Raw genomic sequence first — 143395 nt, 5'->3', positions numbered from 1 at the left:
ACCAACCAGAACCCAAACCAACAGAACCACAACCCAGAACGTCTGATCACTCTGCTCCCAGAGCATCAGCACGTCCTGCTGTCAGAACCACGGATACAGACTCTTCATCAGCCTTCACACCTGTATCCTTCCCCATCAATGTCTTTGACTCTCCTCCCTCCAATACCTCTGAATCACTTAGAAAATTCATGGAGGTTAGGAAAGAGAAGGTATCTGCCTTGGAAGAATATTACCTTACCTGTCCAAGCCCTAGGCAATATCCTGGCCCTAGACCTGAACGTCTAGTTGACCCAGATGAACCTATCTTGGCCAATCCTATCCAAGAGGCAGACCCCTTAGTCCAACAGGCTCACCCTGTCCCTGACCAACAAGAGCCAATTCAACCAGACCCTGAACCTGAACAATCAGTATCTAACCAATCCTCGGTTAGATCACCTCACCCTCTGGTTGAAACTTCAGACCCTCACCGTGGAACCTCTGAACCCAATGCTCCCATAATTAACATTGGTTCTCCACAAGGTGCCTCTGAAGCTCATAGCAGCAATCACCCAGCCTCTCCTGCACCCAACCTCTCCATCATTCCCTATACTCACCTTCAACCCACATCTCTCTCTGAGTGCATCAATATTTTCAATCATGAAGCCTCCTTGAGGCTCCGCAATGTGCACGGTCAGACTGACCTCAGTGAGAATGCTGAAAATGTGGCTGATGAGTGGAACGATTTGAGCACTTGGCTGGTGGCTCAGTTTCCCGTTATGCTGCAGCTCCTGCATGCAGAGGGAAGTCAGAGCATTGAGGCTGCAAAGCAAAGGTTTGCTAGGAGGGTGGCTCTTCATGAACTCGAACAGAGAACCAAGCTTCTTGAAGCCATTGAAGAAGCCAAGAGACAGAAAGAACAAGAAGAAGAAGCTGCCCGTCAAGCAGCAGCTCAGGCTGAACAAGCCAGACTTGAGGCAGAACGTCTTGAAGCTGAGGCTGAGGCAGAGCGACTTGCACCAGTTCTGTTTACTCCTGCTGCTTCTGCTTCCATTCCAGAACCTCAAGCTGCTCAGAACGTTCCTTCCAGCTCTACTCCGACAAGCTCATCCAGACTCGACATCATGGAACAACGTCTTGACACTCATGAATCCATGCTGATTGAGATGAAGCACATGATGATGGAACTTCTGCGCCGTACTGACAAATCTTAGTGTTTTTTAGGATCTCTTCTTTTTCTTCCTTTTCCTTTTTATTTAACGTTGTTTTATTTCAACTCTGCGTATTTACTTACTTTAATTTGTTCATTTGTGATTCTATATGCATATATCTATAAATATTTGTGGCACATATGTTTGCAAAACCTGTTTTATTCATAAGTGTTCTATGTTTACATCATAATTCTTTCCATCATACATTATTCCCTATATCTAGAATGGAGGATCCTTCCTCATTCTTCTGCATTCTTGGCGCTGCTCCACTCTTTCCTTCTCCAGACGATCCAATGCATACTCTATGTTGCCAAGTTTGATGCTTAGATCATCTTTTTCTAGACTATCTTCTGTCGTCTTAAGTCTCTTTTCCACAGTCTCCTTCTCTTCCAGCAGATTCAGCTCCCGCTGGCAAAGCTCCTGAATCTCTTCCACGAAGCAGAGGAACTCCTTCAGATCTTTCTCCATCTCTGGACCAAGATCTTCTTCAAGCAGTGTCTTCGTCAGCTCTTGTATGGTCTTTGTACCATCGGGATGCCTAATATTGAGGAACATATCTTCCTCAAACGCCTTCCTTCTGAGCTCTTCTAATGCCATTCTGTATGATGCCATTTTTTTCTGAATATTATTCGAGGTGTGAAGCTTACCTTTCTCTCCAACGCTTTTATAGGCTTCACTTTCTCTCTGAAAGTTAATGCTCTTACAGTTTCTCGAGGTTAAGTACTTGGTAACTGACCCTTCTATTTCCTCACTTGACCGGTGGTAAACGTTCATCCCTTGCATTAACTCTTCTATTTATTATCGCCTCACTCTGATTCTTACATCGTCTTCATTTTCTTTCAACTTAGACCTTCTCTACGGGGGAAGTACCTTGTACTTCAAGCTAAGTTTTTCACACCCCAAGCTTTTTGCTTATGACAAAAAGGGGGAGTAAACCCACAGTTTTTGATGTAAGATGTGTTAGTGTGACTTATTTTTCTTTTGGAGATTTTAAGAGTTCCACCTTCATGACCATAGATGTGTCACTGGGCAAATACAAGGAATACATTTCACTTCTTCTGAAGTGATTCTAAGTTGACTCTGATACCCAAGACTCTGATACCTTGTCCATGACTCTGATCACTTATGCGCTCTGATTATTCGTTTTTCATCTATGTCATAAGCTTTTCACTCTGAACTCTTATATGATTTAGCTCAGAATCTAGACTTTACTAACGTTTTCATCAAGTATTAGATTCAGGGGGAGCTAAGCTCAGAATCAAGCAGTGACTTGAATTCAGAATGAGCAACATAAACTATTCACATCAGGATAAGTCTTATTCTATATCTCTAAACTCTGAGTGAATTCAGTTTAATGTTTAAGAATTGTTCATCAAAAATCTTAGTTTTGTCATCATCAAAAAGGGGGAGATTGTAAGATCAAGTTTTGATCTAGTAGTACAACTCTATGTTTTGATGATTACAAGTTAACCTTTTGATATGAACAATTGTGGTACTCTAACGTGTTTTTCTGAGTGTGCTATTTACAGGCTCTGACCCTGACTCAATTTCACACAAATCAGAAGCACTGTGTATAAAGGGTAACCCAAGCAACGCTTTCGCATTCACCATGTTCAGTATGAACAGTGGAAAAGCTTCAGAAGATCTGAAGCTATACAAACTCTGATGAGGACTCAGTCGCTAGAAGCTCTGATGATCCAGAAGTTCTGACAACCAAGAAACACTGAAGGTTCAGATGTTCCGATGGTGTAGAAGACTCTGAAGATCCAGAAGCTGGATAGTGGAAACTCTGAAGTCCAGAAGCAAGAAACTCTGAAGGCCATGTTCTTCCCTCTGAGTTCAGAATCAGAAGATACAATGGTCAGAGGATCTGTGCTATCCCTCTGACTCTGATCAACCGGCTTCACAAGTTCCAATACGAAGCATTCCTCTGATCAGAAGTCTCCTAGGTTAAAAGGTCAAGTCGCTATCCAAGTACAAAAGCAAGTGTACCTTCCTGACGACCTACCTAACGTTCTCAGCCACAGCAGAAGCTGGATTTTCCAGAACTGCCCTCCAACGGTAGCATTTCCCATGCAACGCTCAACCCTAATCCTTGGAGTATATATAGAGGCTGAAGATTGAAAGAAGCGGCTAGAAGAAAAAATATACAAGAAGCAATACACACGCGCAAGATATATTCTAAGCTTTCTTTCATCTTGTAATTTATTTTAGTTTACACTCAGCTTATTCAGAAGCAAACCCTTGTAAACACCAACCTCAAACAGTTGTTTGATTTTCCTTTAGGAGATCAAGGTTGATCGGATCCTAGAGAAGACTAAGAGAGTGAATCTTAGTGTGAGCTAAGTCAGTGTAATTGTTAGTCACTTGTAGGTTTCAAGTGCAGTTGTAACTCTTACCTGATTAGTGGATTGCCTTCATTCTAAGAAGGAAGAAATCACCTTAACGGGTGGACTGGAGTAGCTTGAGTGATTTATCAAGTGAACCAGGATAAAATCCTTGTGTGCTTTTCTATCTCTATCTTTTGCACTTAGTTCTCGAAAAGATTTGTTAAAATCTTTAAGGTGGTAGTTTTGTACTGAAAACGTTATTCAAACCCCCCCTTTCTACCGTTTTTCATACCTTCAACCCTCACGAGACAAGACGTTGGATAACAAGGGCTGTTACGTGGCGTCACGAGATGCGAGGGCACATGGTAGGTTCATGGACCCGCGGCGCACTGAATAACAGCTCCATTCAAGCTACGAATTTTCTTTTTCTTTTTCCTTTTTATTTCTGATTTTCTCTCTCTTCTCATATCTTCTCCTAAAATAACAAGAAAATAATATAAATAGAAGATAAAAATAAGATAACAACTTAAAATAAACTTATCCAAGCATAAATTAAAGTAAATAAATCCTAATAATATCTAGAAAATAATATAAAATATAGAAAAATACTAAAACTTAATAAAAATATTAAAATGCATGAAATAAGTCTTAAGTGTCCTAAAATTACTAAAATATCTTAAATAATATATTAAAATGCATGAAATAAACTAGAAAAATAGCCTTAAATCCCAGGTCATCAATGCTTGCCGCCAGAGAAATATGAAGATGTGATGTCAGAAGTTCATGAAGGGGTCGGTGCTAGCCATATAGGAGGGAGGTCCCTGGCGTGAAAGGTTCTAAGGGTTGGGTTCTACTGGCCGACGTTGAGGAAGGACTGCATGGAATTCGTAAGGAAATGCGAGAAATGTCAGGTGTTTGCAGATTTCCCAAAAGCGCCGCCAGAACAGTTGGCGACCATGAGTACCCCATGGTCGTACGCCATGTGGGGGCGGACTTGGTTGGACCTTTCCCAGTAGCCAAGTCCCATATGAAGTTCATCCTGGTAGCTGTAGACTATTTTACAAAGTGGATTGAGGTGGAGCCGCTCGCCAAGATCACTTCCGCGAAAATTGTTAATTTTTACTAGCGACGGATCGTTTGCAGGTTTGGGGTACCCCAGGCGATATTGTCCGACAATGGGACCCAGTTAATGAGTAAGCAGACACGGGAATTCTGCAAAGAGATGGGAATCCATATGAGGTTTACTTCGGTTGAACATCCGCAAACAAATGGGCAGGTAGAATCAGCGAACAAGGTGGTTCTACGAGGATTAAAGCGGCGACTGAACGAGGCTGGTGGCGCATGGTTGGACGAACTCCGAGTGGTTTTGTTGTCCTACAATACAACTGAGCAATCAAGCACAAGAGAAACGTCGTTTAGAATGACTTATGGGACGGACGCCATGCTCCCTGTTGAAATTGATAACTTTTCTTGGCGAACTTAACCACGCTTGGAAGGTGAGAACCAGGCAAACATGGCGATGGAGCTGGATTTGTTGTCTAAAACTCAAGAGGAAGCTCATGCGCGTGAAGCGGCGATGAAGCAACGAGCGGCGGCGAAGTACGAGTCAAACTTTCGCCCAAGGACGATGCAAGTAGGAGATTTGGTTCTCAAATGGAGAACAGGTGTTGTAGGAAATAAACTAAGTCCAAACTGGGAAGGACCTTACAGGATTGTGAAAGTTCTGGGCAAGGGAGCTTATCATCATGAGGAACTAGATGGAAGACAAGTGCCGCGATCGTGGAACGCCACAAGTCTTCGGTATTATTACAGCTAGGCTGGAAGGGGGAAGGAATACGAAGTTTTCTCCAAAGAAAGTTAAATAAAGACGCACTCTTTTTCTCCCAGAGTGGAGTTTTTTAATGAGGTTTCAAGGAAATGTAATAACATGTTGACTAAAGCTTGATGAATATAAATGAAAAGAGGTATTTTTAGAAATTCCTATGATTGAAATTACCAATCGAAAATTAATGCTGAATTACGGCGGTTGCTAGGTGGGACAATATTGATCCCCAAAGGGGCTGGGTGGAACCCTGAAGGCGGCGATTCCACCATGACCTTTGACGTATGGGAATCGCCCCGGAAAGTCCAAAGTAACCGCCAGATCCGTTGAGGATGTGTAGGGTAAGTCTCCCTAGAATAAGGGCGAGCGCCTCTGACTAGGCAAAAGCCGTGGGCCACCGAAATGGTCATTAGGACCTGAGCACTGTAAGCCCCGGGCAAAGTCCTCAAGAATAGAGGCCGCTTTCCCTCTTTAGGGAAGGTGTTTAAAAGCCTTGGCAGGGATAAACCAAGCATGAAGTCCTAGTCAAATTTTACACGCTAAAATCGTTAAACGTAATTCAAGTAAAAAATGATGTGTGAAATAATAGTGCAAGTAATAAGGTCGGCGAATGAATAAGGTGGTAGGCGAGTACGATGTTACTTACGAGGAACGGAAAATGTGCTAAAGTGAAAGGCGAAAGCGCGGTAACTTAAGAAAAACAAAATGCATTAAGGCCCAGAGGGCGAGTCAATTACAGAAAGCCCCGAGGGGCGAGCGAATTTAAAAAAAAAACACAAAACAAAGAGCGCAACATGATCAAGGTAAAATATTAAAAAACTTAATTTTTTTGATTGTTCACATTCTGTTCTTCATCATTTCCTGCAGCCCAAAGATTTGGCCCCAGCCTTGGCGGATCATCCAGCCTAACCAGCCCAGCGTCCGTTATCTCCTTAAGCATTCCCATTGGACTCAAATCAACGTTAGGGAAAAGCCATTGAGCCTGATCTTTCGCAAGGTAGAAACCTTCCTCGCGCTGCTCATAGGCGTCATCCACAGCCGCTTCCCTCGCCTTGGGGGCCTTCTCTTTCTCTTCAGCCAACTCCTTCTTTTTCGCCTCAAGCTCCGCTCTCATCGAGCTAAGTTCCTGGTCCTTGACAGCGAGGGCGTCGTCCTTGGCCGCCAAAGCCTGCTACGCCTGTTGATCCTTCTCCTATAGCCCCGCATCAAACTCGGCGATCCGCATGTCACAATAACCGAGGTCAACCCTTACTTGGGCCAACTCGGTGGCAACAGAGTTCAGCTTCTTCTCAACAGCGATCTTCTCTCTCGCCGCCCCAATCACTATCTTGTCCAAGTGATCACCACACATGGAGTGGTCGGCTTGGAGCGCAGCATAATCAGCTCGAAGCTTCTCTACTTCAGCAGCAGAGGCCCCGAATTTCCTGAAGGCATGAGCAAAGATGCACCCGGCGTGCAAGATTGACGCCACACAGTCCTATCCCGCCTCTTCAACCCCTTTGCTGAAGACTTCCCCTTCTAGTTATTCATGGTTAATTCTGGAAAGTATGAAATCTATAGGGTCTGCGGCGTTGCGCAGCATGACAGGCGGTCAGAGTGACCTTCTTTTTCGCCAGAGTCAGCGTGGCCTTCTTTTTCACCAGTCCCTTAGTGAACAGGGCTGGGATTCCCGGTATCTTGGTGGGTCGGCGAGATCGTCGATGCTTGATGGGTTGGCGGCGGAGATGGCTGGCGAGGAGGAGGCTTCAGGGTAGAGTTTTCTTCCTCTTGGCGAGTGGAGGCGTCGGGGCAAGGCTGGGAGGACTCAGTCGCCTTTTTCTTGGCCAGCCTCCTCACGGCGGCGAGCTGGAGCTCTTCATTGGTAAACTTCATTTCAGCTGCAAGAAGAAGGGAGAACAAGTTAAACTCGGTTCAAACGTAATTTTTAACCGGATAAGAAGCAACAAGAAATAAAAATAATCAAGGAAAAAGGGAAGAAAAGCGAGGCAAATGGCAATATTTTAGGATAAGGCGACCTAAGTATTTTGGGGTTTGGAATGACGGGCGCCCTCGATAACCTTGGAGCAGTCAAGGATAGGAAGTTGGGCAAAGAAGCCGATGATGGTTTTGTCCTCGGCGGTCAGGGAATCTTCTTGAGGACCGACGATGCCGTTTGGAATCTTCTTGCGGGCGGTTCTGTAAGACCCTAGTTTTCAAGATAGGTTAAATAATAACCCGATTATTGAAATTGCTCAGAATACCCTTTTTAGGTTTTAGAATCTATTTCTTAGTTCAACTCTTATTGGACCGGTCTCGCCTCATAAGGGAGACTCGACCTCTATTCAGAGGCCTATCGACCTTGACACTCGACTCTTGAAGACTAGTTAATTGGGCTTGTAGTGAATAAAGGCCTATGGTGCCTAGACGAGGCCCAAATGTAATAGGTTTAGGTTTAGGGTTCAGCCCCACTATAAAAGGTGATCCCTCATTCATAATAAAAGATGTTTTCTCTTTGACATAACAATGGCTACCAATTCTACCCTAACCCTAGAGAAAGGTCATCATTGTTCATGTAAGAACATTTGGCGCCCACCGTGGGGCCGGTAAAACGTTCCCCACCTCTTGGAGTTGATCGGATGATGAGACTCTGGCGGCGATATTTCCGGCGAAGGAGAGGCACAGCCAATCGGAGCACAAAGCACCATCCCTTACCATTGCCTTCCCTAATTTCGGTGGATCAGAAGCATCTCCTGATTCTGTCGTCTGAGACCTCGCAGTCTCTGTTTTATTTCTTCCTTTCTAACATTGAAGATCTATTCGTGCTTCCGGATCTAATTCGGTGACCTCTTCTTCCTCACCACCGGCGGATCCTCTAAAGCTCACGCCGGCGCGTCCCGGAGCAAACGTCAAGAGTCAAGCGCGGGATCGAGATAAAGGAAAGCAGGGGAAGGGGGAGCGTGGGTGGTAGAAACGGCGGGAGGAGCTTGCAAAGCCCTGGTTTCGTCAATCACCACTCTCGCCTCCATCTCATTGTCGTCCGATCTGTTTCTTTCTAGCGAGATCTTTCCAGGAAGCTACCGAGCAAAGACAATAGAGACACGCCCAGGTCGAGAAGATCATCCATGTGGAAGCCTCTCTCTCCGAGCAAAGTGATGGTTTGTAGTGCCGCCCGCCGTGGCGTGCCGTCATTTTTTTATTCATCCATCCACGGTTCCTGTGATCTTTTTATCTCAATTATGCATAATACTTGTCTGATGAAGCTTAGCTATTGATGTTTTGCTGCCTACAAACTGCTCGATAAAATACTTGACTGGATTTCTCTCTGTTTTCATGGTGTTTGCTGTCAAATTCATCATGAATATTGGAAAGCTGGTCATATACAAGACCCCTGAGGATCTGGAACTGTGATATCACGCCAGCACGGGTTTGCATATTATCTTGGTTAATTTCCTTTCTGTCATCATTATGTGATTGTTGAGTGATTGAAATCAAGGACTGTTGTCTGATGTTAATTTCTCCTGTTTCAACTTAAGCTTGATAACAAGATCACTATCTTTTCTGGCTGGTTACGATGTGCATTCGTTGAACATGTAAAAGAGATTCTTGAGACATTTACTTCTCCAATATGTGATTTGTTAGTTAGTCCTTTCAAGTATTATGCCAGATTCTTTTCCAATTGATTTTGATTTACTATTTGGTTCCTCTGGTCAAGAGATTCTAGTGTGCATGCATGCTACATTGAGTTTACAACTGGGACCCAAAAGTTATTTCAGGAGTTCTGCTTTTATTACAAACATTGCCACCAGAGCCTGCTTTTGATTATGTTTTCTGGATTATACGTGTGTAATTTCTTGGTGTTAAATCTTGAAAGGTTCGATTTCATTAGTCTCAGTTGTCTAATATATGAATTTTTTTAGTGAAGAATAACAATCCAACTCTAGTCAACCATCAGATGGCTTTACCACTCTAAACAGTTGGCCTCTGGCGAGTTTTGAGTTTAAGTATTATATATTAAGGTGAACAAAAGCACAGTAAATAACTTAATCTGTTTAGAACTCAAAACCTTGTGCTGCGTGAATCAAAGTAAGTTTATCATGTTTTAACGGAGAACCTATGATATAGAAAATTCACATTTCAAGTTACTTGAAATTTACTTTATTGTGACTCCTATGCACATAGCTATTCCCCCCATGATTGAAGAGATAATGAGTAATTCCTTGTTCACAGGTTTCATTGTAGCTTCCAAGCATATCCCATGTTTGCTGAAATGCTTAGTCACAGTCATTTGAATGTACTTAATAATTGTTGCTCACTTGACTATGTTACTCTTATGTGCTGATGTATGAATCTGTTACTTCTAACACTGCTAGTTTTTTCTTCTGAAATTAATGTTATTGTTCTCTTCAATGTGACCATGTGAGTCAAAGAAGGTACATGACAGATCAAGAGGAAGAGGTGGATAATTTGGCATAATAATTGCCAGATGAAGTGCAGTGAGACATTACTTATTGGCAAGTCATAATTTCAGAGCTAGCCTGTATTCAATGTGTAAATGAAGAGGAGAAGAAAAAATAAAAAGGTTGTACAAAGTGGTTTGATGATGCTTTCACTCGAATGGAAAGGGCAGTAAACAATTATGAAGATAAAAAGTCAAGAGAATACAAAATGGCGCATCTGGAACTGAGACATTCTGTTTGGTTTGCATCATTTGCTCTTACAGTTTGCTGCTATTTACTCTTATAATTTGCTGATATGCCTGGAATGGTTTATTTTATGGTAAAGTGATATGCCAAACATGCTATAAGTATTAGGAACATACATTCAGGCATCTTATAATATATCAAGTTTCATTTGAATAGGTTATCTGGAATGAAAAGTTGTTGAAATTTAATTTGGAGTAGTACCCAGGTTTGAGTTCTATGTGTAATGCATTCTAAAGCTTACGGTAGTCATGTTACACTTGGACGCAAAATTGAAACCTTACTAGCTTTTTGCTCTCGTGGCCAAATTATCTCTTGCATATTAATTGGTGAAAAACTTTGCAATAGCCAAAAGTTATGTTACTGAATCACTGAGCATGTAGCGAGTTGATGTTCATGATTGTCCTTCTTCCACTTGCAATTGCATATGTATGTGATGAGCAAGAGCTTGCCATTCTATCTACTCGCTATTTCACAATTTTTAACTACCTGTCATGCAATAAGTATATATGCGACTACCTGCAATTATGTGTCATATGCACTGGTGGGAGGTTGATTAGCTATTTAATTGATTGCATGTTTAAAGCCTTGCTCACATGAATTTCTGGACTCACGCAATTTGAAACTAATATGTTTTCAAGTATGATAGATGTTTTTTAGTCACCTGGGGACACCCGGGGGTATTGGTTGTGACCGCCAGTCGAAGGGTTATCCCCATAATGAGTCGTCTAAGGGCAGCACGTGTTCATTGAGACTTGAGACAATTAGGACACGCTCATGCTTAAGACTTGACGTCTTGCGGGCATTTGGACCGGTCCCGCCTCATATGGGCGACTCGACTTCTATGGAAGGGACCTAGTGATCTTGGAGGGTCGGGACCAGATACTAAAGACGCACTTCATCCTTATGCACAAGGACTTGACGTCTTGCGGGCATGTGTACCAGTCTCGCCTCATAAGGGAGACTCGACCTCTATTCAGGGGCCTATCGACCTTGACACTCGACTCCTGAAGACTAGTTAATTGGGCTTGTAGTGAATAAAGGCCCATGGTGCCTAGATGAGGCCCAAATGTAATAGGTTTAGGTTTAGGGTTAAGCCCCACTATTCATTCATAATAAAAACCGGGCCGGGCCTCGCCCATTACATGTGGGATAGAGGCCGCACGGTTCAGCGAATTAATGACCAGTTCAAAAATATGATTTCACAAGTCAATATCTCCAACCCTTGCATGATTCTCCATGGCTATATGTTAGGCTGAGAAAATGTGATCGCCATCTCCAAAAACTGGGCCGGTCTCGCCCATTACATGTGGATAGAGGCCGCACGGTTCAGCGAATTAATGACAAGTTCAAAAGAATGATTTCACAAGTCAATATCTCCAACTCTTGCTTGATTCTCCATGCTATATGTTAGACTAGGGGTGCACATGGGTTGGGTTGGATGGATTTTGGTCAAAATAAAATCCGAACCGATCAAAATTGTCTGGGTTGGGTTGGGTTGGATTTCACGAATTTCTTCTTTGGACCCGATCCGAACCAACCCGACGAAGTTTGGATTGGGTTGGATGGATTTATTGGGTCACTATATTAAAATAATAATATATCTGAAATATTAAAAAATCTTGCAAAATTTATTATAAATTCAAAAAAAGTTATAAAAAATACTAAATATGTTATAATACTAAATAGCATGAAAAAGACACAAAATGTTATAGAAATAATACCACATAAATGACATATAGCCAAATATCATGAAAATATAAAACTTCATTACCAAATGACATGAAACAATCTAATATAAATAATATTTAAAAAGTGAAAAACAACACTAAATGTCATGCCATGACACTTAGAACTTAGATGTCTCCAACATGCCAAATAACTATATATAAACATGTAACAAATAACTACGAACAAATACTTTAAGTTCAAATATGACAAATAACTACAAATACTTAAGTCTCAAAGTTTTAAAAAGTCATTACTCCGACACTAGCACTCCAAGTATGAGTAAAATTATAAAAATTATTATTATATGTTTGGATTTTGGGTTGGGTTGGATGGATTTGAACTGAATCCGAAATCCGATCCGAACTTGGTTGGGTTGTAGTAAAATCCATCCGACTAACCCGATTGCCCGATCCAACCCGCATTTTTTCTATTGGATCGGATTGGGTTGGGCGGGTTCATTGGATTTACCCGGCCCATGTTCACCCCTATGTTAGACTGAGAACATGTGATCGCCATCTCCAAAAACTGGGCCGGTCTCGCCCATTACATGTGGGATAGAGGCCGCACGGTTCAACGAATTAATGATAAGTTCAAAAGTATGATTTTACAAGTCAATATCTTCAATACTCGCATGATTCTCCATGGCTATATGTTGGGCTGAGAACATGTGACTGCGTCGTTAGGAACGACACTGTGCAACAGATTTTGGCGGCTTGATCTCGTTATCTTATCATTGTCATCTTGGAGTAAAGACGCGCTTCGTCTTCGTGCTTCAGACTCGGCGTCTTGTGGGCATGTGGAGTGGTCAAATACTTCCCACATATGATGACCTTTTTAGGCATGGATGGTAACAAATGTATTTATTAATCGCTTGTGGCGGGTTGTACGTTCATTACGTCATTGTTGACACTTGTATTTATTAGTCACTTTTATGGCGAGTTGTATGTCTATTACGCCATGTTGGCGAGTTATATGCTTTATAGAGGGCGCACTCCACTGTCAAAGTCGAGATTAGAACGGTGTAGCCTGGAAGCCCAGTTGTAGGGGGACACCCGGGGGTATTGATTGTGACCGCCAGTCGAAGGGTTATCCCCATAATGAGTCGTCTAAGGGCAGCACGTGTTCATTGAGACTTGAGACAATTATGACACACTCATGCTTAAGACTTGACGTCTTGCGGGCATTTGGACCGGTCCCGCCTCATAGGGGCGACTCGACTTCTATGGAAGGGACCTAGTGATCTTGGAGGGTCGGGACCAGATACTAAAGACGCACTTCATCCTTATGCACAAGGACTCGACGTCTTGCGGGCATGTGGACCGGTCTCGCCTCATAAGGGAGACTCGACCTCTATTCAAGGGCCTATCGACCTTGACACTCGACTCCTGAAGACTAGTTAATTGGGCTTGTAGTGAATAAAGGCCCATGGTGCCTAGATGAGGCCCAAATGCAATAGGTTTAGGTTTAGGGTTCAGCCCCACTATAAAAGGTGATCCCTCATTCATAATAAAAGATGTTCTCTCTTTGACATAACAATGGTTACCAATCCTACCCTAACCCTAGAGAAAGGTCATCATTGTTCATGTAAGAACATTTATCTTACTAACTGGAATCAAAGAATTATTAGGCGTTAACGTTAAATTTAATGTAATTTTAGTAATAGTAATTAAAAACTTACTTAACTCAACAATAATTTCATTATTTTTAAATGAATAAAATTTTAACTAAAAAAAATAAAAAAATTTGATTCATTTCTTTTTTTCGTTAAAATACAACCCTGCCCCGAAACTGACCCACAACACTGCGCCCATTCGCTTCGCGCACGGGAAGGCAACGAAGTTTAGACTTCGAAGCAGTCCTGAGCGTCAAGATGGGCCAAGTTAATGTCCTCGGCAGATGGTTGGGGTAACAGTCTCTTATTTTCGCTTAGGTTTCCAATGTAACGTGTATGGAACTTAGACAAGTGTTTACTGAATTGGACGACTTTATGAAGAATAAAGTTCAAGAATTGACTAAGGATGGTACCATAGACAGTTTAAGTTATAGTTCAAGCATTTTCAACACCCGGCTTATGTTGAGAGTGTCCGAAAAAGGCTATTCCGCTTCTAGAGCACTGTTTACGCGAAATTCAAAATTGTTAGAAGAATAAGAACCTCCGAGTATTTTTCCCATGACCACTGTTTTCCTACGGAACCTTGGACTGTTCACATGATAGGTTTGGCTTCCCGGAAGACTGTCGAAGCTAGGCATTAATCTCTCGGGGACTTTAATTAAGACCCTTAATGAAACGTTTTTCTATTCGAAGCTTTTAACTAAGTTTCCATCCGCGGTGTCACAATTCTTTCAGCAATTGCAACATTTCTTCAGAAGGAAGTTTCTTCATCCGACGTCAACTGCAAAAAGTAGTTTTCCGGCGTATTTTGGCCAATACTGCGTTTATATCGTTTTCTTCAATTCGGAGAACTTCATTTTGAGTTCTGGCATTCTGTCGCCAGATATTCACTTCTTATCGTTATACGGAAGTATCAGAACGACCGGTTTTGAAAAACCTCAAAGTTTGCTTTTTCAGCTTCCGCTATAAAAGGCGGGAAATAAGAAAATATCTCATTTCCCACCATTAGAGAGAGAGCCGCGAGTTGTAGAGAGAGAGAGGGGGAGAGGATTTCTTCGCGAGTTCTTGTCAGATCGACCCGATTTTAGTTTCTCTTGAACGACAACGAGGTATTCTTGATATTTCATGCTTTTGTTTCTACTTCCTGTTGCTTTAAACCATGTCTTTTTGTGCTCAAAGTTTTGAGCATTTTCCAAAACTATCTTTTTAATTCGATTTTTCTTTATATCTACCTTCTACTACACAACAAGCTATATTCATCGTCGATGCGCGCTGATTTCGATCGAGTCGTCGTAGATCTGATAAACTGTGAAAATACTCATATTCACCTAAGTTCCTCTTTTTGAACCAAAAATTCACAACTGAACCTAGTGCCTTTAGAATTAGTTGTTATAAACGCTACGATCTAAGACCCTATTAAATTTCTTTTCAAAAATTTTTACTTTGAGTTTTGAGCATAAAGTTTGGACCCAAAAGCACCTAGTAGCATTGCAATTTCTAAAAAATTTATGAGCATTGATTTACCCTAGTTATACCCCTAGATTACCAGGAATTAAGTTAGATAGAAGAAAAAGCGTCGAAACGCAGTTTCAAGGGGGAGTGGCCGAGAGCTCTATGTGGGTTTGGGGGAGTTTTAATTTTTTTGTAAAAACTTGTCTTTTGTCCTAGATTCTCATACTATGAAACTTCTAAAGTTTTGTCGGGCGTTAGTTAAAATTGTTTAATTTTTTTTTATTGGTGTCGACTGAGTAATGTTGTTTTTACTCAAGGTTTGAGCTTGCGAACTTCTGGAGCTGCTGAGGGGTCGCTTGAGGAGCTTGAGGATCGTGAAGTTGGAAGAGATAGAGGTGAGGGCAACTTACACTCCTAGATAATGATTTAGGCGTCGATAACTTCGACTTGTTTATGTGACTGTTCGATATTGGTTGATCTGAATTGGAAAATGTTTTCTGAAGCTTATGTCGTTGATAAAACTTGAGACTTGTGTCTCCAAATTCTGGGGCTTCAGCCGACATATGTTTATAAGCTTTAATTGTTCTATGATTGATGTTGACTGAATCACATGCTTTATGTGCTAAGCGGCTAATTGTAGACTATGATAATATGTTTGAATATGCGTTATTGGATTGTACTAACTGCTTGTACAATTATTTATTCGTATATTGCGATACTTTCGGAGTGTGGGTAACGAGAGCTTATGCCATGCTAGTGACAGAAACCATTAAGAGAATGATCATTAGGTCGGACCAAGGTTTGAACCTTTGCTATTTTAGGAGATCGATATTGTTCTGTACTAGAGAAGCTTACGTAAGATAAGGAAAGAAAGCAAACCCTAGCAGAGCACTTAAAATAGCAAAGAAGTCAGAAAAGGTAAATTCTCATTAATGCTGAAAAAGGTGGTTCGTACAAGTTGATGACCTCCCCTTTTATAGAGGGTGTGGTCATGGTATGGACTTTTCCTATATTTGGGCCTGACAATCAGGGCCCAAATCCCTATGCATATAAGACAAATCCAACAGAACCTTTCAGCTGGCTCGCGGGTCCACCTAAGGAAGAGCAAAGATATTCGTTGTGTCGTTGATTCCCGCCATGGCTGTCTTCGTTCGGGTGATTACTTATTTTGGGCGAGCATTAGTATCCTTTATGTCCCGCCAAGTCCACATGCCCCCAAGACATGAGGCTCGGGTAACTTGAGTCGAAATGTCTTTAATATGCTGCTTCGCCGCCCAATTTTATTGTTCGCCTTGTGATGTGTCATGATATCACGTGGTCGCGGGAATGTCGCCACATTCTTGTTCATTCATTCACCGCCATTTCGTTGTTCGTTGATATGGCTACCTTCATGTTCCTTAATACATCGTCATTGTCATAACCGTCAGTCACGTCTTTTCAACTGACGCACGTAATCCTTGTTTTCCGGGATTTCGTCATCATTTGCCATGAATGCAGTTTCCGATTGTGCGTCTCGAGGAGTTACATCTTTTCACTCACACCTTTTCAAATTTCAAATCCCACGACTCTTCACGATCTTCTCCACTCATTCTCTCTCATCCTTTTTCTTCTATAAAAACCCCCTTTTTACTTTTCACTTTTCACTTATCTGAAACTCTTTCTCTGCGATTCTTACTTTCTCCTCTTTGAACTCCGGCGAACCTCCGTCACTCTAGCCTTCGTCATTGCGCGGTGTTCCCCCATAGCCGACGTCCTCCTTACCCAATCCTCCACTTCCTCCTCCGGTGAGTTCTTTCTCTTTCTTGAAACTGTTCATCTTTCTCTTTTTTCTTCTTGAACCTGTTCATCTTCTTCTTTTTTCCTTTTGAACCTGTTCATCTTCTTCTTTTTTCTTTTTATGAAATTACCCATTATGTCGTTGCAAAATATTAGTATTTCTTCCTTAGAACTTTCTTCACCCTCTACGGAGGGGGAAGTTTCTGCCCCCACTGTTATTGAAATTCATTCCTCGCCTTCTACTCATGAGGATTCCGGTCCCGCCGGCTCTGTAGATTCTATTCTTTCTTCTAATGGAGATTTGTCTTCACCCGAATGGCGCTCAAACGCGCATTTGGTTGAAGATAAATGTCTTTGGCGTTCCATCTGGGGCAGCATTGGGAGCATCAACTCGCTTCGAATATCTGCCCAAGGGTTTACAAAGATAAATCCCGCCACCTCTAATAACGAAGATCATCTGTTGAATGTTCTTCCATGTGGCGAGGGTGATTGTGTTCTTTTACGCAAAGAGTCATCCGATGAATCGCCCGATTTCTTTTTTGTTTATGGTTATTTTTTCTTGGACTTGAATATCAAACTTCCATTCTCGCCTTTTATATGTCACGTTCTTTCCTTTCTGAACGTGGCGCCTTGTCAACTCCAACACAACGCCTGGGGTTTTATCCGCTGCTTTGAAATTCTTTGCGAACACTTGAGTTTCACTCCCACCTACCCCTTGTTTTTCCTTTTCTATAAGTCAGTCACCACAAAACCTACATCTTTTAAGTGGGTTCCCCTTTTAGCCCGCAAGAACATGAGCCGATTCACCGCCCTTAAAAGCCATTACAAAGTGTGGCAGAAAAAATACTTCAAAGTTATGCAGTCGCCGGAAATAAATAACTTGTTTCGAGATTCCGATAGTAATCCTCTCTTCCCCTTTTATTGGACAAAGAATCCTCGCCGAAAAATCTCCGTTTCATATGACGCCTTGGATGATTCTGAGCGAGGGATCGTCGATTATCTTCGCACACTGCCAGTAATCTCTGGTCATGACTTGATTGAGGCGTCGAAATCCGGCACTTTAAATCAATTTTTTAGTAAGTTTATAATCTTTGCACATAACTTGCTTTTCTTTTTATTCATGTGTTCTGTCTAATTGATATTTTCCGTGTAGCTACGATGGGAAAAGGCAAGGTCGATGCTAACCCGCTTAAGATGAAGGAATACCTCGCCCAATCTGCTGCGGCGGCGAGGAAAAGGGCCGAGGCTGATCAGAAGAAAAAGAATGAAGGTGCTTCGGACTCTGATAACACCAGGGACCCTAAGCGCCAAAGAACTTCAGGCGCTGCTGAAAAAACTGCTTGTGGTAAACCTCTTCACCAGTCAACTCTCAATCCAACAGGCTTGGCCTCCAAAAGTCAGCCCGCGGAGAAAAAGAAGGGACATGACAATGTCCCGCCACCCCACCAGGATCCAAGTGTGTTGACCAACCGCCCGTTAACTCCATTTAGCCATGCTGGCACTAGCTCAGCCATTGGCGGCGAGGCTCCTCCCCCTTTGCTGAGCTTATCTGATCCTCACTTCAACGGGTTGGATTTCATGGCTCGAACTTTTGACAACCGCATTCACAAAGATGTCTCCGGTCAAGGCCCCCCCAACATTGCTTCTTTGGCCATTTACCATGCGCTTTCTGCCGCTAGCACCGTGGCGGGCATAGCGCAGTGCGTGAAAGAACTGCAGTCAGCCAAGAATCGTTTTGAGAAGAAGGCGACTGATTATAAGGCTGCATATGAGTGAGCAAAAGTCGATGCTGAGACAGCCAACAAACATTTGAAGTCTGCTGAGGAGAAATGTGCTAAGTTAACTGATGACTTGGCTGCTTCTAACCTACTCCTTCAGAAGACCAAGTCCTTGAAAGAAGCCATTAATGACAAACACACTGCTGCGCAGGCTAAGTGCCAAAGGCTGGAGAAGAAGTATGAACGCCTGAATGCCTCCATTTTAGGGCGCGCCTCCCTCCAATTTGCTCAAGGCTTTCTGGCGGCCAAAGAGCAAATAAGTGTTGTTGAACCAGGCTTTGATCTTTCCCGCATTGGGTATCTGAAGGAGATCAAGGATGGTCAAGTGGTTGGCGATGATGACATTGGCCTCGACCTTCTTCCTCAATTTGATTCTGAAAGTGAGCCTGAGGAAGGAAATGGCGAAGATGGGAATGACCAGAACAAGAATGAGGATCAAGGGAAGGAAGACCCTCAAGCTGTCACAAGCCAGGACAACAACGCCAACAATGAGAGCCTGGCTTGAATTTATTCTGTTTTTATTTTGTTAAGTCAAAATTTTGCTTTGGGCTTTGCCCTTTTGTTTGTTGTCGTTTTTAAGTCATGTATGGGCTTCGCCCCTTTCTTACCCTTAATGAAGTTCGTTTGAGTTCTTTTGTTGTTTCCTTGAAGTTGTTACCTTACCTTGATGTTGTTTACCAGATTTTGTTGTTATTTAGGTTTATATACCTTAGTCGATTTTTCGACGAGGCTTGGTTTCTAGTGGCCACTAGAATTGCCAAGGCTTTTAACATTTGATGGCGATACTTTCTTATTCCGAAAGATTTATTCGCGGTATTGTATACCTTGATACGATTTGCACTGCATAAACTCGTAATATAAATCAAAAATTAAGCAAGTCTTTTGAAATGATTTTTTCATTGCTTTCCATATATGGGAACAATTGTCCCTTCATTCTTTACATATGCCGCCTCATTAAAAACCTTTCCAAAGAAAGGGAAAAAGAGTGCGGCTTCATTCGCCTTTGTTGTTCCCTTTTAACTAAAATACTGCTTCAGATGTGAGGCGTTCCATGTTCGTGGAACCCTTTGACCGTTCAGTTGTTTCAATTTATAAGCTCCTCTTCCAACATCGCCTATAATCCTGTAAGGCCCGCCCCAATTGGGCGAAAGTTTGTTGTGTTTGTCAGGTATATTATTTTTTCGGAGCACTAAGTCTCCTACTCTCATCGTTCATGGCACCACTTTCGTTGAGAATTTTCTTGCGACCTTCACTTTCCCCGCCTCATTCCTTATGTGCGCCTCTCATTGTTCCTCAGGAAACATGATTAGATTTGCTATCAAATTTTCCCCGTTGTCATTCTCAATAAACCGAGCTACTCGCCAACTTTGGTTTTCTATTTTCACAGGTAGCGTGGCGTCAGTTCCATAAGTTAAACGATATGGGGTTTCCCTTGTGCTTGACTGTTCAGTGGTGTTATATGCCCATAGGACGCCCGGTAATTCTTCCGCCCAAAGTCCTTTCGCTTCATCCAGCTTCTTTTTTAAGCCTTTCAAGATAACCTTGTTAGCTGACTCGGCCTGTCCATTGGTTTGTGGATGTTCTACCGAGGCAAATCGCATTTCAATTCCCATTTCCGCGCAAAATTCCCGGGTGACATTACTTGTAAATTGGGTCCCATTGTCCATTACCAATGCCATGGGAACCCCAAATCTGCACACAATTCTTCGCCACAGAAAATTCCTGACCTTGGCGGCTGTGATAGTCGCCACTGCTTCAGCCTCTATCCATTTGGTGAAGTAATCAACCGCCACGATGATATACTTCATTTGTGCCTTTGCTACTGGGAATGGTCCTAGAATGTCCGTCCCCCACATAGCGAATGGCCAAGGTGCCAACATGGTTGTTAATTCTTCCGGTGGTGCCTTATGCAAGTCAGAAAAGACTTAACACTTTTAACATTTCTTGACGTATTCCAGACAGTCCTTCTTCATTGTTGGCCAATAAAATCCTGCCCTCAGTACCTTTACTGCTAATGATCTTCCACCGATATGACTGGAGCACACTCCTTCATGGACTTCCGCCATTATCCCAGGGGCATCCTTAGTGTCAACACACTTGAGCATAGGAGACATAATTCCCCGCCGATATAATTCGCCATCTATCAGTGTGTAAAAACTGGCCTCCCTACGTTTTGCCCTTGAGTTCAGATCGTCGTCCCTTGGAGGATTTTCCAGAAAAATCTTGATTGACTCCATCCAAGAAGGCTCGCCTTCAGTCACTGACTTTACTGCTTTCAACTTTACTTCCACCAGATCAATAATTGGGCGAGGAAGGGTTTCTTGGATGACTGTTTGATAATTGCCCAATCGCCCCGTACTGGCCAATTTTGCCAGCACATCAGCCCTCTCATTTTGACCTCTGGGAACATGTTCTATCCTTATATTTTTTACTTCCATCATTAATCTGCGTACCACTTCCAAGTATTTAGAAAGTTGCGGATCCTTCACTTGATACTCGCATTTTACCTGTTTAACAACCAACTGCGAATCTCCTTTGATGAATAACTTCTGGACGCCCAACTCAATAGCAAGCCTTAAGCCGGCGATTAAAGCCTCATATTCGGATTGATTGTTGCTCGCCCTGAACTCAAATTTTAAAGACTGTTCGATGACCATTTTGTCTGGGCTTTCAATAGTTATCCCAGCCCCACTTCCAGTGTCATTGGAGGATCCATCCACGGATAGGACCCACTCTCCTTGCGTTTTCTCGCCTTCCGCAGGTGTTAATTCTGCCACAAAGTCGATCAAACTTTGGATTGTAACTTGGCCCCTTGGCTCGTATTGTATATCGTATTCTGATAACTCAACTGACCAGCTGACCAATCGCCCTGACAAATCAGGCTTCTGGAGTACCTGTCTTAAGGGAACGTCGGTTTTAACCTTGACTTGGAAACCTTGAAAATATGGCCTAAGACGCCTCGCTGTTTTCAGAATTGCCAAAGCCGCTTTTTCAATTTTTTGGTACCGCGATTCCGCCCCCTGCAAAGTATGGCTCACAAAATATATAACCTTCTGCTTTTTTCCTTCTTCCTGGAGCAAAACCGTACTCACCGCCTTGTCAGTGACTGCCAAGTAAAGTATCAAAGGAACGCCTGGCGTGGGTTTGGAAAGCACTGGTAGCGTTGCCAATGTTTCTTTCAACTTGGTAAAAGCTTGTTCGCATGCCTCATTCCATTGAAACTTCAAGTTCTTTTTTAAACAGGTAAAGAATGGGGCCGCTTTGTCTCCCGCCATTGGCAAAAATCGTGATAAGGCGGCCATGCGTCCTGTTAAACGTTGAACCTCCTTTACACTTGTTGGGCTTTTCATTTCCAAGATCGCCTTCCCCTTATCAGGATTTACTTCAATCCCCCTTGACGTTAACATAAATCCCAGGAACTTTCCCCCCTGAATCCCAAAAGAACATTTCTCAGGGTTTAACTTCATTTGATATGTTCTTAATTGAGCAAATTCTTCCTTAAGATCATCGCCGTGGTCACCAGCCCTGGCGGACTTTACAATCATGTCGTCTACATACACTTCCATATTTCTTCCAACTTGCTTTGAAAAAATTTTATCCATGAGGCGTTGATATGTGGCTCCAGCATTTTTCAAACCAAAAGGCATGGTTTTATAGCAATAATTTGCTTGGTTAGTCATGAACGTCGTACTTTCCTCATCCGAAGGATGCATCATGATTTGATTGTAGCCAGAATATGCATCCATTAGACTTAAAAGTTCGTTGCCGGAAGCCCCGTCTACCAACTTGTCAACATTGGGAGAGGATATGAATCTTTGGGACACACTTTGTTCAGGCTTGTGTAATCCGTGCACATTCTCCACTTTCCATTAGCTTTCTTGACCATCACTACGTTGGTGAGCCAGGTTGGGTACTGCACCTCACGAATAAATTGTGCCTTGATCAACTTCTCAGTTTCTACTTGTACCGCCTTATTCTTTTCATCGCTCATCCTTCGCCTTGGTTGGATGACTGGTTTTGCTCCTGGCCGTATTGCCAACTTATGAGTGATTACATTGGGATCGATGCCTGGAACGTCATCAATTGTCCATGCAAAAAGATCCAAATTCTCGCCCAACAAGGTGATCAATCTTTCTTCTTGTTCCTTTGTTAAGCCGCTGCCGATTTTCAGAACCTTATCTTTAATTTGTGCTGATTTTGTTTCTTCCAAAGGTTGTGGGCGGAAGTCATCAGCGTCATCTCTTGGGTCCAAGCTAAACCCTTCGTGTGGAAAAATCTCTGTGATACGGTGGCTTTCCTTGGCGGCCTTTCGCCCATAGAGAGCTACACTTCTAAGGTAACACTCTCTTGCTGCATTCTGATCCACTCGAAGGACGCCCACCTTCCCATTACAAGCAGGGTACTTAACAGTTAAATGCGCGGTTGAAATTACAGCACACAACTTGTTAAGGGTGTCGCGCCCCAAGAGTACGTTGTAATTGGCTCTACATGCCAATACCAGATATTTCACCTGAAATTTTTTAACAAAATCCCCCTCGTCAAAAGCCGTTGGTATTTCAACATATCCTCGCACATTGACCCGGTCCCCTGTAAATCCCACCAGGGTTCCCTTATATGGTTTCAGGTCTGACTCCTTTAACCCCAGGCGATCAAAAGCGTCCCCGTAAATGATGTCCGCCGAAGATCCCTGATCCAAAAACACTTTCTTCGTCATGTAATTGTTGACCCTGATTGTCACCACAATCGGATCGTTTTCATGAGGAATAACCTGAGCAAAATCCTGAGGGATGAATGTAATGGGAGAGTGATTCAACCAGCATTCGCCCTCATATGCTTCGTGCACGGAATGTACGGCCGCCACATAACGCTTTCTAGCATTGCTTGAAATCACGCCTCCTCCAAATCCCCCTGCAATGGACGAGCATTCTCCAACGGGGTCGCCCAACTCTTCCACTATCTCCTTTCCTCTGCCTTTATCCCCTTGTGTTATCTTAGTAGCTTCTGGTGTTGTTGTGTCTTTAACAAAATTTGCTAGATGGCCAGCCTTGATCAGGCGATCAATTTCCCGTCTCAAGTTCCAACAATTATCCGTGGTATGCCCCAACGCTTTGTGGTACTCACACCATCTATTTGTATCCACATTAGCTGGCGGCCGCCGTGGCGGCGGAGGATACTGTACAACATTTGTCTGCCCAACTGCTTTTAAAATGGTACTTAAGGGAGCATTCAACTTAGTAAGTGGAACTGGAGCTGGCGAGGCACCATGCTGGCCAGTTGAGGTTGCAGTGGGACCTTGGGAATTTCTGTGCCATGTATTTTGAAATCCGGGCTTGGAGTTTTGATATGGTCCAGGTCTTGGCATACGCGGAGTTTGTGCTACCCTGGTTTCCTTCCCCGCCTTGGGTTTTTCCTGTGGAACACCGCCAGATTGGGCCTGCTTGCGCCCTTCCTCCCTCTCCTGTTTTTTCTGATCATCTTGTTCAATTAGGATGAATTCCTGAACGCGAGCGCGAAGATCCATCATGTCCCTCGCTGGTCGCCTCGTTAAGTCCCTATTCAAATCTCCCGCCCTAAGGCCATTTTTGAAAGACGCCAAGCATACATCCGAGTTATCCTCCTCCAACTGAACCGCCATCTTACTGAAGCGTGCCATGTAGGTTTTTAACTTCTCCCCTAGCTGCTGATGTATGCTGATGAGATCAAACATTGTTGCTTTTGTAGTTTTGTTGGCGGAAAATTGAGTCAGGAACTTGGTAGACAGATCAGTAAAATTGTCAATGGAGAAAGGCGGCTGTCGGATGAACCATTGCATCGCCATCCCCTTAAAAGTTGATGGTAACAATCTACACTTTACCTCGTCTGTTGCCCCGCCAATGACCATTTTGGTGTTAAAGTAACGCAGGTGTTCCATAGGGTCAGATTCGCCTGAAAAGGCGTCCAAAGCCATTGTCTGCAGGTGCTTTGGTATACCCACCTTTGTAATGGCGGGAACAAAAGGCTGAAACTCAACGACGTCTTCAGCCTCAAGCCGTTGTCCTTGCTTATAGTCTTGCCGCTGGGTTAAATACCCCACCTGGGCTTGCAACTGCTCGTTTTGGCTTTGTACTTTTTGCAAAGTATCCAACATTTGTTGCAAGGCCGCCGGCGTGATTCCCGTCACTACTTCCTGTGCTTTCCGTGGAGCACTTGTTTTAAGGTCTTCTAAGTTCACATATTCAGGCGGCGCTGATCGTCGCCTGACGTCAGGATCTGATTTAGCTACCAGATCTGAGGGTCTCCCCGGAGGTACATTCACCAATGACGTCGGTGATTGCGCCACTGAGTGAACCCCTTCAGAGGAAGCCTCCTGCTCCTGCTCTTGAGGTATTTCACGGTTGTTGAATCGTCCGCCGTCGCGGCCGCCCGGACGACCACCACCCCTCCGGCGATGATCACGGCGGCCGACACCGCACGAACGGGTTTCCATGGATCTTAACGCTCACCCTCTACGTCAACTAGTAGATCGAGGTTAGACCCACAGACGGCGCCAATGTTCTGTACTAGAGAAGCTTACGTAAGATAAGGAAAGAAAGCAAACCCTAGCAGAGCACTTAAAATAGCAAAGAAGTCAGAAAAGGTAAATTCTCATTAATGTTGAAAAAGGTGGTTCGTACAAGTTGATGACCTCCCCTTTTATAGAGGGTGTGGTCATGGTATGGACTTTTCCTATATTTGGGTCTGACAATCAGGGCCCAAATCCCTATGCATATAAGACAAATCCAACAGAATCTTCCAGCTGGCTCGCGGGTCCACCTAAGGAAGAGCAAAGATATTCGTTGTGTCGTTGATTCCCGCCATGGCTGTCTTCGTTCGGGTGATTACTTATTTTGGGCGGGCATAAGTATCCTTTATGTCCCGCCCAGTCCAGATACCTTCTCGGGGAATTACACGGGTTTAAGGGAAACCCTAGAACTTATAGAATAATAAACCATTTTACAAATGAAAATCATAATACGCTAAACAACATTCAAACACTTTAAAGTATTGATAAATTAGTGAAGAAGACTTAGAGCTTGAGTAAGAATTTGGGAATATGAGAAGTGTCGATGATCCAAGTTTAGGGGAAACCCTAAGTGCTTTTGCACCTTTTGCCAACTGGCCTAACCCAAGGTAAACATTTATGTTTTTAAATATTTCGAGACAAATATATTAATTACTTATCCATTCGTTATTATTTGTCACTTTGATGAAAAAATAATTGTTTCTATATATATCTTCACTTAGAGTTTCAAGGGTGCATTAAATGATAAATGTGTTTTTCTTCCCTCTCTGAACAATTAAATAGAAACGGATGTATAATTCACATTGAGGTTTACGTCAAAAACAGTTCACATACATGTTTGACATGTTAAAAAATAGTACTTCCTTCATTCTTTTTTAAGTGTCATTTTAGCATAAAACTCTCCAACCAAGATAGTGGATTGTTAGAGTTTTTTCCCCGTGGATTGTTAGTTTTTGTTCCACTCTCTCATATCATTAACCCATTTACCACTCTCTCCCAATCAAAAAAGTCATAAAACTCTACATAGTTATTGAGAAAGGAGAATTTTATCAAAAAGGCGAAGTAGAGTTATTGAAAAAGTAAGGGTATAACTGACAAATTGTAACCTTAAAACATCAAAATGAGAGTTAAATAGAAATAAAAAAATTCTTCTAAAACAACACCTAAACAAAAACAGATAGAGTAACATTCTAGTTTGACTTATTGACTACATTAACTGAGTATACATAAATGTAACGATATCACAATACAATTAATGAAGAAAGAAATGACATTAAATATCAATTAATTCGTCTAATCTCAAGGTCAACAACGTATTCACATTCCAGCTTTGACTTTTCATCTACATTAATAGATGTAGAGTTACAACCTTAACAGAACATTTACAATTTAATAAAGGGCATTAAATATCAATTAATAGCCACTTTAATAGTATAAAAAAAGTCTATGGTACGTCATCCACCGATCCTCAATATAAGAGTCAAGGACTTCACTCATTTTCTAAAGAAATTTATTTAATTTAATTTTTTACGTTCAAAAAGAAATTTAATTTTTTTTTACATAGGTTAATTTAGTTTTTTTTGGTACATAGGTTAATTTAATTAATTAAATTAAATATTTTCTCAAATTTTATCAATTTTCTAAAATTGTCATTAAGCCGCGTGTGAGTGGAAAGAGAGAAAATTTAATTAAATAAAAGTATTTCTATCAAAAAATAATTGATGCCCCATAAACTCTAAAATTAATCTTTTAAAAAAAAATATACCTTTATTTTTTTAGAGATTAATTTCTATGCACTGACAGTGAAAATAAGTTTTATATAGTCATTCAATCACATTTCCTATTTTTCTAGCTCATAAATAACTTTAAATTTAATAATATTTATAATAGTAAATGGAAGGGTGTAATTGAATAACTATGTCAAAAAATTTACACTATCAGTTCAAATCTATCTTTTTTTTTCTAAATAAAATATACCTTTAATTTAGTTCTTATAAGAGGGAGTATAAAACTATCACTATGAAAACCATATTTTAAGCTATAAGTGTTATGTTAATAATATTCGTACTTAATAAGGAAAACGAAATTTTTTTCTGGAAATTAAAATATATTGATTAGGAGGTAAGGGACTAATCTAGGAGGAGAATGGAGGTTTTCTCTAAAGGTGCGGGTAACAGCCCTCTCCAACAGGGCGGTGACACGAATGTCTGGGCAAGAGCAACGTTTCGAGACAAGCTGCTGGGGGGGAAAGTTGCTCCTCCGACCAGGAAAGTAGTGAACTTGATTGAACAGGGGAAGATGAGGATTGAGCATGTCAATGGCAACCCTTTGCTGCCTCAGGTGGTCACTGATGCAGAGGTGATAAGGGCGTTGTGCCACCCCTGGCAGGATGCCCTGGTAGTTTCCTTGCTAGGGAAGAGGTTGGGCTATCGAACTATGAAGGCACGGCTAACGGCCGTGTGGCGGCTCACAGCAGACTTCGACCTACTAGATGTTGATAATGGGTTTTATTTGGTGAAGTTTGATATTGCTGCGGATAGAACAAAGGTGATGGAGGGAGGACCATGGATGATTTATGATCACTACCTGGCTGTTTCCACATGGAGCAAGGAGTTTCTTTCCCCTCTAGCCAAGGTCACCAAAATCCTGGTTTGGATTCGTATACCTGGGTTGAACGTGGTCTTCTATGATGAGAGTTTTTTGCTTGGGGTGGCTTCTGCAGTGGGGAAGGCAATCAGGGTAGATAGCAATACCCTTAGAGCGGAGCGGGGAAAATTCGCACGGATTTGTGTGGAGCTTGATCTGTCTAGGCCAGTCATTGGGAAGGTGTGTATTGAAGGTTTTTGGTACAGGATAGAATACGAGGGACTACATGTCATATGCACCAAGTGTGGGTGCTATGGTCACAGGGGCAGGGAGTGCACGGGGGAGATACCTGGTGGCGCACTAGCGTTACCGGCGGCGCCGCCATAGAAGGAGAAAAACACAGAAGAAAACCCTAGTGCTTCGATGGTTGGCGGCCAGGGGCAAGAGAGAGAAACAACAGACATGGTAACAGACACAATCATGGGCGCGGAGAATCAGGAGATTATTCCAGGAGAATTAATGGTGCCTAATGCAATAATTATGGAAAAACCAAATTCCACGCAGGAGGAGGAGGGAGAGATCCTAGGTGAGTGGATGGTGGTTCAAAAAAAGAAACGGTCTCCTAAGAATGTGCAAACTCCCAAGACTCATGCAATTAATTCCAAAAGCAACCAGAAATTGGCGGCTGATGCGAAATCAAAGGCTCCTACTAATCAGGAAAACAAGGGAAAAGGAACGTTGATGGGGGTGGGAAAAGGGAATGAGGCACATGTCATTGAGCAGGAGGAATGTGTAGGAGAGAGACATGGAGGTATTACTATAGGGGGGGACCACAATCACGTGAAGCATGTGGGGGAGAAGGTTTGGATAAAAAAAAGAAAGGAAGGACCAGCACGTGTGGAGAAAGATAATGTCAAAGCTCAGAATTCCAAACTCATGGGGTCAATGCCAAATTTTCATGTGGGGTCTACTAGTGCGAATGGCGCCAGTGAAAAGGATGGAGTGGCAAAAGTGAGAAATATAGTGAGACAAACAGTGCATATTCAACAATCTAGCAACGGAGAGGTATCCTTCTTGACTAGAGACATGCCAAATGTTGTTTTCCAAGCTGGGACTCAGACTTCTACTGGTATTGGTACACGACCACCAGACCAGCATCAAGGAGAAGAGCAAGAGATGAGGAGCCATATGGAGGACCAACATGAGACAGGGAATGTTGGGGACGAGTTGGAGCACGAAACTGTTGATATGCAGTGAATTCGATAGTGTTTTCTGGTTCTCCTTATCTGTAGTTTTTTTAATGATAGTACAACCAGAATTTTCAGTTTTATCTTGGAATGTTCGCGGTGCAGCGAATGTAGTGTCTAAAAGGCACATGAAGGAGGTGCTTGTGAGACACAAACCTGAGGTTTGTTTTATTTTAGAGACACATGTCCAGTTTTGCCGTCTTCAGAATTTTTGGACCAAATTGGGGTATAGTCCGGTTGGGGTTGAAGAGGCTCATGGCCAATCGGGAGGCATTTGGGCTCTTGCTAGAAATGAGGTGGTGAGTCAAATTAGCATCCTCTCCTCGCATGCTCAAGCCATCACTCTTCTTATAAATTCTAGTCAACTTCAATGGGCTTGCTCAGGTATTTATGCTAGTCCAATCCCTATTAATAGACAGTTTTTGTGGGATCATCTTCGTGGTATCTCGACGTCCATGTCAATCCCTTGGGCCTTGGTGGGGGATTTTAATGATACTCTGACCTCCACTGAGCAACGCGGGGGTGTCTTCTCCCAGATGCGAGCAACAACTTTTCGTGATAATATTGATACCTGTCACTTGATGGATATAGGTGCTTCTGGGTTACATTTTACTTGGTTCAGGAACTGTCAGGGGCAGCTGCCGGTGCACAAGCGGCTTGATCGTGCCTTGGCGTCTCTGAATTGGCGTGTGGTGTTCCCGGAGGGTGGGTTAGAGGTTCTCCCTCGCAGGCACTCTGACCATAGCCCTTTATTACTTCGATGTGGAAAAAAGATAGAAAATATGGGGGGGAGACCATTTAGATTTGAGGCTGCCTGGACTAGTCATCATTTGTACAAGGATGTGGTTCATGATGCTTGGCAGAAAGGGGGACATAGTGTCTTAGATGCCCTGAATGAAGTAAGGGTGGATTCCATGGATTTCAATAAGAAGATCTTTGGAAATATTTTTCGCAGGAAAAGACATGTGGAGAATTGTTTGGCTTCTACTCAGAAGAGACTAGAGACGGTAGATTCAGTAACTCTCTTGCTACAGCTTGATCATTTGAAAAAAGAGCACAGCGAGATCTTAGCCCAAGAGGAGATGTTGTGGTACCAAAAGTCTAGAGAGAAGTGGGTTAAATATGGCGACCGTAATACTGCTTTTTTTCATGCCCAAACAGTTATTCGGAGAAAGAGAAACAGGATTGTGGGTCTTAATTTACCGGATGGCTCTTGGTGTGAGGATGGGGAGGCTCTCCAAGCAGGTGCTATTGATTATTTCCGAAGCTTATTTGCTGAGACCGTAGTGGTTGATACTAATTGCTTACCTACGCCAAATTTGCCCACTATCCCCGAGCACTTCATTCCAGCTCTTGAGAGAGAGGTCACTAAAGAAGAGGTGTTCCTAGCCCTTCAGCATATGGGTTCCTTCAAAGCTCCAGGGCCTGATGGGTTTCATGCTTATTTCTTCAAAACCTACTGGGATGTAGTGGGTGATAAGGTAGTTTCCTGTATTAAAGCTGCTTTTGAGACCCAACAATTTGATCCTGTTTTGTGTGAGACCCTCATTGTTTTGATCTCGAAAGTGGATTGCCCCCAGACGTATAAGGATTTTAGGCCCATCAGTTTGTGTAATGTTATTTACAAACTGATAACAAAAATTTTGGTGAATAGGATTCGGCCTTTGTTGAATGATATCATTAGCCCAATGCAGAGCAGCTTTATCCCAGGGCGGAGCACTAGTGATAATGCCATTGCTTTGCAAGAGATTGTGTACCATCAGAGGAAAGCCAAGCGGAAAGGCGGAAATTTAGTCTTCAAATTAGACCTTGAGAAGGCTTATGACAGGGTTGATTGGGGTTTCTTGAAGGAGACTTTAATGGCTTTTGGTTTTCCACCCTCTTGTATTCGCTTGATTATGTTCTGTGTGACTGCTTCTCAGCTTTCCATCATGTGGAATGGAGAGAGATTACCACCTTTTGCTGCGAAAAGAGGGTTAAGGCAAGGTGATCCTCTTTCTCCATATTTGTTTGTGTTGTGTATGGAGAGGTTCAGTTCAGCTATTTCGACAGCTGTCCTGGACGGGAGGTGGGAGCCTATTTGCACGGTTCGTAATGGCCCTGGTTTGTCCCATCTTTTCTTTGCTGATGATGTGCTTCTTTTTATCAAAGATAAGGATAGCCAGGTGAGAGTTTTAAAGGATTTGTTAGACAGGTTCTGTGGAGCTTCTGGGTTGAAGGTTAATGAAGCAAAGTCAAAAATTCTAGCTTATAATGGTATTACTAATTTGAAGAAGGCTAGCATTTCTAATGTTGTGGGTATCCACTTCACTTTAGATATTGGCAAGTACTTGGGATTCCCCATTTTCCAAAGAAGAGTGACAAAGCATGATTTTAATTTTCTTTTCGACCGTATTAACTCTCGCTTGGCGGATTGGAAATGTAAGCTTTTAAACCGGGCTGGTCGTCTCACTTTGGCACAATCTGTTCTGTCTGCCATGCCAGCTTATTGCATGAGCCAGGTTTGGCTCCCACAAGGAGTATGTGACAAGTTGGACTCAGTTACAAAAAATTTTGTTTGGAAAAACAGGGATGGTAGAGGATTACACTTGGTTGGTTGGGATCGAGTGGCTATTCCGAAGAACGAAGGGGGGCTTGGTTTGAGAAAGGCTAGAGATCATAATGTGGCGATGTTGGGAAAGCATGTGTGGGAGATTATATCTGAGACTGATAAACCTTGGGTCCATCTTCTTAAACATAATTATTATCCTGAGGTCTCTTTTCTGCAAGCAAATGAGAAGAAAGGGTCTCCAGTTTGGAATGCGCTTCAGCAGGCTTGTGCTGTGCTCAAACCTGGGTTTGAATTTAAAATAGGGAACGGTTTATCCTCCTTCTGGAATACCCCTTGGTGTACCTCCCGCCCGCTGGGGACTTTAGTGGACTTTGTGCATTATTATGATATCGATCAGCGAATTATGGATGTTTGGGATGGGGAGAGATGGCGCTTGGACCGTCTCTGGACTGCCTTGCCAGAGAACTTGATTGACGCGGTTAATGGTTTCCCAGTTCGGCTAAATAACCATGTTCAGGATGGGGTGCGATGGACAGGGCATGCTACAGGGATATACACGGTGGCGACGGGCTACTCTTGGATTATTAACCAGCGTTTACTTTCTTCTGTTGTTGCAGGGTCCCCCACTAGTTGGTGCTGGATTTGGAAGCTTAAGGCTCCTCTGAAGTGTGTCATGATGATTTGGCTAGCTAATCACAACGCTCTCCCCACAAACGAGTGTCGTTTCAGAAGAGGAATGGCTCCGACGGCAGCGTGTGCCTTCTGCAATAGTGAGGATGAAACAGTCCTGCATTGCCTGCGAGACTGCACCCTAGCGAACCATATATGGCAGCGTATGGGGTTTGATACCACTAGTGCTTTGTTTCAGCTCCAAGATCACCATCATTGGTTGCGTGCGCTGCTGCATGGGGCAAATCGAGTGGAGATTTGCACAATTTGGTGGATTTGGCGTGCGAGGAATGCGTTTTGCTTCGAGACTACCCAGCCAAACCTACACTGCATTGCTGCAAATATTTCTGCCATGGCTAATGATTTGGGGCGGTGTTATGGCGAGGTCAGTGGGTCTCCGACGGTTCCATGGCTTGTCCGTTGGCTTCCGCGTGATGCAACTAGCTTCATGATTAATGTTGATGGAAGTGTGAGAAATGATCCAAGACGTGGTGGGTTTGGGGGTTGTTTCCGCAGCAGCTTGGGACAGTGGCAAGGTGGCTTCTATGGCTACTTGGATGATACTAACATCCTACACCTTGAGCTTCTGGCTATCTACCATGGGTTGCGTTTGGCTTGGGATAGGGGGGCTCGAAGGGTGGAGTGCCAGTCTGATTCGTTGGATGCTGTTACTCTTGTTGCATCAGATCCGGGTTCAACTCATGTGTATGCGTCTCTTGTGTGGGATATCAAGGATTTATTGGGGCGAGATTGGCGAGTGGAGCTCTACCACACCCTAAGGGAGGGTAATGCGTGCGCGGATTTCTTAGCTAAATTTGGAGCAAGTCAGAATACCAACTTGGTGACTATTGATCAACCTCTTGAGGGGATGAGTTTTCTGTTGTTGGCTGATGCCATGGGAGTTGCCTCAGTGAGGCCTTAGTTTTCTTTTCTTTTCATGATATGTACCAAAAAAAATAAGGAAAACGATATTTGGATTTTTTTTAAAGTGATATGAAAAGAACTTCAAAAAAGTGATCTGAAAAGGAAATAAAACTTGATATGATGAAATACCATTTTAAGAATATAAATCCTTACAAATAATAATATAAAATTATTTATATGACATTTTCTTAAATTTTAATTTTTTGTGATAATTAGTTGTTTGACTTGCTATTAAGGTCTCTATGGTCAAGCAGTCTAGAGTTTGATCATCGTTGCCCTCAACATTTCTAGTAAAAAATGAATTAAAACACATGGTATGTGGTTCGTGTATTCTTTACGCTTCAAGTCTAAACGAGCTCTTATGTGAGAGAATGTGTTATAAAAAATAATATAAAATTATCCATATGAATATTTTCCAACCGTTTAAACTTTTTAGATGATTGATTGTTTAACAAAAAGAATAATTTATGTAAAAAAAACTTATAAAATCATATTGATTATTAAAGAAATAAAAATTAACATTTCATTCAATTATAGTTCAGTTGAATTGTGGTGTGGTTAGCTATAAAATAACTAATTTATGTAGTGTTTGACCCAAATGTTTTGTAGCTTAAAAGCTTCTTAAGAGTTAAAGTTAAAAGCAAGAGCTTAAAATAAAAGTTAAAAGTTGTTTATCAAAAAAACACTGGGGGAAAATCACATTTTTAACATTTATCTCATCTCCTCCATCTCGTAACATCTGCATCATCAATTTCTTAACATTGGACCTATTTTAACACATTTTAACTTTACCAGAAAATTTACATTGCCACCATCTCGTAACATCTGCATCATCAATTTCTTTCAAACAATCTTGCTATCTGTAATTGTTTAATTTCCAATTCCAGTTACAGATCGAGGAACCTTTTTCTAAAAATATATATCTCCACCACCATCAACCTCTTCAACACATCTATCGGCAAAACCCCCCTCCCTCCCCACCAGCACATCTAATTTACATTGCCGCTTGATCTCAGACTATTCATCGGAGTACCATTAGAGGTCACCATAGAGGTAGATCGGGGAGTTGACAGATCTAGGAGTTGACAGATCGGGGAGCTTGGTGGACTTTGCCACGGAGAAGAGGTCGCCGGAGAGGAAGGACGCAACAGAGAAGAAGAAGAAGTCACTGGAGGGAAAGGACGTGACGAAGAAGAAGAAGTCGTCGAAGAGGGAGTGGAGAAGAAGAAGTCGTCGGAGGTGAGGGACACAACGCAGAAGAAGTCGCTAGAGGGGAAGGAGAGCGGACTGCGGACCAAGGTTGCTTAGCGGAAGATATTATCACAGAGGAAGAGGAAGACAAAAAGCACGATAAAATAAGTTACTTTTTAGAAAAAAAAGTCACTCATATTAACTTTTATTTTTAGAGCTTTTGTTATGATTTCCTTCATAAAAAATAAGTATCTTTTAATTTCAGGAACTTTTTAGAAAAATTGTTTGGCCCAACTCTTACTTTTAAGGAGTTTTTAAGCCATAAAAAAGTTGTGCCAAACACTACTTTACTAACATTACTAATAACCAACTTTTTTCTATAAAATAAAAATGAACAAAAGGACAAATTATAAAAGTCAAATGTATGTAAGTCATTACACGGTAACTCATAGTGGTTAGCTCGCTTTGTTCTCCATGAAGTCGTAGGTAATGTGTGATCCTTACTCATGGGAATGGAACACATATAATGTCAGTCATTTACCACTTAGTGCGAGTATCCGCGATGAAATTATTAGCCACTGTAGTCGGCACCAGTATTCAATGAAAGAAAGAATAAAATTATCTTAAAAATAAAATACATACATGTATAAATATATTATTCAGTAAAAGTGCGCATAAGCCGAGTAAATCCAATAATTCCGCTTAACTCAATAGAAAAATTGTGGATTGGATTGAATAAACATGTCGAATCAAATGGATTTGCATGCAAATCGACAAGTTCAGTTCAGTATTAGGTTCACGAATGCATCTATCCGAACCATCCCGATATCAGGATATATAATAATTTTTATTAATTTTATTATTTTACCCGAGCAGTAAAAATATACATAATGGTACAATTTCATGCTACTTCTTACAATGTTGTGTCATTTTCATGGTAGTTGTGACATATGATAAATTTACTGATTTTGTTTTTGTTTTTTATAGATATACCAGATTTATTATTCTTTTTATAACAATTTGATCAACCTGAATATCATCGGTTTGGTTTGGTTGGATTTGAAAGTAAAAACATTTGCAATTCAATTCAATCTATCCCAAACATATTTTATTAGTTCATAATATGTTTAAACTAAAAATCCATCAAATCCAATCTGTGTGCGCCTTTGTTTTCAACCCTGGTTTTACACTTGTTTGACTAGTTAATTATTAAATTTTACAAGTTATATTTATGAAGAGATTAAATTGGTAATTACCTCATTTATTTAAACCTTCTTTATTAATCATATTGACAATACAACTTTTCTCTTTTGAAAATATTTTTTTACTTTATTATTATTTTTATAGCAATCTGATCAACTGAACATCATCGGTTTGGTTTGGTTGGATTTGAAAGTGAAAACACTTGCAATTCAATTCTAACTATCTCAAACATATTTTATTGGTTCATATTATGTTTAAACTAAAAATCCATTAAATCGAATATGTGTGCACCTTTGTTTTCAACACTGGTTTTACACTTGTTTGACTAGTTAATTATTAAATTTTACAAGTTATAGTTATGAAGAGATTAAATTGGTCATTACCTCAGTTATTTAAACCTTCTTTATTACTCATGTTGACAATACAACTTTTCTCTTTTGAAAATGCCTTTTTTTACTTTATATCTTTTTCACTGCATAGACATTTTAGTTGATGGTAAAATCTACACAAGAGACTAGTCATAATTCCACGTGGTCATATTTATCTGGCTCTTCGGTTCTATTTAAGCCTTGCTCAATCACGGCAAGCACACACCATTCTAGCCAACATCCTTTACCTTTCAATCCTTCATATCTTTGTCATAAAAAAACATGTCTGATGCTGAGATCAATTTTCCTCCACCAGGTTTTGAAGAAGTGGTGTATCTGGAGTGCAAACGCAACCATGCAGCATCCCTGAACCGTGTTGTCCATGATGGATGCCAAGAATTTCTCAAAGCAAGTGTTGAAAGCAACACCAAAGAGGCTATGTTATGTGTTGTTTGTGGGTGTCATCAGAACTTTCATCTCCAATATACTATGTACACCCCTAAAGCCAAAGGCCAAACAAGGAACACTCGGAATATAGTAAGTTCACTTGTAGGCCCATCTGAGTCTCGTGTGCAATTAAGGGCGAGTGCCGAAAATAACCCTAACAAGGAGATGATAACGATTCTGTCAAAGCTAAAGAGGAAGAAGAGAACGGTTTTCACTGTGAACTTGAGGAATCAAATGACAGAATTTGCTAACAGGATAGGGTGGACACCAAAAGGAATTAAAAGGGAGGAAATTGAACATTTTTGCTTCAAGATTGGAATCAGTCACAAAACATTCTTAGTGTGGCTGAACAATCATCGTCCTCGAGCGATGAAGAAGAATACAGAGGTAATGAATTGAAAAGCTAAAAGTCAGTCACCGTACATCATCCTTGGCAGTTGGCATTCGATTTTTTTCCTTAAGGAGTCTAGTTTCTGGTTAGTGCGAAAGATAATTTTAATTTATGATGTGTTAGGGTTTCCTTTGTCTGCTTCTCAGTTTTTTTTTTTTGTTATCGATATTAAGCTTTAATTTGTTCTCAGTATTTTAAGTGTTTGAGTTTTCAGTGGTTTAGCTTGTGTAACTTGAATTTTTTAGTGGATTATCATCTTTGTTTTGTCAACTTAAATGCGTTTGTTCAATTTATGTTTCTTTTTATAAATCATATTCATAATATTCTTTTCTTTTGGCATCATTAGCTGCCAAAAATAGAGTTTATAAAAATTATTGAATCACTAATTTAGAAAAATCACTACCAATAGGCCACACTTCAAAATTGACCTCTGGATCTTCTCATCTTAAACTCATATGTCTCACAACTCTTACCACTGAACTATTGAAGTTTAAAACAAGCCAAGACTCCAAATTGATGAAGCTAGAAAACAATCGTTGCCTCGAACATATTCAGATCCAATGCCAAGGAAAAACAAATCAGAAGGAACTACTCTGGTTTTGCTTAACAAAGCTTCCACCGCCTCCGATTTGCCGACACTGGGGACTCAAAAACCCAAACAATCCTTGCCAGAAAAAGTCGCCACCCCGAGATCTACCGCTCTTACCAAGAGTCACCCTAATTTCACCCCCAATATGAACATATCCTCCATCCACATCGCAACCCTGCGTCAAGTAGTTGTCCAAAGACAGAGTTGTCACTATCAAATACAAATCCAGGTTCACGATCGACATCATCTAGATCTCACTCCAAAAACCTCTTGCCATAATTATAGGTACCATTGTCATCATCACGAGTAGGAATGACCTATTCATCGTCACCAGAAAGGAGCGATCTAAAGAAATAATAAAGGTTGTGCTTGCAACCAAGAGAGGAGCTAGTGATCTTAGCCAAGCGGCTTGAAGATAAAATGCAGCTAGGAGACGTAGAGTTATGCAGAGGTCTCAATTTTTCTTCTTAAAGGTCTTTTAGGCCCCGTTTGGAAGGGTCTATCTGATAGCATAAGTGCTTATGTTAGTGCTTGCGAGAACTTATGCAAAGAACTTACGGCCTACCATAAGCTGTTTTGAGCTTATTTTCATAAGCTAATCAAGATAGCTTATGAAAAAGAACTTATGTCTATTTACAACTTATTTTCAATTTATTTCAATAAAAAATTTAAAATAGCATATGTCGTCTATCATGTTTTGAATGATAACAATATTCAAAAGTATAAGTGATGTGATTAAATATAACATAAGAATTGTATTTCAGGAAATCACACTTATGCCCCTCATATCTTGTCGTCTCTTATTCAAAGCATAAGACTACAAAAGGAGACGCTCAATCAAAGAAGAGAAAGGACAAAGAGCATCTATGGAAGACAAGACAAGCGAAAGAAGTCAAACATGCCTCATCGTCTAAGCAAGAAGACAAAGAAGAAACGTCAAAGCATCGAGGCATCATGGACAAGAAAGGAAATGCTATATTTGCCACATTGTCTATCCAAAGAAAGAATGAAGAAGAAGAGATCAAGACACAAGAAGAATCATCAGGATCATCTTCATGAGGAAAAGCCAAAGCATCAAGTCCATCTAAAAAAAATGAAAGCTTCAAAACTACACGTGCAAGACCAAGTCAAGCAATCGGATCGTCTGAGAAGACTGCACTCAACATCTACTACATCGTCTATCTCAAGGTTGATCCTGGAAAGCAATGTTCAGAGAAAAGAGCGTCATATTCAAATGGAAAAATCTCTAACATTCTTGAGGAGAAAGTCAAGTGCTGAGAAATCATGTGATACTCTACAAAGCACGCTGACCAAGGAAACAAGTACAACCATCTCACCATCAAAGTTTCCTCTTTCTCCATCAAGCAAGAAATGAAGAAATGGAGCAAAGTGTATTGTCTACGCCTACAAGCATCTATCTTATTCAGGAAACACAAGACAATCCATTTGTGAAGAAGAAGATTGAGTCAAATGCTATCAGTCGCATTCTGAATGACCAACTAAAGAAAGAAATGAAGCATGTGCTAAGCTAACAAATCTTCTGAGAGAAGAATGGTTAAAGCATGAAGCATCGTCTAACTTACATGAACGATGGAAGAAAAATTTATGATAGGAAAAACGTCTATCATGAAATGAAGTATGCAGCTTCAGATGGAAAGAAAGAAGAACAAGCTTCACAGTCAAATCATATGAAAGAAAGCAAAACGATTGAAGCAAGAATCATCGTCTGAAGATTTGAAGTACGATGAAGAAAGATCGTCTAAAGAAGATTGAAGACGACAGAAACAGAATACCATCTGAAGAAGAAAGCTTACACTCAAAGAAAGCTATGAAGTCAAACCAAGTACACTTCCTGTTGAAGAAGAAGCCAAGAAAGCTTTGTGTAGAAGTTTCAAAGATGAAATCTCAAGATCTGACACAATGCTATGATGAAGATAAAAAAACCATGGTGACACTATCAAATTTTCATATTTGTACACCAATGGATAGAAGCCCAGACCTATGCTACCTGCTAGATGACAGATTACATCTTTACGGTAAAAGGTCTCCATCAAACAGTACCACGCTTTGACGCAAGTACACTTTGTACCATTTGATCTAACGGCTAGAATCTTCATGAAGAATAAACTCCAACGGCTATAATCAATCACACAGAAGATTCAAGAGTATAAAGGGAAGAACTAAAGACTCTGAATGTTGGCGATACGCGCTCACTAGTGAGTATACTCACTAGCATTACGCCCAGAAGCTTACGACTCATACTTCATATCAATCATCGTCTGCTTCTACATGAAGAATAGTTCTTATTTAGAGTCAATCCACTCTACCTATATCATGTAATAGAACATAAAGTATGTGCACATGAGTCAAATCTGATAAACAATACTTTATAGTTCCTAGGCTTAATTGATCTACAATCACTCTTAGAAGAAGAGATATATGTAGAAGAAGGAAATCTTGAGAAAGATTGTTTTGGGAGAAGTCCTGTATAAAACTTGTTGTATAGAAGGATTCCTGATAATACTTAGTGAGGAGGAGTCCTAAGAATACTCGTTTTACCAGGAGAGGCAAGGTCCAATGAATACTCGTTTTTCCTGGAGAGCTAGGGTCCAAAGAATACTTATTTTTCCTGAAGAGGCAGGGTCAAAATAATACTTGTAAGGAGAAGTCATTGTTGGTGTGCAATGACTGGATGTAGCCCTACCGTTCTGGGGTGAATCAGGATAAAATTGTTGGTGTGCATCGTCCACTTCCCCTGCGTATTCATTTTCGCTGCACCAAACAATTTCAACAAAGATGATGATGAATCGTTTGGTAATCCAAGTTTTAAGATGACACAATTCAAACCCCCCTTTTCTTGTGCTACTTTGATCAACTTCAAATTTTTCCACATTAGACTTAACAAAAGACGCCACCCACCAACCCACTTCATCTTCTTCCTCTAAACATTCGTCCTACAATCGCCGAAAACCACCATCCCCATTTTAGTCACCACAAAGTTCACCCATGTGAAAAGGGCTAGGTTCCAAAAGAGGCTAGGGGTGGCACAGCTTAACACACCTAGGAAGAGGGAAATACTCAGGGAGAAGAGGTGAGCAACATTGTAAGGGGGCAGAGTGATCGCTGATGGAGACAATGGTCGGCGATGGTCGGCGCTGCACAACGATTCAGGTCAGGAAAAGGGTGGTGGCGTCGCGGTTCCCAACGGCGACGTGAGCGAAGGCCAAGGATAGGGGCGCGCGAGGCTCGACGCAGCGGTGGAGGTCAACGGAACCTTGACAGCATGACGAAGACAAGGTCCAGCCGGGGTTGAGGCGGCGAATGAGGGGATGAAGTCTCCCTTGGAGCGGTGGGGCTTAGTTTTTGCGGTTCCTGGGTTTTTTTTATGAAGGGAAAGTTGCAGTGGTTGTGCTTTGTGTTGGTTGTTGTCGCTAAAATGGAGATGGAGGTTTTGGCTGCTAGATTGGGCGGTTGCAGGATACATGTTTAGAGGAAGAAGATGAAGTGGGTCGGTGGGTGGTGTCTTTTATTAAATCTAATGTGGGAAATTTTTCCATGACGAACAATAAAAACAAAACATAGAGTAGTGCATCTAAGTTTTCCCCATTTTGGGGGAAACTTAGATGCAATACTTTATGTGTTGTTTTTACTGTTACCAAATTGGAATATAACAAGTGGAAATTTTTTCTACAACAAATTTAACAAAAAGACCACCAATCCACCCACTCCATCTTCTTCTTCTTCTAAACGTTCATCCTGCAATCGCCGAATACCACCATCTCCATTTTAGTCACCACAAAGCAAACCCATGTAAAAGGGTCAGGCTACAAGATACTCTCGGTCTGCCACTCACACTGTTTCAGATAGCCAGACGGTTGCAGTTGCAGAGGCTGATGATGCAGTTGCACGGGCTGATGCTACTACTGTACATGCTCATGCCACTGCAGCAAACATGAGTCTCACTAAAAATATGGGTCTCACTTTCAATTTTATGGACCATATACATGAATTTCAATCAATCAATGAGAGTAGAATATTAAAAAATTAGTGTTAAAGAGTGTGTTGATAGTTATTTTCATTCTATTAAATCGTAGAGTTTATGAATTAATTAATTACTACAAACATTCTGTTTCATATAATTGCGGTGATGCTGACAAGATGAAGAATCACATACATTCATTTCACTACCAGCCCAATCAACTAAAGCGAGGAACTGGTACACAACTTAACGGACAAGCCCTTGGAAGTGTTATGGCTGGTTTCTCTTCCATGTTAATTTTCCCATCAACTTTCCATTCAAAACACTGAACCATAGCAGCAAGATTAGTAGGTACAACCTGAAGTGCAAGTGAGGCTCCAGGACAAGCCCTTCTTCCAGTTCCAAATGGCATTAGTTGGAAATGTTGTCCCCTCAAATCCACTTGGTTGTTCTCTTCACCCATAAACCTCTCTGGCCTGAACTCAAGTGGATTATCCCACAGTTTGGGGTCCCTACCCATGGACCACAAATTCACAAAAAGCAAGGTCTTTTCTGGAATCTCGTAACCACAAATGTAAGATTTTTCTGATGACTCTCTCCCTATGAATGGCGATGTGGGGTGAATCCTTAGTGTTTCTTTGACAATGGCTCGCAAGTAAGGAAGATTAGGAAGATCTGATTCTTCTATTAACCTGCTACTACTTCCTGTCACTGAATCAATCTCATTTCTTGCTTTCTCCATCACTTCCGGGTTGATGATTAACTCAGATAGAGCCCATTCCATGGTTATAGCAGATGTGTCTGTTCCTGCCATGAATATGTCCTGCAACATTCCATATTTTACCTGACATGAATAATATGTCCTCCATTCCAAAGGAAAAGAACTCAATGTTTTTTTATTAATTAGAAATCTATTTTTAAAAAATAACTTTAAATTTTGTATTTTCAAATACGAAGCAAAGAAATTTATCGAATGAGATATACATTCAAAACTAAGACATGATTAGAAAATTTTTAAATTCTGGAAGTGTGTGATTCCACTCATTGTGATTTTCTCAAGGTTTGAGCCTCTTTCCCGGTTTCCTTATGTGGAGAAGAAGCCCTCTAAGGGCCCAGGTTTTTTTTGGGAGAAAAAGAGGTCGGCCTAAGAAAGTCACGTAGAGGGGAAGGAAATACCAAATGTTTCAGGTTGTTGGTTCTGATGTCGTAGCCTAGTTTGGATAAATTTGGGGTTTTTATGTTTTTATTGTTTTGGTTTTTGTTTAGAGGTTTCAAAGACACTTCTAGGGGATGAAGGTTTTAATGAGGCACGTTACTAGGTGTGGTCTTTGGGGTGGTTTTATTTGATTGAGTTTTGATGATTTATCTTATATATTTGTGAGAGGTTTGTTCTCATGAATTTTACGAATCCAATAATATATATCTTTTGCTGTCAAAAAAAAAAGAGAAAAAGTTAGCAAGTTAAACTCGACTTGTCAAGTTAGTTTTGAGAGGGTTGTTAAACTATAAAAGTCCCAAATAAGTGCATTAGTGAGCACAAGTTCCTCCACTTTAAAAAAAATAAGTGTTGAGAAGGAAAAACATACATATTAAGAAAATTAATTAATTATAGAGATTAATTTCTATGCACCGACGGTGTAAATAAGTTTTACACCATCATTCAATCACATCCCTCCATTTTGTAAGCTCATAATTGATTTTGAATTTAATAATATCTAGAATAGAAAATGGAAGGTTGTGATTGAATGATGGTGTAAAACTTTTTACACCGTCGATGCATAGAAATTAATCTCTTAATTATATTGTTAATTTGTTAAGGAGTTGTGTAAATGATGCTATGAAAATATTGACTTAAATTACCCTAGTTCTATATGAGTCAAAGTGTGTTAGACATTTTATTTTTTTTTCACTTATCATAAATATCATTTTTTTAAAAGACTTTATCTTAATTATCATTAACACACCTACATCTGGGTTATTTATCCAAAATTTACATAGAGGTCATTTAGACAACCTTTAAAACATATTATTTGTTTTCCTAGTTTACCCTTTAAAGCGTATTTTCTCTTCATTTATTCTTCTTATAGGGGTTTTTTATGAAAAAATATCAGTTAAAGCTACATGAAAATTCTAAGTAGATAGTTATTATGAAACAAGTTTTTTCTTGGGAATTGTTATTCATACGGACCCCCCCCCCACATCTATTTCTACTCCGCTTTAAAGTGCGAAAATACTAAAATGCCCTTAATGAAAAAAATTATAAAAAATTCTCACACTCTATACTCACATTCTCTCTCCTCTCCTCTTTCTTCACCACCACCACCACCACAACCTCTATCTTCTCCACTCTCATCTTTCATCCATCAATGTCGTCGTTGTTATCATCATTTTTAGTTTTTTTGTTTTCTGCAACTAAACGCACTTTGAAAGTTCGTTACCAACGCACTTTGAAAATTTGTTATGTTCGCACTTTTAAACTGCATTTTGCAGCAAATTATAAAAGTGTGTTTTGCTACAAATTTGTACAGAACTGATGTGCGTTTTGCTACAAATTTGTACATAATTGAAATTAGATGATTTTTAAAAATTATGAGACACCACAGTAAATCAAGATAGAATATTTCGAGTTTAATGGTTGAATAAAAAAAATTTAAAATTCCAAATAAAATATCAGATGAAGGGATTTGACTAAATTCCACAAATCTTAGGACCGTAGGTGCTAAAAGACCAATTACTTTATTTTTCTCTTCAACTTTGTAGTTGGTCGACTTCGCATCCGAGACAAAAAATTGTCAAATTTTCCAAACCACACCGCTTCTGATTGTGAAGCGACTCCTAGAAGGTGCACGAATTTGGAGATTCTAACCGTATATTTGAGCGTAGAATGGTCCTATTACCTTAACCAAGAAATGATGGTCCCAGATTCCTCCCAGAAATTAAACAGGAAAATAAAAAAAGAGCGTTTCGCTCGCACTTTGAAGGTGTATTACCTTACTTAGTGCCTAGGTAACACACCTTCAAAGTGCGAGTGAAACACTCTTTATTTTTCTGTTTAATTTCTGCACTTTCAAAGTGCGTAGGTAATGCACTTTCAAGGTGCAAGCAACAAAATTTTATAAGGGCCTTTTCATATTTTGCAAAAACAGGAGTTAAAATAGATGTGGGTGTCCGAATAACATTCCCCTTTTTTCTTTAAATGGTTAAACGGAAGGAGTACAGGTAAGCGTTTTACAAATCAAAATGTTTTAATACATTTTTGAACTAGACAATATCTCCAACCTCACTAGCTATTTGCTCCTATTTTAATTTTTTCTATCAAAGCATTCATTACATATTTCTTAATTTTTTCTCTTCTCTTTTTAACTATCTTCTAATGTAAGTGCTTAAGTAGTCTGGACAAAGCAATATTAATATAAATGAGAAGGAGGTTAATTAATTCATCCACTCACGCTCATAACTTTATTCCACTCCTCCATTTTCCATTTCATTTTCTATTTATATCTCTTCTCTTTTATTAAATCACACATTATATATATATATATATATATATATATTACTTTCTCGCTATTTTGTTTTATCACTTTCTTCTCACACTCCATTTTCACTTAAAATAATGGAGTGTGAATTATGAAACACTTTCCTGTAGTAAGAACTTTTTGAAAGCATGCATTCATAAAAATATCAAGAAGATCCATATTTGTTTTCTTTGGTCAGTTGAAAGAAATAAACCGATAATCCTAGAAGTTAAAGTTATCTAAATAACTCATGTGAGTTCCTAACCCACAACTCAATTGACCAATAAAATTTTTTATAAATAAATAAAACAGAAATTATTACCCACTTATTTTTAATGTGATTGGACGATGAATTATTTAAACAAAACTTTCTCATGAGTAATTTAGACATCCTAAAAGTTGGAGGCCTTTAATATACACAAGTAAAAACTTGTGTACATTTGCACAAGTACCTTTTTCCCTGGGACGGGAGGTTTCCAGGTAAAAGGGTATTTTTAATTAATTCAAAAATAGATAATTATTAGTGAATGATTAGGATATTAGTTAGTGAGTAAATAACATGAATTAAGTTAAGTGGATCTGGTAAAAACTTGATTATTTCTTTACCCCAAACCCGATTCAAACATTTTCAAACTTTTTTTACTTTTAATCTAATTATCCTATAATCTCTCCTCTTCATCTTCTCCCTCAATTTCAGCAGCTTCTCTTCTTGAATCTGAAACAACCCAGAAATCAAAATTCCATTAATACTTTCTCTTACTGAAATCCCTAATCCCCAATAAAATACAAACAAATCTAATTTTCTTCCTCTCATCATCTTCTTCATCATTTTCATCTCAACAACAAAGAATATTGAAACCCAGAAGCAAAAACTTTGACATAATCTTCTGCAGATAATTTTCAGCTAAGTAGCAGGAGGAGAAGAGCAGAACAGAAAATTAACTAGCATCAGAGAGGGACGAAATGATGATTAAAAAGAAGAGAGAAGGGAGAAGCAAACTCAGATCTCATAGTTTTGTTCACTAGCTTTCATTCATGAAATCTTTTACCTCTTCCTCCAACTCCTCCGTTCCAGATCTGAACCCCATTTCATCAAGTTTTGATTTTTAATCTGGGTTTTTGATTTTTTTTTTCTATTTTCTCCTGCTTCCTGTTTTCATGTTATGACTGGACAATAAAAGTTTGCTTTTGTCGGTCACCATCACCAGCAGATTTGGAACCTCGCGGCGGAGGTGGAGGTGATGAGACGGACCTGAGGCGCCAGTGAAGGACGGCGTGACGGAGATCCAAAAGAAGATCTAGCGGCGATGACCATGGCTTTGTGGAAGGCACAACAAGGAGAAGGAGGTGTGGAACAAACCCATGATGGTTTGGTTGAAATTGATTTGCTTAACCCATTTCAGATTTGAGGGAGGTTGAGAGGAACAAAGTAAGGGTCTGATGATGAAGAGGAAGAAGGGTCTGGTGATGATGAAGATATTGGTGATTTTACCCTAATCCACTTAACTTTAATTCATGTTATTTACTTACTAACTAATATCCTAATCATTCACTAATAATATCTATTTTTGAATTATTCAAAAATACCTTTTTACCTGGAAACCTCCTATCCAAGGTAAAAAGGTACTTGTGCAAATGTACACAAGTTTTTACTTGTGTATATTAAAGGTTTCCCTAAAAGTTAATAATAGAATTGCATGCTTACCATAATGAGAGCCTTGATATTTTCTCTGCTTAATTTTGTCTTAGTGCTCTCATCCTCATGTATTTCCAACAAAATATCAAGCAGATTCCGAATCTCACCACCTTCCGCCCCTTCCTTCCTTCTCCTCCTCTCCTCTTCATGCTCCAATATCACTCTCTCCATCATGTTATCAAACCTCTCCAGAATCTCCTTAACCCTTTTGCTCACTCCCTGCAAACCCAAACACTTAAAAAACCAAATAAAATCTGTCACATTGAACTTCCCTGCCAGCTCCGCAGTGTCCATCACCATCTTCCTAATTTCTTCCACATCACCATCATCATCGGTTTTAGAACACGCTCTCCCCATGATCATCCTCGTGATAACGCTGTTGGTTAGAGTCAAGAGCTCGCCACCGACATCAACGGCCTCACCTGCTTCTCCTTTTCTTTGTAGAACCTTCAGAATAATAATCCTTTCACACTTATTACACTTACAAACTTACCCTTTATACAAATATAAGAGAGATAGGATAACTAATGTAATAAAAAATAAAAAGTAAGTGAAATTTAGATGAAAGAGAAAATGTGATATGAATGAATCATAGTTCAAACCTTCAGAAACCGCAGAGTCTCTTGTTGTCTAACGGGAAGGAGATTACTCAGGGTCTGACCGCCGAGAAGCTCCGACATGCAGAGCTTCTTCACGAACTTCCAGTACTCTCCGTAAGGCGCGAACAAGAAGCCATTTAAGTTGTACGATAGGTGATGAACCGTGGTGCTCACAAACCGGTTCGAGAAGGAAGATTCATTGGTTTTGAGAACCTCCTTGGCCATGTCTGGACTGGAAACCACCAAACAAGGCAAGGAGCCGAGGAAGAGTTGCATGATGGGTCCATAGTGAGATGAGAGCTTGTGGAAGCTTTGGTGAGGGATTTGGGAGATAAGGTGGAGGTGTCCAATGATGGGAAGAGATGGAGGGCTTGGTGGATTTTTGTGGCGGTTATTCTTGTTCTGCTTTCTAGTGAGAATGGCACGTACTGCGATTGTGGAGAGTATCCACACAATGAGGAGTTTGAGGTATTCTTGAAGTTCAGCCATTTGTTGAAGAAATGTTGAAATATGGTGATTTTTATAATGTGGTTTTTTTGTCCTCTAGTGGCCGGACAAATGACAATGAAATTTGCGGGTAATTCTGATATGTGATTATTATAGATTTGGAAGAAACGTGTACATGCATAAATGAATTGCCCGTGGAATTGTCTAACGTCCGATGTGGATGCAGCACCTGCACCATATATTTTTTTTAATAAAAAATAGTAAATTGAAAGAAAACACTTCTAAATTATCAGAAAATAATAGATGCCAATTTTTAGGTATGAGTGTTGGGGTTTCCCCAAAGAAGTTGTCCACCAACTTATAAAATTTTAGTGATTCTATGAGAATTCAAACCATTAATTAGAAGTAAGAGTTAAATCCGAATACAATCATACTATGATACCTGAAAATCTGTTCAAATTGAAAATGAAGTGTTGAATCAAAACTCATTAGATAAAGCAGTCTTGCATCGAATTGAAATATTCTTTAATATTCTTTGGCAAAATTCAGTACTGTCCCCATACCACTAGATGACAATTTTCTTTTTAAACATTTCAACCGTATTACCAAAAACAGCGAATTATATAAGAAAGAAAGATATCAAAAAATGGTCTATTTAAGTATTTTTCGACCGCGATTAAGAAAGAATACAAATCACCTAATTTGACTTTCAAAAAAGATGTCGGAAATCCCATGTTCTAATAAGAATTGGCCTAGTTCAAATCCATTTGATTGAGAAGTTAAGATGATATGGTCTAAGCTTTCTAGGCTAAAATATATCCAAGTTGCAGACTATAATTTCGACCTTGTTTGTGTATTATTTCGAACTTAATTAATTGGAAATCATAGGGAGACTCTAGAAGTTTTATAAGAGATGAAAAAACTGATTTTTTTAATAAGGAACGTATATTATAACAATTTTTTGGTTTATTTTAAAAGAAGACAAACGCTACACTGTGGACGAGTATAGACTTTTTTCACCTTTTGCTTTGATGGAATTGGGATGTATTTATATCAGAAAATAAGAATAAATTATGACTGTTACTTATATTTAATTATGAATGGTGAGATTAAAATAATTTAATGGTCACATGACCACTTAAAAATGTGATATAACTATTTTAAAAAGTCACATGACTTTATATTTTAATCTTGACCATCAAAAATTAGATCTGACAGTTGTGATTCATTTTTATATTTTCATATAAAAACATCATTATCATAATATACATCATATGTAACATTGTGATTTTTTTAGTAAATTATTCTTGTTTCTTGAATTTTTTTTACTTTTATTAAGGCAATAGATTTCAAATTTGGAACCTACAGAGTCTTTTATTTTTGCTACAGGAGGAAAATACCTACGGTCTTCTTAACAGGGGAGGTATTTTTTAACTAAAATCTCATTGATTTTTTTTCCCCAAATTATGAACACCAGAACCTAGGAAGAGCAGCATGATGGACTAATGGTGAGGAGATCAAGAGCATATCATATATATGCATTTTCACCAGAAAAGCGAGGCACAGGGACACAAATCAAAGGATGAGCCCTTGGAAGGGTAATTGATGGTTTCTCTTCCATGCTAACAGTCCCACTTACCTTCCATTCAAAACACTGAATCATGGCACCAAGATTGGTTGGTACAACCACAAGTGCTAGTGAGATTCCAGGACACACCCTTCTTCCAGAGCCAAATGGAATTAGCTTGAAATTCTGCCCCCTCACATCTAATTGGTTCTCTACACCCATAAACCTCTCTGGCCTGAACTCAAGTGGGTCCTCCCACAGGTTGGGGTCCCTAGCCATGGACCACAAATTGATAAATAACAAGGACTTTGCAGGAATCTCGTAGCCATTAACATTACAACTTTCAGATGATTCCCTAAAAAAAGTTGCAGCAGCAGGGTGAAGCCTCAGTGTTTCTTTAACAATAGCTCGCAAGTAAGGAAGGTTGGGAAGATCTGACTCCTCTATTAACCTGCGATTACCGGTCACTGAATCGATCTCGTGTCGTGCTTTCTCCATCACATCTGGGTGGTTGATTAGCTCAGCCAGAGCCCATTCCATGGTTATAGAAGTTGTGTCTGTTCCTGCCATAAATATGTCCTGCATACAATATTTACAATTAGGATCTATGTGTAATCAATCATATGCCAGCAGCCATAAAAAAATCTATCAATATTATAGATTTAGTTGATCATTGCAAGGAATCACCCTTGTTAATTAATCACCGTTTTAGAGAAAGGGATTTAGATCGATAAAGTACCACACGGAAAGAATGGATCGTGAAAGTTTTAGTCGCTAGCAAATTAGTTCCTGAAAGAATAAATCCGTTCGTAAGTCCCAAACATTAGGGACTAACTTGACTAAGTTTTTCATATTTAACCACTTTTGAATGTATTTCTTTTTTTCAGGAACTAAGTTACCAACGCTGAAAACTTTCAATGACCAAATTGATAATTCACTCTCCAATTAATTGATACAAATAACTCAGAAATGATGGAATAAGAAATAAACAGAATGAAATTAGAAGAATTTACCAAAATGAAAGCCTTGATATTTTCTATGGTCAATTTTACTTCAGTGCTCTCATCTCCATGATGTATTTTCAACAAAATATCAAGCAAATCCCTATTTTGAGCACTTTCACCTCTTTCCATGATTTTCTTCCTCGCTGCTTCATGCTCCGATATCACCCTCTCCATAATGCTGTCAAACCTGTCATGAATCTCTTTCACCCTCTTGTCCATTTTCCGCAAACCCAAATACCTGCAAAACCAAACACAGTCAGACACATTAAACCTCCCTACCAGCTCCACAGTGTCCACCACCATCTTCCTAATGTCCTCCACCTCACTATCATTTTCACAGCACGTTCTGCCCATAGTCATTCTTGTTATAATACTATTGGTGAGAGTCAATAGCTCAGCACCAACATCAACAACTTCACCAGCTTCACCTTTGATTCTAAGTAGTTTGAGAAACCTGAGAGTCTCTTGTTGCCTCAAGGGAAGAAAGTGATCGAGTGTTCTGCCACCGAGAAGCTCAGACATGCAGAGTTTCTTCATGAGCTTCCAGGATTCTCCGTAAGGCGCAAACAAGAAACCGTTTGAGCCGTATGAGAGGTAGTGAACCGCAGCACTTACGAACCGGTTAGAGAAGGAAGTGTCGTGGGTTTTGAGGAACTCCTTGGCGGCTTCTGGGGTGGAAACCACGACACAAGGGACTGAGCCTAGGAAAAGCTGCATGATCGGTCCGTAGCAAGATGAGAGATAGTGAAAACTTTGGTGAGGTAAACGAGAAATGAGGTGAAGGTGTCCAATGATAGGGAGTGCTGGAGGGCTGGGTGGACGATGATTCTTGTTCTGGTTTCTAGTGAGTATTGCTAGAACTGCAATGGTGGAGAGTAGCAAAATCATGAAAAGTTGAATGTAGTCTTGAATTTCAGACATGCCTGAAATCATTTTAAAAAATATTAAAAATTGATCCTGCTGCTCTGTGCAATGGCTATGTTGTGCAAGCATTGGATTTATAAGTGAGAACTGCGGCAGGTTACAACTGTATAATAATTATAACAATTTGGCAGCCATCCAAATCTGATAAATTCATGTTCCTTTTCTTTTTTATTTTATTTCAGCACACAATTTTTGTATCTTTACGTTTTGTTTCTATTATGAGTGTTCCAAACAAAAAGTAAGGAAGATATCATTTTGTTGGCGATTGATGTGTCACTTTTCATTTGAAAGTGACTCGTGCAGAAGGGGGAAGTTTCACTGTGGGTTTTTATGTAGTTATCTTTATTACATGACCAAGGCAAAAGGTGAGAAGTACATAATTATCTTGAGCTACCCTTCCAACCTGAACACAAACAGCTAGAGGTGGACTGGGATGTTTCAAATTATAGGCAAAAGAAAAATAAATTGATACAATGCAATTATCCTGTGATGAAATGCTCTTTCACTAAATAGTCTATTCAATTTCAGTTTTATTTTATCATCATTTTTCATCGATTCAAAGTAACTGAAGGAAGCTAATTATTGGTAACAACATCAACAAGGAAAGGAAAAAGATAATAGCATTTGTGTATAGCTTCATAGGAGAGAAACAGAACAATTAACACATTGAATCATAAGAAATACATTACAAGTATAGTGAGCTCACCAGAAGAGGGCGTTCTGAGTATTCATAATTTAAACATGTTGCAGCCACTACATCTAAAATTCCATTTGATATCAATGCCACCCTATGCAAAGAAAGAAACAATCCACATGTAAAAATCAATATCCCCTCTCTGCCCAAAAGAAAAAGAAAATCAATGGTTGTGCGGATGAGATATTTACCTAAACTGGCACTCCTGGAGGTTTGTTGAGGACAAGATTGGGTGGATCCTAGTTTTTACTTTTTAATAAGCTCATTGTAATACAAATTAAGAAAAATATAGGCTGTGATACCCAAAGAAGAAAACAACACAGTTAAAACTGCAAACCTTATAGATAACAAGACTATGGATGAAGTTGATTTCTTTGGCAGTAGTGTGACACTCCAGTTTCTGTTTAGGGATTTCTTTAACAGACGGAGGAAGAACAGTGCAATCTCCTGAGTACAAGGTATCCTTGGCTGCCACCTTCCATGAATGATATTATGGTTACGAATTAATAGTTTGAGTTTGTGCATATCAATTAATCATAGCAAGAGAAAAGGATGTACCACATCCTTTTGAGGATGTATCATGTACCCCTTTGAGTCTATGATCTTGTATGGCGATTTGAACCTGTTTAAATTAATCATATAATTTACTAAGCCACATCAAAATTTGACCACCAACAAAAACATAACACAACACTTACAAAGTTCCGAAGCATAGTTTACAAAAAAACGAACCTGTTAATATCAGCAATCAAGGGGTCTGCATAGATACTGAAACTAACTTCCGTGTTTTCTGTCTTTAGCTCGAAATTCTTAGGGCATTTTGAGTTCACCAGAGCATCCTCATCACTAATCACACACCCCATCAAACAAAAAAAGATAAAAGTTAAAATTGAAACTTCATTTATGAAATCAAAGGAAAAAAGCAGTGATCAAAGAGCAAGGCATATACATTTCCGGGTATCAGAGGGAGTCTTCAATGGCTTCTCGCTCTCCGAACGCATTCTTCTTGGAATCCTCCGAGAGGATGAAGGAGGAGCAGATGCAGCTCACCTTAGCAATTTAGTCATTTTCAAGGCCCCGGGTGGCATAACTCTAGGATTTGCTATTCATTTTACAAGGAAATACATTCTCAAACTGTTTTCAACTTGATAGCTAACCTATATAGATGTCAATTTAACATTTTTATTCAAAAAATTATTTCCGCGATAATAGATAACAAAAGATTCATGCAATTGGATGAAAATTGGTACTTAGAGACTAAGTGAACACTCAAAAACATAAGCAAATTCAATTATTCAAAGGCACACTTCTAGATGTCAGAGCGAAAAACGCTTCAAGTTCCAAGGACAATCACTTTTCTTTCTCAATACATTACCTCTGAAAATTCTTCACAATCACCAGCTCCAATTCCTTATCGTCTCGAACCACCGGAACCTTTTCCACTTCCCCCAAATCAACTTCACCACTTCCACCTCCTTCTTCTTCTGCTCCTCTGGTTTCATGGCCGTAAAATCCACCACCGACGACTTCTCTTTCGCCCTCGTTGCCACGGTGATGGGAAAAACCAGTGAGGGTTTTAAATGTGAGGGATTCAAATGCTAGGGTTCTTAGAATGGACGAAGGCATCGAGCGGGAATGAACAGAGGGAATAATAAGTTTCGCGCGATAAGAAAAAGGTGTTTCATAATATTTATTTGTATGTCTTGTGAAGGCTTAATTACAACTTTAGTCACGTTTATCAAAACTACGATTTTAGTCTTCCTTAATTTAATTACAAGACTAGTTCCTTATGTTATCTCATGTTTGCAACGTTAATTCTTCTGTCAAATTATTAACGGAGAAGGCTCATGTGACAACGCACATGCCTTCTACATTAATGGTAGACATGACCATGATAAAATACTTAATTGGTCTTCTACTTACACACATTGTATAGTTTTGGTCCCTAAAGTTTAAGAATTGCATTTTTTAAATTAAAAAAAAAACCATAAAATGATGAGCATTAATCTTCTTCAAATATGTTCATCATAAAAACCCAGGAAAAAATAAAAAGGAAAACCTAGAATTTGGTATCTGCATGCGGGGAAATATTTTCAGAATTTATTCAAGTAATTAGGGTTCATTTTATTTACTTGGAGAAGAAGGCAAGTTTTATTTATTTATTTTAATTTTTTCCTTACTAGGAGAAGGGGGAAATCCGGGCCCGTTTTCAACTATAAATAAACCTCTTTAGGCTGATGGAAATTCATCACCTGGAGCTCTACCTTTTTCAATCACCAAAGAGTTCTCTTACTTGAGAAATATAATCAACCCTCGAGCTCTTTCTTTCTCTCTCTCTCTCTCTCTCTCGAAATCTGCTCCTCTTTTCTTTTCAAAGAACTCAAGTCTTCTTCCCTTTGAGATCAAGTTCGTGAGGAGCACCTTCTTGGAGGACACGATTCGTGGTTGCTAAAAGAACTTCATCGTGTTCTTGTCTTTTTTTATTGATCTTCATTGTGTTCTTGTTCGAGGTATTTATTCCTCAATGTGCCGACTATTCATGCAACGTGAGGAGCAGATGAATAATCATCTGCTTCTGGAAGAAATCTTCCCGTTTATCTACTTTTAGCCATGTGGGGGTGGAAAGAAACGTTTGTATTCATCCACCTTAGTTTCTATTTTTCTTCCGGGGATCATTTTTCTATGATTTTATGATCAAGAGGGTATTATATGGGGACTTTGATTTAAACATTATTTTAACTAAATAAGTTGTGTTCTTGGGGTTCTTCATATTTCTTCATACGATTTATTCCTAAGTAGTAATTTGATCTTTAAACATTAAAAATTCTCTTCCTTTGTTGTTTGTGAGCCGCGACCAAACATCTATATTTGTCATTTGTTGTTGGTGATTATGATATGATGTTATTTGACCATGTGATATTTGAGAATATTTCTTAATTGTTGTTGTTGATATATAATTATGATTTGATCATTAATTATGCCATGCAGATTATGTGGTTGGTTGTATCCTTTTTGTTGGATATTTTGGACGTCGGAGGACGCTTCCCTCTGGAAGTTTGGACTGCATTTGGTTCGACCGAGGGTCACTTTTGTGGTTTTTGGTTCAACTATTGGGTAGGCTTGGCACCTACTGTGGGTTGTTCCTGTGTAAGTGACGAACATGGTAGATGACGGTGCGCGATTAAGCTTCACCCTCATTTTCGTTGGAGGAGTCATGTTTGTTCTGCTATCCTTTATGGTTGGCGTTTGATATTCGGATCACATTGTTATCGAGGGGATGGACCTTAACGGGCATATATCATAGGCTAATCGTAGACACGTTTTATAGTTGATTATTTACTTCTTGATATTATTTTAAGTTATTTAACATGATATCATATTTGAAAGCCTTTTTGGCGTCATGTTTCGAGTTGACCCTTGCTTACCTTGACTATATGTTGCATGTGCGCTTAACTCCATAGACAAAGGTAGTCAACGTATGTTGAGATGGAGTCCTACGCTGTTGGGGAAGTCTTGTTCGTAATGGACCTTTCATTGGGGAAGCTTGGTGACAAATGAGGGTGTATTTGAGGGACTAGAAGATGTGTTCCTTGTTCAAATTGTCGTTAGACATAGGGCTTCTTTAGTGTCTTAGATCTTTAGCTGGTCCTTTGGGGTTGAGTCTATAACTCTAAACCATGTTTATTTCCTTACTATTCTAGGGTGATTACCGTCCTTAAAGTTTCTTCCCGTGCGTTGACTCGGGAGAGATGACTTAGCTTGGCTCTCTTTAAATAAAGGTTCTTATTTGATTCAAATTTCCGCACCCAATATTGTCTTTATAATTTTTTTAGATATTACAATTCTAACCCTCGAGAAATCAGGGTGTTATAGCCGGCATTATCCTTCTTCGCCTCATTTCTCACAACCTCCACAAATCTAAGGCCCCCACTACGACCGACCAACAACCCATCCAAAATATCCACGGAACGTGACCACTAGAGCTTTGGTTGGGTTTATAGGGTTCGAGTTTGGATTATGTTTTGGGCGGTTTTATTCTATGTCGGTTGTGGTCACTGGGTTAGTGCAGTTGGTTGGGTTATTATCGATGGAACATGGGGTTTCATGTCTTGGGCTAGTGGAGGTCGTGGTGGCTCCGAGGTAAAAAGCAGCAATAGAGATTATGGTGAGGGTTTTAGTGATCTCAAGCGATGGGTTTGGTCGCTGAGGTTTCGACATCGAGAACAAAAGGGGTGATGTGAGATGCAATGAAATAATACTAGAAAGGGGGTTTGAAGTGTGTTATCTTAAAACTTGGTTTTCCAAAATGAGTATTAGTTTAAATTTTTTTCGCAATCGTTTAGTGCAGCGGATAAGTATACAGAGTAAGCAAACGATAAGTAGACCCAAGGAATTTATCATGGTTCACCCCTTAAATGATTGTGCTACGTCCAGTCCTTGGCCATACCAAGATTTCACTAAGCAAGTATCAAGGACTTCTCCAGCAAGTATTATCAAGGACTCCTACAAGTATTATCAAGGACTTCTTCTACAAGTATTATCAAGGACTTCTCCTAAACAATATTTTTCAAGATAGTTTTCTTCTACAGGAATCTCTTCTTACAAGAGTGATAGTAGAGAAATTTCAAGCTCAGGAACTTTTAGTTCTAACTCAATAGAGGGTAAGGTAAAGAGATTTGGCTCTTAGGAATGCTAGTGTCGTGCTAGAGGTTCCTTTTGAAGACGATCCAATAAATGTGCTCATGGGAGCTGCAGATGGAGTGATGGACTTGGATGTGACATTGTGGTGAACAGTGCCATCGTCAGACGAATCCAGATTATAGACCGGTGCGAACTGAGGAGAGTTGTGAACACTTCTTTCTACTTGGGTGATATGTTTTGGGGATTGGTTTGATTGATACGTTCGCAAGTGGGTGTCATTAGCAGGGTTGTTTTGTTGTGCTGGTGAGTTAGGGTTTGGAGCAGATAGTGGGGACTGTACTTGTTCTTCACCAAGACCACTTGGATCCACAAACAAATTATACCAAATTGAATCTGAGAGGTTTCAGACATGACATATTTGTTGATTCCAAGGGCGATATCGGGATGTGGCATTTGTACATCATCGTCTTCATCATCATCCTTTCCTCCATTGTTTACACTAAGTCTTCTCCTTTTAGAAGCAGTTGGACCAGGCAAAGGATTCTCTAAGGGCGGAGTGAACTTTCTCTTCATCAAACTTGGTAGTTCTTGTTGAGCATTGGAAATCCTTGGTGAAGCTTGACCAGACCTGTTTCTAGACGACACCGGTTGAGGCCTAGACAGTGTCTCTGCCAGCAGTTATCTTGATCTTTGGGGTTGGCTGACTAGGCGGCTGAGGTGGCAAGTCTGACATTTCAGAAATCTTCTCAGACGTTGAGATCACCTATCCTTTGGATAGTCTGGTCATGTCAGACTCCTCCTTCCTTTTTCCTTTGTCCTTGATCGTCTTTTTCTTCTTTCGTAATAGTTCTTCTGAAACTTCTGAATCGTTATAGACGATCTTCATCCCCTAAACGTCAGAAATTTTGATTGGTGTTGGCCACAACAAGTCATCATCAAGACGATCAATCGTCTCTAGATATGACCAGACGATTTGTTAATATTCATTAAGTAGAAGCCAATTTAAAAGGTGAAAACTTAATATATAGAACAATCACCTACAAAAATTGAATAAATGAGTTAACTATTAAAACTAAAATGTTAGAATTGCTTGGTTATAAAACAATTGTGCAGCTCAAAAAGTTGATAGATTATCATAAAAAAATGATAATTTATATGATATATTAAGTTTTTTAAGTTTTTTGTCAAAAGAAAGTCACTTTAACACTTTCACCTTAAACCTCAAAATGTCTTTACACAACTCTGCTCGGGGGAAGAAATGAAATTAAACTTGTAAATGTGAGAAGAGCAAGTGAGGGCGAAATAAATTTAAGTTGAAGAAGAAGAGGGGTCAAGGTTGACATGGAAAAAAGAAACTAATGTTTAAGTGGCAAAGATATTAATAAATTATTAAGTGACATGTTATCTTGCAATTTTCGTTAACAAGTGCAAGTGAGAGTAACGAAATGACCTAATTTTCACAATTAAAAATTATGGACCAAACTTACTAGTTTTAAACAGGGAGGTCAAAAACATTTCCAACTAATGAGAAATTAAAAGTGCAGTTAAACTCGATCATATTTAACGAATGTATAATAGTGTTATGTATATACCTAAACGTGATAAAGATCTTGGCAAATCATTGGTCATCATTCCTTTATGTTAATGGAGAATGATTAAAGTCCTAAATTTGTTTATGTATGATGACTTCATTTAATAATGACTTCCGACGATGATAAACAATCAAAAATCAAAATCAGAAGAGACAACAAAAATTTAAATTCATAACTGTTAATCGCGCCTGCTGGCAGAGAGAATATTCAACGCCAAAATGAAAATGATAGATTGCTGTGTATACGACAAATTGAACAAGGGGTATTAGACTTTTATTAGGGGTCTCAATATTAGACTCATAAATGTAAGGGTCCGGAGGCAACATGCAAACATATAAATTTATTACATTATTATGCAATATATTAAGTGTTTTGGGTGAGGTCTGAGATGCTCTAGGGTGATCTGAGCTCCAAGACTTTTCTTCCTGTGTAAGGAATAATTGTTTGTTTACAAACAAATTTCACGATCACCTCATGATAGATGATAGGTAAATGGAGAAATGAGAAAGAAAAGAGAGGTAAGATAGGTGATGTGTTAGAAAAAGAAGACAAAGATAAGAAGAGAAAAAAATGAAAATAAAATGGTCAAGAAAAAGAAATGTGAATAAATCATAATATCTTTGTAAGATCTTTTATGAGCTCTTCAAGTTTGTTCGCGGGATTATGGTGATGAGAGCTTAGGTACTTGTGATGACATTTAATTTGAACATTGAAGTAAATATTTTATGGGTTAAATATGTTTTTAGTCCCTGTAAAATAGAGGTGAATTTGATTTGATCCCTTTAAAAACATTGTATAGCTTTTTAGTCCACAACATAAATGAAATGGGTGAAATTAGTCCATCGATTTATTTTGTGGCATTTAAACCGCTACTAAAACCAAGAATATATAATTTGTGGCTGTATGGTAGATGGAAGACACAACTTACGAAAAAGATAAGAACCCACATAACATCTATAGTTATATTTGCAAGGACATGATACTCGGATTCACAACAATAACGTGAACGTGGGTTGCTTTTAAGCATTTTAGGAAATGAGATTGTCCCTAAGAAAAATAGTATAACCATAGGTTGACTGGCGTGTTTAAGGGCAACGAGCTCAATCAACATCAGAATATTCGGTCAAAGCAGAAGATAAAGGACGATAGAAGCGCAAGGCAAAATGAAGAGTCCCTTTTACATAGCCTAAAATGCGCTTGACTTCCTGAAAATGACCAACTTGGGACAATAGAGAAACTGACTTACAGAATTAACTGCAAATGCCAAATCTAGACGAGTGATAGAGTGTACGGTGAGAGAGTTCATAATCATCACTTATAAGAGCTTTGACCGACCACCATGGGAGTGGCAACTGGCTTCGAATCTAATAGTTGAGCACGAGGAAGAACATCACAAGCATACTTGTCTTCTTCCCAAAAAATTTCATCATTCGTATATGTGGCGTCCTATCCAAGAAAATAATACCAAGATCCTTAATGGATAATTCCTAATTTATACGAGAGATGAGAAGACGAATAAATGCTCAGTCACTTCCAATGAGGATTATGTCAACAAAATATGCGAACAAGTTATAAAAAAAAAAAAAGGCTAAAAAGCACTTTTGGCCCCTGATGTTTCAAGTTTGTGTAAATTCTGCCCCTACTCTATTTTTGTTGATGTTTCTACCCCTCATGTTTTCAAATAGTACATCATCTACCCCTCCATCAGTCAAACGTTAAAAAACTAACGGAATGAGAAACTGCCACGTGGAAATTACAAGTGAAATTGAAAAAAAGAGGCAAGGGAGATTCAAACTCAAGACCTGTAAGTAGCAAAACATGCATTTAACCAGTTCAATTACATGCATAATTGATATATTCATCAAGCAAATTTAATTTATATCATTTCCTTGATCATCATCAACTTCATATACTCTTCTTCATCTCTCCAATCCACTCAGGAACCTCTCAAGAGAAAGTTTGACTGACGGAGGGGTAGACAGTGCACTGTTTGAAAACATGAGGGGTAGAAACGTCGACAAAAATAGAATAGGGGCAGAATTTGCACAAACTTGAAATATCAGGGGCAAAAAATGCTTTTTACCCTATAAAAAAATAAGTAATTACAATTTGTGATTATTATCTCTAACTACGATCCCTATGCTATCAAGTTAATTATGGAAATCATATTAATCTTCTTTAACTTGGTCATGTTGATCTTCTTTGATTATTGCTTATAAAAAAAAATGTTGATCTTCTTTGAGAGGATTTCATTTTATCATCTATAATCTATCTATCTATAATAATATATATAAAAGCAAAGTTTTGCAGCCTTAAGGGTAAAAATGTAATTCAGTAGATCATTGAACATAAATTAAGATTTCTCCATGGACAATTTAGTAAATCTCAATATAATTAGTTGGAGATCAAATCTTGGCCGTCCGTAGCGTTCAATCTCAGCCATAGGATTTATTTTTCTTTTTCAGTTCAAAACTCCTAGCACGTTTGGTTTTCCATTTCACAGCTCCCTTTTCAGTTTTCTTTTTTCCACCCTTTTTATGGCGTTCTTCCGTTTTCGTTCTCCAAGAGTCACGCTCATTGATATTGTAAACCCACCATTTTCGCTCTCCCCCTCTGCGTATCAGAGCAATGATATTGAAAAGTGAAAACCCCCATCGAAGTGAGCTCTAGCGAGACCGAGAAAAATCGTGGGAGAGGAGAGGGCGAGATCGCGAGGGAGAGAGAGAGAGAGATCGAAAATGGTGACCGGAGCAGAGGGAAAATCGTGAGAGGAACTGGGTGGAGCTCGATGCCGAGAAGATGGTGGCATCCCTGAAGCCCCATTGCCTCTCCCATTAATCAGTGTTTGAATATGTTCCGTTCACGGATCAATTCGTGCACGAGGGGCTCAGCAAGGAGAGGTACGGAGCAGGTGTGATGGATCTGGAGCATTACATGAACAGTCCCGTCCCTGTAACCTAGAGGAAAGATGGGACCAAAATTCGTGCACCGAATCAGTCACGAATTGTGAATGAGGAAGAACCAATGCTCATGTTGTTGCAGGAATGGAACCTTTTCGGTTCAATGTTGTGTTCATCTTACATTGCTACGAAGCTGAAGCTAATGCTTGCGAGGATGTGTTTCTGAATCAAGTTTCATTGCAGCAAGCTGAATCTCAGCTCCTCTAATGTGATGATTTCTCCGTCGTTTTATTTGTGAGGCAGTGTGCCTATGATGAATCAATGAGGCTTGATGAGCTCGAGGGCGATCTTCAGGTAACTGACTTTGATTGAACCTGTTTTATCTGGATTTTCATAGGATTATTTTGTGTTTCAGTTCTTCTCTATGGGGTTTCAAAATCTAATCAATTTTTATTCATGCTCATGATTTGACAGGTAATTTTCCCATTTTTCCTCATGTCATTTCAATTTGTTACTGCCATTGATATATAAATAACGTAGTTGTGGTGGTTTTCCATCTCCCTTGCTTTTGAATATTCGGTTGATTTTAGAGGTGAGGTAGTGTACTACTTCTTTTTGTCCAGTCTGACAGGGTTTGTAGCTTCTCTTCTACTTTGAGTGATGCAGGCCTCCCATTTGAAACACAAATGAAATACTTGATTTTGCTGGCATTAGCCTACCATTTGATCTATTGTTGTTGTAATTGGAAACTCTTCTTTGATGTTACTTTAACTCTTATTTGATGTTACTTTACTATGAGCATATAGTTAGCAGAACGACCATGATTCCTTGAGATAACTATTTTGATGCCCACTAGGAAGGGAGAGATATCATGTGGTATTGCTTTCCCAGTCTGATTACTTTTACCATTTTCCATGTATATTCAGTTCTGGCTGCATGGATGTCTTTGCCTTACTTTTTTACATGGGAGCAAGGTAGTGTTAGTGGTCCTTGCTTTTTCCCCAGCTTTCTTATGGTTTGGGTGTTTTGTCATTTCTTAGTTCTCCATTTTTTCAGGTTTTACGTGCTTCTTAGCCTGATGAAGCAATGACACATTGGAGAGAATCGCAGAATACACCTCGGAACTTAAGTGGTGAAGGCAGGCGAGGTGAGTTACTCTACAGACAGTGGTTACTTGCTTGAATTGATTTCAAAGTTCAATAAAAAAGAACTGTAATTTGGTGTCAGCATCTTTCTTCATTCGATTATCCACACCCATTACTTTTAGTGAACTATTTAGCTTAGAATCGGTCTTTAGTGGCTGAGTTATCATCATATCTCATAGTTTTATAACATTTTAAAATGAGTGTTTAGCAGTGGAAGCTCATCTACATGTGACATCTGTGTTGAATTTTGACTACAATACTTCCTTCTCCCTGATTAGTTCTTATTTTTTGTCTGCCATGTTCATACTTTATATGCCATAATGTCCTGTTAGTTGTGTTATAATTTAGCTTTTATATTTGGCTATTTTTTCTCTCACTGTCAATCATTCTTGCTGTTGTGCTCCACCTAAATAATTGGTGTAGAATGAGAGGCAAATTGTATACATATTTTGGCAGCTTGGAGGGCAATTTAATAGATTTTATATAAGCATTCGTAATATTATTTCTCTGCGTTTTTTTCATTCTCTCTATGCTGCACATCAGTGACATCACCTTTTTTCATCGACTCAAATCTCGAACGTGTGTGTTTTTATCTTGGAGCCACTTCATCTATCTAATGTTTGTTCTTCCTTTCCGTTTTACATCCAGCGTCGTTTCGCAGCCCTAGGGTGGAAATTAAAGTTCTGCTTCTGAGAGACTGAATTTGAGGAACTTTGTGGTAAGCTACAAAACCTTTGCCATCCCTCTTCTCCAATTAATGCTGATCTGATCCTTCTTCATGTGGTTATAGTAAGATTTGACATGTTCTTCATCCCAAACTCATTTCAATTTATTTATTTATTTTTTGGTCATTTGAACTGATTCCGCAGGCTACCTTCTGTCTTCACACTGCGGCATCTTCTTCCCTTTTCTCGGAATCTCACCGGTCATGTTCTATTATGTTCCAAAGGTAAGCACTTGCACCACTTTTCTATTTGCTTTCCCTTTAAAGGAGTACTTTTTTCTTCATTTTTTTGCAGTTTCAAATCTTCGATTTGGTTACAAACATGCTGTACTTCTTGATAATCCATAATTTAGTTCAGCCTTCATTTTGAACTTTTTGAGTATCTCTTTCCCTCGTGAAAACTTTATTTTCTATCTTTTAACTGATCTGCATCCCTTTTCTACTTGGCAAATAAAAAGAATTATAGGTGCTTCTTTTTGTTTCCCCAATTTTATTGCTTCAATTTCTACCATTACTACATGATTTTTATGTGCAGGTTTATTGGCTTTCTTACACGATTTGTTGAGTGTGTCTATAAAAAAAGTAGTTTCATGTATTGTTATTTCTAATAATTAGCGGCTTTGGGCTTATGGTTCTTTCACTCTGCAGTGATGAATTGATGCTGGCCAAATTGAAAAGTAATGAGCTCCAAATGCCGGATTCAGATTTTCAGGTGATATTTTTGTCTCAAAATTTTGCCTACTGAGGGAATGCTTGCATTCTTTAGTTTCGTGTATACAATAGAAGGAAGATCACACAGATTGAATGTAAAGCTGGCAATGTGACTGAAGTTATATTATTTAGGGGAAAATGTAACACCCCGATTTCGGTGGCGTCACTTTAGTAACCAAAAGAAAATACTTTAAGCAGAAAAACGTGAATTATTTTTTTTTCGACAATATAACTAAAGACAGAAAGCAATAAAACTTCCCAACAAAAGATAAAAGGAACTACTATACAACTATATATACATGCCTCGCTAAACACTACCACGTCACGAGTAACCTCCAGTGACGGGTGACAGAAAAGAGTAACGCCCGAAGGCAATATGTACAGTCCAAGATAAAGATACTGTGTCCGCAACACTAAACTACAAAATCTGAGAGCAAGTTGGCCCAGCGGCCTAAGAAAAGACCCCCTAAATCCAACCAGCTCTCTGTGATCTCCATAGGAAACCACACAAAAGCTACCGGTAGGAAAACTACCCTGTCCCCAAAAACGGAAGCATGACGGTCAGAGCATCGACACTACTCCTACACTATCCCTACCCGAGGAGCCCACACTAGCACTCGATCCTACACGCTAGCGCGGTCGTCATCCGAATCTGCATCCAGGACGACTAGGTCGACGTACTCAACACTGCCCTCTCTGTCCACCCTAATGCGCTCCTGCACTGGACTCTCGGGCTCGGGGCCCGGAACGAGATCCGCGACGACAGCAGCAGCAGTAGACGGACTAGACTCCGTCGAAGCCCCACCTACTGGCACCTCCTCAGAAGGGTCCTCATCATCTGAAGGGGATGGTGGCGGTGGAGGTACTCCCAAGCCGGGTCCACAGTGTACTCCTGGAGGCAGGTTGAAGCTCACTATGTGCCTCCTCATCACTCCCTCCGTCAAGCGTCCAAATCGGTCGACACGGTCCTCCATGATCCGACCGGTGTAGGTCGCACGGTGGCCCTCGGAATCGACCACCCATGCACCTGGGTCGTCTTGGTCAAGCATCTCGTACCTGGTCCCCCCCGACGGGCTGACCATGGTAAACCAATCCCCCATACTCATCTGACAAATGGCGTAGTCCGCCCAAACACACACAGCAGACGCGAGGGTCAACTCCAAAGAATTATATAATTAATAAAACCAGATATATTTATAGGATAATAAATACTCGCCTCTCAGGCTTATAAGTTTTGGGATAGCTTCCTAGGGTTGCATGTATCACAATGAATATAAAGAGCCATAAAAACAAGTAGCATGCCTCAAAAATAGGATAAACAGTTACCAATCACACTCAGCAACTAAGTCAGCATGTATGTTGCATGAAATGCAATGCTGGGTAACAAAATGCATTCCGGAAGAAGGATGGACATCAACGAGGCGGCCCTAACACCAGCCACGGTGGGTACCTTCCTGCTCGCGTGTCTCTTACACCACACAAAAGTAGTCAGATCAGCAGTGAACCCGTAGGTCTGCCATTCCGTCTGCTACTGAGGACCACCGTAGTGTCCTAAATATGGAAATCCGGGTCTTATGACCATTTTGGAATCCACCGAGGTCCGGTATCACGCCGTGTATTAACCTCAAAATGAGTGCATGAATGCAAGTGATTAGCCAAACAACGTCTCCGACCTCACCCGACACGTCGCCACGTGTTCTAGATAACTTAAAGTCTCTAAAAGAATACCCTAAGGTAAATGTCGATTCTGCGACAAAATACAATTAATCATAAACAAAAGAGTGCAACCACTCACGACAACTCTTCGAGTCATCAATGCTCTCACGAAGTCTCTCGCTTCTGTGGAGTCTCACACATTCACAAAGTCTCACGCTTCAGTGAAGTTTTATGCTTTCACAAGGTCTCACGCCTCAGTGAATTTACACACTTGCACGAAGTCTCACGCTTCAATGAAGTTTCATGCTGTTCACGAGGTCTCACGCCTCAGTGAAGATCCATGCTTTCCACAAGGTCTCACGCCTCAGTGGAGTATCACGCATTCACAAGGTCTCACACCTCCGTGAAGCTTCTCGGCTCATCCCTTGGATGGCTAAACAAACTGCTCCCAGAGCGAATGAGTATCAACATACCCAGAACTCGAAATCTTCTCAACACTTGGATCCGACGACACTTCTCGTTTTCCAAAACTAAACTTCAATCCAAAGCTTGCATCCGAGATTGTTATCTTTATTTAAAGGTTTAGAGGTTGTTTAATATCTTATGAATTTTCTTTACAAAAATAGCTCTTTTTAGTCTTATCGTATTTCCTATGAGTTTCAAAGTTCCCATAAACCCAAGTAATTCCCTGAGAAGGTCTCGATCCATTGGAGCATGACAAGGTCCGAACTCCGTTCGTCCTTTTAAAACTCTCTCAAAATCTCATAAAAATTCGGCATGACCTGCCCGTAAACCTCACTCTTCAGAATCTCAGGTACAAGTGGAATAGCATAAATAAAACAGCTCAGTCAAAAGCATAAACAGCATATTCCAACACATCCTAAGTTAACCATGTAGCACATAGCATGTGAATCATTTAGCACACAATATCATGGCCTCAAATACTCAACAAGGTCGGCCGAAGCCTCAGAGAACAATTCAGACATTTAGCAATTAAGTGCATAACACATAGATCAAGTCGAACTTGTCGACACCTAAAGCATTATCTAGTAATTCAGAGAGTAGCCCTCACCGGTGGGTCTTCCAGCTTCTTCCTCAATATGTTCTCCAAACTCTTCTCCTTGATTTCTTGGAATCTCCTCAAACGAACCTTAAGCAAAAATCACAGAAATCAACACCAAGAGTCAGAAACTCAACAATCAAAGAGTCCTAGGGTTACACAGTACACTACTACCTCCTTGGTACGACAATCTAACGCGTTAAGACAAGTTTTCGAAAAATCGGATTCTCCTCCCCCCTTGATATAGCTCTCGGCCACTTTCCTTAATTGGGAGGGTCGATTTTTCTTCGATCAAACTTGGTTCCTAGGTTAACATAAGCCGTAACTAAGACGGTTCTAGGCTCGGAAAAATTTTCGGATCGAAAACTGATATAGGGGCAGTTTGGTCATTATTTTTAGCTCAGAATTTCAAAATTGGATTTTTGAAAAACAAATTGGATGGGGACGTCCACAACGACGTTTATGACGACAAATCCTACTAGCACTAAGCCAAGTCGATAGATTAGAGCGTAAAGGTTGCGACTTTGCCGAAAAATGGGTATTTAGGGTAGAAATTGATCCCGGCGGCATTTCGTCGACATTTGACAAAATCTAATCCGCAGAACACGCTCAGGAGCATGCAGGGAAGAAGTTTAGACGCTGAAATCAGCTGATTTGAACAGTTTTTCAAAAACCTCAAAATTTTGAACTCAGAAAGTCGCAGGAGAAATGGACAGAAACGACGATTCGAAGGAGAGTATAGATTACCTACCTCGAGGTCTTCGATTAGTGACGATCGGTGAAGCAAACGGGCAAGAAACGACGAAGATCCGAATCTCTCTCTCTCTCTAGGAACTCGCGGTTTTGGGGGTGGGGGAAAATGGGTTTTTTCTCAAAAAATCAAATTTTCAAGCTATTTATAGGTTTTGGAAAAAACGGAAAAATGATTTTTTTGCGATTCCGATTTTTCCTGCGCGTTCCTCTGCGCATTCTAAGATAGGTTCTGGCGACAGAATTCCAGAACTCAAAATAGAATTCTTGGAATTAAACCAAAAGATCCAAAATCGGCATAAGTCGGTGTAAGTCGGTTTATCCCGAAAAACTACTTTTTGCAGTGATCGTCGGATGAGAAAACTTCCTTCTGAAGAAAGATTAGGAATGATGAGAGAAGTAGGAGAAGGCGGGTGGAATCTTCATTTGAGTTTCCGGATAGAAAAAGTCTTCATCGTCTGTCGATCTTAGGTTTTTCGAACTATCAGGGATTCCGTTTCGGCAAACTTCCGAGAATTGGAATTTGACGTTCGTACTTTCTAGGATTTCGCATCGAAATGGTTGTTTAAGGACGGAAAAGAGAAGTTCTAACATTTCTCTGAGGATTTTTGGAATTAGTTTCCATCGTGTCCTAAAGCGTAAATTAACTATTCACTAATACCTTCGACCTAGGATTAAGCGTATGTTAGTCGTGCTATAACTCTTTCGGTTTTTCGATACATTCTTGGACTTTTCCTGAACCTCTTTCCTTCCCAAATTTATCTTAATCAAATAACTCTTTTATTTTATTCACTTATCCAAAGCGTTAAAACTTGGGCCTTACATTACTACCCTCCAAAAAGAAAGTTTCGACCTCGAAACTTAAGGGTCAGTAAAAAGTTCTGGATACTGTTCCTTGATCTTTTCCTTCAGCTCCCACGTTGCATCGCCGGTGTCCTTGTTCCAAATAACCTTCACTAACTCGATCTCTTTACCCCTCAACTGCTTTACCCTTGTGTCACCAATGCTGATTGGCGGTGTCTCGAAAGACAAGTTATCCTTCAACTCAATGTCATCCAGCTCGATGACGTGCGTCGGATCAGCAATATACTTCCGCAGTTGTGACACATGGAATACATCGTGAACGTTTGATAGAAAAGGCGGTAGTGCGATCTGGTAAGCTACCGGTCCTACACGACGAGTAATCTGATAAGGTCCAATGAACTTTGGCGTCAGCTTTCTTGACTTGATTGCTCGACCAACTCCTGTAGTCTGGGTAACTCGCAGGAACACATGATCTCCTTCTTCGAATTCCAGGGTTCTGCGCCTTTGATCTGCATAGCTCTTCTGTCTACTATGAGAAGCCTTCATCTTCTCCCTGATCTGTTTAATCTTCTCAGTTGTCTGTTGCAGAAGTTCCGGTCCTACTAACAAATTCTCTCCATCTTGATACCAACATAAAGGTGTTCTACACTTGCGGCCATACAATGCCTCATACGGTGCCATACCTATGGTCGTATGAAAACTGTTGTTATATGTGAATTCAATCAGTGGCAATAGGGTGTCCCAACTGCCCTTATTGTCTAACACGCAAGCTCGTAGCAAATCCTCCAATGATTGGATAGTTCTCTCAGTTTGCCCATCAGTCTGTGGATGATAAGCAGAGCTTAATCTCAGCCTCGTTCCCAAAGCCTCATGAAGAGCTCCCCACAGATGTGAAGTAAACTTCGGGTCTCTATCGGAAACGATACTTGTTGGCACTCCATGAAGTCGCACAATCTCAGCTATATAAATCTCTGATAGCTTATCCACGTTGTACGTAGTTCTCACAGGTATGAAATGAGCCGACTTAGTCAGTCGATCCACGATTACCCAAATCGAGTCATATCCTCTTTGAGTTCTTGGTAATGCCACGACAAAATCCATCGATATGCTATCCCATTTCCATTGAGGTACATCCAAGCTTTGTAGCATACCCGCAGATTTCTGATGTTCCACCTTCGCCTTTTGACAGGTTAAACATGCAGCTACATATTCTGCCACTTGTCTTTTCATTCCTGGCCACCAAAAATTCACCTTCAAGTCCTGGTGCATCTTTTCCATTCCAGGGTGAATGCTCAGCTTACTTTTGTGACCTTCGTCCAGTATCAACCTCCTTAAGTCAGGGTTGTTGGGTACGCAAACTCTACCCTTACACCGTAGGATATTGTCACTTCCTACCTTGAATTCCGGGTCCTTACCCTGAATTACCAAATTCCTTTTTCCGAGTAAAAATTCATCTTGTAACTGTTGGTCTCGGATTTCTTCCATCAATCCATTGGTAATCCTGATCATCCCGAACCTCAGTTCTCCCTCGGATACTCTTACGTCCAAACTCAAATCTCGGAATTGTTCCAGCAGTTGTAGCTCCTTCACCATCATTGACGAGATATGCATTTTCCTGCTCAATGCATCAGCAACAACATTAGCTTTTCCAGGATGGTATTGTAAGGTAAAATCGTAATCCTTGAGAAACTCCATCCAACGTCGTTGTCTCATGTTCAACTCCTTCTGGTCAAACAAGTACTTCAAGCTCTTGTGATCGCTAAATATGGTGAAATTGCATCCTTATAAGTGATGTCTCCAGATCTTCAACGAAAACACAATGGCAGCAAGTTCTAAGTCATGAGTCGGATAGTTCTTCTCATGAGTCTTCAGTTGTCGTGAAGCATAAGCTACCACCTTCCGATGCTGCATCAGCACACATCCCAACCCTTGATGCGAAGCATCACAGTACACTTCATACGGTTCCTCTGGTTGCGGTAAGACGAGCACAGGTGACGTCGTCAAACGTTCCTTCATTGTCTGAAAGCTAGTTTCGCACGCTTCGGTCCATGCAAAAGGTTGATCCTTTCTCGTAAGTTGAGTCAAGGGTCCAACGATCTTGGCGAAATTCTCAATGAAGCGACGATAGTACCCCGCCAAACCGACAAAACTCCTGATCTCAGTCACGGTCTTTGGCCGTTCCCATGACAACACCGTCTCTACCTTTGCTGGAACCACAGCTATACCTTCTTTAGAGATCACATGGCCCAAGAATTTTACCTCTTCGAGCCAAAATTCACACTTAGAAGGGTTGGCGTACAACTTTGTCTCTCTCAACACTTGTAAAACCTGACGCAAGTGCCCTTCATGATCTTCAGCGTTCTTTGAGTAGATCAGAATGTCGTCGATAAACACCACGACGAATCGATCCAAGAACGGATGGAATGTCCTGTTCATGTAATCCATGAAGATAGCAGGTGCGTTTGTCACCCCAAATGGCATCACTAGATACTCATAGTGTCCATAACGAGTCCGGAATGCCGTCTTCTGGATATCCTCAGTCTTTACTCTGATCTGATGGTAACCCGACTTCAGGTCTATCTTTGAGAATATCGCAGCTCCTCGTAGTTGATCCATCAAATCATCAATTCTGGGTAGCGGATACCTATTCTTGACGGTTACTTTGTTCAGTTGTCGATAGTCGACACAAAGTCTAGATTTCCCATCCTTCTTTTTCACCAATAAGACGGGTGCTCCCCAAGGTGAAACGCTTGGTCGGATGAATCCCTTCGACAGGAGATCCTCAAGTTGAGACTTCAACTCCACCAATTCCGCAGGTGCCATCCGATATGGTGCAATCGAAATCGGTCCTGTTCCCGGTACGATGTCAATAGCAAACTCAATGTCGCGTACAGGCGGCAAACCAGGTACATCGCCAGGAAAAACATCCGCGAAGTCCCTCACAACTGGAATATTACTCACTTCCGAATTCCCTTTACTCTCCAAGCTCAACAAAACTGAATACTCTTGAGATCCTTCATTCAGAGAGACATTAATATGATTGGCGGATAGATACTCGGAAAGGTCCGAGTCAGGAAATACCACTCTCTTTCGGCTACAGTCCAGAAGACAATGGTAGTGGGACAACCAGTCCATCCCTAGGATAACATCTAGGTTCTTGAGAGTTAGGCACACTAGGTTAGCATGGTAAACTTTATCCCTATAGGTTACTGGGCATTACATGCATGCAGTGTCGGCAAGCAGAGTTTTGGCAGGTGTGGTAACTATAAGATCGAAACTCAAAGCAGTAACGGGAAGTTTTAATCTAGTAGCACATTCCCTAGAGATAAAAGAGTGCGTTGCTCCGGAATCGAAAAGTACAGTTAGGAGATTACCGTCAATCTCGCAATCTCCCCTGATCAGACCATCAACCCCTTCAGCTTCTTCACCATCCATGGTGTAGACTCTTGCCTTGGCAGCAGGACGCTTCCCACGAGCAGTGTTAACAGCCGGTTCTGTCTTGGGTGCTCTGCATTGAGCAGCAGTATGCCCCAACTTGTTACAGTTAAAGCATTTGGGCCTCATGTCAGTACAAGCATTGGCATAGTGCCCAGGCTGCCCACATCTGTAACAGGTCATCTCCCTGTTCACAGTCTGACCTCCAGAACCTCCAGCAGTACCCACCGTGGGCCTATAAGATCCTGAAGCAATCCCTCTACCTGCAGGACGTTGATACGGCCTCCTACTCTGAAATCTCCCTCTGCCTTGAAAATTTTGAGAGCCCGACCTCATCGGCCCTCCTGTCCCAACACGGTTCAGTCTCCTGTTCTTCATTATCTCCACCTTAGTGGCTTTCTCAACCAAAGTCTGAAAACGAGTGATTCCCAACGGTTTCACCGAGTCTTCAATATCGGGCCTCAGCCCATTCACAAAGCGCTTGCACATGTAGGGTTCATCGACCCCATTGCGGAAGAATCGAAAGTGCTTGGCCAACGATTCCAGCTTGGCAGCATATTCCGGGATGGACATGCTACCCTGACGAAGTGTCAGGAATTGCGACTCACGCTCGTCCCGAGCACTATCTGGAAAATACTTTTCCAGAAAAGCAGCACGAAACGAAACCCAGTTCACTTCCAAGTTGTTTGCTTCCATCATTCCTCTGGCGCCTCTCCACCAGTACTCAGCATCACCCAACAGTAGAAAGGTTGCCATTCCCACCTTGGCCCCCTCAGCAGTCTGCAATACACCGAAGATCTTTTCAATCTCCTGGATCCAGAGATCCGCTTTGTCCGGGTCAGTACCCCCCGAGAACTTAGGAGGATCTAGTCTCCTGAAATCATTTAATCCCTTATTCTGATCCAGAGTTATTTCCCTCTGGCGTTGGTGCTGATCACGTGCCTCCTCAGCAGCACGCCTCATAGCATTATCGTTTGCCTGTGCAGTCACAGCTTGGGCCATAGTGGCCATCATCTCAGCTAGTTGGTTAGCGTTCACCATGTTCTGCTAAATTAACAAACAGTTAGTGCTCATCATAAGATAGCATCCAATATAACTATACAATATGATTAAGCAATAACTTCAAACAATTCTAAGCGAAAAATCGCTTGGCAGACAATCAATTTTTACTCTTTGCAGAGTCACACAACCTAGCACAGAAGACCTATTCCCCAAAGACTCCCGAAGGACTCGACAAGCTCTGATACCACAAATGTAACACCCCGATTTCGGTGGCGTCACTTTAGTAACCAAAAGAAAATACTTTAAGCGGAAAAACGTGAATTATTTTTTTTTCGACAATATAACTAAAGACAGAAAGCAATAAAACTTCCCAACAAAAGATAAAAGGAACTACTATACAACTATATATACATGCCTCGCTAAACACTACCACGTCACGAGTAACCTCCAGTGACGGGTGACAGAAAAGAGTAACGCCCGAAGGCAATATGTACAGTCCAAGATAAAGATACTGTGTCCGCAACACTAAACTACAAAATCTGAGAGCAAGTTGGCCCAGCGGCCTAAGAAAAGACCCCCTAAATCCAACCAGCTCTCTGTGATCTCCATAGGAAACCACACAAAAGCTACCGGTAGGAAAACTACCCTGTCCCCAAAAACGGAAGCATGACGGTCAGAGCATCGACACTACTCCTACACTATCCCTACCCGAGGAGCCCACACTAGCACTCGATCCTACACGCTAGCGCGGTCGTCATCCGAATCTGCATCCAGGACGACTAGGTCGACGTACTCAACACTGCCCTCTCTGTCCACCCTAATGCGCTCCTGCACTGGACTCTCGGGCTCGGGGCCCGGAACGAGATCCGCGACGACAGCAGCAGCAGTAGACGGACTAGACTCCGTCGAAGCCCCACCTACTGGCACCTCCTCAGAAGGGTCCTCATCATCTGAAGGGGATGGTGGCGGTGGAGGTACTCCCAAGCCGGGTCCACAGTGTACTCCTGGAGGCAGGTTGAAGCTCACTATGTGCCTCCTCATCACTCCCTCCGTCAAGCGTCCAAATCGGTCGACACGGTCCTCCATGATCCGACCGGTGTAGGTCGCACGGTGGCCCTCGGAATCGACCACCCATGCACCTGGGTCGTCTTGGTCAAGCATCTCGTACTTGGTCCCCCCCGACGGGCTGACCATGGTAAACCAATCCCCCATACTCATCTGACAAATGGCGTAGTCCGCCCAAACACACACAGCAGACGCGAGGGTCAACTCCAAAGAATTATATAATTAATAAAACCAGATATATTTATAGGATAATAAATACTCGCCTCTCAGGCTTATAAGTTTTGGGATAGCTTCCTAGGGTTGCATGTATCACAATGAATATAAAGAGCCATAAAAACAAGTAGCATGCCTCAAAAATAGGATAAACAGTTACCAATCACACTCAGCAACTAAGTCAGCATGTATGTTGCATGAAATGCAATGCTGGGTAACAAAATGCATTCCGGAAGAAGGATGGACATCAACGAGGCGGCCCTAACACCAGCCACGGTGGGTACCTTCCTGCTCGCGTGTCTCTTACACCACACAAAAGTAGTCAGATCAGCAGTGAACCCGTAGGTCTGCCATTCCGTCTGCTACTGAGGACCACCGTAGTGTCCTAAATATGGAAATCCGGGTCTTATGACCATTTTGGAATCCACCGAGGTCCGGTATCACGCCGTGTATTAACCTCAAAATGAGTGCATGAATGCAAGTGATTAGCCAAACAACGTCTCCGACCTCACCCGACACGTCGCCACGTGTTCTAGATAACTTAAAGTCTCTAAAAGAATACCCTAAGGTAAATGTCGATTCTGCGACAAAATACAATTAATCATAAACAAAAGAGTGCAACCACTCACGACAACTCTTCGAGTCATCAATGCTCTCACGAAGTCTCTCGCTTCTGTGGAGTCTCACACATTCACAAAGTCTCACGCTTCAGTGAAGTTTTATGCTTTCACAAGGTCTCACGCCTCAGTGAATTTACACACTTGCACGAAGTCTCACGCTTCAATGAAGTTTCATGCTGTTCACGAGGTCTCACGCCTCAGTGAAGATCCATGCTTTCCACAAGGTCTCACGCCTCAGTGGAGTATCACGCATTCACAAGGTCTCACACCTCCGTGAAGCTTCTCGGCTCATCCCTTGGATGGCTAAACAAACTGCTCCCAGAGCGAATGAGTATCAACATACCCAGAACTCGAAATCTTCTCAACACTTGGATCCGACGACACTTCTCGTTTTCCAAAACTAAACTTCAATCCAAAGCTTGCATCCGAGATTGTTATCTTTATTTAAAGGTTTAGAGGTTGTTTAATATCTTATGAATTTTCTTTACAAAAATAGCTCTTTTTAGTCTTATCGTATTTCCTATGAGTTTCAAAGTTCCCATAAACCCAAGTAATTCCCTGAGAAGGTCTCGATCCATTGGAGCATGACAAGGTCCGAACTCCGTTCGTCCTTTTAAAACTCTCTCAAAATCTCATAAAAATTCGGCATGACCTGCCCGTAAACCTCACTCTTCAGAATCTCAGGTACAAGTGGAATAGCATAAATAAAACAGCTCAGTCAAAAGCATAAACAACATATTCCAACACATCCTAAGTTAACCATGTAGCACATAGCATGTGAATCATTTAGCACACAATATCATGGCCTCAAATACTCAACAAGGTCGGCCGAAGCCTCAGAGAACAATTCAGACATTTAGCAATTAAGTGCATAACACATAGATCAAGTCGAACTTGTCGACACCTAAAGCATTATCTAGTAATTCAGAGAGTAGCCCTCACCGGTGGGTCTTCCAGCTTCTTCCTCAATATGTTCTCCAAACTCTTCTCCTTGATTTCTTGGAATCTCCTCAAACGAACCTTAAGCAAAAATCACAGAAATCAACACCAAGAGTCAGAAACTCAACAATCAAAGAGTCCTAGGGTTACACAGTACACTACTACCTCCTTGGTACGACAATCTAACGCGTTAAGACAAGTTTTCGAAAAATCGGATTCTCCTCCCCCCTTGATATAGCTCTCGGCCACTTTCCTTAATTGGGAGGGTCGATTTTTCTTCGATCAAACTTGGTTCCTAGGTTAACATAAGCCGTAACTAAGACGGTTCTAGGCTCGGAAAAATTTTCGGATCGAAAACTGATATAGGGGCAGTTTGGTCATTATTTTTAGCTCAGAATTTCAAAATTGGATTTTTGAAAAACAAATTGGATGGGGACGTCCACAACGACGTTTATGACGACAAATCCTACTAGCACTAAGCCAAGTCGATAGATTAGAGCGTAAAGGTTGCGACTTTGCCGAAAAATGGGTATTTAGGGTAGAAATTGATCCCGGCGGCATTTCGTCGACATTTGACAAAATCTAATCCGCAGAACACGCTCAGGAGCATGCAGGGAAGAAGTTTAGACGCTGAAATCAGCTGATTTGAACAGTTTTTCAAAAACCTCAAAATTTTGAACTCAGAAAGTCGCAGGAGAAATGGACAGAAACGACGATTCGAAGGAGAGTATAGATTACCTACCTCGAGGTCTTCGATTAGTGACGATCGGTGAAGCAAACGGGCAAGAAACGACGAAGATCCGAATCTCTCTCTCTCTCTAGGAACTCGCGGTTTTGGGGGTGGGGGAAAATGGGTTTTTTCTCAAAAAATCAAATTTTCAAGCTATTTATAGGTTTTGGAAAAAACGGAAAAATGATTTTTTTGCGATTCCGATTTTTCCTGCGCGTTCCTCTGCGCATTCTAAGATAGGTTCTGGCGACAGAATTCCAGAACTCAAAATAGAATTATTGGAATTAAACCAAAAGATCCAAAATCGGCATAAGTCGGTGTAAGTCGGTTTATCCCGAAAAACTACTTTTTGCAGTGATCGTCGGATGAGAAAACTTCCTTCTGAAGAAAGATTAGGAATGATGAGAGAAGTAGGAGAACGCGGGTGGAATCTTCATTTGAGTTTCCGGATAGAAAAAGTCTTCATCGTCTGTCGATCTTAGGTTTTTCGAATTATCAGGGATTCCGTTTCGGCAAACTTCCGAGAATTGGAATTTGACGTTCGTACTTTCTAGGATTTCGCATCGAAATGGTTGTTTAAGGACGGAAAAGAGAAGTTCTAACATTTCTCTGAGGATTTTTGGAATTAGTTTCCATCGTGTCCTAAAGCGTAAATTAACTATTCACTAATACCTTCGACCTAGGATTAAGCGTATGTTAGTCGTGCTATAACTCTTTCGGTTTTTCGATACATTCTTGGACTTTTCCTGAACCTCTTTCCTTCCCAAATTTATCTTAATCAAATAACTCTTTTATTTTATTCACTTATCCAAAGCGTTAAAACTTGGGCCTTACAGAAAAGCTAACTACAAAAGGGAATAGTCCTTCCACTGTAGACTGGCATGAGAAAGGCCCTTTTAGTTACCCAAGGAATGCTGAAAACTGGCTGATTTATGTTAGATATTTAGAGCACTGAAAAGTAATAGGTGTTAAATTTGTGTTTTGCGTAAGAAAGACAATGTTGAAGTGTTTCCACAAATTCTTTATATCCATGTGATCAAGTTCATATTGAAATAATGTCATAGTGGTTAATTTGTTAAAAAAATAATTAGCATTACTATTCAGTTTTAAGTGAAAATATGTCCGAAATGACTTGATCATTTAATCTGTACAGGGTCATAAAAATGGCTAGGTGCACTGCCATTTTCAATCTTAATTTTTTCCTCTCCCTTTTGATGTTAAAACCCATTTTCTTTTTATTTAGGAAGGATGACTTGCTACATCAAAATAGTTAGTGAGCAGTTTTTTAGCTCTTTATCATGTGCTGAAGTTATATAGCATTTACTGTGATTCTGAAAGTGAAGCCTACATGTCTATCTCTTTACCACTTTAAATTTCAAATTTTTTTGTGCTGCTGATGATTCTGTTATTGACTCTTCAACTTTTCTTTTCTCTCTATCTCTTTAAATTTCAATTATTTTCCTCATCTCTTTCCAGTTTCCTTGAGTACAAAACTCTTTGGTCAACTGGCCTCTTATTCCCTTATTCCCTTATTCCCTTATTCCCTTATTCCCAAGTCTGTAGAACCATTGACCACATTTTGATTTGCTTATAAGTGAACTGGTGGGATCCTGGTGGTGTAGACAAATAAGTGAACTACAATCCAAAATTGAGGAGCTGGGTGACAAAGTGGAGGAATTCAATCAGTCCAAGTTCCTGCTTAAGATGATACATCTGGAGAAGTCTCTGGACAAAATCGAGCATCTCGATGATAGTTTGCAGTTTCTTCATTCAAGAGGTTTGACTTCTATGTCCTTTTCTTTTCCAGTTAAGTTTTAGCTTATAAGAAACGTTACTTGGATTGATTATGTCCAAATTTTGAAACTAAACATACACTAAGAAGCCATAGTTTAGTACCAGTTGTGACTATTTAGTTGGATGATTTTTCAGTTGGAGGGTTTAGTATATAATTTAGTGGTTACATATTAGTGCTTAGCAGCCATGGAATTTGAGTGAGACATGGAAGTGGATAATAAATAAACGTCAATTACCAAATTAAATTGTCTTCACTAATTGTATAATAGTTATAGAATTTGAATCCTTTAACTTGAAATTTAAATACAACTTCAAATTCCGTTATATTTGAATAACATCAGTTACCAAATTAAATTTGTCTTCAATAAATATATAGCAGTTAAAGAATTAGAATAAAGTGCCTTGAATAAATTTAAAACTACCATAGAATTTGATTGAGGAATTCATCAGTTATGCAATTTAATTGTATTAAATAATTATGTAGCAGTTATAGAACTTGGACTATTTAACATGGAATTTACATACAACTTTAAAGTGGATAATAATGATAAAAAATTAACCAAAATATTAAGCTAAGCTTTATCTTGAATTTAATGGTCTAATGATAGAGAGATAGATGTGCATCACTAACGCATTTGATGTCATGTGGTCAAGTGGTATGATTTCAGATGAAACATACAAGCTTTTGAACCTGCTATGTGATTCTTAGTCACTCATGCACCCATCACACTCATGTGAAAATATTACTGAAATTGCTCATAAAGAACTTGGCAATATAGATCCATACATCATCTTTACTCCTGCTTGCCATGCTAATGTTAGCCAGTCAAGTCAGCCAGTGAAAAGAAAGCATGTGAGTGGACACTTCTTGCCATACAGCATTGAATTTAATTTCTTATGGTCTTAAGGAGCACATTATTGCTGACTGTTGATGATTTTCTTATGTCTCATGGTGCAGTATATGTATATATATTTTCCAAAACATATGGTACTGTGAGTGAATGCTATAAATAGCCTATAGTTGTTTCCTGTTGAAGCCAATGTTCTGTATCAAACTTCCTCTATATCCTATTTGTGTCTGACTATGTTTATCATAAGACATTCATTAGTTTTTGGTTTAAATTCGGACATAAAAATCACGAAATTAAACCCAAAAATATAGATTGTGACATATTTCAAATGATAAGAATTTTTCGGCATGCTACAATGTGTCTGAATTTTGAGATATTTATAGTGCATATCCTTATTGATTTGTCATGTCATGTAACAGAGATTTGGTAGACTCGGTGCTGGGTATGATCCTTGCACAGCGGAGCACTCCACTATTACTATATACTTCAATCTACCTGAGGTCCAAAGGATTCTTCATGTTAGTCCAAATCATAAGCCTGCTAAATGGAAGGCCTGCAGGTAATGCTCAATATAGAAACGCTTGAAAATATAGCTATTGCGATACATTCTTAATTCATTGCTGGAAAAGGTCAAACAACAAAAATTTTGAAACTAAAATTTCGAGAATCCTTGCAACTAAATCATTTGATAATTGGTAGCATATTTAGAGATTGTAGTCACAACATTATAAAGTGAATTATTGTACTTCCTTCTATTTCTCTCCATGTTTGCATATGTTTCATTTCCTTCACCAAATTTGCAGAGATTAGAATCCACTTATTCATTACAGTGTAGTGAATAAGAATTCTTGATGAACCACTCTTAACAATTTTTGTTGGCTTGGCTGATTCTGGCAGGAGGAATATTCTAATGCTTTGGAAGTGATTTATCCATTAATATGGGCTATATGGAAGCGAGGCTGTAGGAAGGTGTTTCAGAACAAACACTGGAGGTGGCTCGGTCCAATATTTTTAGGCCGAATAGATTTGATTTTATATGGAGGGATTATCATGGTGAAGTACCTTGCTGCAATTCCTTATTCAACGCAAATGTGGGCTATCTGTTTAACGCACTAGAGTAAAATATTATCCAGTTTAGTTTAAAAAATAAGTGTCAATGCATACATTAATTTTACCAAAGAATAATAATGTTTAAAATATAAACTTAAGTAATATGTTTCACAAGGATGTGTTAATAATTATTGAAATAAATTTAATAATACATTTCAAATATTTTCTTTACATTTATTGAAATCAACACCTTGACAACTATAATAATTTAATTTTTTTCTAAAATTTAAATTATAATTAATCCTTGCAACATTTAGGGAAGCAAAGAAAAAAATACAAAAAATATAATTATTACGCTTCTTCAACATAAAAACAAACACATTCATCGCAAAAAAAACTTTTTACGTAGTTTTAAAATTAATTTTATTTTTAAATTCTTAAACTTTCTTTACATGTTTTGAAAATTTTCACACAAAAAACTAAAAAGAATATCCATGTAGTGCACGGGTCCCAATCATTAAAGAAGGTGGGGTTATATTTTTCAAAAACAAGTGTTTTCACGTGACCAATTATATGTACTATTCTCTAGAGTCGTGCACCGTAAAAGATTAAAAATCTTCATTTATGATAGTGATGACAATAATTCTTATAGTACTTCAAATGTAATTCGCAAATAAGTCTTTCATAATATCATATGAAGAAGATCTGTTTATAGGAAATGTGCAACAATACACTCTCAGTTTTATTCTCGATGTAATTATTCCAATTATAAGAAAAATATTCGGTGGCTATTTTTAGCACATGCATATTACTTCAACTCCCTGTAATAAACTATTTAATAGATATAAAAAAATAGCAACTCAAATATAATAAAAACAATTACAAAAATAAAAGATAAAAACAAAATAGCAACTCATGAAAACAAAAACAAACATTTGCACAAAAAACATACACATTCATGATTTTAAATATCTAAAATAAAATAATTTATTTCAATCCATAAAATTTCTTTAAAAAACACATATATTTTAAAAAAATACACACACAAAACAAAAATGAATAACCCCCGTGCATCGCACGGGTAAAAGTACTAGTATATCATATGCTAACAAACACAAACGTTTGCCTCCATATGAAATTAGCATATCCATATATATCATAAGTTTCTGATAGCTACGTTTACATTAGACGACGGCTAATCTCAGAGTTCTGACAAATAAGCACTGCTTCCATGTCTTGTCTCTAGTGAACTAAAAAGTATTCGAGATACTTATGTTGCCACGTGGCTTTGGCATAAAGGATTGATGCTGGAAAGAATAATTCCAAAACTTCCTTACGAGCCGGGATGTGCATGGAGTTTCTACTCCAACTTCTATTGCCAAGAATCTCTGTCTGCTGCCAACAGTCTTAAGCCGTTTAGGTAGCCTAGAAACTACCCCTGACAAGTGACAATCTATAAAAAGTCCTCTCTGAATCATATTTCCTGCACAGGAAACAGAGAACAGAATGGAGAGTATTCTAGGATACATGCCAATCTTTCTGATTTTTCTAGCCTCGCTGATATTTCTCAAATCTATATTTCCCGGAGCTACCTCAAAATTTCGCCTTCCACCTAGTCCAATAGCCTTACCAGTTATAGGACACTTCCACTTATTAAAACCATCCCTTCACAAAGCCATTCAAAACATCTCAAATCGCCATGGACCCTTAATTCACCTCTATCTTGGTTCCAATCCCATGGTCTTTGTTTCCTCTGCAGAAATTGCCAGAGAGATTTTAAAAGCCAATGAATTATCTTTCTCCAACCGTTCCGCGAACGTCGCAATCCGTTACCTCACTTATGATGCGTCCGATTTAGGATTTGCCCCTTATGGTACCTACTGGAAGTTCATGAAAAAACTCTGCATGTCAGAGCTTCTGAACGGGAAAATGCTTGATCAACTGTACCCCATAAGGCAAGAGGAGATAAAGAGGTTCTTGCAAGTGATACAGAAGAAATCCCAAGCCTACACGGCGGTCAACGTTGCGGATGAGCTTTTGAAGCTAACAAACAGCATAGTGATGAGGATGGCCATAAGCAAAAGCTGTTTCGACGTGGATGATGAAGCTGAGAAGGTCACAGAGAGGGTGAAGGAGTCTGCGAAGCTGAGTGGGAAATTTAATCTTGCTGATCATTTTTGGTTTTTTAAGGGATTGGATGTTCAGGGAATGGGGAAGAGGCTTAAAGAGGTTCGTGACAGGTTTGACAACATGATGGAAAGTATCATTCAGGAGCATGAAGAAACAAGGAATAAATCTAGCAGAAAGGATGTATCAAGGGATGTACTCGATGCCCTTTTGAGTATTTATGAAGATAAAAGCTCAGAAGTCAAAATAACCAGAGACAACATTAAAGCCTTCTTGGTGGTAATGAAATCATCCTCTCTCAAACATTTCTTCAAACACCATGTTGGCGAGGCCACAATCTTATAACTAGATCATCCATTTTAACATTAATTAGTAGATATGCTAACCAACCAACTAGATGCTTAATTATCTTATACTTTTATTTTTATTTGTATTATCTTTTACTCTTACCCTTATATGATGTATGCATCCTATGGGTGTATGGGCCTATGCCCGCGGGTTGGCCTTGGCCTGTGTAACCCGTTACACAATCCTCACAGGTTAAGGCCAGATAAAATGTAGACTCGTTTATGAAATGAATTTTTTTTAACTTGGTCTAACCACGGGTCGACACGGGTTGTTCCTAAACGAGACGGACTGACCTTTACTCCGCATACAAGTGTTGGGTATGTGGGCTTAGGCCCGCAGGTTGGCCCGCATAACCCCTAGTTCGCACAAGTTCATACCATTTTTTTTTGTCAAAGGTAGAACTTTCATTAAGGGACTAAGCCCAGAAAACAGAATACAAGGCTCAATGAACTTGTGGAGTTCATACCAGTTAAAGTGTAAGCTCGTTTATGAATAGGGCTTTTCTAGACCAGCCTGTTCAACCACGGGCCTAAATGGGTTGGTCCTACACAGACCACTGGACTGCTACAATTATGAAAATTGAGTTTGCATATTGTTTTGTTTTTCTTAGGCAATCCATGAAATTTGAGAGAGTTTGTTCAGATTTCGAGTCATTAACTAACAGATTCCTTGTAATTTCACAGGATATGTTCACAGGTGGGACAGATACAACAGCCGTTACTCTAGAATGGGCACTGGCGGAATTGATTAACCACCCAATTGTGATGGAGAAAGCAAGGAAGGAGATTGAGTATGTGATTGGAAATGAAAGAATAGTAGTGGAATCAGATATAGCTCATCTTCCTTATCTCCAAGCTATTGTGAAGGAAACCCTTAGGCTTCACCCTCCAGCTCCATTTATAGCGAGAGAGTCAACTGAGAACAGTAAAATTGGTGGATATGACATCCCAGAAAAAACTAAGGTTTTGATTAATGTGTGGGCTATTGGGAGGGATTCAAAGTACTGGGATAACCCTCTTGAGTTCTTACCAGAAAGGTTCTTACTAAACGATGAGAATGGTACTAAAAGCAATATTGAAGTTAAGGGACAACATTTTCAGCTTTTGCCTTTTGGGAGTGGGAGAAGAGGGTGTCCTGGAATATCACTAGCACTCAATGTTGCTCACACCACCCTTGCTGCTATGATTCAATGCTTTGAATGGAATGGTGAAGATGGAGGGAATATTGGTAGCGTCGACATGACAGAGGGTCCTTCAATGATTCTTTCAAGAGTGAAACCACTGATTTGCGTCCCCAAAATTAGACTCATCCCATTCTCCACCGTGTGATGCTGATTCTTGTTGTGAGTAAGAACAATGAAAAAAAAACCGATGATGCAGCTGGGATCATTAGATTTGACACCCCAATCATTAGAAATGTCACCCCACTTACGGAAACTCAGTTTCCGAAGCAGTTTTTTACTCAAAAGTGTGGTTTTTTACTCAAAAGTGTGGTGTTAGATGTATTTTGAACTAAAAATCACGAATTAATTTCGGAATCTAAGATTCCGAAATAATTCGGAACTTGAAAATCCGAAAATTGGGGGTGTGAAATCTAATGGTTGGGGTGGCAAATCTAGCTCTCTGCAGCTGAGATTGCATGATGAATGATGTAGTACCAGTTTTCTGTGATTTGTAATATTATATTTACCCACACGGGGTTGTCTAAATAACTCATGATAAAGTTTAGATTAAATAACCCATCATCCAATCAAATTGGAGATAAATGAGTTGGAAATAAATTAATAAATAAAATATATAAATTCCAACTCACTTATCTCCAATGTGATTGGATGATGGGTTATTTAACCCAAACTTTATCATTGGTCATTTAGACAACCCCTTAGCACACATATAATGTTTTGAAACCACAATTATTTTGGGTTTAAGGAAAGATTAGCTTATATCATGTATAATCCATCCAAAACTTATGCGGACTGTGGGAAAGACACAACATATTTTATCTAGCCTAAGAAACCGTTTTTGCCCTTGATGTTTTAAATGGACTACGTGGTCATTAAATGTCACGTCAGCAACTACATGAGACTCTTGGCTTATCAAAAAAAGAAGCAATATACATGAGACTTAACCAGTTGAGCTACATTGAGAATTAATTAGCAACATAATTTTATTTATATTATTTATCTTTTTCATCTTCTTCCCTCACCATCACCATGTGTTTTTCTTCCTATTCTTCCCTCACCATCACCATGGAACAACCATTGTGCTTTTCTTCCTCTTCTTCCCTCACCATCTGATCCATGGAACAACCGGTAAAGCTCTCATGGAAGAGAAAGCACGATGGAGAGAACCCTTCCATCTCCCTAAAATAATCGAAGACCTCTCGTTCTTCATGAAATCCGGTCGCTTCTCCTTCCTTTCCCGTCATTGCCTTCCCTTCCCATCGTTCTTGTGACACAAATCTTCTTCCTTCTTCATTCTCCCTAAAACTCTCTCCTCTCAGGACTAGATCAGAGCAAATCAAGTTGAAGCACACCGCCGACCACCAGATCAGAGTGAACCGCAGGCAGATCAAAGATTTTTCACACATGCAAGGCGGATTTGAGATATTTTTCTTGTGTTCCAATTGCTTTTCGTATTCTGTCAAAAAAATTCACTGAAATCCTCTCCCTTCCAGATCCAAGTAAAACGAGTTTAATCATGCTGAATCAGATCTTTCCCACACAGTCAAGATGGACCTCAACTCACAACTTTCAATCTTCATTTTTTTTTCATGTAAAAAAATTTCATATATCTTCCATAAATCAAGTTTGTGGTTTTTTGGTTGATTAATAAATTGTTGATTTTCGTTATGGAATTATTTTGTGTTCATCTTCTCAATTCAATTTTATGTTCATATTCCCTCTGTTTTTAACTGGAAATTAGTTGATGAATATGAGAGAAACAATAATATTTTAATGAATACACCAAAAAGCATAATTCCATGAACAAGGAATCATATCTTATTATTAAAAAACTTTTCATCCAGCTCAGCTCTCCCCAATGGGTGCGACAAAAAGGAAACATACCGCATTTTCAGCTGGTTTGAGAAATCAAAGTTGGAGATGCTCTTAGCTTTTAGAGGGAGCTCAAAAGCAGATAAGGTATCCTTACCTACTATATTTGGCTTGAAACAAAATACAACTTGCTGCAAAAACCCGCGCTACAACTTGTTTAACATCGGCATGTGACCCGAGTTAAACAGCTTAAAACTAGTCATTTAGCGTTAATTGCAACTGTTTAGCTGACTCTAAGTTGATATAACACTTTTGACAGTACGGTCGAGGAAACCTCATAATAACTAGCTTCTATTTTATATGTTGAATTTAATTATTTTAATTTAGCATTAGTTAAATCAACTTAACTGATATAACAAAAAAGGAGTGCTAGCAACACTAAATTTGATATTCTCTTTCTAACACTCTACTTTTAAAATTCATGTAGATATTACTAAATTGGAAGTGAGGACATATAATTTAGTGTAACCTATATTGATGTTAATCAATCAAAAAATAGTGCTAATAAAAAATGTCAAAGAAAATGTAGTTAGCATTCATACTTGATAGTCATTCTATGACGATTCTATTAGAGTTTTGATTTATTCATGTTCTACTTTCTCTTATTTCTTCTTTATTTTCAATTTCATTTTCACTTATTTATTTTGTATTTACTTTTTTTCCCATCATATCATTTATCATATCGCTGATATCTCTTTTCTTTAAATCGCTCCACCTTCATCTACGCAATCAATCAACCGTCAAACTCAAGCAAAGTTTTTAAATCTTTTCTTTACAGCTTTTCAATATTTTCAAGTCTAATAAAATTAGTAACCACTCAATTTTTTACATTAGTTTTCCGTGTCCCAACTAAAAAGATATAAAAGATCAATAATTAGTAACCACTCTTTTTACATTGGTTTTCCGTGTCCCACTCAATATAGATTTGCTCTATAAGAATTAAGAACTCCTTTCGTGGTGGTCCATGTATAGGAAAACGTAACTTTTGATCCTCCTTGTATTCCCATGTTTGTATGATAGCTATTATTAGCATTCTCAAATATATTTCTGCAGTTTTGATTGGTACCACCCACAGATTAATGGCAAAGCAAACATTTCATATACATTTCCAACATATAAAACAAATTACAAACACATCAACACACAATGAACGTAATGTAATTTGGCACACAAGAAAGAGAGAAGAGGGTATATTTTCCTACATATGTTGGTAGCACATAATTCACATATGAAGATTCTCGTCACCAAATCTCTCTATCACACCAATTAAATTGTACCACGGAGATATGAGTATGGCAATTATATAAGTCGATTTTAAATGACTTGACACAATTCAATTAATGGGACAGAGAAGATGACACTAAATGTTGACCGGCAATTTTGGTCCATAATTCAGACAAGAGCAGAAGTATGAACCCTAACCACAGGGATGCAATGCAGGGTATGTGCCCTTGGAAGGGCCATTCCAGGCCCCTCATCCATGTCAACTGTTCCAGTGCCATCTTCACCAACCTTCCATTCAAAACAATGAATCATCCCAGCCAGTGTTGTAGGAATAATCTGCAAAGCAAGTGAAGCACCAGGGCAGCTTCTTCTTCCAGCACCAAAACTCAATAGTTCAAAATTTTGCCCCTTAAGATCCAGAGGGCTCTGTCCCTCTTCATTAAGGAACCTCTCTGGCCTGAACTCAAGTGGGTTCTCCCAGATGTTTTGGTCCCTACCAATAGCCCAAACATTCACAAACACAGTGGTTCTTGCTGGAATGTCATACCCATTAATATTGCAATCTCCAGTTGATTGTCTCACTATTAAGGGCCCAGTGGGGTGAAGCCTCATTGTTTCTTTTATTATAGATTGAACATAAGGCAGATTGGGAATATCTGATTCCTCCACCAATCTTCCCTTACCAACCAGTGAATCAATCTCTTGCCTTGCTCTTGCCATCACTTCTGGATTGTTGACTAACTCAGCCATAGCCCATTCTATTGTGCAAGCTGATGTCTCAGTTCCAGCACCAATCATGTTCTGCATAATTACATGCCCAAAAAATTCATTAGCTAATTTCCCTTTCCTCAAATAAATAAAAATCAAATTGATTGGCTCTCATAATCTAAGATCAAGTTCATGGATCGAAATCCTCACTAAGTTTATAATTGTTATACGCATAATTCATTTTTAATTAACATGACAAAATTTTATTGGTAAGGCAGAGGGTAAAGGATACTAAATGAGGATTAAAAATTTTAATCTCTAATTAGTTAGCTAAGGTAAGGTAATTGCTAATTACCATAATGAAGGCCTTGATATTTTCTCTGGTTAATCTAATATCTGAACTTTCATCAGCATAAATATCAAGTAAAATATCAAGTAAATCCCTCACTCCTTCATCCTCCTTCCTCTTCCTCCTTGCATCTTCATGCTCTTTTATGATCTTCTCCATGATAGCATCATACCTACTTCTAACACTCTTGAGCCTTTTACCAAATCCTTGCAAATCAAACTTCTTCACAAACCACAACATGTCTCCCAAGTTAAACTTCCCCCCTAGCTCAGTCATCTCCCTAACCACTTCAATCAGCTGGTGCCCTTCCCCTTCAACATCCCAACACCTTCTTCTCAAAGCCATCCTTGTGATTATGTTATTGGCAAGCATCGATAGCTCATCCCCTATATTCACTTTCACATTAACCTTTTCCCTCAAACCCTTCAAGAAAAGTTTGAATTCTTCAGCTCTAATAGGAAGGTGCTGCTGAAGAATTCGGCCTCCGAGGAGCTCAGTCATGCAGAGCTTTTTCATGAACCTCCAATAAGGTCCGTACGGCGCCAAGACGAAATCCGCAGAACCGTATGTGATGTAGTCCAAATTGGTTCTCTTTGGCCGATTTAAGAAACAGAATTCGTGGGTTTTGAGGACTTGTTTTGCCATTTCAGGCGAGGAAACAAGAACACAAGGTTTGGAACCGAACAAGAGGTAGACCAAAGGGCCATAGCGAGATGATATGTTGTAGAAGGCTTGATGAGGGAGGTTTCTGAGGAGGTAGAGGTGTCCGATGATTGGTAAGGCAATAGGGCTTGGTGGAAGGCATTGTTTGATGCAAGACTTGGTGAAGAGAAATCGTAATAAGAGAATTGAGGCTAGGCCAACTATTAGTAGCACCAAATAGTCACAAAAATTAGCCATTGATGTTGAAAACTAGTAAGTAACTATGAACAACTAAATTAGACTTCCAGCTAATCTTATATGTTGGCCACCTTGCTAGCTTTAAGATTAATTTATAAAAAAATAGATATATAATGCTAAAATTCACCTATAAGTAATATGCTAATGCCTCAATACACTTTAGACATTCAACTGGACATCATCTTTTGTTTCTTTGTTTCTTTTTTCTATTATACACTACAATTTCTTTTCTCTTTATTCCGGTATTTATTGAATGTTTGCACTATGCGGATCTCAATAGCATTTTTAATCACCTACATAGAACATGATTATCAAACCAAAATACATATCGCGTATCGCTTGACCCTAATTTGTGAATTGTGAGTTATATTGTATAATGTATCGTAAGATACGGACACAAAAATTAAGTCATAAATTAAATAATATATTCATATATCATATAAATATACTTCAAAATAATTAAATATTCGAGTCGTAAGAAGAAAAATAGTTGCACAAAATTTAAGTTTTCAACATAATTCCATGCTATAAGTCAAAAACACATCAATAAAATGACAAAAAGTAAATTACTTTGCTAATACTTAGATTCTAGTAAATAATCAAAATATAAGTCAAACTAGTTGAATCATAAAAAATTGAATTATACGCGGTATGACCGGTTTAAAGCGCAACATGCATGAAACTTTAAATCGTATCGTAATATTCAGTTCTCGAATAAGAACTGAATCGGGATACAAGATGAGGTTCAGACATATTTAGATATGTACTTTGATATGTATCTCTGGCACAAGAATTCGTATCGTATCAACATACATTTCGTATGTACCGATGTTTCGTATGTACCGATACTGATAACCATGACATAGAATTCAAGATGTAGATAAGTTAATAAATCAAAACCAACACTAACTAATTGCGATGAAATTAAATAGGCAAATTCTATCCTTTAAATATAATAGCGTGAAAGTGAATAATCTAACTAATACATATAAAGTACAATAATCTGCCCTTTAAAATATTGAAAGTTCGTACAATAATTGAGGTTTTCTTCCTTCTTGGTTTATTTCCTAGCCACCCTAGTTGTTAGTGGTCCTTGTTAGTAGTTAATTTGCCATCTTCGTTTCTTCCTTACGTGCATGTGGTCCTTCTCTCTGTACTATGTCTTGCGGATAGCATTCTCTCTGTAAGCGAATTAAGAATATGCTATGAAGTTTTGTTGAATAGAATTGTTTTTTTGTTTTTTTTTTTTGACAGAATATTATTTTTTAGTTACGATAGAAATATTTGAGTCGCTAATTCCGAAGTTGACAATTAATTTATAGCCTATATTTGTTGGTGTATGCAAGAAATAGAATCCTTAGTCTTTTATCAGCTTTTTTGTCACTTATGTAAATCATTAAATATTTTTTTAAAAAAATTCTATAATTTATACTACTAAATTAAGTGCTAATAAGACGTTCGTTAAAATAGAATTTTCTATATGCATAGAAGCAACTTGGGGACTATATTCGTAGTTGTGGACAAAGAAAAATTGATTTGGGATTTTAGGGTGATGGAGGTGAGTCCAGAGGAATTAGTAGTGTCAGTTTCATGATCATGTTCAAGGAATTTATAGAGAATCTAGTGGGAATGTGATGGGGGTGCAATTATCCTCGCCCTAGTACTCCACACAAATTGAAGATGATCAGCGGACTGTTGAAGTAGTAGTGAAAAATATAAGAGAATGACTTGAACTTTTTATTTTTCCGATTTTCGTAATGATGAACTTACAATGTTTGTCTATTAATACTAGTGAATAGAGAAGATAAAATGATTTAACTTATGCAATTACATAAAAGACATTAACCTCTAGCATTATTATGTTTGTAAACCACTAAGCATTAATATGCTTGTAACCACTAAGAAATGCATAAAGACTCATAAAGAAAATATAACTAATAAATACAAATTAACTATCATTTAACACCCCCTCTTAATTTTTAATCATCATAGCATCCTTGAATTTCTGAAGCTTCTCAAAAGACACCAGTGTGGTAAGAACATCTGCAGGTTGTTCTCCGGTATTGATAAAATCCAAGTATATTTCATTCTTTAGCACTATGTCACGAATGTAATTGTGACGCAACTCAATGTGCTTTGACCTTCAATGAAAAACTGGGTTCTTTAACATTGCTATTACAGATTGGTTGTCACAAAATATAGGAGTAGGATCTTCAACCATTTGCTGCAAGTCACACAAAATTCTTCTTAGCCAAATAGCCTCACGGGTGGCTTCATTTGCTACAATAAATTCAGCTTCAGATGATGATAAAGCAATTGAGTTTTGCTTTTTAGAACTCCAAGAGATAGGCTTAGAGCCAAGACAAAAAACATAGGCTGATGTGCTCTTACGGTCATCAAGACTTCCGGCCCAATCACTATCTGAATATCCAACAAGCTTGTTGTCTTCTTCTTTCACATATTTGATCCCAAGCTTCTTAGTTTCTCGAAGATAGCGAAGAATCCTCTTGGCTGCTGCAAAATGAAGCTTACTTGGTTCATTCATTAATCTAGAAACCAAACTAACTGAATGCACTATATATGGCCTTGTATTAGTGAGATAAATTAAGGAACCAACAAGACTTCTATAGATTTTGGGATCTGATTTTTCTGCACCATCATCCAGCTGAAGTTTCTCATTTAAGGCCATGGGATTTGGAGCTGGATTAGAATTCTCCATTCTGAATTTTTTAAGCATGTCTGAAACATACTTCTCTTGAGTTATAAAGATCTCCCATTTTGATTGCTTCACTTGGATTCCAATCAAATACTTCATCAATCCAAGATCTGTCATTTCATATTCCTTCATCATTGCCTCCTTAAAAGAGTCCACCATGTTAGCATTGGTCCCTACATAAATCAAGTCATCAACATAAAGATTAACCATTAAAAAATCTTCTCCATTTTTCTTCACATAGAGAGATGGTTCAGATGGACTTCTCATGAATCCAATTCTCAAGAAATAAGCATCAATCTTGCTATTCCATGCTCTTGGCGCTTGTTTGAGGCCATAAAGTGCTTTCTTCGGTTTGTAAACCTTTCCTTCTTCCCCCTTGCTTCAAAATCTTGAGGTTGTTGAACATAGACTTCTTCTTCCAATTCTCCATTAAAGAAGGTTGATTTAACATCAAGTTGAAAAACTTGCAACTCCAATTGAGTTGCAATGGCAAGCACAGTTCTGATTGTTTCCATACGCGCCACAGGAGCAAAGGTCTCATTAAAATTAACGCCGAGCAATTGAGAATACCCATTTGCTACCAATCTTGCTTTATATTTTTGCACACTGCCATCTTCATTGTATTTGGTCTTATAAAACCATTTCAAACCAATTAAATCTTTTCCTTTTGAAAGATCAACCAGCTGCCAAGTTTGGTTCTTTTCAACACTCCTTATTTCTTCATTTATAGCTTTCCTCCAAGCATCTTCTTTTACAGCCTCCTCAAAGAATTGTGGTTCACTTGCAAAAATTGACATATTGCAAGATTCATAAATTTCAGATAAAGAACGAAACTTTCTTAGAGGAGTTTCAAAATCTGAATCATCTTCACCAGTATCACTACTTGATAGGCCAGCAACATCTTAAGGGGATTGTTCAAGAGGAGCAAGAGGTGCAAGTTCAACGAACCCATAATGAACATTTTCATCTTCCCATTTCCACGCTGCACTTTCATCAAAAAACGAATCTCTTGAAAGCACCAATTGATTAGTCATTGGAATATAAAGACGATAACCTTTTGACTCATCACTATATCCAATGAAAATAAGTTTCTCACTTTTCTCATCAATTTTTTCTCTCTTTTGAGAAGTAATGAGAAAAGACTTTAAGTTGACTTTCAATTGGCTTTCTTCCATGCCATGCTTCAAAAGGTGTTTTGTTTTGGACCGCCACTGTAGGAGATCTATTTAGGATGTATGCTGCACTGCTAACAGCTTCAGTCCAGAATTTGTTTGGAAGCTCCTTTCCTTTTAACATGCTCCTTGCCATTTCCACAATTGTGCGATTTTTTCTTTCTGCCACACCGTTTTGTTGTGGTGTGTATCTGATTGTAAGCTTCCTTTGAATGCCTTGTTCCTTGCAATAGTTAAGAAATGGCTTATGAATAAATTCTCCTCCACGATCTGTTATAAGAGTCTTTATCTCATAGTCACTTTGTTTCTCAGCAAAAGCTTTGAAGTGCAGGAACATAGTGAAAGACTCTGATTTATGCTCAAGAAAATAAAGCCAAATGATTCTAGTATAATCATCAGCAAAGAGCAAAAAATACCTTTTGTTACCCACTGAAATAGTTCTTGGTGGACCACAAATATCTGCATGCACTAACTCAAGATGAGCTTATGCTCTCCAAGCTGTTTTTGGAAAAGGAAGACGATGCATTTTTCAAAAAGCACAACCTTCACAAACTTTTTCATTCTTCTGAATTTCTGGAAGACCAACAACCATATTCTTATGTTTCAATAACTGCAGACCCTTGACATTCAAATGACCATATCTCAAGTGCCAAAGATAAGAGTCATTTGGACTTTCACTTTTGAAGGCAGCATATTAGAGAGACTTCATATTGAGAGGAAAAAGATTATTATGAGTCTGCATCACAACAACAACTTGTCCTCCAGATATTTTATCCAAAATCTCACATTTATTATCATAAAAAATCAGCTTATAAACTTTTCTCATGATTTGTCCAATACTCAAAAGATTTTGAGAAATATTATGAGAGTAATGAACATCATCAATGATTTTTTTGTTACCTTCACTTGTGTGGATTGCTATGACACTTTTTCCTTCAATCTTCATTTCCTTCCCATCACCAAGTTCAACCACAGATGAGAAATTGTTATCTAAAACTTCAAATGCATTCTGGTTTCCAGTTACATGATTGCTTCAACCACTATCTAAAAATCATTTCTCACCAGATTTTATATCATCAGTCACAGAAAAGAACAATTTATATGTTTCATCTTCTGCAGAATTGTAATTCAGGTTCCCTCTGATACGATTGTCCTGCACGATGCTGGGACAAGAGGTTTGACAACCGCTTAACAGTAAAACAGAACTTAACAACAGAAACAATAACACACAGTAATTGTTAACCCAGTTCAGTGAAAAACTTTCACCTACGTCTGGAGGGTTTGCACCCAAAGAAAGGAAATCCACTATCTCAAGATTCAGGAATTACAGACACTCATGAACAACTCAGTTCATAGTTCACTTCCTAATCTACCCAGTGTATTTCTACTTAGAATCTCAACCTAAGTATGAGATCCCCTCTCACTTTCTCGCAATCACTGCCACAGTGATTGGTGAACACAACGAACAATCAGAGTTTGAACGCAATCAAACAACACAAAACCTCTCTTTGCATTATAGAATCAGTGAGCAAAGACAGATTCAGAACTAACAAAGGACAAAGCACAAACACAAATCCTAAAACACTTGATCTCTCTCTATTAGCTTCGGTCATCTTCATGTTTTAGGTCTTCATCCTTTTATAGACTTCAGCAGCGGTAGCATGGGCTTTAGGGTTGGCACAGGCTGAAGAAACAGATTGCAGTAACAGCAATTCAAAATGCAATCTTGATAGATTTGGTTTCTTTTTGCACAAGTAAAGATAGAAATCAATCTTTTAACAAAGATTGTTTCAACAAATAACAACCCAACAAATAAAACCCTTCTGGAATAGCTACTTGCTCCTCAAGTAACTCAAAAACATATCTTCAGTAAATCTTCAGAGGGCCAACATCATAAACACAAGCTGAGGACTAATGCCCTAGCTTCACGGAATCAGATGCCACGACATCTGCTTCGACAATCGGTTGTTTTGACAAAATGCATGGCAACATGTTCCAACAATCTCCCCCTTTGTCAAATTTTGTCTAAAACAACTCACAGCCAGAGAGGATAAAAACTAGAGAATCAGTTCTCCCCCTTAAACACTGCTCCCCCTCACATGATGCATCCATACCAACAACTTAGCATAGTTGGAACAAAACACTTAGCAACAAAAACACTAACAGAAGTACTATCAATCCTTAACATATGATGACTTCACAGTTGATCAGCTTGAACTTCAACAACCCAGAAAACTAACAGAAGTTACTTGCACATAAGCTAACCACATAAAGCTAAGCTAAGCTAGCCACATAAAACCAGAAGATGCAACTTGAAACAAACAAAGCCATTGTCTTGAACTTGTCTTCAGAACACTAGCAAAACACATATAATCTTCACAGAAGCAAAGCAACTTCACAGTAGTAACATAATAGATAGTTACTTCAACTCAACCTCAAACTACTCCCCCTTTTTAGCACAAATTTGCAAAGGGTGCACAAATACATCCAAAAACAAAAGAACATCGCAAAAGATCATAACAATCTAGTCTTCAGAACTAGACGCCTCTCCTGATCCTTCTGCACTCTCCTCTTTACTCTCATCAGATCCTTCCTCCTCTTCATTGCTCACATCCTGAGCAGCTGGAGCAGTAGCACTTTGCTCACCACCTTGGCGTTCTTCTTCCTGCAGCTTGAGTAGCAAAGCATCAACCTTGAGCTTCTTGGCAGTGCTCACCCTGATGGTCTCCTGCAAAGCCTTGGAGACTTCCTGTAATTCAGCAATTATGGCCTGAGTGCCAGATTCAGTCACAGGAGGGGCAGATGTCCTGCTGGTTGGCAAGGCAATGTCTAGGACATGTGGTTCCATAAACAAGCGTTGATCTAAGGTGATTGGAACTCCACGAGACACATCCACATCATCAGTCCTGAGTATCTGGGGATGCTTCTTTAGAATGATCTCAGTAAGAAGTGAAGGAAATGAAACAGGCAGCTTCACAGCACAAGTATCAGCATGTTTCAATGTCTGCTCAAACACAAAAGTTCCAAAATCAAAAGCAATAGACTTGCCAATCCTATAAATCAATTTGGCAAGCGTTGCAGAAACACCAGAGGTATGCTGAGTAGGAACCCAATTCACAGCACCAATCCTGTTAAGGATAGCATACTTCGCACTCAGATTGCCAGTGGACAACAACTTCTTGCTCGACCACTTCTTCACATGACCTGCAGTAAGTTCCTTGGCAACATCATCCATGGACACTTCTTCATCAACAAATTCAATAGCACTTCTTCCAAGTGCTTGATTGACCACAGCAGGTAAGAACATCACACATTCAGCCCGCACATAGACTTTCCTGAATTCTGCACTATCAGGAAGTCCCACATCAATAGAGAGGTTCACCAAGAACTCTCTCACAAGCTTCTCATAGCACCTTCCAACATTCAGAATAGTCTTCATCTGACCTGCTTTCTCATTAAGTGCAATAACATCTCTGCATTCAAGAACATCAGAGCCAACTTCCCTTTCCTTGGCCATTCTCCTCTTGCAAACAAACTTCCACTTCTGAACATTCTCTTCTAAGTGAAAAGACACTCTATCAATAGGAACAACAGGAACATTCTGAGGAATACGCTTACCAGAAAACTTCTTTTTCTCAGAAGATCGAATGTCCTGGACATCGACTTCAACATCTGACTCAGAGTCTTCGACTTCAACTGGAATCTTCCTCTTCATCTTCTCATTGGGAGTCTTGTCTTCCTTTTGCTTTCCCTTACTCTTCACACTGGTCTGTCGTGACTTGTAGGTTATAGGTGAAGACTTGGATTTATTTGATGGAGTAAAAGTGACTTCAGGAGAAGAAACCCTTCTTTTCTTCTTCATCCTCGCAGCAACACTATCAGCAAAGGACTCAGTCAGAGGAACATCATCAGAATCATCATCAGAGATGTCCTGAACAGAGGCTGGAGCCTGGATTGGCTCTTCAGAATTGATACCCTCAGAGTTACCATTATTTCGATCAGCATCCTTCGAAGAGGATGAAACAGAGATCTCAGGCTGGGTAGCATCGCCTGAATCTTCATGAGAAGTGGAATCCTTTCCAGGATTTTCTTGAGCAGAACTTTCCTTAGACCCAGATGTCTCAACATCAGGCACAACATCAGGGGGCGATTTCACAGGAGAATCTTCATCATTGATTTTCTCTTCGTCAGTAACTTCTTCAAGGATAGGAACAATTGTGGGTTTGCTGTTCTTGACCTGTGATTTGTAGACCTTACACGTTGGGTTTCTTGATCTCATCTTCTTGGGAGCTTTCTTGGACACAGAAGATGGTTGAGAAAAATCACTCTTCAAACCCATACACTTGACTCCTTTAGCAGTTCTTTCAATCTTGGCCTTGACAGATTCCTTCTTTCCTGAACTTTGAGACATGATGAATCGAGAGCAAACACAAACAGAGTCCAAAACAATGAGCACGAATTGCAAATGAAAGATGATAAGTCTTGAAGAAGATAGATGCACAAGCGGTTGAGAAAACACAATTTGTCCGTTGGAGGTAATTATAGGATAAGTGAACCATGAAGTAACTTTCTCTCTACTGATGTCACAACGGCAGTTAATGATGACCAAAAATAAACTAGCTGTTAACACAATGGGGCACGCTGATTGCTATGCATCAGAAAGACAAATCCCTAGACTGCCTCTTAATTTTTCAAAAGTGATTGCATCAAGGGGTTTTGTGAAAATATCAGCCAATTGCTTGTCAGTTGTAACATGCTCCAAATTGACAATTTTATCCTCCACCAAGTCTCTAATAAAATGATGTCTAATGTCAATATGCTTGGTCCTGCTATGCTGTATGGGATTCTTGGAAATATTGATTGCACTGAGATTGTCGCAGTACAATGTCATGACATCCTATTCAACATCATACTCCTTCAACATTTGCTTCATCCACATCAGTTGAGTACAACTACTTCCAACTGCAATATACTCTGCTTCAGCTGTAGACAATGAGACACAATTCTGCTTCTTGCTAAACCATGAAATCAGATTATTCTCTAGGAAGAAACATCCACCAGATGTGCTCTTTCTATCATCTGCACTACCTGCCCAATCTGCATCACAGAAACCAACTAAAGAAGAATTTGTATCATGCGTATAGAGAATACCATAGTCACTCGTGCCATTGATGTACTTGATAATTTTCTTGACTTGTAGCAGATGACTAGCCTTAGGAGCTGCTTGATATCTTGCACATACACCAACAGCAAAGGTGATGTCTGGTCTGCTAGCAGTAAGGTACAACAAGCTTCCAATCATACTTCTATAGAGACTTTGATCAACATCTTCTCCTTGCTCATCCTTGGACAGTTTGATGTGTGTAGCAACAGGAGTTCTCTTGTGACCAGCCTTTTCAAGGCCAAATTTCTTGACTAAGCCTTTAGCATACTTACTCTGAGATATGAATATAGAATCCTCCATTTGCTTGACTTGTAGCCCTAGAAAATAATTCAATTCACCAACTAAGCTCATCTCAAATTCAGATTTCATTTGTCGGACGAAATGCTCCACCATTGAGTTCGACATTCCTCCAAAAACAATGTCATCCACATAAATCTGTGCTATCATGAGCTTACCTTTGTCATTCTTCACAAACAGAGTTTTATCAATTCCACCCTTACTGTAACCATTGCTTACAAGGAATTCAGTTAACCTTTCATACCAAGCCCTAAGTGCTTGCTTCAAGCCATACAAGGCTTTCCTCAACTTGTACACATGATTTGGATGATGTGGATCTGTAAATCCTTTAGGTTGTTCAACATAAACTTCTTCACTCAAATAGCCATTCAGAAACGCACTCTTCACATCCATCTGATAAAGTCTGAACTTCAAGAGACAAGCAACACCTAACAAGAGTCTTATAGATTCCAGTCTAGCTACTGGAGCAAAGGTCTCATCAAAATCAACTCCTTCTATCTGAGTATATCCTTGAGCAACTAGCCTTGCTTTATTCCTTGTGACTGTTCCCGTTTCATCTGATTTGTTCTTGAAGATCCACTTAGTACCAATGATGTTTACTTCTTTAGGTCTAGGCACTAACTCCCATACTTCATTTCTCTTGAACTGCTCAAGCTCCTCTTGCATAGCATTTATCCAGTATTCATCAGTGAGAGCTTCATTGACATTCTTGGGTTCTATCTTAGAGATGAAACAACCATGAGCAATAAGACTTCTAGATCTGGTAGTCACCCCTTCTTGAAGATTACCAATGATGTTTTCTTGAGGGTGATTCTTCTGAACCCTAATTGATGGATCTTTATTTGATGGGATATCTTTGTCTTCTTTTTCATCAGCACTTGTCTCTGAATCATTGTCGGGGGCGGTTGTTGGAGCATCGGCTGGAACATCTGCACCATCATCATCTTCATTCAAATTTTCTTCCTTCTTGCTTGGTTCATCATCCACAGCCACATTCACAGATTCCATCATGGTCCTTGTGCGAGAGTTAAAAACTCTATAAGCTTTGCTGTTCATAGAATACCCCATGAAAATTCCTTCATCACTTCTAGGATCAAGCTTCCTCTTAGGATCACGATCTGCAAGGATATAACATTTACTTCCAAATATGTGAAAGTATTTTACAGACGGCTTTCTACCTTTCCATAGCTCATACTGTGTAGAGGATGTCCCTGCCCTGATGGTGACTCTGTTATGTATGTAACAGGCAGTGCTCATAGCTTCTGCCCAGAACTGGTGTGGAATCTTCTTAGCATGTAACATTACTCTAGCTGATTCCTGGAGAGTTCTATTTTTCGTTTCAACAATTCCATTATGCTGTGGAGTGATAGGGGCAGAAAATTCATGGCTAATACCTTCTGTTCCACAGAACTCCAAGAATTTTGAATTCTCAAACTCCCTTCCATGATCACTTCTGATTCTTACAATCACACAGTCCTTCTCATTCTGAAGTCTCAAACATAGATTCTTGAATATTTCAAAAGTCTCTGATTTTTCCCTCATAAATTCAACCCATGTATACCTTGAAAAATCATCTACACAGACAAACACATACCTTTTTCCTCCCAAGCTTTCAACCTGCATGGGACCCATGAGATCCATGTGAAGCAATTCCAGAACCTTTGTCGTGGTCTGATGCTGGAGCATCTTGTGTGGCACCTTGGTTTGCTTACCAATCTGACATTCTCCACATAGCTTTCCTTCTCCCAAGCTCAAATTGGGCAATCCCCTTATTGCTTCATCAGCAATAATCTTTTGCATGCTCCTGTAGTTGAGATGTCCTAGTCTTTGATGCCATACATTCACCTCATCTTCTTTAGTTAACAAACATCTAGAAACATGAGCTTTTTCTTCTGATGTCCACATATAACAATTGTCTTTTGATATGACTCCTCTCATCACAACTCTCTCATCATCAGTGGTCACAACACATTCTATCTTATTGAACTTCACATCATACCCTTGATCACACAGTTGACTTATGCTGATTAGGTTGGCAGTTAAACCATTTACAAGTAACTCATTGTTCAAGTTAGGAGATTCTATGCTAACAAGCTTTCCTACTCCCTTGATCTTTCCTTTAGCTCCATCTCCAAAAGTAACATAGTTGGTGGAGTGACTTTTGATGTCTTGCAAGAAGCTCTTGTTTCCTGTCATGTGCTTTGAGCAGCCACTATCAAAATACCAATCTTCCTTTGATGATGCTCTGAAAGACGTGTAGGCTACCTGACATCTAACTTCACCCTTGGGCTTCCATTGCTTCCTCATCTGAATAGGCTTTTTATCGTGCATCTGAGGATAACCATATAACCTATAACAATAGGGCTTTATATGACCATTCTTACCACAGTAGTGACACTTCCAAGGAACATTTTTGTCAAGCTTAAGCTGGGGTTTCACATGCTGAGGTACATGTCGAGGCGATGGATCTGGCAACTGATAATTTCTGGGCTTCTTGAATTCAGTTTGTTTTGCAGCAGACACAAATTTCTTTGAACCTTTCTGATTTTCTTTGTTTGCTGTTCTATAGTCAAAGCCAATTCCCTTCAAACTCCCTCCTTGCTTGCTAGTTTATGATATATACACACCTCATTTTTAAAACACTTCATTTCCACCTCTTTTTATTTCTATCTCTCTCCTCTTATCATCTATCACATCTAATACTTTCTCTCTCTTACTTTTTCTTTTCTTCCTATCTCTCTCTTCATTCCACCTCTCTCCACCTCAAAGAGAGGTGTGAAGATAACATTATTGTTGGCTTCAAGTTTTCTTGTCAGAGTTGTCACTTCCTCTTGAAGTCCTGCATTAATCAACATTAGATTAGCCTTTTCCATAACATCAGCATTATTAAACTTACTTTGTCATTCCTCCAGATCTTCCTTCAGCTTAGTGCTGAGCTCTTTCAACCTTTCATTCTGAGAAACAAGTTGTTCTATCTCACTTTGCTTTTCTCTTACAAGTTTGCATGCTTCTTCCCACTTGTTGTGTAGCAGCTTGTAAGTTTCAGCCAATTCCTCATCAGAGATGTCCTCATCACTTGTCTCAGACTCACAGATAGTTCTAGAGAAAGCATTGACTTTGTTTGCAGATATCTCCTCCTCATCTTCAGTGTCTTCATCTGACCAAGTTACCATCATACCTTTCTTTTGCTTCTTTAGATAAGTGGCACATTCAGACCTGATGTGACCATATCCTTCACATTCATGACATTGCATTCCTTTGTTCTGAATAGGTCTTTCTTCTTCCTTGGTCTTCCTCTGTGAATTTGAAAACTTGGGTTTGTTGTCGAACTTCATGTCCTGGACATTAGGTCTGGTTCTTTTATCAATCTTCCTCAAAGCTCTGTTGAATTTTTTTGCTAGCATAGCCAGAGCCTCATAAAGGTTTTCACCTTCACAGTCTTCATCATCACCTTCATCAGTGTTAGACACAAAAGCAATACTCTTATTCTTCTTCTCAGATTTTCCACTCAGTTTCAACTCAAATGTCTGCAAAGAGCCAATAAGTTCATCAACCTTCATTGATGACCCGGATTTAGTAGTGTTTTTAGGGTCATTTCTTTGTGGGTTTTGAGTCTTTTTGTTGAGTCTCATGTAGTGTTTTGTAACACCCCGATTTCGGTGGCGTCACTTTAGTAACCAAAATAAACTTAATGCGGAAAAACGTACATATTTTTTTTTTGATAATAACTAAGACAAGATTGAATTAAATAAAACCCAAATGCGAAAGGCAACAGAACTAATATACAATATATATAGCGTCCCCCGCTGTAAATAGCGACCTCGTCACGAGTAACCTCCAATGACGGAAAGTAGAAAAGTGTAACGCCCGTAGGCAAAATGTACAATCCCAAAATGTTAGGTCAAGTGTCAGCAACACAAGCCCTCAAAAATAAGAATAAGTCAGAGCTAGGACACTAACACCCAACCTTAATAGACTCTAATCACCCATCCCCCATACTTCCATCATCGACTCCCATCTGGTCATGCATGAAGTCCGGGTCCACGTCGAAGGCTCAATAGTAGTCATTTCGCTCCGGGTCTTCCCCGAACGACGAGGAATCGCGGAAGAATCCACCAACGACATCTGACAAAAAGGGCATACATAGCCCCCCAAACACAGGTAGCACGTGCAAGGGTCAACTTACGGAATATAGGATAGAGAATACAAGACACCAGATAAAGTATAAGGGGTATATATATATATATATATGTTGTCTATGTACATATAAGTTCTGCATTGTCTACCCTAAGGTTTAAACATAGCATGTTATCAACACTCTAGTACAATTCCATCATCAAAGCACATAACGATATCTATCAACATCTACTCATCAAAACACATAACGATGTTTATCAACATCAACTCATCAAAACACATAACGATACAATTAGAGTGCATGATATGTCAATGCAACGTCACTCTCGACGGTTCCAGAAAGAGTAGGCTGTTCTAACACTGGCATTGTGTCGACCATAACTCCCGAGTGTCACTTACAACCTTGACATAGCCGGATCAGTCCTAACCCTGCGGGTCGACTTTTCCCTCCGCTATGCCCGACAATCAACAGGTCGATCCTAACCTCACGGTCGATCATATCCCCCGTCGATGTCCGAATTACCCGAAGGCATAAACTGTACCCGAAGGCATAAACTGTACTCGAAGGCATAAACTGTACCCGAAGGCATAAACTGTACTCATGATGATTCCTCGAATCATCCGACTCATCTCCATCCGATGGTCAAAAACTGCTCAGCGAGCAAAGAGCATCAACATGCTCGGAAACTACCCGTTTCCCGGCTTATCTCTCAGATAGCCCAACAACACAACTGCTCCCAGAGCACAAGAGTATCAACATACTCAAAACCTCTCAATATCTCAACACTTGGATCCGACGACACTTCTCGTTTTCCAAAACTAAGATTCGACTCCTAAGCTTCCTTCGAGATTATTATCATTACTTAAAGATTTAGAGGTTGTTTAAGGTCTTATGAGTTTTCTTCACAAAATAATATCCTTTTAGCCTTATCGCAATTCTTATAAGTTCTCGGGATCTCCAAATCCCCAAATGACTCCAGAGAATGTCTCGATCCATAAAACACCATAACAAGGCCCGAATCTCATTCGTCCTATCAAACTTTCCCCAAAACTCTCAAAATAAAATCGGCATGACCTGCCCGCTATTCTCACTATTCAGAAACTCAGATTTCATTGCTAAAGCATAAATAACTCAGCACCATCAATCAACATGTCATATATCAACATAATAAGCAATAACCACATAGCACTTAGCATATAAGGCATGCACCACACATCCTAGATTACCCACATAGCACATAGCATATAATTCAATCTCAAAACAGTCAGTAGATGAATCATCTACATTGTCAGCCGAAGCCTCAGAAAACATTTTCCCAATCATACACAAACAAGTGCATAAACAGTAAATCAAGTCGAATGCGTCGAAACCTAAAGCATTAGCTAGTAAGGTAAGTTGCTCTTACCTCTAGTTATTCCAGCGTTCTCCTCAAACGTTCCTTCACAATGAGCTCCTTGATCTTCAGGAAATTCTTCAAAAGAACCTTTAAAGTAAAACCACAGAATTCTATCAAAATCTATCGGAAACTAAGCTATCAATGCTCACTAAGGTTACACGAAGTAGTTCATACTCCGAGGTACGAGAATCTAGCGCGAAAGGACAAGTTTTCGGAAAAGGAATTTCCCCCTCCTCCCCTATAGGGCTCGGCCACTTTTCACAATTGTGGGGCTCGATTTTTCTTCGACCAAACTTGGTTCCTATGCTTTCATTAGCCGTAACTAAGGGTATTCTGAACTCGGAAAAATTATCGGATCAAAAACTGTCGCAGGGGTATTTTGGTCATGATTTTTAACTTAGAAATTTCAAAACTGAAATCCCAAAAACCAAATTTTGCAGGGACGTTACTAACGACGTTTATGACAACTAATCCTACTAACACTAAGCTAAGGCGATAGTTTTTAGCCTAAAGGTTGAAGCTTTACCTCAAAAACTCCAAAAATGGGTATTTAAGGCTAAAATTGATTCCGGCGGAATTCCGGCGACATAACGGAAAATCTAATCCGGCAGAAGTGATCTTGGGCGCATAAGGAAGAGGTTTAGAATCAGAAATGAAAGATTCAGGATAGTTTTGCAAAAACCCATAAACTATCCACTCAGAAAAGTCTACAGAAAAGCTATGGAAAAAGCGATCAGAGGTAAGGATTAGCGACTATACCTCGAAACCTTGAAGTCGCAACTGATTGATCGACGATCAAGCAAGAAATGAAGAAAATCTCTCCTCCTCCTCTCCTATGCAAACTCGCGGCCTTGAATGGGTTTTTGGGTGAGTTTTGTGATTTTTTTCTCATTTCTTGGCTATATATAGAGGTTGGCAAAACGCGGTAAAATGAAAGTTTCGCGAATCTAATTTTTCCGGCGTCATTCTCCGTGAATTCTAAGATAGGTTTTGACGAAAGAATTCCAAAACTAAAATGAGGTCTCCTTGTATTTTTGGCGACTAATGCATAATCGGTATAAAACTATTTTACCCGATAAGTTGCTTTTTGCATCGGATGTCGGAATAGAAAACTTCCTTCTGAAGAAAGATTAAAATCATCAAGAGAAATGGGTGCACGCGTGTGGAATATTCATTTGAAGCTCTGAATAGAAAAAGTCTTCATTGTCGAGAAATTCTAGGGTTTCGAAATACCAGGGTTTCGGTTTCGGCAAACTTCCGATGATTGGAATCGGACGTTCGTAGATTCTAGAGTTTCGCCTCGAAACGATTGTGATATATGGAAAAAGAGAAGTTCTAACATTTCTCTGAAGATTTTTGGAATTAACTTCCATCGTGCCTAAAAGTGAAAACTAGCTATATACTAGGGTTTCTGACCTAGGTTTAAGCGTATAACGATCGTGCTATAACTTTTATCGACTTCGGTACGATCCTCAGACTTTTCCTGAACTTTCTCCTTCATAAATTTATTTCATTTGGTAAACTCTAGTTCAGGTTTCCCTTCATGATACAACAACCCTAATCGTGAATAGGATTCTATTTACTTGGCATAAGTTTAAAAACTCGGGCCTTACATGTTTCATGCATTCTCATGCATTTTTATCTTTTCTTTAGTATTTATTTTGTTTTGGTAATTTAGTAGTTTTATAGGGAGTTTTCTTGCATTTTAGGTAAAGTTTAGGACTTGCATGGTTTTGTTGTGTTAAGTGAAGGACTTCTTGTGCTAATGAGCTCTTGGAGCTTCTAGAATCTTCCTTGTCTTGTTGGTTAGGTTTGGAGTGCAGAAACCGAAGGAGAAAGAAGGCCAAGAAGCATGGAATTGATGAAGAACATAAAGAGGATTGAAAAGAGGAGTTTCAGAAGCCAAAAAGTCATTTTCAAGCGAGCTTGAGCGCCTAGGCGCTGGGGGATGGGCGCCTAGGCGCCAATTAGTCCAGAGAGCATGTTTTCTAAGTGCAATTGGCGCTCAGGCGCTCTGAATTGGCGCCTGAGCGCCCAGTCTCGACCTGTTAGCCTTTAAATAGGCTTTTTTGCCATTTCTTTTGTAACTTTTGTCATTTTTATCATTTTGTTTCATAAGTTAGAAGAGAGAGCTTGAGTTCTGAAGCTTTGGGAGCTTTCCCTAGGTCTCATGTTCCAGGTTTCATCTTTATTTTCTAGCATGGATTTCATAGCCATGTTTGGCTAAACACCTTTTTGCTTTGGGTTCCTTGTAAGACTCTTGATGTTTTAATCTTATCTCCTTTTTCTTCACATGAATCCTCTGAGTAAACCCTTGAATTCCATATCTATGCTTTATGTTTCAAGTTAGATCATGAGCTAGCTTTATGCTTTTCTATAATATAATGGAAATTTGTTATAGATTAGGGACATGATATGGGATTACCTCTTCTATGCTTGCTACTAGGAATAGAGTAGGGGTTGGGGTTTGTTGGCCTGAATTGCATGCTTAGTGCCTTTAGCAAATGTTTAGGTTGTCAAGGAATTGAACCTATCTTTTGACTTTAGAGGATTGTCTATACAAGGCATTGATAGATGATTACATAGGCTATAACATCAAGGAGAGACTCGGAATTTTTGTGGGAAGAATAGGTTAATTTAAAACTGATTTAGTTAAGCAAGAACCCAAGGCAAGATCACCATTGTTATCACACACTTACATTTCTTAAGTTTGTCACTCAATCACTTGAACAATCAACCCTTAAAACTGAATTTTATTTGCTTTCCAACCGTGAACTCGAATCTTAAACTGAATTGCCACACCAATTCCCTGTGGTTCGATAATTTAAAACCGGGTGAATTCCGTACACTTGCGGATTAACCAACATTCATGTTCTCAATGTCTTGAGCCTCCTCAATTGCAGTGACTTTCATAGCAAACTTCTGAGGAAGAGATCTCAAGATCTTCCTTACAAGCTTCTCATCTGACATAGGTCCTCCCAAAGCAAATGAAGCATTAGACAAGTCACAAACACGCATGTGGAATTCTGAAATAGTCTCCTCTTCAGTCATCATCAAATTTTCAAATTGAGTAGTAAGCATCTGAAACCTTGACATCCTCACTCGAGTAGTTCCTTCATGTGCAGTTTTCAGAATTTCCCAAGCATCCTTTGCCACAGTACACGTATTGATCAGCCTAAACATATTCTTGTCAACTCCATTAAAGATAGCATTTAGAGCCTTTCAATTTCCAAGAGCAGCTTCATCTTCAACACTGGTCCATTCCTCTTCAGGTTTCTCCACAACAGTGGTAGAGGTGCCTTCAACCTGGGACTTAGTAGGGTGCTTCCAACCCTTGACAATAGCTTTCCAAGTCTTATTGTCAATTGACTTGAGAAAGGCTGTCATGCGAACCTTCCAGTAGTCATAGTTAGTACCATCCAGAATGGGTGGCCTATTGACTGATCCTCCCTCCTTGTTATCCATGAGAACTTGAATCAAACTCCCTGGAGCTCACCCAACCAGAACAGGGTGCCTGCTCTGATGCCAATTGTAATTCAGGTTCCCTCTGATACGATTGTCCTGCACGATGCTGGGACAAGAGGTTTGACAACCGCTTAACAGTAAAACAAAACTTAACAACAGAAACAATAACACACAGTAATTGTTAACCCAGTTCAGTGAAAAACTTTCACCTATGTCTGGAGGGTTTGCACCCAAAGAAAGGAAATCCACTATCTCAAGATTCAGGAATTACAGACACTCATGAACAACTCAGTTCATAGTTCACTTCCTAATCTACCCAGTGTATTTCTACTTAGAATCTCAACCTAAGTATGAGAGCCCCTCTCACTTTCTCTCAATCACTGCCACAGTGATTGGTGAACACAACGAACAATCAGAGTTTGAACGCAATCAAACAACACAGAACCTCTCTTTGCTTTATAGAATCAGTGAGCAAAGACAGATTCACAACTAACAAAGGACAAAGAACAAACACAAATCCTAAAACACTTGATCTCTCTCTATTAGCTTCGGTCATCTTCATGTTTTAGGTCTTCATCCTTTTATAGACTTCAGCAGCGGTAGCATGAGCTTTAGGGTTGGCACGGGTTGAAGAAACAGATTGCAGTAACAGCAATTCAAAACGCAATCTTGATAGATTTGATTTCTTTTTGCACAAGTAAAGATAGAAATCAATCTTTTAACAAAGATTGTTTCAACAAATAACAACCCAACAAATAAAACCCTTCTGGAATAGCTACTTGCTCCTCAAGTAACTCAAAAACATATCTTCAGTAAATCTTCAGAGGGCCAACATCATAAACACAAGCTGAGGACTGATGCCCTAGCTTCACGGAATCAGATGTCACGGCATCTGTTCGACAATCGGTTGTTTTGACAAAATGCATGGCAACATGTTCCAACAAGAATAATTAATAGCATTTTTTTCCATCATTTTCCCTTTTATGCCAACAATCCCTATTAGAATGATTCGGAATTTTGCACCTAGTGCATTTATAACGACAATCCTCAGATTCATGACCAGATTTCTTACAAACATAGCAGTAAGAATCATAGTTACCAGAAGGTCTTTGCTTCCATGAGGAATCTCTTCTTCCTCTTCCCCTGTCACTGCTTTCAAATTGTCTGCCACCACGACCTCTGCTGGAAGCTTGTCCACGGTTTTGACCTCCTCTTCCTCCTTGTAGTGATTTGGAACTTTTGAAGTTCTGCTTTGCTTGAAAGACTTGTTCCGATCACTGGTTGTTGTATTTTTTCACTCTTTGTTCATGAGCTTCTAAAGACCTCATAAACTCATATTGAGTGAGCTTTGAAAGATCTTTTGTTTCTTCAATAACAGCAAAAATGTGTTCAAATTTTTGAGGAAGACTCTGAAGAATCTTCTCAACCAGTTTCTTTTCAGATACATGATATCCACAACATTTTATTTGATTGGTTTTTTCAGCCACCTTTGAGAAAAATTCTTTGACTTTATCACCTTTTTTCACTGTGAGATTTTCAAATTCACTCCACAAGTACTGCAACTTTATAGCAATCACCATTGCTGATCCTTGAAATTCAGTCTTCAGTGTTTTCCATGCCTCTTTGGCTTTTTTAATACCAAAGATTATGGGATAAATGACTTTGTTTACTCCTTGCTAGATAATTCTCAATGCTGTAGCATTTTTCTTCACATTCTCCTTGTGTTCTTTTCCTTTTAAATTAGTCCAGTCTGCTGTTTTTGGGTCTGGGCGCTCTTCATATTTTTCTTCAACCACGTCTCATAGATCTTGCGAAAGGAAGATGGTCTCCATTTGGGAACTCCAGTAATCAGTGTTCATCATTGAGAAACCAGGCTCTATACCAAATTTGTGGAGCAGCGGAAGTATAGTAGTGGAAAATATAAGAGAATGACTTGAACTTTTTATTTTTATGATTTTCTTAATGAGGAACTTACAATGTTTCTCTATTAATACTATGAATAAAGAAGATAAGAGGATGTAACTTATGCAACTACATAAAAGACATTAACCTCTAGCATTATTATGTTTGTAATCACTAAGAATTAATATGCTTGTAACCACTGTAAAACCCAAGTTTTTAAGCTTATGCCAAGTGAATAAAATTCTTATTCGCGATTAGGGTTGATGTATCGTGAAGGGAAACCTGAACAAGAGTTTACTAAATGAAATAAATTTATGAAGGAGAAAGTTCAGGAAAAGTCTAAGGATTGTATCAAAATCGATAAAAGGTATAGCACGATCGATATACGCTTAAACCTAGGGCAGAAACCTTAGTAAATAGCTAGTTTTCACTTAAAGTCACGATGGAAATTAATTCCAAAAATCTTCAGAGAAATGTTAGAACTTCTCTTATTCCTTATACGACAATCGTTTCGAGGCGAAACCTTAGAATCTACGAACGTCCGATTCCAATCCTCGGAAGTTTTCCGAAACTAAAACCCTGATAGTTCAAAACCCTAGAATCAACCGACAATGAAGACTTTTTCTATTCGGAGCTTCAAATGAAGATTCTACACGCGTACACCCATTTCTCTTGATGATCTCAATCTTTCTTCAGAAGGAAGTTTTCTCTTCCGACATTCAATGCAAAAAGTAACTTATCGGGTAAAATAGTTTTACACCGACTTTGCATTAGCCACCTAAAATACAAGGAAACCTCTTTTGAGTTTTGGAATTATGTCGCCAAAACCTATCTTAGAATTCACGGAGAATTAAGCCGGAAAAATCGGAATCGCGAAACTTTCATTTTCCCGCGTTTTTTCAACCTCTATATATAGCCAAGAAATGAGAAAAAAACCACAAAACTCACCCATTTTCTTCCAAGAGGCCGCGAGTTTGCTAGAGGAGGGAGAAGAGAAGATTTTCTTCATTTCTTGCTTGATCGTTGATTCAACAGTTGCTACTTGAAGTATCGAGGTATAGTCGCTAATCCTTACCTCTGATCGTCGTTTCCATAGCTTTTCTCTATGTCTTTCTGTGCTCATAGTTTTGAGGTTTTTGCAAAACTATCCTGATAACTTCATTTTTCTATCTAAACATCTTCCCTACGTGCCCAAGAGCATGTTTAGCTAATAATACTGCGCCGATTCTCGAAAAACTACCGTCGAGTTTCAATTCTGCTTAAAATACCCATTTTGGGGCAAAGCTTCGTCCTTTGGGCTGAAAACTATCGCCTTAGCTTAGTGCTAGTAGGATTAGTTGTCATAAACGTCGTTGGTGACGTCCCCATCCAATTTGTTTTTCGAAATTTCAGTTTTGAAATTCTGAGCTAAAAATATTGACCAAAATACCCCTGCGACAGTTTTCGATCCGATAATTTTTCCGAGTTTAGAATACCCTTAGTTACAACTAATGATAACCTAGGAACCAAGTTTGATCGAAGAAAAATCGACCCACCTAATTACCAATAGTGGCCGAGCACCCTAGGGGGGAGGAAGAAAATTCTTGTTTCAAAAACTTGTCCATTCGCGCTAGATTATCGTACCTCGGAGTATATACTACTTCGTGTAACCTTAGTGGGTATTGATTATTGAGTTTCTGATAGTTTTTGATGGAATTATGTGGTTTTACTCTAAAGGTTCTTTTGAGGATTTTCCTGAAGAGCAAGGCATTGATTGTGAAGGAACGCTAGACGGGAACCCTGGAGAATCTACAGGTGAGGGCTACTCACTGAATCCTTAGTGAATGCTTAGGGTCGATGCTTTCGACATTGATTTACTGTTTATGCACTTGTTTGTGTTTGATTGGAAAAATGTTTTCTGAGGCTTCGGCTGACAATGTAGATGATTCATCTACTGACTGTTTTTGAGATTGAATTACATGGTACGTGCTAAGTGGGTAATCTAGGATGTGTGATGCATGCTTTATATGCTAAGTGCTACGTGATTATTCTAGGATGTGTTGATATATGACATGTTTGTTGACTGTGCTGATTTAATTATGTCTTTTCACTGATATCTGTGATTCTGAGTAGTGAGAATAGCGGGCAGGTCATGCCGATTTTATTTTGAGATTTTGGGGAAAGTTTGATAGGACGAATGAGATTCGGGCCTTGTTATGGTTATAATGGATCGAGACATTCTCGGGGAGTTAATTGGGATTATGGGATGTTGAAAACTCATAAGATTTGCGATAAGACTAAAAGGATATTATTTTGTAAAGAAAACTCATAAGACATTAAACAACCTCTAAATCTTCAAATAATGATAATAAACTCGAAAGGAAGCTTAGGATGCAAATCTTAGTTTTGGAAAGCGAGAAGTGTCGTCGGATCCAAGTGTTGAGAATGTTAAGAAGTTTTGAGTATGTTGATACTCTTGTGCTCTGGGAGCAGTTGTGTTGTTGGGCTATCTGAGAGATAAGCCGGGAAACAGGTAGTTTCCGAGTATGTTGATACTCTTTGCTCGTTGAGCAGTTTTGACCATCGGATTGAGATGAGTCGGATGATTTGGAGATCATCATGAGTTACTATGTTGTTGTAAAGAAGTGTCTTTTGTCGCAGAATCGACTTTACCTTAGGGTAAGCTTTTAGAGACATTAATTTAGCTAGAACACGTGGCGACGTGTCGAGTGAGGTCGGAGACGTTGTTTGGCTAATCACTGCATTGCATGCACTCATTAAGTGGTTTAAACACGGTGAGATGCCGGACCACGGCGGATTCCAAAATGGTTATAAGACCCGGATTTCCGCGTAAGAGCGCTGTTAGGTGACTCTTAGTAGCAGACCGAAATGGCAGGCCTTCGGGTTTTATGCTGATCTGACTACCGTTGTTGTTGGTATAAGAGGCACGCGGGCCGAAATGGTCCCACCGTGGCTGGTGCTAGGGCTGATCCGTTGATGTCCATCCGTTCCGGAATGCATTTGGTTAACTGGGTTAACCTGCATTGCATTTCATGCAACATGCATACTAACTTAGTTGCTGAGTGTGATTGTTACTTGTTAATCCTACTTGGAGCATGCTATTTGTTATTACTGTCGTTACATTCATTATGGAATATACAATCCTAGGATGTTATCCCTAGCTATAAGCCTAAGTGGCTAATCTCTTATCTGTATCTATTGGTGATATTATTTACATAATTCTTTGGAGTTGACCCTCGCGTCTTCTGTGTGTGTTTTGGCGGACTACGCCCATTGTCAGATGTCTTTAGCGGACTTCACGATGGTCCACCCTTCGGGGGGGATTAGATACGAGATGATAGATCAGGATGACCCCGGCGCGCGGGTGGTAGACCCCGCTAGCCATCGCGCGACGTACTCGGGAAGGATCATGGAGGATCGGGTAGACAGAGTAGGACACTTGATGGAAGGAGTGCTGAGGAGGTGCACTGTCGGTTTCAACTTGCCGCCTAGAGTACACTACGGACCAGGATTAGGAGCACCGCCACCACCGTCATCTTCTGATGATGAGGACCCTTCAGAGGAGGAGCCTGTGGGAGTGCATTCTTCAGAGTCCAGCGCACCCACCGTTGCTATCATTGATGATCATGGTTCGGGCCCTAAGCCCGAGAGGCCAGCACCGGAGCGCATCGCGGTTGCGAGAGGAGGACGGGTAGTGTACATAGACTTGGTCGTTCTGGATTCAGATTCAGACGACGATCATGCTAGCATGTAGGTTTTAGTGCTGGTGTGAACTCCTCGAGATAGGATTAGTGTAGGAGTAGAGTCTTAGCTCTGAACATCATTTGTTTCTTTGGGGACAGGGTAGTTTCCCACCGATAGCTTTTTGTGTGGTTCTCTACGGGGATTACAGAGAGTTGGTTGGACTTAGGAGGTCTTGTTTTAGGCCGATTGGGCTAACTCATTCTCGTTTTTGAGGTTTGTGTTGCGGACACTTCACCTTTACTTTAGTCTGTACATATTGCCTTCGGGCGTTACACTTTTCTACTTTCCGTCACTGGAGGTTACTCGTGACGAGGTTGCTACTTACAGCGGGGGCTGTAATTTATATTGTATATTAGTTCTGTTGTCTTTCGCATTTGCGTTTTATTTATTTCAATCTTGTTTATATTATCGACGAAAAAAAAAATATTCACGTTTTCCGCATTAAGTTTATTTTTGGTTACTAAAGTGACGCCACCGAAATCGGGGTGTTACAACCACTAAGAAATGCATCAAAGACATTTAAACAAAATGTAACCAACAATTACAAATTAACTATCATTTAACACGGAGATGAAGGGGATGACGATAAAGAACTCGGAGAAGGCTCATTCGATGTCCCGAGTGGTGGGCACATCTTTAATTAATGGTGAATATCCCGTAAAATATTTTGTACTTGTTGCTGGTTCCATTACAAAGGAAGTAAAAAATGGTTGCCGATGGAGCTCACACAAAACAACCCCACCACTGTCATGCACACCAGCTGGTGATCACATCCACCATTAGAGTGCTCCAATATAAACTCAGTGGTTGCACTATTTCCATCAATTGTTTCACTTTGCTTCCTATAATTGCTATAAATAACAACATTAATGAGGTTGTGTGTGTCAGCTCCAAGCATCCAGAGGAGCTGGATACCATGGGAAGGTGCCTTTGGGAGGTACCAGAGGCAAGGTAGAAAAGCAGAGAGTGCTCCCAGGAAAGAGAGCTTGTAATATCTGCTGAGTTATAAACAGAGCTTCTCCTTTGTGGATGTAGGAACCATGTTATATGTTGGTCTCGTTTACGTTCCTCATCCCATTCATGTCTGAACACTCGTGCTTAGTGGACATAGCCATGGTAAGGGTTCTACTAAATGGGGTATCGCCTAAAAAGAGCAACATTTGATGTTACCATGACATGAAAAGATCAAGATGTGTTTCAGAGAGAGAAATAAGAGATAGCATTCAAAGTTGAACATACATTGAACATGTCAATGTATATCATCCAACAAATATCCAATGTTTCATCACTCGCTATTGTTTCGGTTTTGAGGATGAAAAGCCAAGAACGAGAACACAAGGTAGACCATTACATTTAAAATCAATGGTTCAAATCTTAGATTGAGAGAATCCAAATTCGAACGGGTACAAGAGAGAAACAAATGGATGCACTAAAATCCAATCTCCATTAGGAACTATAGATTTCCTATATAATTATAGATGATTCACATACTATCCATTGACATGCTCAAATTCTTTTAACAATTCAAATTATCATTTTTTATCTTTATCTACCGTGACATGGAAAGGAAACTTAATGTTGGGTAACTGTATCGGGCCAAGATATTGGCCTAAATCAATGGGCTGAAATCCCAAGTTGAGCAGCCAAATATTCTACATTTGGAATCTTGGACAGCCACTTCCATTGACAAACCTAACTGACCTCCTATGAACAGAGATTTCTTTGTGGTATATCATGGGACACCTCCACTCTCCCATTATTCTACTAAGCTCGAGAAGTTGCAGGTGTTTTTTTCCCTTCACTTCCATTCGATGACTCACTCCCTCAACCACTGACTAGGCAATCACAATATAATTTGCAGGTACAACAATACCATCTAGTCACTTACAATCAAGTCACCATACCATATTGGACAAGAATCAAATGTTAGAGATTTAACAATTGTGAAGACTCTAGTTCAATTCTTTAAAGTAAGAAACTAATATGAAACTTAGACTACAAACAAAGTAAAGCTAATCCAGAATAGGAAACTATTTTGACTATATACACTGCTATGTGAATCAAGACTAATATTAAATGGAAGTCTCAATGTGCATACTTAAACACAAAAGAACAAAGCAGTCATACCTTAGATCATTGACCCATCGGCCATCAACCCAGTCGTGATGCAGCCTCAACTCGGACGGGTGACACACCAATTCTTCAGTGTTGCTCCTCCCGTGAACTTTATACTTGGATTTGTTAAAAACCTTAATAATCACACCACGCCACCAGCCATCACTCTCCAAAGCATCAACTTCATCAAGAAGTCTAAAGTTAGCAACACCAGTTTTGGGTGGAGGAGGCCTAATGTGCCGGGCATCAATCTCCTCTATTAGAGGACTGCTACTGTCTTCATGGAACAGGTCCCGCAACTTAACAAGGAACTTCCCCGGCCCCATAGCCGCAAAAATGGTGGAAGCATACCAAGTATCTACGAAACCTTCTTCGTCGAAGCTAACCTCAACCGGTGCCTTCACGCTAAACAACTCCTCATTCTCTTGCATCCAAGATTCATTAGCCTCCACAGTTTCATCACAATTCACAGCTTCAACAGCCTTCACAACAACCTTCATGGTTTCATCAAACTTCACAAACATGCAATTTAGCGCTAATTAAAATCCTCATAATGCAACAAATCATAACAAAATTCGAATCAACACAAGTATACATGCTCCTGCAAATGGTCATTGATCCATGCGCGGTGGGGCCTGAGCTCCTCTTTGGAAAACTCAATCTGCTCCTCGGATCCATTTGGTGATTCTTTGGTTACGTGGCTCTCCCACAAGCTGCCTTCGTGGTGGGCGTCCACCTTGTCGCTGGACTTGAAGTCATGGTGGGTCTCCGACAGGGGGAGTGTCTGGAGCCGGCAAATGTTCATGGATTCTGTCAGGGGCTTGGTGCCTCGCTTCAGGTTAGAGACCTTGTTGGGTTCGCATTTGGGTGCCATGGCGGGAATGTGAAAGAGATTTGAAATTCACACCCTAATTTCACACCCTACCCACAAGCATTGATAAAAGGTGTTACTTGTTAACTTACACCATATGAAATTCTAGTGGATGTAAGTTAACAAACCCCATGTATATATCATGATTTTATCTTTGTTTATTATTGATGTTTGATCCAGATTGAAATTTGAATATACATGCTAAATATTTTCTTTGTAAATGTTTATTTGTTATATCTTGTAAATAATAAACAAATCTTTCAAAAAAGAAATCTTCCCTAAGTTAGAATTACGTAGTCTTGATATCTCCTCACGGTAGGGATGGCAATGGGTCTAGAATCCATAGGGTATCCGTAAAAAATACCCACTATGGGTAGGGTAAAAACCCGCTATATGGGTATGAAGTTGGGTATAAGTAATTACCCGCAAAAAGTAGCGGGTATGGGTCTTATAGTACCCAACCCGCCCCATACCTGCACACACATATTATTATTATTATTATTATTATTATTATTATTATTATTATTATTATTATTATTATTATTATTATTATTATTATTTGGTAATATATAACAAATTAACTTAAGCAATAGCTTTCAAACTTACTCTTTTTTTATAAAATAGGTGAGTATTTAAGGTATTTATAATCATCACTAATTTACTCTCACTTATTTTTGAAATTTGTAAGTTATTAACCTACAACTTTAGGGCTATATTATAAATCTAAATTATAAATTTAAATTATATCTTTTTCGTTTATTCCTTCTAAAAAAATATGCTTAGTTGAATGATTTTATTTGTTAAGTATTTGAATAATCTTTTGTATTTTTATTAGTGTTTTTTATTTAAAATTATAGTTGTATTTTTGTTTACTATTAAAAAAATAGTGAAAAATATATTTTGGTTAGCTAAATTGCGGGTAATGGGCACGGATATGGGCAAATAGGTACCCAGAGGGTACGGGGACGGGCATTCAAGTTGCTACCCACGCGGGTACGGGGACGAGTACGGGTAGTTTTTGAAATTGCGGGTATGGGGATAGGTACTATAGTACCCTACCCATTGCCATCCCTACCTCACGAAGAATATGTAGGCCGGAATTTAATTCTCCTCAGGCACTCCAAAATAAAAGTTCTTTTTTCCCTCTATTGTCTAAATATTACATCATAAAATGCCAAAAAAAAACTTTGGGGGTAAAATGAAATTTTTTAAAGTTATTGAGTTTTACACAATTAATTAGAGGTAACCGTTTTTTATGGACTCGTGAGGTGCTTGTTAGAGATAAATAGGCATAATATCCTACGTAATATTTATTTATTTATTTATTTAGTGACTTATTTTGTAATATGCCTCAGAATATTCTTAGCATATTCTGTACTTTCATTATTATAAATAACATTGTCTACCTCACACACAATATCCAATCTTACAGTGCTAATACCTTCCCCATAAGTAAGTGACTCCCAAACTGAAAATTCTGTCGCAGACCAGTTTTCTATTTGTTTTTAGGGTTACAGTTTCCCTTAATAATTGGTGGCGACTCAATTCATATTCTCATAAATAACATTGTCTACCTCACACACAATTTGTGGTGAGAGTATCCAATCTTACATGGTATCAGATTTTAGGTTGAAACCCTAGTCCCAAACCCCTCCCTGTGCCGCCACCCTTTCCTTTTTTTGATCTAGCCGCCATTAATTTCTTGCCTGCCGCTGGTGTAATTTCTGCAGTGACGGTACCTTGTTTTCCGCGCCACCCTGCTGCAGCTTTTCTGTATTCCCCGTTTTTTCTTCCACGTCGACAGCCAACATGTTGTTGTCTTCACGTTGTCCGCGCCGTCATTCCTCTGTGTGTGTTGTCATCAACTTCCGCGTTGACCACATCCATTTCTGCCCTTGGCTTTCCGTGCATCTGTCATCTGGAGACCGTGCTTGTCCTTTTCTGGAGACACGTGTTTTTGCGCGCGGCCAGCAGCCCTCCTCACATTCAGCGCCGCCAGCCATCGCGTTTTGTGCCCGACAGCTTCCAGGAGTTGCTTTCTTGGTTTTTCTGTGCCCGACAGCTCCCTCCTCTGCCAGATCTCGTGCTTTGTGTCGTGCTACTCCAACTCTCCAAGCGTCGGCCGTCATCTCTCGGGATCAATGTCGGTTTGCTCTTCATTATTTTTTTTTTCGTTTTTGACGTTTGACCGGCTTGATTCTTCTCTTGACCAGGGATTGAAGTAGTTTAATTATATTTTTGGGCTCATTTTTCCACATGGCTTCCGATGCTACTCCTCCGACTTTTTCCATGAACACTTTGGTGCATATGCTTACGGTGAAACTCAAACCAGATAATTTTCTTCTCTGGCGTAAACAGGTTATTGTTCTTCTTCAGAATCAGAACTTGTATGATATTGTCGACCCTACCGTCGCGCCTCCGCCAGATTTTAATCAACAGACATTTGCACAAACTGTTGTTCAACCACTACGTCCTGGTGCTCCTTCTCCAAATCCTCTTTATGCTGAATGGCAGGCTCGCGATCGTAATGTCAACAGTCTGCTTCTTTCCTCCCTCACTGAGGAGGCCTTATCTCAGACTCTAAGCGCAACCACTGCTCGTGATGTTTGGGTTGCCTTACACTCTGCTTATACCTCACGCAGCAAGGCACGTGAACTTCGTCTCCGTGATGAGCTTCAACTCATGCGTCGTGGTTCTCTATCAGTTTCTGAGTATGGGCGGAAATTTCGCACTATCTGTGATCAGCTGGCTGCTATTGGTGCCCCTGTGCCTAATGATGATAAAGTTCATATGTTCCTTCGTGGCCTTGGCCCGTCATATGCAAATTTTTCCATGGGTCAGCTTGATCAGGTACCCCTACCATTCTTTACTGACATTCTTTGTAAGGTCGAGAGCCATGCTATTTTTCAGGCTTCTCTTGAGGAATTCGTGACTCCTCCGCCTGCTGCCTTCCATGCGAGCAATCAGCCCCGCTCTTCTGTTAATCAGTCTTCCAATAGTGGCAACCGTGGTAATTCCGGTGGCGGTTCTCGTGGTGGAAATCGTGGCAACTTTAATGGAGGATCTCGTCAGCGACGCAACAATGGTGGCTCTGGCCGTCGTGGCTCTTATATGCCTCGCTGTCAAATATGTCGTGAGCAGGGTCATTATGCTGATAAGTGTCCAGTTCGTTGGGATCGTTCTTCTGAGTCTGCAAATCTGGCTCAGTCGTTCGTTGCAGGTTGTTCATTGGATAACTCCAACCGTTCTGATTGGTATATGGATACAGGTGCCACCTCTCATATGACTCCTTCTCTATCTCAACTGACGGACTCTTAGGATTATTCTGGTAATGACCATGTCTTTGTGGGTAATGGAGCTGGTTTACCTATTACTCATACTGGTTCTCGTTCTATTTCACATTCTGTTCCTTTATCTAATGTTTTGGTTGTGCCTCAGTGAACCAAAAATCTTGTTTCTGTTAGCAAATTGACTCGCTAAAGCTATTTTTCTGGATGATTCATTTGTGATTCAGAACCGCAAGACAGGCGCCGTTCTGGGAAGGGGCCGATGTGATCAAGGACTTTATGTGCTGAATCAGGACTCGCAGGCGTTGCTTACTACCAGTTCTCCATTACCCCGTGCCTCTTTTGAGTTGTGGCACTCAAGACTAGGACACGTCAATTTTGATATTATCAAACAATTGCATAAACATGGTTGTTTAGATGCTTCCTCTATTTTTCCTAAGCCCATTTGTTGCACTTCTTGTCAGATGGCTAAAAGTAAACGATTAGTATTTTATGATAATAATAAGCGAGCTTCAGCAGTTTTAGACCTTATTCATTGTGACTTGTGGGGACCATCTCCCGTTGCTTCTGTTGATGGTTTTTCTTACTTTGTTATATTTGTTGATGACTTCTCCCGTTTTACTTGGTTTTATCCATTGAAGCGTAAGTCTGATTTTTATGATGTGCTTCTTCGCTTCAAAGTGTTTGTGGAAAATCAATTTTCTCGGTCGATCAAAGTTTTTTAAAGTGACAACGACACTGAATTCACAAATAACAAAGTACAGACTTTATTTACTTCTTCTGGAGTGCTTCATCGTTTTTCATGCCCTCACACTTAGGCCCAGAATGTTCGGGTTGAACGGAAACACGGACATGTTCTTGAGCTTGGACTTGCTATGTTGTATCACTCGCATGTACCTACTGCCTATTGGGTTGATGTCTTCAGTTATGCGGTCTACATTATTAATCGTATCCCATCTAAGGTGTTATCTAATCAGATTCCATTTCAGCTCCTATTTCAGGTTGCACCTACGTATGCTAATTTCCATCCTTTTGGATGTCGGGTGTTTCCGTGCTTGCGTCTCTACATGAAAAATAAATTAAGTCCTCGGAGCACTCCTTGCATATTTCAGGGATACAGCAGCATCCATAAAGGATACAAATGCTTCGATCCGACGACTTCTCGCACTTATGTGTTCCGTCATGCTCAATTTGATGAATTTTGCTTCCCTTTTGCAGGTTCAAACTCTTCTCCCCATGACTTGGTGATTTCTACGTTTTATGAGCCGGTTGCGGGATCTTCTCCATCTTCACACTGTTATTCCTGTTGTTCCGGAGAGTTCCCCACCGACTGGTTCCCTGCCTTGTCCGTCTTGTGCTGACCCAGATGTTCTGTCGGTTCCTCCTAATGATGCACCACCTTCGCCGGTTCTTCAGGATGATGCTCCCCCTTCTCCAGCTCCTGCTTCCCCAGCACAGCCGACCCCCCTCCTATTGTGACTCAGGCTCCGCCAACTTCGCCGCCGGCTACTCCTCCTGTTGTGGCTCAGGTTCCAGTTGCTCCTGTTGCTGCTCGTCCGAAGACTCGCTCTCAGAGTGGTATTTTTAAGCCGAATCCGCGTTATGCCTTGGTTCATGCTCAGCCTACTAGTCTTCTTACTGCTTTGCATACTGTTACTGAGCCTAAGGGATTCAAATTAGCTATGAAACATCCTCATTGGTTTGCGGCCATGGAGGATGAACTTTCTTTCCTTCATAAAAATTGTACTTGGACTTTGGTTCCTTGTCCTTCCTACCAATGTTGTTGGAAGTAAATGAGTTTTTCGCACTAAATTCCATAGTGATGGCACTGTAGAGCGCTTAAAAGCGCGTTTGGTGGCTCAAGGTTTCACTCAGATTCCAGGGTTTGATTACTCTCTTACTTTCAGTCCTGTTGTCAAAGCTACTAATGTACGCCTTATTTTATCTCTTGTCGTGCTTAATAATTGGCAGCTTCATTAGTTGGATGTCAAAAATGCCTTTCTTCATGGTCACCTCACTGAAACTTTTTATATGGAGCAGCCTCCTGGATTTGTTGATCCTCGTTTCCCGACTCATGTGTGTCGGTTGAACAAGGCTCTCTACGGCCTAAAACAGGCTCCTCGTGCTTGGTTTCAGCGCTTGAGCTCGTTTCTCCTGCGTTATGGTTTTTCGTATAGTCGGGCTGATCCCTCCTTGTTCCTTTTCTACAAAGGACATATCACTCTTTATCTTCTTGTGTATGTAGATGACATCATTCTTACTGGTAGTGATCTCTCTCTTCTGACACAATTTATTGCTCGTCTTAATGCGGAGTTCGCCATTAAGTATCTGGGTAAGCTTGGCTACTTCCTTGGTCTTGAGATCACTTACACTGCTGATGGTTTGTTCTTGGGACAGGCCAAATATGCACATGATTTGCTTTCTCGTGCTATGATGCTTGAGGTCAGTCATGTTTCCACGCCCTTGGCTGCTGGTTCTCATCTTGTCAGTTCTGGTGAGGCTTACTCAGATCCTACGCATTAACGCTCTTTGGTTGGGGCCTTGCAGTATTTGACTATTACTCGACCTGACTTGTCATATGCTGTTAACACAGTTAGTCAGTTCATTCAAGCTCCGACTGTGGATCATTTTCAGGCTGTCAAACGAATTCTTCGTTATGTGTGTGGAACGCAACACTTTGGTCTTACGTTTCGTCGTACCGCTTCCCCCGCTGTTCTTGGTTATAGTGATGCTGATTGGGCTCGCTGCACGGACTCTCGTCGCTCTACTTATGGCTACGCTATTTTTCTTGGTGATAATCTTTTGTCTTGGAGTGCCAAGAAACAACCTACTGTTGCTCGCTCTAGTTGTGAATCTGAGTACCGAGCGATGGCTAATACTGCTTCTAAGCTAGTTTGGTTGCTTAATCTTCTTCATGAGCTTCGTGTTCGGTTACCAGCGACTCCTCTTCTTCTTAGTGACAACCAGAATGCTTTGTTTATGGCTCAGAATCCCGTTGCTCATAAGCATGCCAAACACATTGACTTGGATTGTCACTTCGTTCGTGAGCTGGTTTCCTCTGGTCGATTAGCTGTTCGCCATGTGCCCACTTCTCTTCAGCTTGCTAATATTTTCACTAAGGCGTTGTCTCGTCCGCTGTTTGACCTTTTTAGATCCAAGCTTCGAGTTGGTCTTAATCCAACGCTAAGCTTGACGGGGGGTGTTAGAGATAAATAGGCATAATATCCCACGTGATATTTCTTTATTTATTTATTGACTTATATTGTAATATGCCTCAAAATATTCTTAGCATATTCTGTACTTTCATTATTATAAATAACATTGTCTACCTCACACACAATATCCAATCTTACAGTGCTAATACCTTCCCCATAAGTAAGTGACTCCCAAACTGAAAATTCTGTCGCAGACCAGTTTTCTATTTGTTTTTAGGGTTACAGTTTCCCTTAATAATTGGTGGCGACTCAATTCATATTCTCATCCATACTCTTATATTTTTTTATCTATTTATTTTATTCTTTTGCGTCGTCCCGCCTCGACCCCAGTTGTGACAAAGTATAACAAAAATCTTTATAATCGAAACAACATATACTAGTGATCGTTGTTGACTGACCAACATCTATAAGTGGCAAGAATGTCAAACACTCAAGTTCTTACAGTTGAATGAAAATCAGTTGAATGCCAAAAATAAATGCATCCAGTAAGTTACACAGTTTCCATTCCTCTATCTGAACTGAACCATGGCTTCACAACCTGGAATTTGTATTAACAAATTTAAATCCTAAAGGCAGAAAGGGACAAAAAAGAAGAAAACAATGTTTGTGACCAACAAACAAGCACCATAGTAAATAAATATAGCCTACAATTTGCTGATGGGATGTGACTACCTTTTCTCTAGGAATGCCTAAGAAGATTGGAAAACAAGGAAAAACTAGGATTATTAACAGCATGCACCCTTCTGTTCAGCAGCATTTATGTCTTGGCTAGGAACAATTATTTTGGTTCCCTTCAGAAGCCCTGAACTACCACTGGGATCTGCATCATCATTAGCAGTTAGAGTTTTCTTGCCAATAAGTCGGTATATTTCAGTTAGAATAGTCAGAAAGGCAGTTTCCACATTAGTGGACTCAAGTGCTGATGTCTCCATAAAGAATAGGTTCTCTCTTTGCGCAAACTCCTGGGCATCTTCAGTTGGCACTGCTTTAAGTGTTGCCAGATCACACTTGTTGCCAATTAGCATTATAACAATGTTTGTGTCAGCATGACCTCTTAGCTCCTCTAACCACTTCGCCATGTGATCAAACGATTGACGCTTAGTCAGGTCATAAACTAACATTGCTCCAACAGCGCCGCGATAATATGCACTAGTTACTGCCCTGTACCTGGAAGAGAAAAAATAAAACTTTCAGGAGCTGAGTAGCAAACAAAAGCTTCAAAGTTCAAACTCTCATAAAATCTGAAAAGCGACAATTCAGATTGTATCTTGAAACTAACCAAGATGCAAACCAAGTTAATGATTTAATGCAGAAAACATAAATCTCCAAGCTACGTGAAAAACAGGCAACACAAATTGGCATTCGGCTTACTAATATGACCATGCACGCAGTAACAAGTACAACTACCTCAAATCTCAAAAAATAGGAAGGCACAGTGGAAAATTAATCCTCCAATTCCAAACAACCCTAGTCCCTTACTACTTTTACTGAAAAGATACCAAATGAAATTTTGTCTCCCACATGTATTCCCAGATCATAAGGTCATGATCACCATAGCCATTCGATTTGAGAGTTAAACAGAACAAAATAGTTCCAAATCTTTCTATTTCTATTGTCATATTTAATACACAACTGGTCCATGGCAAAGCCGCAAACGTTCAAACTGCTGTAGTCTAGTTCCTCAACTCCTTTGTGCATCAGATAAGTATGGTTACGAATCAGTTACTTGTGTAATTCTTTTTATAACGGGATGATTCTTTATTAAACTAGTAACTGTTCTGGGAATGAACATTGAAGAGAGGCATAGTACCTAGAGGTAGAGGGATTGTGCTAAGAGAGAATGAGAGTGAGAGAGAGTGCTGAATTTCGAGTGTTATTTCATCAAATGAGCCAAAAAGTCCCCTACACTTGATAACTACCTCCTATTTATAGAGCTTGGGTACTACCTATTGGGCCAATTGGGCCTCCGAGGTCAAGGCCCATCTGAAGGCCAGGGCCCCGCCTCAGGGCGGGATACATGCTGGGCGTTGCCCCTCTAGGGGCTCGCCCAGTCCACTAGTCCACAAGACACCGAGCTCGAGGTATGAGAGCTAAGTGTGTCTTTTAAATGCTTTTACATATGTCTTACAGTACACCGGAATCTGCACTGCCAACATGGCTTGAGAAAAGAGAAGTAAACTATATCGCCAACATGGCGTGAGCAAAAGGAAACTAGCATTTTCGGTTACCCAGTCCACAAGTCCACAAGCGGCGAGAACGATTACTTCGTATTGGCGATAAGTTGGAGCAGGTGTATGATCGTTCGCCGGCGGGAAAGGTGGCAGACATGGGTCATGTGCTGATCATTCAATCATTGACTGGCGGTAACCCCGGCGAGCGACTGAACTTTGTTGTTGGTGTCACCCGTCAGGCGATGGTGTTTGATCCTTATAGTGGCGAGGCTTTTCGCGCTTTCCCTTATTTTAAAACCCTTTCAAATCTCTATCTGCCTCACGTGGCTGTCCCACGTGATGTGTCGGTTACATCAATTTCCCTCTTTCTCCGGAACCGTCACTTTACCTTTCATAACCGTCCCATCGTGCGCAGTAACTCCCCATTGCACGCGACCCACCTCCCCAAAACCATCATGACTTCCAACCTTCCACACGCGTCCAACACGCGTCACCCTTCCAGCTTCTCCCCTTCCCCTATAAAAACCCTTCTTCCCCACAGTCATCCCTTTCCGAGACCCCTCTTTACTTCCCTAATCGCTTACCAAACTCCCTCTGCCCACTTCCGCTCCGGAGCCGTCGCTTATCACCCTTTCCGCTACCCACTCTTCACATCCTACTCCGGTGAGTCCCACTGTCCTTATCTTTGCATCACACACATACTCATCTTTTCCTTTCTTTCACTTCACTGTCTTCTAAAAATGGCTTCAAGCCCTACCTCCCCTAACCACTCCTCTTCTTCCTCCGGAAGCGACCCTGATGCCACCGCCGCCGGCGGCCTCCGTTTAGAGGCCCCGGAGATCCCACCTTACCGACTAAAAACCTACGCCACTCTGCCCCTTCCAGTCCAAATAGCCCCCACTCACGAGGCTATAGACCAACCTTCTATTTTCCAGAACAGCGATCTCATCGTGCAGTTCGTGAACTCCCTGGGTGGTTTGTCGAATGACGATGAGTTTAGCGCGAAACTCAGGATCTGGATTTGCAGTCCTGGGGACCGCCCCTGGCTTCATAAGCCAGACGGCGACGTAAAGAGATCCCATTTTTTCTTTGCGTATGAATACATGTTTAGCGAGCTTGGAATCAGGCTTCCTTTCTCGCCCTTTGTCCAAACCGTCCTCCGCGACATCAACGCGGCTCCCTGCCAACTCCACCCTAACGCCTGAGCCTTCATTCGATGCTTTGAAATCTTAAGCGCCGCTGTCGGCATCGCCCCATCCCCCACCAGTTTCTTCTACCTCTACGACGTCGACCCCAAGTCCATCAAAAATAAAGGATGGATTTCCTTGAAGGCCCGAGCCGGCCGGAAGTGCTTGCATCCCCACAAAAGTAACGCGAAGTCCTCCTTCGCACGGAAGTACTTCCGTGTGGCGGTTCATCCCGCCTACCCAGAGGCATTCACCCTTAGAGACGGGACCGCCCTTTTTCCTCTTTACTGGACGGAGAAGCCCAATGGGATCACCGATCCTTCAGAGGAATCTTTGTCCGCCAACGACAAAGCCTTTCTTAATCTCCTTGCCCCACTTCCCATCCTTGACTGCACAACAGTCCTTGAGGGCGCTGACCTCTCAAGAACTCCCAAATACTTAGGTTGCCCATAGCTCACTTTTATTATTGACATTTCCTTTCTCGTCTCCTAAGTTGTCACTGATCGTATTTTTTATTGTTACAGAAGATATGAATTTCACGAACGCCGAATTCCTGAAGGCCCGCGAGAGGAGAATGGCTCGCTTTTCCCCAAAATTCAACACTGAGGGCGACGCGAAAAAACGGGGCGGTGCTGAGAACCAAGTCGAGAGCACCAAAGCTCCCAAGAGGAGAAGATTGGTCAAAGCCTCCTCCGGCGCCGGCACATCCAACCCTGGCGCTCAGCCCACCACTGCTGCTGCGCCTAAAGGCAAAAATGTCACTGAAGCCTCCGTCGTCGCGGCTATCGAGCCAACCACCGTACCAGCTTCTACTCCTGCCACCGCCGGTGCGACCGCTGCTGTTGCCGCTGAGTCCTCTGTTGGCGCCACAGCCGCCTCCGCCGGCGTCAACGCCACAAAAGCTGCTGCGTCTTCCGACACTCCTATTGGAGAGAAGGAAAAAGAAAATGAAACCCCGAAGTCTCCCCCTCGCCAAGATGCGCCTCCTAGCCCGCCCTCAACACATGATGCGGGCTCCATGCCTTCCCCGCCTCATCAAGGGGAAAAATCCTGTCCTGGCGCTGCCACTACCTCTGAAGCGGCTCAAATTGAACAAACCCCTGCTCCCGAGGTCGGTTCTTCAAGCTATTATAATATGCTCCCCAACGCCATTGAACCCTCAGAATTCTTACTTGCAGGTCTTAACCGTGACGTCATAGAAAAAGAAGTTTTGAGTCGGGGCCTTAATGACACCAAGGAGGAGACTCTTGCTTGCCTCCTACGCGCTGGGTGCATCTTTGCTCACGCGTTTGAGAAGTTCAATGCCGCCACCGTTGAAGCTGAGCGGTTGAAGGCCGAAAGTGCTAAGCATCAAGAAGCCGCCGCTGCTTGGGAAAAGCGTTTCGACAAACTGGCGACGCAGGCAGGAAAAGACAAAGTCTATGCCGACAAGATGATTGGCACGGCGGGGATTAAAATCGGCGAGCTGGAGGATCAGCTGGCGCTGATGAAGGAAGAAGCAGATGAGCTTGATGCAAGCCTTCAAGCTTGCAAAAAGGAAAAAGAGCAAGCTGAGAAGGACTTGATCGCCCGAGGCGAGGCGCTGATTGCTAAGGAGTCAGAGCTTGCCATACTGCGCGCTGAGCTGGAGTTAGTGAAGAAGGCGTTGGCGGAGCAAGAGAAAAATTCTGCGGAGTCCTTGGCCTTGGCGAAGTCTGACATGGAGGCGGTGATGCAGGCTACGTCCGAGGAGATCAAGAAAGCGACCGAAACTCATGCCGAGGCCCTCGCCACGAAAGATGCTGAGATTGCTTCCCAACTGGAAAAGATCAAAAGACTAGAGGACGAGCTGGCGATGGAGAAGGCCAAAGCCACTGAGGCGAGGGAACAAGCCGCTGACATCGCCCTTGACAACCGCGAGCGCGGTTTCTACCTCGCCAAAGATCAGGCCCAACATTTGTACCCGAACTTTGACTTTAGCTCCATGGGAGTAATGAAAGAGATAACCGCCGAAGGACTGGTTGGTCCCGACGATCCTCCCCTGATTGACCAACACCTCTGGACAGCGACTGAAGAAGAAGAGGAAGAAGAAGAACAGGAGAAAGAAAACAATGAATAATGTAATTTTAACATTACTTTAGCTTTTACTGTCACCTTGTAGTGTACTTTTCCGCCATTCGTCTATGTTTAAGCAACCCTTCGCCATAGCTTTTTATATCGCCGTTGGATATTTTGTAAATCATGTTGGAATGCTTCTGCCGTACATTTTTTAGTCGCCGCCTTCTTATGGCTTAAAAAATTTAAGAATAAGTTTCATAGTCATCCTGAGTGACCAAGCACTCGCCTTCCACCTTATTCATTCGCCGACCTTATATCTTGCACTATTTTTCACGCGTCATATGATTGAATTACGCCTAACGATTTCGTGCCTTAATTTTAACTAGGACTTGTTGCTTGGTATTCCACCACCAAGACTTTAGACGTTTTCCCCAATAGGAAGAAACGGCCTCCATTCTCGAGGACTTCGCCCGGGGCTTTGCCCGCTCGGGGCTTACAATGCTTGGATCCCAATGGCCATTTGGGGGTCCCAAGACTTTTGCCTAGCTAACGGCGCTCGTCGTATTCTGGCGAGACTTACCCAGCACATCGTTTACGGGACCGACGATCACGTCAGACTTTCCGGAGGGTGATTCCCAGGCGTCAAAGGCCATTTGTGGAATCGCCACAACCTTCAGGGTTCCAGCAAGCCCCTTTGGGGATCAAGCTTGTCCCACTTAGTGATCGCCGTAATTCTTTATGTCGATCGGCAATTCCGATCGTCAGGGAATCCCTGGAATTTTTGGACACGAATTTCGTGAATTTTCGTTTTATTTTATTGATGGAGCGCCTCATTAAAAAACTCCTTTCGGAGAAAAAGAGCACGCCTTGTTATTGCAATACATTGGAGAATTTGAAAACACTTCGGAAAATCTTAAAGATATCTGGCTCCGGCGATTCCGCCTTGTTCACTTTCTCGCCTGCGATCAACTATAAAAGTAGCGCAAGCTCAAACCATTGAACGATCGAGGTAACCGCCTTCCATCCAGCTCTTCTAAGTGATAGGCCCCATTACCAAGAACTTTAATAATGCGGTAGGGCCCTTCCCAGTTGGGAGTAAGCTTGTTCCCCGGGGCTCCCGATCGCCACTTGAGGACAAGGTCGCCGACCTGCATATCCCGGACGCGAACCCTGCTGTTGAACTTTGCCGCCACGCGCTGCTTCATCGCTGTTTCCCGAATGTGCGCCTCGTCGCGCGTTTCCGACAAAAGGTCCAGCTCCATCGCCATGTTGGCCTGATTTTCCCCTTCAAAACCTGGTTGAGTCCGCCATGTAAAGTTGTCAATCTCCACCGGTAACATGGCGTCTACCCCATAGGTCATTCTAAAGGGGGTTTCCCTTGTAGTAGATTGCTCGGTGGTGTTGTACGACCACAGCACCACCGGAAGTTCATCCAACCAAGCTCCCTTAGCCTCCGCAAGTCGTCGTCTTAGTCCTCGCAGGATTACCCTGTTTGCAGATTCCACCTGCCCGTTCATCTACGGATGCTCAACAGAGGCGAACCTCATCTGTATGCCCATTTCCCTGCAGAACTCCCTTGTTTGGCTGCTTGAAAACTGGGTCCCGTTGTCAGATACGATCGCCCTTGGGATCCCGAACCTGCAAACAATACGCTTCCAGTAGAAATTGACTATCTTTGCAGAAGTAATCTTGGCCAGGGGTTCAGCCTCAATCCACTTAGTGAAGTAGTCCACCGCCACTAATATAAACTTTATTTGTGCCCTGGCGGTCGGAAAAGGTCCGACTAAGTCCACACCCCACATGGCAAAAGGCCACGGGGCGCTCATCGTTACCAACTCTTTTGGCGGTGCCTTAGACAAATCCGCGAACACTTGACATTTCTTGCACTGCTTCACGAAGTCCATACAATCTTTCCTGAGGGTGGGCCAGTAAAAACCCGCCCTCAACACCTTGCAAGCCAAAGACCTTCCCCCGATGTGGCTCGCGCACACTCCTTCATGTACCTCAGACATTATCGCTTCGTACTTCTCTGGCGGTACGCATTTCAACAATGGCGTTGAGAAACCACGGCGATACAAGTGTCCGTCAATGAGAGTATAGTGACTCGCCTCCCGCCGTTGTTCCTTCGTGCATTGCTCCACTTCTGTCGGGTCCCCCGCCAAGATAGATATTATGGGATCCATCCATGTTCCCCCTCTGTTCACGCAGGCCATGAGCTCGCCTTCGATGCTTGGGTACGCCAGCGTTTCCTGAATCACACTTTTGTTATTGCCTGGCTTCCGCGTGCTCGCCAATTTGGCCAGCGCGTCCGCCCGCTGATTTTCTGCCCGAGGAACGTACTCCACCACGACCTCTTGAAAAAGTGTCATCAAATACCGTACCCGCTCAAGGTACTTGATCAGATTAGGATCTTTGACCTGGAAAGTTCCCTTCACTTGATTCTCCACCAATTGTGAGTCCGTTCTTATCAACAAACTCCCGATCTTCACTTCCCGCGCCAACTTCAATCCGGCGATGAGAGCTTCATATTCTGCTTGGTTGTTCGTTGCTTTGAACTCGAATTTCAGGGATTGCTCCAACACTAGTTCCCCCGGCCCTTCTAACGTTACTCCCGCGCCGCTGCCACTACTATTGGAGGATCCATCCACGAAGAGAGTCCACTGAGTGTCCACTCTTTCAAACCGATCTGGAGTCAACTCGACCACAAAGTCAGCTAGCGACTGCGCACCAACCGCGCCCCGCTTATCATATTGCAAACCATACTCTGACAATTCAACCGACCAGGCGACCAATCTACCTGATAAATCCGGTTTTTGTAATACTTGTCTCAAAGGCAAATCCGTCCGCACCTTCACGGGAAAACTCTGAAAATAAGGTCTCAACCGCCGGGCGGTGACGAGGACCGCCAGCGCCGCCTTCTCAATTTTTTGATATCTGACCTCCGCGCCCTGGAGTGTGTGACTAACAAAATAAACAATTCGATGCTCGCCATCTATCTCCTGCAACATCACAGAACTCAGAGCACTATCGCTCACAGCAAAATACAAATGCAGCGGGTGTCCCTGTATTGGTTTCGACAAGATTGGCGGTGACGATAGGAGTTCCTTGAGGCGAACAAAAGCTTCCTCACACTCCGCCGTCCACTCAAATGCGACATTCTTGCGAAGACACTTGAAAAAAGGGAAAGATCTGTCACCAGACTTGGGAAGAAACCGAGATAATGCTGCTATTCGCCCCGTCAAACGTTGGACCTCTTTCACATTAGAAGGGCTTTTCATCTGCTGAATCGCCTTGCATTTTTCTGGGTTTATCTCGATTCCTCTGCATGTGATCATGAATCCCAAAAACTTGCCCCCCTGAACACCAAAAGAGCATTTCTCCGGGTTGAGGCGCATGTTGTGCTTCCTTATTTCGCCAAATGCTTCCTCCAGATCTTGATGATGGTCTAAACCACGTACTGATTTAACAATCATGTCATCAACGTAAACCTCCATGTTTCTTCCCACCTGCCCAGCAAAAACCCTATCCATCAATCTTTGGTAGGTCGCCCCAGCGTTCTTTAGTCCAAACGGCATGGTGCGATAGCAATAATTGACTCTGGCGGTCATAAAAGCCGTTTTGTCCTCGTCTGCCGGGTGCATGCGGATTTGATGATAGCCAGAATAAGCATCCATCAAGCTAAGCAGTTCGTTGCCCGAGGCACCATCAACAAGGCTATCGATGCTGGGAAGGGGATACGAATCTTTTGGACATGCTTTGTTTAAGTCTGTGTAATCTACACACATTCGCCATTTCCCGTTCGCCTTCTTCACCATTACGACGTTCGCCAACCACGTCGGATACTTCACTTCCCTGATGAACTCTGCAGCCAGCAACTTGTCGACTTCCTGTTGCACAGCCTTCCCTTTGTCGCCACCCAAGCGCCTCCTGAGTTGTGAAACTGGCTTGACACTTGGATTCAATGCTAACCGATGGCATATGAAGTTTGGATCAATTCCAGGCATGTCTTTGCAGCTCCAAGCAAACAAGTCTAAGTTCTCCCCAAGCAGTTTTGTCAGGCGCGTCTCCTGCTCTTCCGTCAGTCTGGTCCCAATCTTCAAAGTGCGATCGCCAAACTTTAGCGCCTTCGTTTCCTCAATTGGCGTGGGCCTATTTACTCGCCCCTCGCCCCGGGGATCAAGATTTTCATCCGAAGCTTCGATTTCATAACATCTATGACCAACCAACGCACTCTTCTTGCCATACAAGTTAAGGCAATTATTGTAACACTCCCTCGCCATCTTCTGGTCCACCTTCAGCTTTCCCACCTTTCCACTGCTTAGCGGATACTTGACCGCCAAGTGGGCTGTTGAAATTACAGCACAAAGGCGATTCAATGTATTTCGCCCAATGATGACATTGTAAGATGCCACCACCTGGAGAACCAGATACCTTACCTTCAAAACCCTGGCACACTCATCTTCCCCAAATATTGTGTCTAGATCAATGTATCCCCGCACCATTACTTGCTCCCTCGCGAAACCTACCAAGGTTCCCGCATATGGAGTCAGATCATTGTCAGTTAGTCCCAACTTGTCAAATGCATCACCATAGATAATATCAGCCGAACTACCCTGATCCAGGAGTACCCTTCTGACGTTGAAACTGTTCATCCTTAACTGTACCACAATCGGGTCGTCCTTATGAGGCTTTATCCCCTCAAAGTCCGCCATCGAGATTGTTATGTCAGGGTGTACGAATCCAAAAGCGACCTCATGAACGGAATTAACGGCACGAACATGGCGCGTAAGCGCCGCATGAGTGTCGCCACCGCCGCCAAATCCCCCGGCGATGGTGTTGATGGTCCCGACAGGCGGGCCTGAGTGTTGAGCAAACGTGTCATCAGCCCCTTTTGTGGCGATAGCCGCTGATTCTTGCTTTTTCTTGCCCTTAGTGTCCGCTCGCTCCTCCTCCCGCTTGTGCGCTTTGTTTTGATCGCCACCGTTGCGCCACAGACCTTGACGATTTCCTTGATATCCCGTCCGAATCAACTTATCAATCTCACGCTGCAAAGTCCAACAGTCATCCGTATCATGCCCGGCGGACCGGTGGAACTCACACCACTTCTTGGGATTGGCGTCCCGTGGCTGATACTTTGGGGCCTCCGGTTCATCCACTAGATTTGCGTCCCTCGCCCCTTGGAGCATATCCGATAAATCTGTGTTCATCACCATATCAGTTTCCTCCCGCTGGCGATGAGACTTAGATTGCCAAGGCCGACGTTGTTCATAATCATCGCGCCGTGGATACAACTGTTCCTTGGTCGGTTTGAATACCGACTTCCCCTTACCTGGTCTCTGCTGCTTGCCATCCCCCTTATCTTCGCCGCTCCTATCTTTTTTCGCACGCTTGGGCGACGAGTCACCCTTTTCCAACTTCGCGCGCTTTCTTTTGAAAGCGTCGTCCTCCTCGTCGAGAATATAAGTGCTGGCACGAGCACGCATCTCTTCCATCGAGCGCGCCGGCTTACGTGTCAATTTGCTGTTCAACCCTCCCGGCAGCAAACCGTTTTTAAATGCTAAAGCACAAGCTCGAGGCTCCTCGTCCTCTACCTTTACCGACGCCGCGCTGTACCTTGCCATGTACTCTTTCAGTGACTCCCCTTCTTGCTGGCGAATATTGTATAGGTCATTGATCGTCACCGGCTGATTCTTATTTGCCGAGAATTGCACTAGAAACTTGGATGAGAAGTCTCTGAAATTTGAAATCGATCCTCGCGGCAAAGTTGTGAACCACGCCATCGCCGTCGATTTGAACGTCGATGGAAATATCCTGCACTTCACCGCATCTGACGCCGCAATTATCACCATCTTCGTATTAAAATACAGAAGATGATCTTTCGGATCGGAATCTCCGCTGTAAGAATCCAGAACTAACGTTTTCATGTTATCCGGAATCGCCACACTCTCAACATCTTCCGAGAACGGACGGAACTCAGCCACAGAATCTGCTTCTCTGCTTTCATCATCTCGCTGCTCGCGACGGTAGAAATCTAACTGAGCCTGTAGATGCTCATTCCGCTGCTGGATGTTGCCAATGCTGCGCATCAAATGGCGCCATTGCTCCTGTGTCACCGCCGGCTGTTGTTCCGGAGCAGGTGAATTCTCTGGTGAGCGCTCCAGAGATCCCACCTGTGAAGGCGATGGAGGAGGTGGTGGTGATGGAAGAGGAGAAGGCGACTGTACTCCTGTCGTTCGTACCGGAGAATCCAGGTCCACACGATGAGGCCGCCGAGGCGGCGAAATCCGCTGTCGCATTGGTGAATGATGCTGCCTCCTGCGTCGAGTCTCCATCCAAACCAGAAACGATGCAAACTCGATCGGAAAACCAACACTAGTCACAGAATCAAAATCAGAAAACCAGAGAATTGCCTAATCACAATCAGAGGTAACTTCATGCACAATCAATCCACGTGAATGGGAGTAGAAAGTTTACAGTCCCCACAGACGGCGCCAAATGTTCTGGGAATGAACATTGAAGAGAGGCATAGTACCTAGAGGTAGAGGGATTGTGCTAAGAGAGAATGAGAGTGAGAGAGAGTGCTGAATTTCGAGTGTTATTTCATCAAATGAGCCAAAAAGTCCCCTACACTTGATAATTACCTCCTATTTATAGAGCTTGGGTACTACCTATTGGGCCAATTGGTCCTCCGAGGTCAAGGCCCATCTGAAGGTCAGGGCCCCGCCTCAGGGCGGGATACATGCTGGGCGTTGCCCCTCTAGGGGCTCGCCCAGTCCAGTAACATAAATGAAACATCATCAGCTATCCCCACAATCCACAATTTGGTAAGACAAAGAATGGCGGAAGCAAGTAACAGAAACAGATTTCAAACCAACTTCACTCTTGTTGTGAATTAAGACAAAAAAAAGTAATACTCTGAATTCATAAAATGGCTCAATTTCATGTACTTGCAACTAGTTACAAGCCACAACATAAAAAGCAGAACCACCAGCCCCTACATGTAAATTCCTCTCATAAAAATGACTGGTTGCAAGCTATCACTTCATCACATAATAATTCACAAATAACGAAAACCCAGAAATATTTCAAAGTCCAACAGCAAGAGATCACAACCTACAAACTAGCATCAACCATGTTTGGGGAGACAAGGGAGCCCATGGTCCGAGCAACAAGACACCGAGATATCAAAAACAGGCATTAGGTTTATGGGTCAATTTTCTTATAAAAGTTTTCTCTTCACCCATACTTAACCAATGTGGGAGTCCAACTCACACTTGAATTCTCAACAAACCACATAAGAAAAGTTCAAACAACATGAAAATTTAGTATTCAGAACAGTACAAACGCAATAAATGCATGAAATAATTGGATTTAATTAAGCAATAAATCATCATCATCATCATATATGTAGACAACAAAAATCAACTTTTGAAATTATCAACGATATGATGATATCAACAACCAATTGATTTGTAATGATCTGAATTTTCCGATTCCAAATTGAGACAGTAAAATTGAATTCTATGAATCAGAAAAAAAAAAAAAAAATAACAAAAAACGCAGAACCTTTCTTGGCCAGCGGTGTCCCATATTTGAGCCTTGACAGTTTTGCTATCGATGACGAGGGTTTTGGTCTGAAACTCGACGCCGATGGTGGCTTTGGAATCGACGTTGAATTGGTTCCTCGAAAACCGAGCGAGAAGCTGGGTCTTGCCGACGGCGGAGTCACCGATCAACACCACTTTGAAAACGTAATCGATCTTCTGGTTGAAATCTCCGTACAAATTCGACATCACTCTCTATCTATATCTTGTTGTGATCAGAGGCTTAATCCATTCGTATATCAGAAAGAAAAAATCAAAGGTGTGTATGTAGCGTAGTCGCGGTTTGGGTTTAGGTTCAAAGGTACAGTTTCCAAGTTGCAAATGCAAAATAACTCTATAATCTTTTTTTTATTTTATTTTGTTGTTTTGGTCCTTGATATTTTTGTTTTCCTCTTTGACCTCCTTAAAATTTCTTTTTTGCTTAGGTCTTTATAGAAACGGATAATTTTTAGTCCCTTGAAATAATATATAAACATGTGTTTTTAGTTGATCATTGAGGAGGACTAGAAGAACGGAGTAGATTGGCAGAGTGGTTAAGCACTTCGTTTGTAGAGTAAGCAAGTGTTTAAGAGTTTGAATCTCAACTCTTGTGAATGAAAAGAGTAAAAAAAAACTCTTTAGTCAACCTCAATTGCATATTGTGCTTACCGAATGTGTTACTCCTAGAGCCCGTCCCTGCACAATGCTCAAGGCTATTTGTTGAGCAACGAGTGAGACGATGAATAGTCTCACAGCTACCGGTTGTAGGAATACCTTGTTAAGAAAAGAAAATAAAAGAGAACTAGAAGTCTTGAATTATGACTTTTGTATTTTATAAGGATACGGATTAAACCACATGACTTTTGTATTTTATATGAAATATAAACGAATAAGAAAGTTTCATGGAGTAATAGAAATGATAAAAATAAAATAAAAAAGTAAAATGATAAGAGGACAAAAAAATGGGAAAAAAGTTGAGGACTAAAATAAAAATGAGTAAATTTGTAGGGACTGAATACTAATTAAAGCATAAGTTTGATCACAAAACTTAATCTTATATATATTTTAGGGTTAATCATCTAATTGGCCCCTGTCTTTGTCTCGCCGTCTGAAATCTGTCCCTCCCCGAAAAATTTGCAAATCTAGGTCCTCTTGTTTGTAATAAGTCTGGAGCAGGTCCTCGCCGGAGCCTCCAGACATGCTGACTGGATAAATGAGGCTTACGTGGAATTAAAAAAAATTAAAAATAAAAAACACATAAAAAAAATTAAATTAAATTAAGAAAATTAAATTAACAAATTCCCTTAATCTAAAATTAACCCTCCCCTAAATCAAAATAAACCCCAAAATCAAAATCAACTCCCAAAATCCCTAAATCAGAACCAACCATTGAGATTAATCTTCCAGTTCCAGCTTCTTCCTCATCACCTCCTTCGACTTCAGCTTCTTCCTCATCACCACCAACCACTAGCCAACGCCCACCCTCTACCAAAACCCCAATCACCTGCAACCGGAACTCGAACCAAGATCTGGATCTGAGTGCGACGGAGAACGAAGGAAGAAAATGAGAGGGATAGAGCGCGAGTTTCAGAGTGCGACAGCCGGGTGCGACGGAGGACAAATTGCTCGCCCACCACCATGCACTGTGATTCCTTCGTCATCTTCATTGCAAACCCTAACCCTGTTTCAGATTTGGGTGAGTAGCGACAGGATTGACCGCGTGAATTAAGCAAGGGGGTTTCGCATGGCAATTTCTTTGCTGATTATGGGTTCTGGTGGGTGGGATTACGGTGGGTGGAGGTTATGAGTATTGGATTTTGGGTTGTTGATGATGATTCCATCTTAACTTTCACGAGCTGGGTCAGTTTCAAATCTGCAACTTGCTCTGCCCTCCAAGTGTTTGAAGGAAGTTTGAATCTGGGCATGATAGATGATTTGGTGAAGGTTTCAGTAGCTTCCTAAGCTGTTTGGTCTTTGGGTATTTTTTGGGTCTTTTGTTTATCTAGTTGCTTGATTTATGGGTATGTTAAGCTTGTACTAGTTTTGTTCTGCTTGTAATTTAATTCCCTGTTCTTTCTCTCCTCTTTTTGTTAAGCTTGTACTGGGTTCTGGGTTACTTGATTTCTCCTTTTTCACATACGGTTGGCTCCATTGTATTGCAATTTTGAATAATATATGAGATTTGAGGGCTTTGGATTCATTTTGTATATGATCTTAATGTTTTTCTAGACAGATTTTACTGCTGTGGGTATGCACAACTCATGACAGCTATTGGCAGGGAAAATTTGTTACTTGGGGGAAATAATTTTTGTTAATTAGATTAGTGTTACTAAGTTAATTAGGATTAGTTAATTTTTAGGATTAACTAGGGTCTGTTAATTAAATAAAACTGATTTTTATTTTTTTTTCCTTAACACGTCAGCCTCATTTGCTCCAGACTTATTACAAACGAGAGGACCTAGATTTGCAAATTTTCCGGGGAGAGACTAATTTCAGACGGCGAGACAAAGACAGAGGCCAATTAGATGATTAACCCTATATTTTAAACAACAAATGATGCACAAGGTGAGTTTTATATCAAGTTTCAATAAAACTAATCATATATCCCCTAGGGGTGTCCATGAGGTAAACCGTAAACATCAATGATTAAAAATGTGTCCAACTAAATAAATAAAGCATCATTCCTTTCAAACTGCCCAATCATGTCTGCTAGGAAACTCTAAGCATCATACTTGCAAAGGTCCTCAAATCCCATGTATTCACTCCTTTGAATCTGCCCAATCATGTCTGATATGCCTTCTCCACCTGTGTATTATGCATAATACAAGTGAAGCAAGTTGCATTTTCAGACAAATAAAGCAAAATACAGGGCATAAGCTTTCTCTCTACAAAGACAAAGCAAACTTAAAACATAGCAACTCTTCACAACAGCATAAACACTCACCCAGTACAATTGCACTAACAAATATTGTGAAGGCCAGGGTAAATATGATCAAAGAAGCTCTTTGAAACATATTTACGAGCTTATCAATGATAAATTGTCCTCTGTATGCCGCAATGGCTGCCACGAGGGTAAGGTAGAGAGCTGTAAAACACGATGAAACATGGAAATTACTTGAAGCATATTGAAAATGAAGAACATTCAGACTAAAGAGGTAAAATGTGAAGTTTAAGTTTACCAATTACCATAAGGCACAGGAAATCGATTTAGGAGGTAATATTGTACAACAGATATAGATGCTGAGAATGTCATTCCAAAAGTGGCTGTGGCACTTGCAACCTGCACGATTATGAAAAATAAGATGATAAGTGATAACTTCATATTTCAATCAATTTATGAAATGAAAGAATATCAACCCATTTGGATGCGAACTCAAGATCACTTGTTAAGTGCAATTTCTAGTAGATAAGTTTCAATAAATTTCAATAAGTCGGCATCCAAACGAGCTTCATCAGCTATTGAACTCACCTGAGGTGCAATTCCAAGTTCGAGAAATAAAGGACCCATGACAAATCCACCACCTATACCAAGAAGACCACCAATAATTCCAGCAAGCAAAGCACAAGCACTTGTTAGAATTAGATAGTGCAATTTCCATTGTATGGCTTGATCTCCTTTGGCAGAAATCACACTCCACCCCTGATATAGGCCTATTGCTTTGTACAGAAACACCCCAACAGAAACTGGTATCTATAAAATTGGGAAGTAAAGTTTCGAGATTAAAATCAATCTAAGTCCTGTTCACAATGTGGTACGCTTAATTGTATTACTCTTATAAAACTATGTGATTTTGTTTACCTGTAACAAAATAATCATCCAGTATGTGGTTGAACATGTAGCTGTATAAGTCTGTTTAAAGTGAATCCTTTCAATGATCAGTTAAAACAATCAAAGAAAACTGGGGTGGAATATGAATGTTCAACTTATACTAGTAGAGAAAGAAAATTACTTTAGCAATCTGTAAGAGAAGGTATGCAAGCCAGACAAAAGAAAGAAGTCCAAACTGCTTCCAGTAAATGTTGCCCAGAATGGACACCTAAAAGAAAAGTTGCATTAGTTATTGAATGAGAGAATTGTTATTTTTGGTCATAATTGAATGAGAGAACTGATTCGATTAATTTTTTATTGTTTTTGAGCTAACTGATTAAGATCGTGTTTGGATGCACACCAAAGATTACTTATTTGTGCTTATCTATCATTTTTCAAGTAGATAAGCTCCATTAAGTACTCTTTAGCTTGTATCTAAATGAACTCTAGATTATATAAGAAAATAAAACATTGGATTATGCAAACCTCATGCTTTCTACCCTTCTTTTGAGGCCCACCATCTGGACTACCAGGAAGAAGGTTGTATTGCTCATCCCCACTGCAAGGTGCTTGAAGAAAATCCCAATGCAATATGCTTAATTTAGATATTAATATATTGAGCTTGTATCTTTTGAGGTCACCATATGCTGATGTGGTTTCAAGAAAACAATCAACATATACACTCACCTGTAGACTCCAAAAGCATGACAGTCTCCTAAAATTTAAAATGAAAAGATTGTAAAGAAAAGGCAACACATTAGGATTGTAATTGTGCTTCAAACATACAACTTTGGGCCAGGGACCTTTTAGGTTGGTGCTTCCCCTAAAAGAAATTTCTAAACAGAAAAAAGGTATTTCAATGTAAAATCTTTTAAGAAACCCCTTAATGTTAGTCTCAAACCTTGCCCTGCATAAACCCCTTAATGTTAGTCTCTCATGTTATTGTACTCTGAAAAATTTGCAGTATTTACCTCTTTTATAATGGTTTCCTTTTTCCATGTCTCAACACCCTTGAAGAATGCCTTGATTGATGTCCCTGCAGGTCTCAGCATAACAAATCAACCATATTTCTATGTGAAAATTTAAGGGGAGTTTAAGTAAAAGCCTTCTATTAGTTTTACCCAGACAGAGGATGATCAGGAGAACAGTGACCATCCAATTTGCAAACATTACACTTAAAACAACTCCTATGCTAATGCCAAGCATGAGCATGGGTTGAATAAGCAGCACCAAATCATAGTCGATAATCGGTATATCAAGTGTGGGATGCTTTAACTTCAAGTTGAAGAATACAGTTGAGAATGCTGCACCCATAATCATACCTGAAACAGACACAGTAGTTCATAAACAACAAGTTTTTTCCCTAGAATTCCAATAATTCCCAAAATCATTTTGATAGAAAAAAATTCATAGATAGAACAGCATGAGCATCTTACACTTTGAAAGTGCAGCTGCTGATTTTGGATCAAACCCAATGATCAAAATCAGCATTGGCACAAAGATTCCACCACCACCAACTCCCCCAACGCTTCCAAATGCTGCTCCAATGATTCCAATCAAGGTGCCAACAATGATTTGCCAGCCAAATTCTATTTCCTATTCAATGCATAGTTGAATAATCAAAGTCAATGTTCCTATATTGCTTTTCAAAAAAAAAAGTCAATGTTCCTAGATCCTTGAATTTAGCTAAGTAATTCCCAGAGGTTACAGATATTTGTTAAACAATCAAGATAAGAAAAACCATTTCATGGAACATGTAATTGATGCAAATTAAAAGCTTACTGGCCAAACATGTTGATAACTTGGATGACTCCATAAGAACTCCATCACTTTGTCATGGTAAGAAAAAGGTTGTGCTCCATTTATCCCGGATGCTTCAATTTTAGTGCTCATTATGGCGTAAAAGAAGAAAGGAACAAGCAGAAAACTGAAAGAAACCATGACCACGTTTCTAGTGTTCTTCCAGTTTAATTACTTAAACCACGGTCCACGGAAAGCCACAAGAGCCAGAAATAAATTTGAGAACTGCAGCAATGAATACACATGTGTGACTTTTTAGTTGGAGAATAATAATTAGTTTTATATCCGTGTGATGCACAGGGTAATGTTTTATATAGTTTTAATTATAGATATATGCCCGTGTGATGCACAAGGTGAGTTTTATATCTAGTTTCAATAAGAACTCCTTCACTTTGTCATGGTAAGAAAAAGGTTATGCTCCATTTATCCCAGATGCTTCAATTTTAGTGCTCATTATGGCGTAAACGAAGAAAGCCACAAGAGCCAGTTAGAAGAGAACTGCAGCAATGAATAGCCATGTGTCACTTTTGAAGGAGGAATTTTTCCTCCCCTCAACACACAAACAAGGTCACGGCCCCCCTCCAAAAATAGGGTAATCCAACTTCTCTTTTGAATCCAATTAATTCTTAGGCATATTTATACCCTAACTAAGGTAGGAAAACCATCAAACACTCATACAACTTCATTTGTGAATTAACATTTTTCCATGCCCAATTGAAACCTAAAAATCCAAAGTTGATGTTTTCTCAAAATTGATTGCACATAGCTCATTCTCAGACCTATACTAGCAACTAATGTGATGAACCTAAGCATGAATATGACTCTAACATAAATGGGTACCCTTTTCCACATAATCATCAAAGAACATAGCATCTATGCATATAAGTTATCAATTCGGACACTAGAGCATGCATATAAGCTAATTGAAGCAAAGTTTGAAGCGAAACCAACCTCTAACTCAAAGCTCAAAATTGAGATGAGAAAAGGTTGAAGAGAATAGAGGTGGTGGCTGCCTTTGGTGGCTTGCTCCCGGTGGTTGTGGTGCTTGCGTGGAGTAGAGGAAGAAGGAGTAAAGGTGGTGGTGTAGCTTCGTGTGGATGAAAGGATCAGCCATGGTGATGATTGGTGGTGCGGTCACGTTGAAGGACAAGATAAAACCATTTTGATGGTGGTCTCGTGGTTGCTTGCTCCATTGAGAGAGGAGGTACGGTGGTGATGAGAGGAAGGATAAGTTGAAGATGGTGATGGGGTTCGGTTGCTGTAACAAGAAAGGAAATGAAGGAGAGTTTAAGGGAAAATTGGAGAAGTGTGGGTCGGTAGCTTGGGAGAAATAAGGTGGAGAAGAAAAGAAGAAAAGAAATGGGTCTACAGCAGCAAAACAAAGAAAATGAAACTGAAATTAGAAGAGAGGGACAGTGTGCGTGAATGATAGTAAGGGAGAGGACAATAGATATTCGTTGGTAGTCAGAAAAATCAAATAAACATCTGAGCAAGGGACGTGGAGGAGGGAGAACCAAGGAAAATGAGAACATATTTTGAATTTATTTAGACACCGAAAGATTTAGCTCATAGGGTTAAGAGAAAAATATAGAGGTGATATATTATTATCCTAAAAATTATGAGGAACTTTATGAAACAGTAGAATATAAATTAGGATCACTTTGAGCAAATTAAAATGATCTATGAACCAAGAAATGAGTAAAAATCGAGTTAAAGAATAATCGTGAGACAATTGGAATAAATATGATGTTGTCACATTGGGCATCTAAGCTAAGTATCTCCCCATAAAGGTCGATACTTATTCCAAGTTCATTTCAATGGCAAGATGGCTTGAACGCAGTCTACATCAAAACCTGCCGCAAAACTACTTTTTGTGATTGACATCGGATGAGAAAACTTCCTTCATAAGAAAGATTCCTAGTAGGGAAAGAATTTAGACTAAGCGGATGGAAACTTCGTTAGAAGCCCCGAATAGAAAAGTCTTTTGTTAAGGGTCTCACTTAAAGTCCTTGCGGAGATAAAGTCTAACTTTATCTAGTGTCCGATAAGTGAACACTACCGAGTTTACAACCGAAAGTTCCGTAATGGAACACGGGTCAAGGGAAAAATACCCTGAAGGTCTTATTCTCTTGCCATTGTCGAACTACATCTTAAACAGTGCTCTAGTAGCGAAAATAACCTTTTTCGAACACTCTCGACCTTAGTCGGGTGTGAATACGGCCCGTGCTATATTTTAAACTGACTATAGTGTCATAATTAAACATATATTGAGTAGTCTATAAAGTTTCAATCGACAAATCATCAAACTCTAGTTCAAGTTCCTCTCAAGCTTACACAGCATCCTAGGCGTGAGTCAGAATTTAATTAATTATTCTAATTCTAAAAATGTGGGTCTTACAGAACTTCTCCTCAAAAAAACAACTTGGATGCCCCTTTTATCCTTCCCACATGTTCCACCCAGCTGTCATCCATAACAAGTCCCACCAATGAACCCGCTTTCCTCTTCTAGTTGATAATGGAGTGGAAGTACTTTGAATTCATATCCCCTTCTTTAACCAATCATGCCCTCGACTTTTGCCACATAATAGACTCATGCAGCTTTGCAGCACGCCATAACTCCTTTTGCACTTCATGTCTCTCCTTTGCCTCCTCCTATGTCAGCCCCATGTTTTTAGCTAAAACATCCAAGTCATTCAACTTCCTTAAGAGCCCTTGTCGTATCAAGTTCATATCCCCAAACACCTTGGTATTCCATCTCTTCAGGCCGGATTTAAGTAATTTCAACTTCTCTTTAAATACATAAGCGCTCCGACCATGTACTTGAAGATTGGACCAAAAGTCCTCTACAAACTTCCTGAAAGAAGGATTCTGAAACCAGCAATTTAGAACTCTAAAGGGCTTTGACCCCCAATTCTGCATCACGTCCATAAGGAGAATAGGACAATGATCGAGAAATCTCGATCCATCACCAACTGGGTACAATTAGATCAATGTAGGGTCCAATCATGCAATATAAGAAAGCTATCCAATCTGCTCATGGATTGGCCGTTTGGCCTAAACCAAGTAAAAATTCTACCATTCAGCGGAATGTCCATGAGCTCCATGAGCTTTGTGTTGTCAATGAAAAGATTGAATTCCTCAATCTTAGTTCTTCCATGCACAACCATAGTTACCCCCCGTCCTTTCCTCTGTATATCTAATAACATTAAAGTCACCTCCCACAATCTGCGCTTCTCCACTAAACCACAAGGAGCGTAAACATTTACAATTGCACAAACCGAGGTCCGATCACCCCAAAGCCCTATGAGACCAAAAAAACCATCCCTCATAATACAATCTTGTAAAACAAATAACCCTTAGCGCCAAATACACAAAAGGTCACCCGCTTTATTGATAGAAGGAGAAGCACTCCACTCAAAATCTCCATCGCCCCAA

At 40.4% G+C, this 143395-nt stretch overlaps 11 protein-coding genes across 11 annotated transcripts; 4 read left to right on the top strand and 7 right to left on the bottom strand.

The window, feature by feature from the left end:
* Positions 1-20301: 20301 nt before the first annotated feature.
* Positions 20302-24314, bottom strand: LOC130719491 (uncharacterized). Its single transcript, XM_057570115.1, has 5 exons — positions 24222-24314; positions 23136-23411; positions 22260-23000; positions 21460-22152; positions 20302-21387 (listed from the first exon to the last, which is right to left on the bottom strand). The coding sequence occupies exons 1-5, from the start codon at positions 24312-24314 to the stop codon at positions 20302-20304; spliced, it is 2889 nt and encodes a 962-aa protein (XP_057426098.1).
* Positions 24315-27053: 2739 nt separating this feature from the next.
* On the top strand, positions 27054-27881 carry LOC130719490 (uncharacterized). Its single transcript, XM_057570114.1, has one exon. It carries the CDS (start codon positions 27054-27056, stop codon positions 27879-27881), a length of 828 nt encoding a protein of 275 aa, XP_057426097.1.
* Positions 27882-35929: 8048 nt separating this feature from the next.
* On the top strand, positions 35930-36493 carry LOC130719489 (zinc-finger homeodomain protein 5-like). Its single transcript, XM_057570113.1, has one exon. The coding sequence runs from the start codon at positions 35930-35932 to the stop codon at positions 36491-36493; it is 564 nt and encodes a 187-aa protein (XP_057426096.1).
* Positions 36494-41118: 4625 nt separating this feature from the next.
* On the bottom strand, positions 41119-47372 carry LOC130716713 (cytochrome P450 93A3-like). The gene is made up of 3 exons (XM_057566712.1): positions 46867-47372; positions 46274-46711; positions 41119-41876 (listed from the first exon to the last, which is right to left on the bottom strand). Exons 1-3 carry the CDS (start codon positions 47350-47352, stop codon positions 41271-41273), a joined length of 1530 nt encoding a protein of 509 aa, XP_057422695.1. The 5' UTR covers positions 47353-47372; the 3' UTR covers positions 41119-41270.
* A 1248-nt stretch (positions 47373-48620) lies between these two features.
* Positions 48621-50902, bottom strand: LOC130718778 (3,9-dihydroxypterocarpan 6A-monooxygenase-like). Its single transcript, XM_057569403.1, has 2 exons — positions 49891-50902; positions 48621-49456 (listed from the first exon to the last, which is right to left on the bottom strand). The coding sequence occupies exons 1-2, from the start codon at positions 50872-50874 to the stop codon at positions 48839-48841; spliced, it is 1602 nt and encodes a 533-aa protein (XP_057425386.1). The 5' UTR covers positions 50875-50902; the 3' UTR covers positions 48621-48838.
* A 27042-nt stretch (positions 50903-77944) lies between these two features.
* LOC130717054 (serine carboxypeptidase-like 29) lies at positions 77945-79222 on the top strand. The gene is made up of 3 exons (XM_057567157.1): positions 77945-78133; positions 78551-78690; positions 79029-79222. The coding sequence occupies exons 1-3, from the start codon at positions 77996-77998 to the stop codon at positions 79054-79056; spliced, it is 306 nt and encodes a 101-aa protein (XP_057423140.1). The 5' UTR covers positions 77945-77995; the 3' UTR covers positions 79057-79222.
* Positions 79223-80256: 1034 nt separating this feature from the next.
* LOC130718505 (3,9-dihydroxypterocarpan 6A-monooxygenase-like) lies at positions 80257-83603 on the top strand. The gene is made up of 2 exons (XM_057569105.1): positions 80257-81587; positions 82340-83603. The coding sequence occupies exons 1-2, from the start codon at positions 80688-80690 to the stop codon at positions 82982-82984; spliced, it is 1545 nt and encodes a 514-aa protein (XP_057425088.1). The 5' UTR covers positions 80257-80687; the 3' UTR covers positions 82985-83603.
* A 2184-nt stretch (positions 83604-85787) lies between these two features.
* LOC130720892 (cytochrome P450 93A3-like) lies at positions 85788-87936 on the bottom strand. The gene is made up of 2 exons (XM_057571598.1): positions 86999-87936; positions 85788-86736 (listed from the first exon to the last, which is right to left on the bottom strand). The coding sequence occupies exons 1-2, from the start codon at positions 87890-87892 to the stop codon at positions 86104-86106; spliced, it is 1527 nt and encodes a 508-aa protein (XP_057427581.1). The 5' UTR covers positions 87893-87936; the 3' UTR covers positions 85788-86103.
* Positions 87937-94304: 6368 nt separating this feature from the next.
* LOC130719488 (protein AGENET DOMAIN (AGD)-CONTAINING P1-like) lies at positions 94305-114875 on the bottom strand. The gene is made up of 3 exons (XM_057570112.1): positions 114597-114875; positions 114014-114513; positions 94305-94497 (listed from the first exon to the last, which is right to left on the bottom strand). Exons 1-3 carry the CDS (start codon positions 114873-114875, stop codon positions 94305-94307), a joined length of 972 nt encoding a protein of 323 aa, XP_057426095.1.
* Positions 114876-121794: 6919 nt separating this feature from the next.
* Positions 121795-134696, bottom strand: LOC130717635 (ras-related protein RABA4d-like). The gene is made up of 2 exons (XM_057567948.1): positions 134336-134696; positions 121795-122541 (listed from the first exon to the last, which is right to left on the bottom strand). The coding sequence occupies exons 1-2, from the start codon at positions 134560-134562 to the stop codon at positions 122100-122102; spliced, it is 669 nt and encodes a 222-aa protein (XP_057423931.1). The 5' UTR covers positions 134563-134696; the 3' UTR covers positions 121795-122099.
* Positions 134697-136909: 2213 nt separating this feature from the next.
* LOC130717634 (sulfite exporter TauE/SafE family protein 3-like) lies at positions 136910-141395 on the bottom strand. Its single transcript, XM_057567947.1, has 13 exons — positions 140912-141395; positions 139943-140185; positions 139597-139756; positions 139282-139482; positions 139132-139196; positions 138848-138875; positions 138647-138729; positions 138303-138389; positions 138152-138202; positions 137822-138043; positions 137539-137632; positions 137297-137437; positions 136910-137157 (listed from the first exon to the last, which is right to left on the bottom strand). Exons 2-13 carry the CDS (start codon positions 140099-140101, stop codon positions 137072-137074), a joined length of 1377 nt encoding a protein of 458 aa, XP_057423930.1. The 5' UTR covers positions 140102-140185; positions 140912-141395; the 3' UTR covers positions 136910-137071.
* Positions 141396-143395: the final 2000 nt, after the last annotated feature.

The sequence above is a fragment of the Lotus japonicus genome, chromosome 5 (assembly GCF_012489685.1).
Source record: "Lotus japonicus ecotype B-129 chromosome 5, LjGifu_v1.2".
Lineage (NCBI taxonomy): Eukaryota > Viridiplantae > Streptophyta > Magnoliopsida > Fabales > Fabaceae > Lotus > Lotus japonicus.
This window is presented reverse-complemented; position numbering and strand designations above follow the sequence as displayed.

Coding starts and splice junctions, on each gene's coding strand:
- LOC130719491 (XM_057570115.1), bottom strand. CDS start 24,314: ATGGCTTTGGACGCCTTTTCAGGCGAATCTGACCCTATGGAACACCTG. Junction 23,001..23,135: donor TCCCTCAGGATTTTGCTCAG/GTTATTCCTCAT, acceptor CTGGGGTTAAAG/GAGTCAGACCTGAAACCATA. Junction 22,153..22,259: donor ACCCAACCTGGCTCACCAAC/GTAGTGATGGTC, acceptor AATGTTGACAAG/TTGGTAGACGGGGCTTCCGG.
- LOC130719490 (XM_057570114.1), top strand. CDS start 27,054: ATGGAGGTTTTCTCTAAAGGTGCGGGTAACAGCCCTCTCCAACAGGGC.
- LOC130719489 (XM_057570113.1), top strand. CDS start 35,930: ATGTCTGATGCTGAGATCAATTTTCCTCCACCAGGTTTTGAAGAAGTG.
- LOC130716713 (XM_057566712.1), bottom strand. CDS start 47,352: ATGGCTGAACTTCAAGAATACCTCAAACTCCTCATTGTGTGGATACTC. Junction 46,712..46,866: donor AGACTCTGCGGTTTCTGAAG/GTTTGAACTATG, acceptor ATTATTCTGAAG/GTTCTACAAAGAAAAGGAGA. Junction 41,877..46,273: donor ATATCAAGGCTCTCATTATG/GTAAGCATGCAA, acceptor GGAATGTTGCAG/GACATATTCATGGCAGGAAC.
- LOC130718778 (XM_057569403.1), bottom strand. CDS start 50,874: ATGCTTGCACAACATAGCCATTGCACAGAGCAGCAGGATCAATTTTTA. Junction 49,457..49,890: donor ATATCAAGGCTTTCATTTTG/GTAAATTCTTCT, acceptor TATTGTATGCAG/GACATATTTATGGCAGGAAC.
- LOC130717054 (XM_057567157.1), top strand. CDS start 77,996: ATGCACCCATCACACTCATGTGAAAATATTACTGAAATTGCTCATAAA. Junction 78,134..78,550: donor AGCCAGTGAAAAGAAAGCAT/GTGAGTGGACAC, acceptor GTCATGTAACAG/AGATTTGGTAGACTCGGTGC. Junction 78,691..79,028: donor GCTAAATGGAAGGCCTGCAG/GTAATGCTCAAT, acceptor TGATTCTGGCAG/GAGGAATATTCTAATGCTTT.
- LOC130718505 (XM_057569105.1), top strand. CDS start 80,688: ATGGAGAGTATTCTAGGATACATGCCAATCTTTCTGATTTTTCTAGCC. Junction 81,588..82,339: donor ACATTAAAGCCTTCTTGGTG/GTAATGAAATCA, acceptor GTAATTTCACAG/GATATGTTCACAGGTGGGAC.
- LOC130720892 (XM_057571598.1), bottom strand. CDS start 87,892: ATGGCTAATTTTTGTGACTATTTGGTGCTACTAATAGTTGGCCTAGCC. Junction 86,737..86,998: donor ATATCAAGGCCTTCATTATG/GTAATTAGCAAT, acceptor GTAATTATGCAG/AACATGATTGGTGCTGGAAC.
- LOC130719488 (XM_057570112.1), bottom strand. CDS start 114,875: ATGGCACCCAAATGCGAACCCAACAAGGTCTCTAACCTGAAGCGAGGC. Junction 114,514..114,596: donor ATGACCATTTGCAGGAGCAT/GTATACTTGTGT, acceptor ATGTTTGTGAAG/TTTGATGAAACCATGAAGGT. Junction 94,498..114,013: donor CGATGGGTCAATGATCTAAG/GTATGACTGCTT, acceptor GGAGACCATCAG/GGTGAGCACTGCCAAGAAGC.
- LOC130717635 (XM_057567948.1), bottom strand. CDS start 134,562: ATGTCGAATTTGTACGGAGATTTCAACCAGAAGATCGATTACGTTTTC. Junction 122,542..134,335: donor GACACCGCTGGCCAAGAAAG/GTTCTGCGTTTT, acceptor TTTCTCTTCCAG/GTACAGGGCAGTAACTAGTG.
- LOC130717634 (XM_057567947.1), bottom strand. CDS start 140,101: ATGGTTTCTTTCAGTTTTCTGCTTGTTCCTTTCTTCTTTTACGCCATA. Junction 137,633..137,821: donor AACTTGGAATTGCACCTCAG/GTGAGTTCAATA, acceptor ATAATCGTGCAG/GTTGCAAGTGCCACAGCCAC. Junction 137,438..137,538: donor TCGATTTCCTGTGCCTTATG/GTAATTGGTAAA, acceptor CGTGTTTTACAG/CTCTCTACCTTACCCTCGTG.